Raw genomic sequence first — 136,750 nt, 5'->3', positions numbered from 1 at the left:
CAGTTGCGCTGGCACCATGCCGAGTCCCGAGTTTAGATGGTGGAATTTGTAAAATGAACTAAGCTGAGGAAGAAGACCTCCAGTTTATGATTATTGTTAAAAAATTGTGTTGTTTTTATTTGTATTGAATTTGTTATTTTTTGTATTAAAACCTTTAAAGGACGTTTTCTTAAAGTCATGGAAGTCAAATTAGTAGAATCTAAATTGCTGTAAATGCATGGACAGCCTAAATGATGTGTAATCTCAAAGAATAATTTACAAATATGCCAGAAAATGTTTGTACTCCAAAAATACTTTATATGTAATAAACAGGAGATAAAGAATTTACAAACGTGTGGAGAGCCGAAACGTTTCCGCACTTGGACAGCACTGTGAGTGTTTTGAAAATCTGTGGGGTAACATTTAAAAAAACATTTAAAAAATATTCAATATTTACATTTGTTTAAAGCAAAAAATTAATAAAACCTAAAGTCTCGAAATCGGTCCAAGACACTCAATAATAATCTTTTAAAATATAAAACATTTGTGTGCTGCTGCACATCCATGTGTGTGATAAGCAAACGCGCATTGTCATCACGTTTATAGGCGCATATTACTAATGCGCTTATAAATTAACAAAAATGAAAATGATAATTGCGCTTGGTGTACGATAGAGCCATTTATCTCATATTATTGTAATGTTTTTACAAAGTTTTAATGACCATACTTTGTTAAAGAAACCAACAGAAAATACATGTGTACACAAAAGTAAAAACCAAACATTTTGAGAAAAAAATAGCCAAAGTCTGTATTTAGAGTGATCTCTCTTGGAAATAAAAACTTCCAGAGAAGACTGAAGAATTTCTATACTTTATCATTTATAAAGCATGCATACACACAGATTTGATCCAGGGGCTTCATTTATTAAGTCTGCATATGCACAGATTTAATCGTAAAGTGTGCGTATGCAAAGTCCATATTTATAAAAACTGTCTTTGCCGTAGAAAAGTGCTTAGCGCCACGTCAGGGTGCAGGTTTTTGAAAATAAAAGCCATTCAAGCTGCTCGAAAAGGATTTAAACATTGACAGGTGCTCTTTTATGTCAATTAAATTAATTGGGTATCGTTTAAAGGTGGAGATCTGAAACTGTTCAGCTGCACACAGTTCCAAGATTAGTCCCAATTTATAGATTTCACATGTACATGCACGTTCGTCCTATCAATCACACATACATGCTTTTGAAAAATAAATGTAAAATCAAAATTAGGACTGCACAGCATTTTATAAATGAGGCCCCTCAAGTCATTAGATGGTTTATTTGAGGAGATCCTGCAGGTTCCTGCTATTGCTCAAGTGTTAGTGCAGGGGTTTTCAAACTTTTTGTGTGTGTGGACCACTATTTGTAATCAAGAATTTTCGCGGACCACCTTATATTACTAATAATATTTTATAATAATAAAATGTGTCCACACAAAGTCCTAAATTAATCTGCACATCTAAATAGTCTTACTAGCACTAAAACTATAACTGGTCATCACATCAGTACAACAGGTTTCTTAACCATATATCATTATTATTTATATACATATTCTTAGTGTTGGGAAAGTTCACTTTCTACATGAACTAGTTTAGTTCACAGTTCACAAATTTTAAAATGAACTAGTTCAGTTCATAGTTCATATTTGAAAATGTTAAACTAGGTCACAGTTCCAAAAATGAACTAATTTATAGTTATTTTTTTCCCATATTATTTTTTTTAAATGATTGCCATTATAGCCCATATAGAACCACCACAGACAGCAATTATTTGATCAGTTTTAACACTGAAGCTAAATGCGTCAGATTCCATCTTTATGTCCAACTTTAAATCCTTATCCAACCAGGGTTTACATTAGCATTGACTGTCTTTTAATTTTTGTATTTGCTTACACATACCTTAAGAAGGCTAGTCGGGTGGGGGTCGCACCCCGGGTGAGCGCTGCGAGGCATTGCGGGTATGACAACTCGCAGGTATTGCACACCACACGTGCACGTTAAATAGCGTGAGCTTAGTCAAAGTCTAATTCAAGATCCGGAATATGCGTTAGCAGCCTATGTTAATCGTTAATGATTTAGGACAAATATGATGTTATTTAATGTTAAACTATTTGAGTTGCACGGCAGGAATTTCAGGAGCGTCTGTGTTGTTGTGATGACGCATGCAGCGTGACTGGTGAACACCGAGTGGTGGCGGTGTTGCCAGATTGGGTGTTTTTTCCGCTACACATTAAGGCCTATTTACAGTGTGTTTTAGTCGGGTTTTCGCCTGGAAGAATATACAAATCTGGCACCCTATTGAACGACGTTAAACTGAGAGAGCGTGCCGTTCACAGGCACCAGAATGAATGAGTTCACAGTAACGTTTATTAGGCAGCAGTACACGTTCGCCCAAAATATGATGTATATTAAAATATACATATTCTTATTTTGCCTTTTCACGGACCACCTGCAGTACCCTCACGGACCACTAGTGGTCCGCGGACCACAGTTTGGGAATGGCCGTGTTAGTGCATTAAATACTTCACATTTTAGCTAATCATTTTATTCCGTTTTTAATACTGCATAAAAAATCCTGTATATTCTGGTTGTTATAACAAGACTTTTTGAAATTGAGATTTATACTAAATAATAAGTTTATACAAGCTGAACAAATAAGCTTTCCATTGATGTATTGTTTGTTAGAATATGACAATATTTGGCTGAGATACAACTATTAGAAAATCTGCTAAAAACTAAATATTGAGAAAATCACCTTTAAAGCAGTCCAAATGAAGTCCATAGCAACCGTGTCCACTTACAAAAATAAAGTTTTTATATATTTAAGGTAAAAAAAACAAAAAACAAATTACTTCATGATCTTTACTTAAAATCACAAAGATTTTTGGCATAAAAAAATCTATAATTTTGAAGCATACAATGTATTCTTGGCTATTACTACAAACCTGTGACTTATGACTGCACATATATGGGTCACATAAGGACAATGTACCATTGCAAAACAACAAATCTAATGGTGGCCTAAGAGTACTGTACTGTATGTATATTTATATAAACCGTACAGTACACTTATATACACCTTTATTAAAAGCATTATTATTTCTAGGTGTACGTTTTTTTACATTGAATACTGAATGCTACCCTATTTAACTTCTCTAACATGTTAAACTGGATCATATTCGTTCGTCCCCCTAAAATACCTTTCTCCCCTTAGACAGAATGAACTCAGTCACCTTAGTTCAGGCTTCAGATTTTTTTCTGGCTCCTCCTCTGTGCTGAGATGTGATCAGCTCGAGGGTTTCTAAAGCCAGATGGTCCTGTGGAAAGCAATCGTGTGAAAAGCTGTAGGGATCTTTGTCCTGGCTTTGATTGTAAAGGACGCCAGGAAAAAAGTGCAGAACTGGCACTTTTCTCTCTATGCACTTCTCTCCAGGTCTGGGTGTTGAATTTCTATTATGGTTCTGGCTTCCAGCTGGGGCTTCATCTCTAGAACGGTTTTGACGTTGTGCCCTGATCTAACCACTGTTGGAAAACACCCAGCCAAGAGAGTTTACTGGATCTATTATCCAATATATCCAATTTACTGTCCGTTCAACTCTATTCGTGCGTACAGTATTTTACGAGGTGGCTAATTCGAATTAATTCGTACGACCACATCCGTACGTTTTTGTACCCCGTGACATTGGGGTTAGGGTTTTTTTATGTTTTTGCAGGATTAACTTCGTATGAATTCATACAAATTAGCCAACTCGTAAAATATGTACAAATTCTAATCAGATCAGGCTGGGTTAGTTGATCAAAAAGTGACAATAATGTCATTATTTACTCATATTCAGCCATGTTCCCAGCCTGTATGACTCTCTACCCCATTGTCATAATCTTTATATATATATATATATATATATATATATATATATATATATATATATATATATATATATATATATATATACCGTAAGAAAAGTAGCATTGTCTGTTACAGTATAAACAAAAGGTTATTTTGAATTAGGAGCCTCTTTAAAAGCGTGTGCACGCATGCAAAAATCCACGACCACAGTCATATTTATAAAAACGGTCTTTGACATTGAAAGTACTTTGCGACACATCAGGGTCTGAACACAAATACGCACTTTTGCTTGTCGGATTGCTGCAGGTTTTTGGAAATATAAGCCATTCTTGCTGCTTCAAAATGATTTAAACATTGACAGGTAATCCTTTATGTCAATGGCATCAATTGGTCCAATTGAAGATCTCAAGTCATTTTGCGAATTATAGATTTCACATCTGAAAGGAAGACGTACGCTAATTTTCTGTGCGTACGTTCGTTCTATAAATCACACGTACATGCTTCTGATCAAATTTGGGCAGACTGATCTCACGGAAAGCAAAATTTGATTAATTTATTTGTGTCCATGGCACGAAATTCAGCTTTTTTGTGCCTTGAGCACGAATGCTTAAAAAATAACAAAAACAATAATGCAGCAGGTTTTTGTTGGTCAATGGCGTAGTCTGTTTTAGTTGCCTCAAAACACCAAAGCGCCAACAATGCACCTGAACACACCTCGTTTTCAGACCAGAACGCCAAGGGGCACTAAATTGGGTGCAAATGCATTTGCTATTTAAACAACGTGGGGCTAAACCTGAAAATGATAATTGCGCCGAGTTGAAACTATAGCAAACGACAGTTGCATTGCGCATTGTGCTGCATTGTGCTGGGTGTATGATAGAGCCTTTCATCTCATATTATTATAAACCAATTATGTTTTTACAAAGTTTTAATGACCATACTTTTTTAAACCCCAAATCTAACCCCAAACCCAAGCGACAATGATTTAAAAATAGGGGGAAAAAATATTAGAAAACAACGCATAACATGACACGAAAAAGTCGTACCACGGACACGAAAAACAATTTTTTCATGACTATAACACGACTTTTCGTGAAATCACATTGAATTTGGGACGTTTCTATGCAGCATTTTATAAATGAGGCCCCAGATCTTTTCAGTGTATTGTTTGAGCGAGTTCAGCACCATTCACAAATTGTTCACAAATGTAAATAATTTAATTTACAAAGCTAACATTATTTGTTAAGGCATGACCAAAAAAACTGCATTTACCCATTTCTTACTTAGATCTATCATGAAAAGTTATATAGTGTATATAGACCTCTTTTACTGTGTGACACATTTATGGTGCTTTTGAATCATTTTTCAAGCTATAAAGCTCTATTCCCTAATTGTTGTCATTGCATAAAAGGTTCTGCAAAATATCTTTATTTGTGTTCCAGTCAATAATAACTTCATTTTTAGGTGAACTACTCTTCTAAGATCCCAGAAATGATGGTTAAACTGCTTAGAAGTGGCTCTGAGCAGGTCACCTAAGGACTTGCTTGGGGGTTTGGTGGGGAACAGGTGGTAAAGCTCAATGCAATATGAGAACTGGCATACTGTACTTTTTCTCACAACTCTCCAGAGTTTAGCTTTGCTTTTCTTTCCGTTCTCGTCCTTTGCTCATTGGTGTGGTCCAGCGTTCACTTTAAACGGTGTGTGTTGACAGGGGAGGAGGAGGAGGAAGTGAGGGGAGTGGGAGACGCCTCCCCATTGAAGGCCTCTCATGAGCATACTTCTCTGGAATGCAGTGCGTGTGACTATTCTCTCTCTCTCTCTCTCTCTCTCTCTCTCTCTCTCTCTCTCTCTCTCTCTCTCTCTCTCTCTCTCTCCCTCCCTATTTCTCTCTCTCTCTCTCTCTCTGTGTGTTTAAGATTGGTGTGGACGCCAGCCAATGGCATATATGGGCCGTACATTACTTAGGGCACCAAGCAAAACAAGCAGGCAAGAAGGTTATACGAGGACACACAGATGTGAGGAAAAGAGAATTTCAGGATCTCTTCATCAACCTCCTGTGCTTTTTTGAGCGGATAAAAAGACTGCTTTGTCTTTTTGCCACCTTCTAATCTATTTTATCAAAACAAAAATCCAAAAAATCAAAATAATTCTCACCTCTTTGGCGGGTCTTTACTTTTACAGGTAGGGTATTTAAATGATAAATTCACTAAGAGATAGAAATTCTGTCATAATTTATTCACATTTTGTTGTTCCAGTCCTGTGTTACTTTAGCCCTTTTCACACAGAGATTACGGAAAATACACAAAAAATGCGTGCGGGATTGTTTGATTTTTGGTTCATTCACACTGCCAATGATTTTTTGGAATCTGTGCATCCAGGGACACACATACTGTAAAGATCCTGTAAAGACACGTGATTTATTTTTTTCCACAGCATCTGAAGTTTGCTAATTCTCTTTGATTTTTCTCTCAAGAAACCACATGCATGCATTTTAGTTTATGGCAAGATTATAAGGAGCGCATGATGCACTGTTCTGTCATGCTGGTAAACAGGGGCGTAGCCATCATTTTAAAAGTGGGGGGGACGAAATGTGTAGTGTTATACCTGTTTTTCTTTTTTCAGTTAACCCTTGTGTAATTCACAGGTTTTATTTAATGATACATTTTTTGCTTTATATGCTTTATGATCATGGCCGTAGCCAGAGTTTGAAAATTAGTGAGGTCCAGGGGTGTTAAGAGTCAACAAATGCTATTCCAGGAGAAAAAGGTGCGTTAAAATACACTTGAAGTACACTTAGTAAATGTCAAATTTTGTACACTAATTTTGTAGTCAAAAAAATGTGTCTTTAAGAGAAACTTAAGAACATCTAAGTGTACTTAATTGTGCTATTTTGAGACCATATTTCAATGCACTAGAAATCTATTTAAGTATTATTTGTATTTAGTATACTTATTCAGGCGCATTGAAGTACTACTCAAGTAGAACTTTTATTAGTATATTTATATTGCATATCTGTTACAAAATATTTATTTCGATGTAGCTTTAGTACACTGTAAACCCAAACAGTACAATGTACTCATTTAAAATGAGTGAACTGAACTCAAAACTGTTAAAAAGTTTATTAAACTTAAAATTTTTATGTGTTTTCACCAAGTTCACCATTTTAAGTTCTACAAACTCAAATAAAATGAGTCTGCCGCGGTATGCGCGAATGGTGCTTTTTGTGCATTTTGTGTTTGACGCGAATTTGCCGCTGACGCCCGAGCTGAATCATTTTGATTTTTGATATTAAACGCTTGATATTGTCAGTGAGCAGTCACCCGGAGCTATACGACACAAGTTCTTATTTCTATAGAGACAGGAATAAAAAGGACCTCGCTTGGAAGAGTATCAGTGAGGACATTGGGCCACCTGGTAAGTTGTCATACACATTTCACTTTTAAGTCACTTTTAAGGACGTTTATCGACCTGCACCGAATATTTTCCCCCTATAGTATAGGACCAAATAAAAAACGGTAACTCTCTCGATAAATGCACAATCAACATCACCCATCTTGCAAATAGATAACCGCATAGCACTTGCCCCTCCCACAAGAAGCGGATTTTGCCTCTGATGCGCATCAAATGCTTGCTTTTTCAAAATGTTCGAGCGGCAAACTAGGCGCGGTAGACGTGATTTTGACGCCTCAAACACCGTTGGTGTAAACGCAGCATTAGGGCGTTTGATGATGACCATGGAAACGTGAATGTCATGTGCAGACTGTCTTGTCTCTTTGAATTTTAAATCACTCTGCATTTATATAAATTGCTCTGTTAAAACCTTTTCTTTACTTATAACATATATTCTGCAAAATATCTTGTGTGATTCACAAAAGTAACTTTTGAATTTGAAATGACATAATGAACTTGATGAATAAATTATTTAATTTATTTTGGGGTAAAAATGGTGAGCACAATTGCTTTGAAAAGTAAAACCACACTTGCTATGTTTACATTAGAGCGTTTTTTCATTTAAAACACATAACTTTTGGTGTACGGCTACACCTGGCATACACACTACTCTGGAGTTTTTGACCCTCCTGAACAGAGACTTTTGGAAATTCTGCAGACCCTGTTTCTAGTTTGAAAACAGTATAGACAGACCTTAATCTTTAACAAGATTTGACACAAAATGTGCAAAACAACAGCTGTTTTGCTGCAATTCAAAAATTGTGAAAAGCACTATCGAAAAATATTTGAATTACACCAGGGACATGTATATAGACTTAAGGGGTCACAAATAAATTCCTGTTGACATTTTTAAACACAAAATATTATTCCGATGTAGAAGATGCCACCAGAATCCGGATTTCCAAAAGATAGGGTTTGTCACATGGCCTGCAGCAGTGTGGTGAATATGATTGTAGTCTTTGCATGGAACTCAGCCTGGTGGCTGGAGACAGAGCCTTCTTGCTCCGACCTTCCATATGGAGCGAGTTACAGTCTCTGAAAAAGCCCCAAAAGTACACGAGTTCTGCCAAGACCAAATGAAGCTAGCACATCCATCAACCCACTTGGAGAGAGAAGAGAATAAAAAAGAAGCAGATCTAGTGAACGGTTGTGTGAAGAGAGATGAGGCGTGTCTGACGGCCGTCCTCAGTTGACTCCCTGGTGTGAAAATCGACCGCCTGGGTAGGGAACAATTGTGAGAACCGAAAGTGGCACGTTTAAAAATCTGAGATTAGACTGATTTGTCAATAATGAGAAACAGGGATCCCAGTATTTACTATATGTCGTCACTTCTGTTGCTGAAACGCCAAAATGAACATTTGACCCTTCCTGTGAAACCCAACTATGAGATTAGGAGCATTAAAGTTTCAATCAGTCAATATTAAAGATATTAAGGTTATATTTTTTACATAATATTCTTTTAATTATATAAGATGACTTTATGCAACTGTCTGATGTTTCCTACATTGTCTTGGTTTTGTCATGTTGAATAGTCTTTCCCCCAAAACATCTATGGATTAGTTCATTGCATAAGTCATCCATTGCAAAATGTATAAAACAATCCAATTTGAAAGGGATGGACATGGTCAGAAGCAATGCTCAGGTAGGCCGTGGCATTTAAACGATGCCCAGTTGGCACTAAGGGACCTAAAGTGTGCCAAGAAAACATCCCCCACACCATTACACCACCACCCGCAGCCTTCACAGTGGTAACAAGGCATGATGGATCCATGTTCTCATTCTGTTTACGCCAAATTCTGACTCTACCATCCGAATGTCTCAACAGTAATCGAGACTCATCAGACCAGGCAACATTTTTACAGTCTTTAACTGTCCAATTTTGGTGAGCTTGTGCAAATTGTAGCCTCTTTTTTCTATTTGTAGTGGAGATGAGTGGTACCCGGTGTGGTCTTCTGCTGTTGTAGCCCTTTTGCATCAAGGTTGTGCGTGTTGTGGCTTCACAAATGCTTTGCTGCATACCTCGGTTGTAACGAGTGGTCAATTCAGTCAAAGTTGCTCTTCTATCAGCTTGAATCAGTCGGCCCATTCTCCTCTGACCTCTAGCATCAACAAGGCATTTTCGCCCACAGGACTGCCACATACTGGATGTTTATCCCTTTTCACACCATTCTTTGTAAACCCTAGAAATGGTTGTGCGTGAAAATCCCAGTAACTGAGCAGATTGTAAAATACTCAGACCGGCCCGTCTGGCACCAACAACCATGCCACGCTCAAAATTGGTTAAATCGCCTTTCTTTCCCATTCTGACATTCAGTTTGGAGTTTAGCAGATTGTCTTGACCAGGACCACACCCCTAAATGCATTGAAGCAACTGCCATGTGATTGGTTGGTTGCAATGCACTGCTCAGTTTAGCTAACTGAAATTTCTCAACAGGCTGGGATATCAGCACTAAAACAGCACTATGATTTATTATACAGCTCTAGTTCTTTCAAGGGTTAGGTTTCCTACGTTTACCTGTCTATTGTTGAAATGTTTCCACTGTGCTGTAAAAGCATCTCAACTTATTCTTTTCTGTATCACATTTACATTAAACCACCAACTGAGAAAAACTGGTCTGTCTTTGTTTTTCACACAAAGCTCTTTTGTCATTGTTTTGGATCTTGATAATATAACTCAGCACCCGTTTTGTTTTGAAAAACTCAAACATTCTTTCAAATTTCCGATTGTGCTGCATAAAAAATGGTTTGGAAAGACCTGAGCATCAGTAAATGATGACAGAAGGGTCATTTTCAGGTGAACTATTTCTTTAAAGGTAATGAGAAACCAGATTTGCGGGAAACTCTTTCAACTTGCCTTCCACTTTATCATACACTTTGTGAGAGCTGTTTGGCTGTTTGCGGTTTGACAAAAGAGCCGTACAGAATGAAGAAAAAGCAAGCCATTATTTTAGTACTGCACAACTGACTTACTGTGTGGTCTATGCTCCCTGTCATTTCATCAGTCGTAAGTCACGTTATAAAGTAACAAATATCCCAATGAAAATTATTTTAGAAACAACTCCAACTGTCAAGCGGTGAAAGCGCTGCGCTCTGATCCTCACACTCAAACAGAACTATTAGTCATTCACAGACTTTTATTAGTCATAGTAAACATGGTAAAGTCACAATGAATTATTACACTTTTAACCACAGATGATTTCAAGGAAAAAATATGGATATGTATTATAGCTAGCTTTTCAGCATTTACTAATATTTTTTTTTTAATCAAATGTTGCATTTACTAATGTTAACAAATACAACTTTGATGTAATGAGCCACTTCTACATAGCACCATGTGGGTGTTTTGAGGTCTATGTGTTGCCACTCTTCAGAGGAGAGTCAAAGAGAACCACAACTTGCAATTGGACACCTTAAATACCTTTTCTCATGATTGAATGCACCTGTCTATGAACTTCAAGGCCTCATACGCACGTTCAAATTTAAAACGGTGCGCAACGTTTTGCTACGGTTTCCGGGTTGAACGACATGTAAATAAACCACGCGATAATAAAGAGACAGCTCTAACAATGGGTTTAAGTTGGAATGTTTTCTTTCATTCTGGTCGGCAAGGTCAGTGACTGTAACATCAAACGTATTTTACAGTATCAAACATGTATTTATAATGATTTCATTAGGCTCCAGAAAGAACACAAAGAATGGCCTTCTCAGCTACCGTAGTTGCAATTCTTGCATCTTCACAACAGGGTGTTCAACAACACATCACAGTTTCTGTTTAATTAATGCTGTGCAGCATTTTGTCATTGGTCCAGTGGAGCCGGGGATTGAATCACCAACCTTCCGGTTTGTAGACAACCTACATGAACCACTGAGCCACTGCCGCTGTTTTGATGCATATTGCACATTTTCTGTTAATCCAATAAAATTTTACTGTAATAAAATATTACTGTGTCCTTCAGTTATTTGATAGATCAAAATGAAATTGCTGATCCAAACAACCAAATATTTATCAATCAAAATCATTGAAATTGTCAGGGGTGCACAAACGTTTGCAAACGACTGTATGTTTAAGTTGTTTGCCCATTATTACAAACCAGTGAACCACTTCTAGTGCTATTTAGCATCATTCAATCAGATCTGTTGTATAGGACTTGATGTTGATATCCCTTAATGCATACTTGAGGCACCAATCGGACTCTCTGAGGTTGCTCCATTCTCGTAACTCAGTGCATAAACCCTTAACATGACCTAACCTCAGTCTCTAACGCCACAATCTCACCACAACCCGACCATACACGCCAAACCGTTTGACTAAGGCCAGATGCCCCACTGTCGTTGTAAATGCAGGTTCAGTGGCAAACGGTGGCAAACTACCGCAATTACCCAACAACACTGGTCTATTGTGTAGGACTTGATGTTGATATCTCTTAATGCTTACCTCAGGCATCGTTACAACCCCGTGGGATGAGTGATGGCACCCTTTGGATTGTCAAGTGGGCACCCTCCTACCTGAGTGTTTCGCTTATAGGCCCACGACACCTCTAGAGGGTTCAGCAGTGAATCCCAGCATCCCAGGTTCACTCATAGGTGCCATCAACTCACTTGAAGACCCAGGCAGAGTCTTTTCTTTTCACCCACAGCAATTGGCTTTCCTTTTCGGCAGCCGCGGAAAGGTCTTTGACTGCCTGCCGGTGGGCCTTTCCTCACACTCCCATCTCCCGGAGTAGCCTGGATGTTGAGGTGGCTACGAACCCTCTGCAACCTACTTCCACTGGGCGTACCTTCACATTGGTCTTTGACTGCCTGCCGGTGGGCCTTTCCTCACACTCCCATCTCCCGGAGTAGCCTGGATGTTGAGGTGGCTACGAACCCTCTGCAACCTACTTCCACTGGGCGTACCTTCACATTCCAGCCTTGTTGTTGCGCATCGGTTGCAAGTTCAGCTTACCTCAGCCTTTTCCGTTCATAGGCCGCCTCCACTGCACCCTCCAGGGCACGGTGAGCTCGATGATGTAGACAAGCTTAAGCGAGGCTGACCACAGAACAAGGTCTGTTTGCAGGTTGGTGGCTGCAATTTCAGCTGGGAAGCAGAGTCTCTTGTTCAAGTCTGCCAACAATCTGCCAAATACAGCACATTGAGAGTGTGGAACCGTTTAATAAACTAATACAATCATCTGGATTCTGGTACGTTTAATGAGAAATGTTTGAGTTAACTGAATAAGATTTTTAAAGACTTGCAGACTTGGCAAATCAGTTTGTGACATTGATCTTTTCTGAAGCTCTGGATATTTTTCTCTGGAGGGACACAGACAACTTTCCATTTGCTTTCTATTTAATCTCACTGATGTCTTGGAGACATCGTAACTGATATATTAAAGAGATATCATCTTGTTATGTTATGTTTATTATGATTAACCACTATATGGAAAATGGAAGTAAGTTAAAGGAAAATTATGCCTTATTCAGTTACAATTAAAATATATATTCCACATGTAAGGAATACATATATAGGCTACAGTCTGTTGGCATTCAGTTGTTTCCATATGGGTATAACTACAGGAGAGAATCAATACTCTGCACCAATTATGAGGTTAATACATAATTATTAGTGGCGTTTGCTACAGCAAGCATCACTATTGATATTGCTCATACTTGAGGTTAGAGGTTTGAGACATGATGTTGAAATTCTTTCCCTGCTGTTTATGCTCCTGTTATGTGTTTACTTTTCTATGTAATTAGACTTACACTTTTAAACAATAAAACACTATAAACTGATTCATAAAGTCCAAAAGACATAAACTGAAAGAGGGACTCAAGCCATATACCAGAATGTCACAGGGACCTTTTAAGTCTTTTGGCTCATCAACCATATCCTCGTCCAGGACAGCCAGGAACCTCAGAGTGATTATTGACGGCCAGCTGAGTTTCACGGACCACATTGCTAACACTGCACAACAGATATTTCTTGTCGGAGCAAGTCCTCATTCAGGCCCTGGTCCTAAGCAGACGAGACTATTGTAATGCTCTGTTGGGCCTCCCAGCTTCTACCGTCAAACCTCTACAGATGATCCTGGTAGCCAGAGTTAAAAGAGCACGTGTCACACTCCTCCTCATCAGTTTACATTGGTTTCCCATTGCTGATCGCATCAAATTCAAAGCTCTACTGTTAGCCTACAAGATTGCTTTTGGTTGCTCTTTTGTTGATTTGGCTTCCATTGTTATTTCCTTTCAAGTTGCTTTGCATAAAAACATCTGCAAATTTTTTTAAAGAGCACCTATTTCATTTCTAAAAAAACAATGTTATTTTATGAATTTGGTATAATACAATGTCATTGAATACCTCTGATGAAATGTGACGCTCCTTACCATGTCTGAAAGATTCGCTCACAATGCCATGCTGACATGAGTTAATATCGTCATTACTACCATATCAATACGAGCCGAATCTGATCCAGAAAATGCAGATGACCAGCTGATAGATCAACTTTGTCAGTGCAGCTTAAGCAGAATGTAACAGATGGTAAGGTAAGAATACTACAACATTAAAACCATGTCTACTTTTGTGATCGTAGAAAAGACATAAACTACTCACAGGCTGTGTGTCAGAAAGTAAACTTTTGCCTACAATCCAAGTGTTCGTTGTAGTCCAAGAAAATAGATTTACGTTGGAGACGATAACTCGCGTTATCGTTTACTTAGGGGTTTGTACCTTTTGCAGCGTTAACATGTAGGGGAAAGCGGGGCACAACCTAACGCTTTTTGGGTTTGGCTCAATCATTCAAAAAATATTTGAGTTTGATTAATTATATTTTTACACAAGCAATACACACATCTCTGCTACAAATGAACATTTGAAGTTTGTTTCTAGTGCTTACCATTCTTGGACAATTACACCAAATGTGACAGAAGTGCAAACATTACCCCATAGGTGAGGTTAATTGTAACAGGCAGGGGGTTAGTTAGTTGTAACACTTGCTAAAAATTAAGTTTGCAGGCAAATATTTCAACACTATTTTGTCTATATACTTAAAGTGGATATTGTTTATATATCTGTCTATAATAGACAGGTATCCAGACTGTATTCATTCATCCAGCCCTTTTCTAACAATAGTTCAATTATAAATGGATACAAATGTCTAAATATGTGAGAAAAAGCAGCACAATTATGACACATTTTTTTTTATATGTGACCCGGTCTGTAATAACCATACTACAGTTTCAAAATTACATTCTGAGATAATGAGCATCAAAGTCTGATTTTAGCCATTCATTTCATTATGATTTCAATCTTTGACGTGACCTTATTTGATCAATATTAAAGATATGAACAAAAATAAATTTGACACAATTTTTGATAAGACAGACACATTTATTTTATTGGCAGCCAGCAATCATTCGTGTGTAGTTTATTTAAAACAACGACAAGAATCACGCTAACGTTAGCGGTTTTCATATTGTAAGTGCTAAGGGGTTAGTTGTAACACAGCGTTACAATTACCCCCGATGGGTCAAAATATTTTCAAGCCCACCAAAAAAGTTGCACATATTTAAAAACAATACCATGTTTTAGTCCACAAGACACTGATTAATATGACATAGCATTGGATTTGGTATCTCACACACCCAACTTACTGTAGAAACCAAAAAATTTACTTACATGCTACCAAAACACTCGTTTATCAATAACTTTCTGGAAAAAAATTATACGTTTCCAATAATTTGCGGGAGATTGTCTTTTGGCCGCGTAAAAAAATACCGGGAAAAACAAAATGCTCAACCTTGTGCAACAATGTAAACAGTCTGTGTTGCAATTAACCCTGCATTGGTTTTTGCCCCGCACACTCCTACTAACACACACTTACATACCACAGAAATGTCAAAACGTGATTCAGATAATTGGTGCTCTTTAATATAATTTTTTTAACATCCAAAATTCAAAATCCTTACATTTAAATGCCTTCTATGAGGCAAAACTTTTCTGCTTTATATCCAATTACTTAAAGATAAATGCACAAAGTTATTTGTAAGAACAATCATTTTACAGTATATTTCTTATATAAGTAGATATATTGAATGTGTATACATTTCATTGGTTTATTTTATATATTTCTGTAGCTCAACGAAAAAAAAGCAAAGTCATAGGTTTGAATTCCAGGGAACATGCATGATAAAGGAACTCACTTAATATCTCCCAGAAGCAATAATGTAATTTACTAAAGTAAATGTAATGTAATGTTGTGGGAACTGACCCAGTCTACAGTCTATGAGTTGGTCATGGTGTCGCACTAATAATCACTTCTCTAATGGGAAGTAAACAGAAGCCTTTCTGAGTCTCATGGCTGGTCATAACATGGTATTTTTGAAGTGCCACAACACCAACATAATGAATTTCCTCTTTTAAGAATGTGTGGTTAGGAGACTCCTGTCAAATTTCCAGTCAGCACCTCATGTTACAAGAACAAAATGACTGACAGCAAAGATGGTTTTTACTGCCATTCTTTAAAACAATAAAACAAGGTAAAGAGATGATGAAAATAGAGAAGCTGTGCGTGAGGAATCACACTATTGCATGCGGCAACGTTTCACCACTTTTAAATGACGCAGCATTTCGGCATTATTGAAGAAAGAGCATTTCCACAGAAGTTCACGGAGTTTACAGTGAGGAAGTGAAAGATCTTCAGCCACATGCTTGTAACCAGAAAAAAACATCACTTCACCAAACACTCTGAAGCTGGCTAATTTGTATTTACTTTGAGAATATGCTATCTCATGGGAACCATATGGCCTCAGAAAATATTCAGACTTGTTATGTTGGTGTTGTGATTGGAGCTTGTTTACTTGTTGACAATGACCAATCGCCATCTCCCCTCAACTTTGGGAAACCAAAACTTTTTTATTTTTGACAAGGTGTTGGTTCCAGAGGTCAGTTTAGCCACTAGACAGACAAGCTGAGACTGGAAGTTAACTTCGAGGAAGGCGCATAACCGTCGCAATGTGGGGGCGTCCGATGAAACCGTCTATAGGAGAAAAGTTTGTAGAGCTCCTGCATAGACGAAAAGATGGAGGCGAGATTGTTATCATTGCAAAGTGCTCAGGCTAATGTCTTTTGTTTATTCCACAAGACTTCTGGATAAGCTGTTTGATTTATAATTATTACATTATTTTTACAAACTTCACTTACCCTGCTAACAAAGCTGTTCCCCAATTTGTGTGTTTCCTATTTGAATAGTAACGGTACATTTACACGAGGCGAAAGCGTTAACGCTCGATGGAAGGGTTGTCTAAAGCGTGGCCAACAGCCAATCACAGTGACCGCTACACATGCTCCAGTATTCAATAAACGTAATTGGCTGGCTTTGTCGAGGTTATATGCATAAGGCGATCTGATTGGCTGACGCACGCATTGCCGCTTGAAAAGATGAGAAATGTTAAACTTCTGCGGCGAGCAATGGCAGTGACGGGGGCCAACGGATCCACAATTCCTTTCGGCAATGCTTGACGTCACCCATTAAAAGTGAATGGGAAGCGTTAACGCTTACGCCCCGTACTGTTAGTGTATGAGGTGGCTGATGCTTGCGCTGTAACACAGTCTCACCCCATGGCGTCAATATTTGATGACACTTGACCATGCGTCAATATGTTGACGCGGAGGGTATACCTTTCGCGTCATTTTTTGACAAACTGGGGACTTCAATACTATTACGTCCGTTGCATTCTCTTTCCTATTTTCTTACCATTTTCGCGTCGGTTTAGGGTTAGATTACGCAAAATTAAACAGTGTACGCGAAATTAAACAGTTGTCACCTGGCGTTGGGGTTAGAGTTAGGTACGCGAAATTAAACAGTTGTCACATGGCGTTGGGGTTAGAGTTAGGTTTGGGTAGGGATGTCATTATGTAAATCTAACCCTAAACCGACGCGAAAATGGTAAGAAAATAGGAAAGAGAATGCAACGGACTTAATAGTATTGAGGTCCCCAGTTCGTCAAAAAATGACGCGAAAGGTATACCCTCCGCGTCAACATATTGACGCATGGTCAAGTGTCGTCAAATATTGACGCCATGGGGTGAGACTGGCTTGTGCGCTGAGACCTAACGTTATAACCTTTAGCTTCAATTTTGATAAAAATATTCTCTAATCGGTTGCATATTACGTCTTGGATATATCCCTGGAATGCATACTGCAGTCCCTTTTGTCTTGCTCTCTCAGATAGTTCACCTGTTGGCCAAAAATGACTAATTATCTCCTTGGGAATGTCTGACACGGTGCAAACATACTGTAATAGACTTGCCAGGTGCGAAAGCTTGTCAAACGTAGCAACGGTAACTAAGGAGATAATTAGTGAAGGGTCAATTGTTATATTTTAATACACCGGCCAGCTGCACACAGTTAGGAGGTAAAGGGGAAATGTTTCCTTCATGAGTTACATTGACCAATCAGCTTCTCCTGATTTATAAATAAGCCAGGAGAAACTCATGGATGGTGCGGTGCCAGTCTTGTGACTCTATTTTTGAGCAAAACACATTGGCATACTCACGCCACCCATATCGCTGAGTCTCTTGAGGTGGCGTGACTCATCTACATCTGTTTGCCACAGTTTTTGCTGTCACTTTAAAGGGATGGTTTACCCAAAAATAAAATTCTGTCATCCACCCAATTTCATGTTTGTAAACAGACTGTTTGTCAACAAACTGTTTGTCAACAAACTGTTTACAAACATTCCTCAAAATATCTTTTTACGGATTCATCAAAACAAAGACATTTATATAGGTTCGTAACAACATGAGAGTGAGGAAATGATGACAGAATTTTCATATTCCTTTAATGCACTTATTGATATTTTAATAAAATTTGGTTTGGGATATCAAGTCAAACTGTCTGTGAAAGCCTTTTCAATGGATGATATACAATAATTGTCTCGGTTATCAGCCACCTTGCTGTTTAGATTTTGTCATCAACCACTGAAAAACCATATTGGTTGACCACTAGTATGTTGTAAAGCTAATAAGGATTAAGTTGAAATGTGATGAAAAGTCTGCTAAAACTTTCCCAACAGCTATCAGAGTATACACTGAGGCATATGTCCGGTCTGTGATGTCACTTCCTGTTTTATGATGTTCTGGTCAAATGACAACAGAAGGGCTTACCTGTGTTGGGTACAACAAAATGATGTACATACCTGTATGATGATATCATATTATCCATGAACAATTTCAGCCTTTTCTTCATTTTTTTTCTACAATATGATCTCAGGGTCGGGTATTAAAACATGCACATATATTCACATCATTGTAAATGTTATTTTGAATACATTTAATAATTAATCTGGACAGATAAAGCAGTTGTAAGGCCCAAAAAGAAAGAAAAATAAAGCATGTCCGTTTTAAAATTAGCTTAGGATGAGGAAGTTATTTAAATGTGTTATAATTGGAATGCTGCAATAAGTAATACTGTAATTCCAAACTATATCTTTGAATCCCAGAAATTGAGCACATTGAGGTATTCAAACTTATATCCTAATAAAATGATGTATTGTGTAATAATATAATCAAATTCTGTTTTATACCCCTACACCTACCGCTCAACCATTCCAACCCTTGAAACAGAGCGGAAAGGAGAAGGGTTAAAATCCCCCTAAGAAATGGGACACCACTACTACACGTCATACAACATCCTACGTTAAAGTAGATGCAATGTTTATCACAAACTTTAAAGATGCTGCGTTCTGTAGTTATATACATTTAGTTACAGTCTAAAAAGTGGCCCTGGTAGCCCAAACGCAGCACACCACACCCTTCTGTTGGCGATTCCTCTTCGCCTATTCACGTTCTGGTTTTCCCGGTCTGTTAGAAATTGCTAAAGTGGACTTGCAATCTGAAGCACTGGGAGTTTTTCCCGGTGTGCCACCTCTGGGGCGCAATCAGATGGGGAAAAAGAGACGCGTTAAGTCAGTAGTAAACGGGACGTGATCACACTCCGGAGGTTACGATTTTGGCAAACAATTCTTTAAATTACATGCTTGTAAATCTGAACAAAAAATGTAATGTAACATAAAAAAAATATTATTTGTCATTAAAAACATTATTAATAGGAATAAAAGACTTGGATTATACTTGTATGAGCAGCCATATTGGAAAAATCCGTATGCTACCCCTTCGTTTGAAGTGAGGTCCTGAAAAATCTTAGTTTGAAGGGCTATTTGGACCGTCCCCTACCCCTCCAACTAAAAGAGAATTAAGACATACCTAGCCAGGGGAAAGTGCAGGGGTAAGGGGTAGAAATGGAATTGGGCCTAAGGGAAGAAGCAAAATCTGTAATAGAACATATGTATGACATTGTATTATTATATGACCATAATAATGAAAGCAGTATTAATTTAATGAAGAAGAAAGCCCTAAGGTAAGCTAATGTCAGCAGTTTCCTAATAAGCAACCAAGCAGCCAGTGCAGTGTTGTTAGAAATGGGCTTATGTGATAGTACATCTTCAATCTCGTAAGCAGTCAATTCTTGAGGTCATAATGCATAAATAAGCTTCTCTGCATTTGAAGCAAACAGAATGTGGCACAATTTTTTATATTTCTAAGACGGACGAATTCTGTGCCAAACATTGGAAATGGGACATCAGTGCAATCTATTTGTATTCTTACTGGAGTTAAGAAGAAGGAAATTGTTTGCCATTCACTTTCTGATATTGCTGATACAAAACTGGTGGGTTTCGCCAAGTTCTGAGGAAATGTAAAGCTGGATATGGTCAGCATAACAATGAAAATTGATGTAACATTTCCTGTTAATGTCTCTTAGAGCAGTGGTTCTCAAACTTTTTCAGCGTGCGGCCCCCATTGAATAGGGTTCATCCTTTCGTTGCCCCCCAAAGAAAATTTATGGCATAAACATTGTAAAACTTAACATTTAATTAAACAAAACATTAAGTTAATCAATGTAGTGCTGTTGGTTAGTAGCAGTATGTTTCTGAGATTTAAGTACACAGAATTTATGATAAATTAATTTATTGTTATAAAAACCAGGGCCCCCCTGGCACCGTCTCAAAGTTTGAGAACCACTGTCTAAGAGGAAGCATGTATAATGAGAAAAAGATAGGGCCTAGAACTGATTCCTGTGGTACGCCATATTTAACCTGAGGGTAACATTCAATTCAATTCAATTTATTTATATAGCACTTTTCACAATTATTAATTGTTGCAAATCAGCTTTACATGAGTAGATGTAGAGGAGAACACTGAAAATCAATACATATTATAAGAAGTAGAATATAGCGGCTAAGGATAAACCGTGTAAGCGAGCGTATTAATAATGTAACGTATACAGTAAAGTGCTAAGTTAAGCCAAAGTTGTCTGACTCTCCCTGGGACTAAAAAACCCCCTAGGAGAAAACCCAATGGGAAAAAATCCTAGAAGGACAAAAACCCTAGGGAGAAATTAATATTTATATTTATAATATATAGACACGGTAGGGATAGGAAGCGGGTAAGCGGATTAAACTGGTTCAGCCGGTGGTCGTTGGTCGCGCATCGGTTGGGCATCACGTTGAAGGACAGCCAGTAGATCAGTGGTGCGATGACCTTCACAGCAACAGGAACTGGGTCTGTTTGTCTCATTGTCCTCAAGGTCGAGGACGAGACAGGGAGACAAAAAGAGAATTCTATTAGCGTAGGGGCTGTTCGCATGTAATGCAAGTGTCATACATTATAGTGGTTTAATTCAGCTCGGTTCCAGACAGGCTAACTATTGCGGCAAGAGTAAATTACCCATATGGAGGTATGTGAGTGCTTTGTTCTAGACAAAATAACTACTGCGGGAAAAGTACATTTACTGGACATTTTATGTGAATGCTTTGTTAAAGAAGAATGTCTTAAGTTTAGATTTAAATTGCTCGACTGTGTCTGATACTCGAACATTATTTGGTAAATCATTCCAGAGCTTGGGGGCTAAGTAGGAAAAGGATCTACCACCTTTAGACACTTTTGATATTCTGGGGCCAGTTGTTCAAAGGTAAACTGATCGGATTTTGGTTATCGGATTGGATCAAATCTTGAAAATGGGTTGTTCAAAAGGGAAAGAAGGAATCTGAAATCAGATTAGATCACAGAATCCAATCCTAGTTTAAATCTGTGTCAAACCTTCAGTTTGTGTTGTTCAAAACTTGTCAGTAGGATTTGGATAACTTTGATCCAAAAAAACTGGATTATCCTGATCCCAACAGGGGGTAGGATTTAAAGGTGGATTCCAGGAGAGAAATGTAGAAAAAACTTTAAAATTGGTCAAATAACACATTTGTTTCATTTAGTGTATATACTTTTATTTATATTTTGAACTTGACTTGTGTAACCGTTGTAACTAGAGTTGTTCCGATTCCGATACCAGTATCGGAAATACGGCCGATACCACAAAAAAATCTGGCATCGGAATCGGCGAGTACTTGACCCCATGTACCGATCCGATACCATTTTCTTAATAAACGTAGTTATGCAAAGCGAAACTCATTTCTTCTTCGCGGCTCTGAATGCGAACACCAGGAAGTTACCACATGCGTGACGCAACCATTGTTTACTTAGATCGGCGAAGGAATGAAAGCATGCAGCCGTATGTCCGCTGTTTGTTAGTATTTCAGACTAATAAAACATCGACATGTCTCAACGGAATCCGCGCCCGCAGATTTCCGCGGAGAACTCAACGGATTTAATGCCCGTGATTGACAAGCACACATACCCCGCGCTTGAGCCAGTTTGTGAGTGACCAGTACTGTCATTGACAACAAGTACACATAGCCTCGCACGTTTGTGAGCAGCATTGATAAGTACATAAACCCTGCGTGTGCTGTTTGCTGTGATTGTTTTTAATGACAAGAGCATGAACCGTTTGATATATGAGATGAAATAAAACTTACCACTGAGTTTTACCGCAGATCTTACTTGTCTCTGTCGTCTATGTGACGCGACAGTCAGCACATCATCATTTCAAATCAGTTTACAAGACGAATGCTCTTGTTATGTTAAGATAAAGTTTACATTGCGTTGTAAAAATGATGAAATTATCTTCATACGTGCTTAATTCATAATAAGAACGTATTAACACAAGCTTTTTATTCAGCTATAATATATATTAACAATAATATATGTCATTTTAGGCTACAAACTATAATTCTATCTTGACATGCACATTATCTGGTTCATGTTGGTCCAGTTTAATTCAGAGGACTCATTGGTTTGGTGTATTCATTTTAATTTAAAGCCTTTAAAAAGTAATTATTTTGGATGAAATGTTGTAATATTTAATAGCTTAAATTCTTTAATTTAAAACCATCCCGCAGAATTCCGCAGATTTTTTCCAATTATTCCTAAAACTAAAATACCCTTTCAGTTAACAGTGTTTGATTTGTGGCTGATTTTCTCATAGGAAAAATAAATATTATTTTCAAATGTCTTTCAGATAATAAAAATACTGTGGTTCATTGTATGTATTTGTTCATGTTTTATACAGCAATAAGTCTGAAGCACACCATAAAACAGTTATTTCCATTCATACAGGGCTAGTAGTATGTACAGCTGTATATTATACAGAAACACACGTTGGTATCGGATCGGTACTTGGTATCGGCCGATACCCCGAGCCCAGGTATCGGAATCGGTATCGGGACGAGAAAAATGGTATCGGAACATCTCTAGTTGTAACAGTGATAAAGTAGATATAGTAGACATACCAATTAAGCTATTCAGTAAAGTAAAAATAATGAAATATGAAATAATCCCCCAAACAGATTTCAATCACAAACAAAAATAATATATTACATTTTTATGTCATTCATCACCGTATATTAATTTCAAAGAAACAATCATCAGAGATGAGCCTGTCAAAAACAATGTCTAACAATTGCATCCCTTACTATACGTCCACTCAGTCCCTCATTCTGACAGAATGCCAGAGGTTGGTCTGGTTCTTCAAACGGCTCAGGTGTATCATAAACATCATCACAGGGAGGGACATTGCACCTGGTAACGATGTTGTGCAGGACGATACACATCTTGTTTTACAATGAGCAGTGTTGATGAATACACAGATGTGGTTCTGGACATTATTGGAGTTGAAAACTATAAAGCTCTGCATGGTATTCAAGGTGTTGTAGGGGATGGTGAGCCTACGATTGTAAAGGAACGTGAGCCAGTTCCTCCTAATGCAGAGGAAACATTCATTCTGGATCTCAGCCCTACTGTATTATTGAAATACAACCTGGACCCTCACTGGTAGAGCCAGCAGTCACAGGAGCTCAGAAAAGACACTTGAAGCGTCCTTTGTGCATCCACAATGTATTTGTTAATGTATATTTGTTTTTTTATTTTTGGTGACTCAGATGAGGGTTCATAAAATAAATTATAAATGGATGTTTATGTTATTTTTGTGTTTTGTATCAAAATTAAAAACTCTTACAGTAATCCCATATTGGTTCTTCTACCTGTTCTTCACATAGCTGGTAGCACATGTTGTGATATGTTGTCCCATTTAGAGCACAGGTAATCTGGATTTGGTAATCTTGAAAACTGTGTATCTGGATCAGGGTGATCCAGTCCAATGTTGCTTTGAAAAACCGGCATAAAAGTAAGACAGATTACCTGATCCTGAATAGGAAAAACTGTGATTTCCAAATCCGGATCATTTTGATCCAGATTAAACTTTTTGAACAACTGGCCCCTAGGGATAATTAAGTAACCAGAATTTTGTGATCGCAGTTTACGTGGTGGATTGTATTCTGATAGTAGTTCTTTAATATACGAGAGCGCTAGGCCATTTAAGGCTTTGTAGGTGATTAGTAATATTTTAAATTGTATGCGATATTTAACTGGTAGCCAGTGTAAAGATGCCAGAATTGGACTATTGTGGTCATACTTTTTAGATCGAGTAAGTACTCTTGCGGCGGCGTTTTGAATCAGCTGTAGTTTGTTTACCTGAGATGCATTGCATCCCCCGAGTAATGAGTTACAATAGTCTATTCTAGAGGTCATAAAAGCGTGGATAAGCTTTTCTGCATCTGATGCAGACAGCATATGGCGTATTTTTGAGACATTTCTAAGATGGAAGAATGCTGTGCGGCAGACGTTGGAGATATGACTATCGAAAGATAGATTGCTGTCAAACATTACGCCTAAATTCTTAACTGTGGAAGATGGCACCACCGTGCAGCCATCTATGGGCAACGTGTAATCTGAAATATTATGTTTGGAGCGATTTGGTTTAATAATAAGTATCTCAGTCTTATTGGAGTTTAGCATAAGAAAGTTATGTGCCATCCAGTCCCTAATATCACTAATGCAGTCTGTTAGCTTAGCAGACTGCTGTGTTTCGCTAGGATGTGACGAGATGTAAAGCTGGGTATCATCCGCATAGCAGTTAAAACTTATGTTATGTTTCCTGATAATGTCTCCTAGAGGTAACATATATAACGAGAATAGGATAGGGCCTAGAACTGATCCTTGAGGTACACCGTATTTAACGGGGGAGTGATAGGACTCCTCCTCATTTAAATAAACAAAGTGATATCCGATTGGTTAGATACGATCTAACGCCTGACCACTGATGCCAACATAGTTTTCTAGTCTATTGAGTAGGATTCTGTGATCTATTGTGTCAAAGGCTGCACTAAGGTCTAGTAATATAAGGATTGAGATTTCACCACGATCAGATGTTAATAGGAGGTCATTTGTAACTCTAAGCAGCGCTGTTTCTGTGCTATGGTGGGGCCTGAATCCTGATTGGAACTTTTCATATGTATTATTATACACTATGAATGTGCGTAACATGATTTTCCTCATTCACATCAAATAAAAAATTATAGCAACAGGTTACATAAGACCTAAACCAGACCAATGCCGGATCACTAATGCCAACATAATTTTGTATCTTGTAGAATTATATGATCTATTTTGTCAAGCCCTCTGGAGGTGTTGTGGGTTAATTGACGAAACACTGTTGTAGGAGGGTACCCACCTGATGACCCGAAGAGCGCACCTTGGACCCACACCACAAAGCTCAGTAGGGTGGACGTGTAATGTGCGAGTGCTGGCCATCACCTCAAATAGGCGGCTGGGACTTCACCCAGCCATTGAGGTAAGAGCGATGATCCCATCGTATTTCAGACTGTCAAAAGCCGCACTAAGGTCCAGTAATATACAGTAAGGAGTGAAACTGCACCTCATTCTGATGATAAAAGAAGGTCATTTGTAACTCTAAGCATTAATGTTTCTGTGCTACGGTTGGGCCTAAATATTTATCAAAAAATTTCAAACATACTATAAAAAAATAAATAAATGTGCACATTTGGCTTGACATTACTTTTCCCAATATTTTAGAAAGAAAATGGAGATTTGAAATTGAGTTAGCTTTCCCTGGCCAAGATAACAAATCAACATAAGATATCGGGCTCTATTTTAACGATCTGAAACGCAAGTGCGAAGCGCAACGCGCAAGTGAGTTTGTGGGCGGATCTTGGGCGCTGTTGCTATTTTCCCGGCGTGAGAAATAACTCTTGCGCCGGGCGCAAATCAATAAGGGGTTGGTCTGAAGTAGGTTCATTATTCATAGGTGTGGTTTGGGCGTAACGTCAAATAAACCAATCAGAACGCTAGCCAACATTCCCTTTAAACGCAAGGGCGCAAGTTCCATGGCGGGTTGCTATTATTATGACGGATTTACCAGGCGCACGCCAGGAGCGGTTCACAGCCGAGGAGACCGACGTCCTTGTACGGGGGAATCCCACGCTTGCCAGCATAAATCGGGCACGCCGTGTAACGGGAGGTGGATCTGCCTCAGGACTTGACGCCAGCAGAGGACATCGCTGCGTCCACCCTCACCGCTGAAAGGGTTTGGGGGCTTTGAAATCGGACCCAAGAAACGCAAGCAAGGTCCAACCCCAAAGTACTCTTACAAATCAAGTTCATATACATTAAGGTTTCTTATGAAAACATTTAAATTATTATTTACATAAAATAAACGTAATACAGCCACACAACAAAGTTATGAAAATATTTTAATCGTTATTTGCATGAGAATAAATAAAAACTATCACCACAATGCTCACCACTATGATTTCCCTTATCTCGTGTATTAATATTTTTAAGTGTAAGAATTTATGATTTGCAAAAATAACTGTTGCATCTGTGTAGATTAGATAAGCAAAGTGTATGCGCGTTGTGCACGCTATACATTATGGTCAAGCATGCGCCCTTAAAATAGTATAATGAACCACGCGCAACGCGCCACTGACTTTAGACTAGTTTTTTTTGGTTAGTAGCGCAATTGTTTTTTGAAACTGCAAAATAGCATAAGAGATGGTTTGCGCCGCAACACGCCTCCTTTTTGCGCTGAACCGCCCAGGGAGCGCAAGTTCATTCCCTAGTTTGCTGACGTGCATCTGTGGAGGGAAAAACCCCGCTGTGCGCCGGCGCAAAATACGAATGATACATGCGTCACTGACAAAGTCAATTGCGCTGGGTGCAAGATAGGGCCCATCATGTATCAAATGTCAGAAAGTCGAATAAACACAAAATAATTGTACATTAAACAACCAAAGCAGATGATGTGAACATTAATTTCCCATCTGGAGAGTCTGCCATCTTTACCCACTGATGTTTATGCCCATATTCAAACACACCTGTAAATCTGTATCAATGGCAAAGCCCATGGTTACACAGATCTAACAGCCAATGAGAGAAGTGGAAAGTCATGCACATATTAATGGGTGTAATAACGTCTGTTCTGCTCGCTGACCTCCAGTGTTTGTTTTTGTATTAATCGGGAACACATGGCGTTACCTGAACCCTCTTTTCACACTTCACCGTGCCACGCGGGTGGCAAAAAATGAAAAACAACACCTTGTAGTACTGCAAAAACAACTGTGTGTGTGTGTGTGTGTGTGTGTGTTTCCTTCCCCTGCGTTGTTGCTTTATTCCTGCATGTGCTTCATTCAGTAGCGGAGAGCCACGTTCTCAAAATGCAATAACAACAAAGACCAATAACAAGCATGTTTGGTAATAACAAATGTATTTGCCGGACTGTAAAGGATATAACTTTCAGCACATCGATTTTGCTCTCACGAAAGGCTTTGTTTACAGCCAAATGCTTTATTTGCAATTCCACTTTAATGCTAAATATTTTTATTCTGCCAATAAACAATGTTGAAAAATTGCCATTAAGTTGAACAACTGCTTTTAATTATGATTCAGATAGGCCTGTGCTTGTGTTCAATCACAGCCAGACACAACACAGCAAAATAAAACAGAATGAAGGGAGCTCAATATGTATTCTTTTTCATTTTCACTATTTTTAACTTAACACATCTTAAAAATAAACAGGCGTGTGAGAGTACTTTATATAGCTGCAATAGAAGAACAGTTTTGGTTCCCTTTCAGTCAAAGGTTCTTAGAAGAATAATTTCTTCCTTACCTTTTCATAGTCTGAAGAACCTCTATTACAAAGAACCTTTTGTGCAACTGAAAGGTTCTTCAGATGTTGAAGGTTCTTTAAGGAACAGTACAGCCTGACAAAAAAACATTTTGGAACCTTAATTTTTAAGAGTGTACTGCACTCATGGGGCCCTATAATACACCCGGTGCAACGCGGCGCAATGCAGCGCAAAGTGCGATGCAAGTGTTTTTTGCTAGTTTCAGCACAACACAGTTATCTTTTTCACATCCAGCGTCACGTCGTTTAAATAGCAAACACATTTGCTCCCATTTCTACGCCCATGGGCGTTCTGGTCTGAAAACGAGGTGTGTTCAGGCACATTGTTGGCGCGTTATTATTTTGAGGCAACTAAAATAGACTACACCATTGACCAAGTAAAACCTGGGGCTCTATCTTACACCCGGCGCAATGCAGTGTCTTTTGCTAGTTTCCACCCTGCGCAATTATAATTTTCACGTTTAGCGCCACGTTGTTTAAATAGCAAATGCATTTGCACCCCCTTTTGTGCCCATGGGCGTTCTGGTCTGAAAACGTGGTGTGTTCAGGCACAACTAAAATAAGACTACGCCATTGACCAACAAATACCTGCTCTAAAGTCTTTAGTCAATGGCGCGATATGTTTTTTGTTATTTAAAGAGTGCATTAGTAACATGCGCCTATAAACGGGATGACAACGCGGGTTTGTTTATCACACACATGAATGAGCAGCAGCACAAAAACGCTTTTAAATATGAAAGATTAAAGGATTGAAAGTAAAAGATTATTATTGAGTCTCTTGGACATAAATGAGGACTAATTATGAGACATCAGAAGGCACAAAGAGCTGCTTCACCTGCAGCCTGGTAAGTAAATAAATGCTTTGCTTTAAACAAATGCATCTGTTTTTAAATGTTTTTTAAATGCTACCTCACAGATTTATTGTATATGATGACTCTGTACCTGTGGATATGGTGAGATGAGAAACATTTTTAAGTAATGCTTAAAAAAAGTCATGAAGCTGTCCAAGTGCTGAAATGTGCGGAGAGCCGTTTGTAAATTCTTTATCTCCTGTTTGTTACAAATAAAGTCTTTTTAGAGTACAAACCTTTTCTTACATACTTGTAAATTATTTTTTGATGATATTGGATAGCCATACATTTAAAGCAATTAAAAGCCTGCTTTTTTACCTCAATGACTAAAAGAAAACGGGTTTTAAAGGTTTTAATATAAAAATAACAATTTCAATACAAGTGAAAAACAACACAATTAATTAACATTAATCTTAAACTGGGGATCTTCTTCCTCCGCTTAGTTTTTCAGTTTACAAAGTCCGTCATCTAAATAGGAATTAAATATAGCGCCAGCGCAACTGGCTTTTAAAGGAGATGAGAGCTGAGACTCTCATTGGTTTATTGCACGTTACGCCCAAAATACTCCCATTACTCATTAAAAAAAGTACCAACCCTTTTCGACCATGCGCTCAGCGCACAAACCATTTTTCCCGTCGTTAAATTAGAAAAAGTGAATTCGGACACGCCCATTCGGACGTTGCGCTGTGCGCTTTAGACAATGCGCTTAGATCATTAAAATAGGGCCCCTGGTCTACCTGATCTAAAGTCAATGGCGCAATATTGTTTTTGTTATTTAAAGGGCGCTTTAGTAATATGCGCCTATAAACGTTACGACAACGCGGGTTTGCTTATCACACACATGGATGTGCAGCAGCACAAAAACGCTTTTAAATATGAAAAATGAAAGTATTAATATGTAAAAGATTATTATTGAGTCTCTTGGATATAAATGAGGACCGATTATGAGCGAATAGAAGGCCTAAAGAGCTGCTTCTGTAGCCTGGAAAGCAGATTATTTGCTTTTTAAAATGGATCTATTGTATATGATGACATTGTACCTGTGAATATGGTAAGATGTTTGTTACAAATATAAATAATTTTTACTTATGCAAACCTGATTTTGTGAACTGTTATTATAAAAACCTTTACAGTGACCATGCATCATACTTTATCGGCTTATTTTACTTATTACTTCATGACTGAAATAAATTTAAATAGAGCCAAAGCTTTAATTACACAAATAAATATATCATCTTCTTACAGTTTTTCCGGTTCCAAATTTCGTCATAGGGAATCAGCATGGTGCGAGCGCAACTTTTAAAAGGGATGGAAGATGAGACTTTCATTGGTTTATTGCACGTTATGCCCAAAACACATCCATTACTCATTACGAGAATAGGAACAACCCTTTTAGACTGTGCGCTAGGTGCACAAACTATTTTTCTTATTGTTAAATTAGCAAAAGTGGATTCAGACATTGTATTTGTGGAAAAATTACATTGTTTACTTAAAGGGTTTTATATTCTAAGGGACAAGCAATCATTTCTAAATTCAAGTGTACCAGAATAACAATGGCATGCTTGTGGTTTTAAATGCAGACTAAAAGAAAGTTGCAACAAGAATCTGATTAACCTGGTCGATAAAGAAAGAGCGCAAAGGGTCGAACAATTAATCCTGGAGAAATATGTTATGTTGGCTGAATGTCAGCCCATCGGCTGTGAGTCTCTGCCTCTTCAGCAGATTTCTGAAGAGAAGGGAAATAAGCTATGAGTCTTTATGAGTCGCCCACCACTGAGACACACAGAGAGAGAGAGAGAGAGAGAGAGAGAGAGAGAGAGAGAGAGAGAGAGGCTCTTCAACAGAAGAGGTTGTTTAGAAGAACTGGACCAGCACTAACCCAGACCTGATTCATCCACAACAATACAATCACTCAATTTACAGAAGCAAAGGTCACAGTGTGAATACTTTCTTTTTGTATGAATAGAAATGGAAAAATCTTTTAGCACCTGGACCATATTTTGTGCTATTGTGATAAAGTCAACACAATAGCCCTGTTGCAAAAACTTCAGCGAGTTTAGGCTTACCAAATTGATGTTTGAATGTAAGATGGCTCCTCTTATTGGCGAAATTTACAGTAAAGCAGAGAATAAATTGTAGTGTACACCTTGAAACAAAAAATCCATAGCAACCCTGCTGAAATAAAATAAATAAATATATACACTAGATGTCGCCTTGGGGTTCTAAGCATGCGTCAAAAGCGCCGCCATCTTAGAACAGGGGTCTTGTCATAGGAAGTAGCTAGGTACAGCTGCTATCTCCGCCTGTACTTCCAATTCATGGATGATACCGGACCTTTGTGCTGCGTATGGATGTTAGGCCTACTAGCACTATGCATTATAGTAAGAAAAAGGACATTTTCATAATAACAAAACTTTAATTTTTTTCTGGACTCAATGCTAAATACATGCCTGAACGTTGGAACGAACCAAAAGAAACCTTGTAAATCGTATTCATGACGATTTTCGTGATTTTATTTCCGTTACACCATTGCCTACAATGAAGCTGGTGCGGGGTTCCCCTGTTTCCAATGAACTGCCGTAGCTGAGGCGACATGTAGTGTACATATCTATGGGGTCCCCTTACATGGAAGTCGCCATTTTGTGCCGCCATGTTTCTACAGAAGCCCTTAACTCTTTCCCCGCCATTGACGAGATATCTCGTCAATCAAGAGAAAACGCTTCCCCGCCAATGACGAGTTTTTCCGTCTTTCCGCAATAGCGCTATTATCCACTAGGTGGCGCCCTTCCGCAACTTTTTAAACCCGGAAGTATTGCCCTATGGCAAGCTGCTGCATGTCCGTGTCTGTTTTAAAGATCGCTCTGAATGGGATCTCTATGAAAAGTCCGTCACAAAAATGGAATTATTTCTGCTTTTTGCTCAAAATGTGGTGTTTTTGCAGAAACCTACCCATATTCAAAAGCTGATTACAAAAGAACCACTGAAGGTAGGATGAAACATTTTTTTTTGTTTGAAAGCAGAGGGTCTGTTCTTTCATTTGGTATATTGTATGTTTATATATTTGAAGAAGAACATTTTCTGGAAGACATTAAACTTTTGTGAAAATCATGAAACACTGGCGATGAAAGAGTTAACAGACAAACTTTTTTTTACTAGTTGTCTCCGACGATGACATGTTTATGTAGCGAAAGGTGAGCAGTGGACTGAGCCGTTGGTTGCAGTTCGCAACTTCACCACTAGATGCAGCTAAAATTTACACACTGCAGCTTTAAGAACAGGTGTGAAACATACTTAGACAATTTGCAGTAATACCATCAAAATGTATCTTAGCATTACATTCTGAAAAAAGTGAATTCAAAAGTGGGTTGTTGGATCATGAAATTGACAAAACCCTAAGCTAAGCTCATGTCAGCAGTAAGCAAACTAACAGGGTGACAGTGGCAAGGGACAAAAACTCCATAAATGTGGAAACACATTTGAAGGCATTTACAGTAAAACAGAAACAAGTTACTGATGACTCATCTTACACTCATAGGTGAACCACATATGTAGTCCAATATGCATTCTAGTGTCAGAATAACTGCAGGTCCTTTTTCATAATAAAACAGCAATGACATGCCGCAAATTATGCACAAATATTTGTGACATAAAATCTAAATTTTTGTCCTTTTTTCGCTATTATCTCCTGCCCCAACTTACTGTTTCAGTACATCACCGCAGTAAAAAAAAAACTGCTTTGGTGTTTACAGCCTGTTTTATAAGGTGTTTTGAAATCTGATCACTTTCAGCATAAAGGAACTGATTAGTTATATTTCCAAATGCATCATACATCAAACCATGCCTGACCCATCTTTCCTAAATTGTCACATGGCTAATCCAAAGGTGTTTGTCACCGGTGGACTCTTCTTGATCTCATGCATACTCGCTCGCTCCAGGCTTCAGTCTCTTTATGCAGGGCCGTGGGGGACGCACAGCGGGAAGCGTTGGGCTGTAATTCAAGGGACAGATGACGGCCCGGTGCTGTTGAATTAGTGATCCAGACTGCTGGAGACGCTCTAATTTATCCTGCCATGTGCAAAGGCATGCGTGGTTCTCCACCCGAGCCCGATCGCATGATTAGCGGGTTTGGCTTCGTTTTGAAAAGAGGAGGATGACTCTATCAGAAAACATATGGAGGGGAGGCCGGGATGAGTCAATCAGGAAACAGGATAAGATCTAAGAAGTGTTAAATCAAACTTTTTTTACATATACTAAAATCCCACAAGCCTTAAGAGATTTTGACCGCACTTAAAGAGGAATGAGTGTCATTGCATTCTGTAACAAAATATGGCATATGAAAATACATTTTTATTTGCATATGCCATTTATTTTATATATTAGAGTTTTTTGCTGGTTCTTTTAGCGACTATGTTTATTAAATGTAAAAGTCAGGTTAAACATATTAACTGATTTAATTTTTTAAACCAGAAAATGTTGAAATATTTTTGTCTTCATTGTGAACATATCTATATCTGTTTGAGAATGTATAACTTAAAGGTATTTTTGTGAAATATTTAGCATGAGTTTGCCTTTCTTGGATTATTATCATCACATTATTAAAATATGATTACATGTACTGCACACTGTCAAAAAAAAAGGTCACCAAATGGTCCCTAGATATCATTGGGGTGGTACCCTTTACAAAAAAATTATCCAATCTTTGCACCTAAAGTGACAATAACAGCTTAAAGGATAAGTCCATTTTCTTAAAAAAATCCAGATAATTTTACTCACCACCATGTCATCCAAAATGTTGATGTCTTTTTTTTGTTCAGTCGAGAAGAAATTATGTTTTTTGAGGAAAACATTCCAGGATTTTTCTCATTGTAATGGACCCTAACACGTAACAGTTTAAAATTACAGTTTCAACGGAGTTTCAAAGGACTCTAAACGATCCCAAACGAGGCATAATGGTCTTATCTTTGAAAAATGATTGTCATTTTTGACAAGAAAAATAAAAAATATGCTCTTTTAAACCACAACTTCTCATCTATCACAGGTCCTGTGACGCGCCAGCACAACCTCACATAATTGCGTAATGCCGTGGAAAGGTCACATGTTACATATATGAAACACACATTTGCGGACCATTTTTAACAATAAATTGACACAAAGACATTAATTAGTATCAGTTGACATACAACAACGTTGGAACGGTTTTCTTTCTCCACACTTGTAAACAGTGGGGCGGAGTTTCGCGTTCGTCCTCTGTGACCTCTTGACGTGATTACATATTGCGTGAGGTCGCGCTGGTGCGTCACATGACCGGAGATAGATGAGAAGTTGTGGTTTAAAAGTGCATTTTTTTTTTCTTGTCAAAAATGACAATCGTTTTGCTAGATAAGACCCTTATGCCTCGTTTGGGATCGTTTAGAGTCCTTTGAAACTCTGTTGAAAAAACTGTTAAGTGTTGAGTTAAGTATTAATTGTTGGGCTCTATTAAAGTCCATTAAAATGAAAAAAATCCTGAAATGTTTTCCTCAAAAAACATAATTTCTTCTGGACTGAACAAAGAAAGACATCAACATTTTGGATGACGTGGTGGTGAGTAAATTATCTGGATTTTTTTGTAAGAAAATGGACTAATCCTTTAAGACCATTTTATGACCATGATTTCTGACACTGGACATACACTATAGTATATTGGTTGACAATACTGATGAGTTATGACAAAACAGCTTAAAAGGGACACTCCACTTTTTTAAATTATTCTCATTTTCCAGCTCCTCTAGAGTTAAACATTTGATTTTTACCGTTTTGGAATCCATTCAGCTGATCTCCGGGTCTGGCGCTAGCACTTTTAGCATAGCTTAGCATAATCCATTGAATCTGATTAGACCATTAGCATCATGCTAAAAAATAACCAAAGAGTTTGCAATGTAACCAATGATATTACGCAGTGCCCAAAAATAGTCCCCTGCCATTGAAAGTTACTAAAGGGACTATTTTCGGGCACTGCGTAAGATCATTGTGCCTCATGCAGTCATGTTACAGAAACCAAGTCCTTGGTTATTACGTCAGAATGAGAGAATAGCCATATCTGCCTAAAAAATCTCAATTTTCTTTTCATTTTCTGTTGGTCTTAGTACACGATGTAACTACAGAAGAGTCAAGTTTTAAATAGGAAAAATATCAAAACTCTTTGGGTTTTTTTAGCGCAATGCTAATGGTCTAATCAGATTCAATGGATTATGCTAAGCTATGCTAAAAGTGCTATCGCCAGACCTTGAGATTAGCTGAATGGATTCCAAAACTGTAAGAATCAAATGGGGAGCTGAAAATGAGCATATTTAAAAAAAAGTGGAGTGTCCCTTTAAATATATAACATACTGTAACACAAAACATAATTTTACTGTAGAGTCAAGTGAAACCAAATATAAACTCAGATGATGTTTGCGTGATTTCAAGTTGGCACTGTTTTCCTGCAGAAAAGAGACAAATTACATTTGGTCTAACAGTTTGCGATAAATGATATCTGACCGTTTCAACAAAGGTTTTTATCTAAACAATAACAGATGAAATTATGACCTTCTGAAATGTAAACCTTTATTCCACAACCACACCACTGTTTATAAATCAGTTTATGAGTGTTTGTGTTAAGTATGGTTATGAAGACATTGCACACAAACAATATCTAGATGTTTCCTATGCCAGTGTTAACTTTCTTCCCTAAACAATGTCTAACAACTAAATCTCTTGGCTGTCAGAATAAAAACCCTGAAAGGGAATTTGACTACGGTAGAAACGGAGCAAACAATCTCCAAACCGAGATAATTCAACTTCTTGAAAGATTGTTGATTATTATTTCTGAATGATACCCAAAACCAACACACCGATCTGAAGAGCTCATCCGGAATTTTCACAGAGGAACCACGGAGCGTATTCGGGAATATACTAATGCTTCCTGATTACAAGAATGTTCTAAGTGGAAAAGCTATACAGCTGGTTGTTTGAAGTATAAATCCACACTATACATTATATGTGACTCACAGTGAATTTATCCTTAAATGAGGGTCTAATCAGGTTTACGTTTGTCCAGAGGGGATTGGTTAAGCCAGACTCGGTTTCTCGGATGAGGCTGGGGACACAGTCTTATCACTATGGAGACATATTCCCAAGGCATCCTGAGATAAAGCTCAGCTGAGACATGATCTCCACTGAGATCAACAGCTTAGTCAAGACCATGAGATCACCAAATCTAACCAATGCCCTGGAAATCAGAATATCTGAGACATTCCAAACTAAAAGCACGCTTCCTAAAACTACAATTTGGTACAACCAGAATATCCAGTATGCAAACAGATCAGGTAATACAGTAGTGCGTTGTATTGTTTGGGGAATGCTATGCCGTGAGTAATAATAGGTGTGCAAACCTATGGGCTTTCCAAGCCTGGTTTCCGTGGTGAGAAGAGTCCACAGTGCACCCCACACCTGGGAAGGTGTGAAGCGGGAAAGACCTGCTCGTGCTCTAATGAGCAAACCAGGGAGACGTCAGGGTGAAGTCTGGAGGTGACGGACCGCCAGAAGAGACTCATTAGATAGAGTACTAGTAAAGCAGGTAGACTTGTCACATGTTTTATCACGTAATCTGAATATGTGCACTTAAAGAAGACTTGGAGGTTGTGGGAGGTCATCCAGAAATATTGCGATAGCTTGCATTTGAAATCAATTTTATAATTACAATTTTATTTATGATTGAACAAATAAAAGTTTGAGAACAACTAGTTTAAGTAGATTAATATTTAAAACAGATAGATACTTTCAATTGGACGGACGGACAGATAAACTCGATTTGGCTAATGCATTAATGAACAGATGTATGTAGTGTACTGTACAGGATGACTGAATTACTTTAGGTTTTGCTGAGCATTTCTGTAACAAACTGCCCCGGTGAATTTCTTGTGGGAGCGGTGGCATTTCCAAAGCACTTAAAAATTCAACAAACTGGCATTAATGTAAAAAAATAACTTTTATCTCGAAGGTAATGACAGTTATTTCTCTATCAAAACAAGCCAAACCGTAAAGGTAATAATTTTCCATTATTATACCTCTTATCTATGCTATTATTTCATAAGTGCAAATGTAACTCGATTTAAAGCTTTTTTTGTTTGTTTCAAAGTTCAAATATATACCGAGAAACATTTCACTGTAATATACAATAAACTATATAATATAAAATAATATATCAACAAAATCTAGAGGTCTATATTATTTTATTTACAGTACACCATTTAAAAATGAAGGTGCTTCATGATGCCATTGACTTAATGGTTCCATAAAGAACCATTGACATTCAAAGAATCTTTCAAAGATTTTTTTTAGATATACAAAGAAACTTTGACAAAAAAGTTATTTGAGGAACCAAAAATGGTTCTTCTATGGCATCCCTGCGAAGAACCTTAAAGATGTTTATTATTAAGAGTGTATTGTTCGCAATAACTAGTCTCTATAAACCTCTTTGATTATCTTAAAAATGCATTAAAACACCTCCCTAATTTAATGTATCCTCAATAAACCTGAATTAACATGAAATGTTTAAAAGATGTGGAAATATTGATATATTATTTTCTTTTATCCACACATATTTAGCCTAATGCATGTTCTTTACTGACAATTTTGTTTCTCTAGAGGACATGTATACTTTATAATGACACCAGACTGATTTCACATCAGATGGAAATGGTTTCAAGATAGCATGCTATAATATTTTTATGACAGAATGTCACAGTTTCAAATTGAAAGTCTGGGACAAAAGCATTAGCATTACTGATGATGATGTAAACAGATGATGAAGGCATAATGAAAAAAATTCAATAGGCCTACCCTTTTTAAAGACTTTTTTAAAAACATTGAAAGCCATTATAGACAAATGTCGAAAACATGGAACAGTGCTAAACCTTTCAAGGAGTGGCCGGCCGTCCAAAATTACCCCAAGAACACGGCGACGACACATCCAAGAGGTCAGAAAAGACCCCACAACAACATCCAAAGAGCTGCAGGCCTTACTTGCCTCAGTTAAGGTCAGAGTTCATCACTCCAACATAAGAGAAAGACTGGGCAAAAATGGCTAACATGGCTTCCAAGACGAAAACCGCTGCTGAGCAAAAACAACATAAAGGCTTGTGGACTAACGAGACAAAAGTTGAACTTTTTTTTTAAAGGTGTGTGTCCCATTACATCTAGCGTAAAGTAACATTGCATTTCAGAAAAAAAAGACCATCATACCAACAGTTAAATATGGTGGTGGCAGTGTGATGGTCTGGGGCTGTTTTGCTGCTTTTGGACTTGCTGTGATAAATGAAACCATGAATTCTGCTGGAAAATGTCTGGGCATCTGTTCATGACCTCAAACTGAAGCGAACTTGGGTTCTGCAGCAGGACAATGATCCAAAACACACCAGCAAGTCCACCTCTGAATGGCTGAAGAAAAACAATGACTTTGGAGTGGCCTAATCAAAGTTCTGACCTCAATCCTATTGAGATGCTGTGGCATGACCTTAAAGGCACAAAAGAGGATGTTTTGTTTTATAAAGTTTTTGCAATATTACTTGAAACTGTCTTTACTAACTGATAAAAAACTATTTATTAGGTGCACTTAAAGTAATAATATTAATAAACGTCATCTGTGCACAAAGTAGGGCCTTAAAAACCGCATCAGCGAAGGAGGACGCAAAAGAAAGACTTTTTGAAGTCGCTGGGAATAGGAGAAAATTGTCAGAATAACGTAATCTAACCAGAGTCGTTCTTGGAGAAACATTTCAACGCTGGAGAGCAATGAAGGAACAGAGAGGTGTCAAGACAGACGCGCAGTTCACAAAATTCTTCCCGACAGGTATCAGTGATTATTCTTTCTCTGTGAAATAATTATTGTTGTACTGTTATTCAAGTATATTGACGTTGTTCTTGTAGTGTAGTTGTAAGGCAGTGACCAGTCTGCTATGCTAGTTGAAATGGGAGTAGCGTCGAATGATCTAACGTTACATCTTATGTGTTTATTATCAAATCATTTCACAAAATGAATCCACTGATGCGACACAGCATATGCCAGTGGTAAACAAACACTTGTGTTCAAATACTCGTGCACGAGTTTTGGAAGGCGTTGCCTAGAAATGAACCGTGAAGGAGGGGGGCTGTTCTTACGCATGCGCTCATTTCAAAAACTCAGTAACGGTTTTTGCATTCTCAGTCGGCAAATATTTACATTTGTTTCATGATCTGAAACATTAAAGGGTGACAAACATGTAAAAACAAAAAAATCAGGAAGGGTTGGCCAACACTTTCTCACACCATTGTACAAAGGTTCTTATTGAAAAAAGTTTTTAAAGTTTTTTTTATGTAAGTCAATGGACGAGAGGCTTCAGTAAACTGAATAAACTGCCTTTGTGAGTTGTTTCACACTTGGAAAATGCATTTAGGTTTTACTGTGATTATTTTATAGTAGAAGGCATAATAGGGAATGTTGCGACAGGTAAACAACTCATTTATAACATGACCAACAATATTACTATTTAGTGCTAGCTATAGCCTAATATTATGTGATATTGACAATTGTCTAAAGTAATCTAAAACAATGTTTTCTTTTAGATTTCTCCAATTAAAATAAGACTTGAATTGTAATGACTGACTGTCATACAGTATGACTATGATGCTGATATAATGCATTTAACCCCAGAACACTGCAGTAATATTCTCTTTGAAAGAAACAAAAAAAATGTTTATGATGACGTAAGGGTACCGCGGGAGTGATTAGAGAAATCATACGGTCTTATTTCGTATCGCACCGATCGCTGTACTTTGATGTCATCTGGCTGTCAGTTCTTGCGGCGCCACATGAAGTTTAACTTCATTAATGACTTAATAATCACTTCATTATCTCTTTAACTTCAACACTGATTCAGAGAAGTGTCTGTATCTTCATCAGTCTCTCATTCTCACTTCACAAGCAAGAGAAATGCAAATGTAGTTTAGTTGAGGACAGATTAATCTGATCATTGAGTGTAAGAGAGAGAGAGAGAGAGAGTGGGGGGATGTGAAGGACTCATGACTTCATTCCCAAGAGTCTAATCAAAGATTTGAACACCTAATTGCTGTCAAGTCAGCACATGCCACCTGTTTCGATCTTCCTCCACTGTTCAAAAGTTTTTCCAAACCCACGCATCATCGCCCAACTAAAAAGAGATTACAACACAACCTGTAGCTATAGTGCCTTGGTCAGTCTTTCATGTAACTCAACATTGTGAGAACATCAGCACTAAATGTTTGATTTGAAGCCACTTTAAGTCCCCTGGGATAAAGGAATGTGCTGCATAAATCAAACTCCTATGCAAAAGTGTTATATATTAAATCAAACCGTAATATTTCCTCACAGATATTTCTTGAATTCACAAGGCTCAAAATTAAAATTGTATGGATGACACCTGAAAAATGATCTCCATCAGGTCGATGCCAGGGAGATCCATTAGACCAGAGAGTACAGTAAATGACTCAGAGAATCTTATTAGATGTGTATTCTTTGCAAATTGTTGAAGTGTTGGACAGTAGCTAAATAAAGTAGAGACAGTTCCAGTAGAGACATATTACAGTACCCTTGATGCTTTTCCAAAAAGTGTAGCTTTTTCAGTAATGATTTACTTTTTGAAATGAGTGACATTACAGCAAAGAAACACTGAAGATCCTCTGTTGCTTATATTGTAGGTAGCTCATATACTCCTAAAAATAAATGAACAACCATTTTGGACTGAATGGTTCCGTAAAACATCCGAAAAACCTTTCTATTCCAGAAAGAACCTGTGGGCAATTTCCGGCAAATGTCAACCTTATTACAACAAGGGAAGTTTTTACCAAAGTTTTTAACCTTACTGATATCTCAGATGTTTCTTTATCATAAATGGGCATACAAAATTTTAAGTAAAATAAAAACTAAATGTTCTTTGAAGAGTATAGGCTAATATTTTTCTGAGCAGAACTAAAACAAAGACTCCAAGCACGGACTGGACACAAGCCATTCAAAGCCATCCGGTGAGTCCTGACAGATGACACAACATGATCAAGGACATGATATATACATAAAAATACACAACGCACGAGGATGCTAGACAACAGGGCATTATATAAGGGAACAAAGCAAGAGGTAACAGAAGAAACGAATCAAACAATGAAGGAAGAGCTTGTGAGGAGACGAGACACAGCAGCACATGGCCCAAATAAAGGCCGTGTGCTACAACACAAAACACGGGTACCGCCATGATCCTGCCACATGACTAACTATGAACAACTATGAATAACTATGACAGGACGGCAGGATCATGACATGTGACGTCTCTGTATTTTGAAATAAACATTCAGAACTGTAGTTAAAGGGACTGTAAGTAGGATTTTAAGTGTTTTATTAATCAAAATCAATGTCTTTATTCATAAATATGTCCTCGTTGGTGTCAAATGACCTCTGCCAGTGATCTGACTTTTCTTTGTAAGCTTGGAATTTCTTCTCTTTACTTACATTGAACGGATAAGTCCAACGAGGCTTCCATGTCATTCCGCTCTATTGAATAAAAACCTGTAATTGCAGAGTGGGACAAAAAGCACTACCAATGCGTTTCCACAATGCGTTTTCATTCAGAACACGTGAACTAGCTGCAATGGACAAGGAGATCAGTGATTACATAACGGCTACCATAGTTGGAACACACATTTGGAAAGGCGAGGCGCTAGAAAGCACTGTTCGTTTGAATGCAAAATACAATTTCACCACTAGATGGGGGTAAATCCTACTTACTGTCCCTTTAAATTAAAATGTTTATTTTGCAAATTTAAGGTCCTTGTCACTGTTTTACTATTATAAATGATGTTTTGGTGATGTGAATTAATGTGTGTGTGTATAATAATTACATATATAATAATTACGTGTCAACACGCTGTTTTGTTCTTTCAAAAGTGCATGAGAGGTTGCGCGTCTTTCGTTGCTACGCAATCATGAGACACGCTTTCTGTGACAGCGAAAATAACCGAATGCGTGATCAGATTTTTCATCTGCACCTCACGTCAATCATATCATTGTCACAATGCGATCAGCTGGTTGGGACAGAGAAGAGCTGTAACCCGGGTTTACTCAGCTGTTACTCAGCTGCGGTGGGGTTCGTAAGTTTAAGTCACAGCTTACATCAGCGACACAAGCAAAGATTAGGAGAAACGTGCAAAAGATAAAAGATGGCTATGTATGCAACTCACTCATCTCAATATAAGTGTATAATAAGTATATCATCATGTTGCTTGCTATGCAGTTACACATAGAGCAGTAATATTATTTTATACAGAGATGGTACATAACCAATTTAATACTGTGACTTAACTCTTTCACCACCATTGACAAGATAACTCGTCAATTAAGAGAAAACGCTTCCCTGCCAATGACGAGAATTTCCGGCTTTCCGCAATACCGCTATTATCCACCAGGATAATAGCGGTTGCACTTCTGCAACTTATACAGTAGTGCCTCACGTGAAAGAGAAAGAACTCTGTGTATGTTTCAAAGATCGCTCTGCATCTGATCTCTATCAAAAAGTCCTTCACAAAAATTGAATTATCTCAGCTTTTTGCTCAAAATTGGGTGTTTTTGAAGAAACCTACCCATATTTGAGAGGTGATAAAAAGAGAACAAATAAAGGTAGGATGAAACGTTTTTTTTTTTTTAAAGCAGAGGGTTTGTTCTTTCATTTGATATTTTGTTTGTTTATATATTTAAAGAAGAACATTTTCTTTAAAGCATTAAACTTTTGTGAAAATCATGAAAAATGCTGGCGCTGGCTGGCAACTTTTTTTAAAAACGCTGGCGAAGAAAGAGGTAAAAAAATCCAAAATAAATCAAAACAGAAACTTTTTTTGGTGGCAAAAATGTAGGCTAATAGTTCATAAATGTATTTAGGAATTGAATTTGTTAGTTTAGTGCAAGGTTTTAGAAGAAAACGTTTAAGAGAAGGTTAAGAAAAGAGTTACCGACTGTTATAAAATAATTTTAAAAAGTATGTTATTTAGTGGAGAACTTTGCAGCAGTATTTTATTTATTCTTTTTTATTTTATATATATTTTATATTTATTATATTTTAATAAAAAGTGTTTAAAAAAGTGTAAACAAATATGGTTAAAAAACGTTTATAGTAATAAACAACCTGCAGTTTAATGGTTTTCCCCTTACTGTACTGAAATTGAACCGAACCGTGGCTTCAAAACCGAGGTACGCACCGAACCGTGTTTTTATTATATATATATAGAAATCAGTGGCGTAGTGTCTGGGCATGCAGGGTATGCAGGTGCAAATGGGCCCGGGCCAATAGGGGGCCCGGCCCTGGGCCCGCCTCAACTTTTAATTAAAAATGTTTTTTTTTTCAATTTAATTTTTATTTGTGGCCGCAATAAATATATTTTTGTATGCATATCATGTGTAGTGATTTCTCATTTCTCCCTAATGTCTAATTCCTCCGTCATTTCTTGTTTGCGTTTATATATTTTACTACTACGCCATTGTTTTTTTACATGACGCATTTCCACGCCAAAAAAAAGAAAACACAGTGTGAGAGGTTACTATAGCGGTTATCTACATGAACATTAAGGGTGGACAAATATAAACATAAAAGTGGGGCCTTAAAGAGAAAGAGAAGTCGGAGAAGTTAGTCACGAGTCAAAAACTACCCAAAACATTTAGTTTTTCTTTATGTAAATCTACCTTTAAAGTAAAAAAGTGAAGTAAAAATTTTTGACTACCTTATTAAAAATATGTGTTGTTAACAGACCTGCACGCCACAGTTAACAGTTCCAACGGGCAAGGTGGGGGGCTTTTGCTTAAGGGGGCCCGTGACTGACTTGCTACGCCACTGATAGAAATTGATATATTTGTAGACTAATTGTTAATAATGTATATGCATAAGCTAACATAATCTAACAATAACTTAAACACTTTTACAGCATTTATTAATCTTAGTTCATGTACTGTAAATATTTCCATTTACTAATAGATTTTAAAAATCTTAACTTGTAACTGTTTACATTACAGTCACAACTTTGTTTTTATCATTGTAACTACACTGTAAATATTTTAATGTTGGAGCGTACATCCCGACTGTAACGTCACAGTTATGTCTTTTGAATGCACAATGTTTTTATGTGAAAGGGGAAACAGGCTCATGATATGTCATTATTACCCCATACAAAACTCTTAGTATTCATCTATGTCTATAGGTAAATACAGTTTTCCATTCTACGGTACCTTTAATGTGTTTCGTTTAAATGTGTTTCCACACAATGTTGATTTTTTTTCTCTTAACAACACCATAACACACAGGTAACCCTCGGGCTCATATTTCATATTTAAGTATTTAGCAGATGCTTTTATTCAAAGGGGCTTACAAAAATCGATTCATCCTCCGAGGCTAATATAATAATAGAAGAAGTGCCATAAGAAAGTTTCAACAATTGTTCAAAGAAATGCATGCTAGAGAAGGAAAAGATAAAGGGGGCTCACTATGTAAACATTTGTACCAGTGAAGTGTTCACAAAAGATAAGTTTATTAACGGTTTCTTGAATATTATGATGGACATGGCTGATCAGATAAAAGAGTGTCCCACCACCAGTGATAAACAATGAATGTGAATAAACAGAAAAGATAGTGTGCCCTTTTGTGTTCATACCAAGTATTCTGAATGTGTATGAGAGTGGAGGTATGAGGTTTTCCCTAAAACCTTATTGTTTTCAAAAATTTTATTCAATAGTTTGAGCAAATTCCAGCTATCATTTAATGGATTTAAGCTAATAACAGCATCAAAGTGTCAACAAAGACCCAACACTCCATATTGGAGTCGACTCACGAAACTATTAGAGATTAATAGACACTCATGCAACGACAAAATGATGCATTCTGCATTCCAGGAGACCACAAGTTACTAATTTCAAACCTGGTTAAACATCTCTTAAATCTTTCTCACTCTAATGAGCTACAGTAAACTGGTAACAATACAGCAGATATGACGGTAATCCACATAATCCACTGGTGGGAGGTCTGATTCAGTCTCTTAGCTCTGATAATGACTCTACTTGAGATCTGTGCTAAAGTTGTAAACTATTATAACAACACACTTCGGTGATACCAGCGGGAGTTGGTTTCGCTTCAGATCGACAAGTCTGAGCAGGACACCCTGTTCCTCTTGGGATGTACTGGGAGTGATATGATCTCGCCATGAGCCGTATCTGTGACCAGGTTAAGCAAATAGCTTAAGGGTTTATTGTGTGATATTAAAAAAACTGCACTTGATATACATGCCAGGTACCTTTTGTTAAAGTTCTTTAAGGAATAATAAAGCCAAAACATATTTTTCTTTCATAACATAATGTAAAAACTTTTATTTTAAAAGTGAACATTTATTTCCATTTATTTAAATGAATTTTAGATGTCAATAAACTTTAAGATTTTTATTTATGTTCTTTGCCATTTTTTTCTTTCAACAGACAAAACAGTCCAATTGGATTAATTTTCAACACTTTCTCCAAACGTTTTTTTTTTAAGGTGTGATAAAGTGAGAAAGAAAAACATTAAAGGAACAGTATGTAAGAAATGTATATCAATGAATCATAAAATGGCCCTGATATGTCACTAGACATTAAGAAATCAATTTCATTTCAAATACTTATATCACTCACAACAGTGGTCCGGCCAGGATATTTTCATTTAAAAAGTGAAGTTGCAGCCCTAAAAAGATGTTGATGTTGTGTATTGGCCACCAGTTGTGTGATTGCAGTACCAGTTTTGGCCACAATCCTACGTACTGTTCCTTTAAGTTAGATACATTACTTTGATTACAAAACAGTGGAAAAATCCCACACCTCTTTTTCACTTAATAATTAGTTTCACGTTTGGAAATGTGTAACATTACAAAATTACACTCAACCAATTTCATGTTACGTACATACTGATTTTAATCTGTTGCTTAATATTGTACATGTCACCACAAATCTGATATTCATCAATTGTGAATGGTGTTGGAGATTCCCAAACATTTAATCCCACGTCATAAGGTCATTTGACTTGGTCTATAATCTAAATTATGAGTCATCATCTCAGTTACATAACATACAAAGTTTAGGTTGTAGAGGCTGAGAGAAAGTTGCTAGTTTATTAAATGACAACATGAACTGCTATGGTTAGTATGCGTTCTTTAATGCAGGGTTTTTTTACTAGGGTCCTGGGACCCCTAGGGGGCTTCCAGAAGGTTGTAAGGGGTCCTCAGAAAATTTCCAAGCTAAATAGTAAAATTAAATTTCTAATTGTTTCTCCATAATTTCTTGCTACATGCATGCATACTTTAAAAAATTTTACAGTATTTTTTACATCATACTGTATATTACAGTTTTTTCACAACAGCTCATTATCTTTTTCACTTTAGTTTGTAAGGTAGTATTCCCTGTAAAGTTGTTATGAAATAAGATTGCTGCAGTGTAAGTACATTTTAAATTAAAATGTCTGATAAAGTCTTTATAAAATCACACACACTATATATCGAACAGTTCAAATGTGTTTATTATACATTAAATTATATGTGACCCAATCTGTGGAAACCCAGCTATAGTCATTGTTTTATGATTTCACATGTCGTATTGTTTTTTACAACAAAAATGTAATTTTTTTAAATAAAAAATATATGTGACCCAGTCTTTGTTTGTGATTTACAGCTTTCTGTATAAAATCATCCTACATAAAGAAAATATAAGCTTGAGATCTTTAATATTGAATGAGTAAAGTCATGTCAAATACTGAAATCAAACTTTGAAGCTCCAAACTTTACAGACAGGGTCACAATTTTTATAGACATATATTTTAGGAAGTAAGATATCTCATGAAAATTTCATCATATCTGGGGGTCCTTAAGGTTTGAAAACCCCTCCGTTAAGGAACCATTTTACCTATAAAAGTCCTTAGCTATAAATTACACCCAATGAATTAATCAATTAAACCCAAGTTATTTTAAGGAAACGTTCCAATATTATTGTTTCATTGACAGATAATGTAAATACATAAAATACTGTATTACAAACAGTATTTTTTTCAAACAACACATTTTTTTACTTCACATAAATGATTTCTTTAAACACTGTTTATAGGATCTCGTACAGTACCATTTTTACAAAAAGTGTCAATATCTCAGATAGATATATCTCTCAAAAGCTAAAAACTGATCGATAATCTTCAATTGAACAACGCCTCTAAACCACTTATTCTCTGGAGTTTTAATTGGTTGCTTGTTCTGAATGAGAGTTTGGTCTTGGTTTGCTCCGGGAGGTCTGCGCTCCTTTCACTCCACAGTAATTAGATTTTCACAGAAAAAGCATCTGTTCAAACGGCAAGTAATTCTCTGAGTCGTGAGAGCAATTATGCAATCAGTGGCGTTCGGTTCTCATATCGTGACAGCAGATGAGATCTGAGCAGTCGCATCACTGACTCACATGCTGGACCATCTGATCAACAGTTTCTATAACGACCAGCAAGCAGGTCTAAATGTGAATCTGGAACCATTTCTATTGGTCGCTTTCAAAATGACTCATAGCTCTTCAATGTGAACAGACAATTTTAACTGCTGCCATTCCATTGAAAAGACGAATCCAAAATAAGATCTCGCTAATGCCTCAATTGTTTCTCCTAGAAAAGAAATTGAAAGCAAACAATAGTCTTTCGCTTTATAAGTGTTTATACGTAAACGTTTTCAGTACTGTACATAATTCAGAGTTTTAAATATGAATGTTTTTTATGAATATTTCTCATTTCTATCTCAAGGCCAAATTATCTGAGCATTAGTTTAAAGGAACAGTATGTAAGAAATGTATATCAATTAATCATAAAATGGCTTTGATATGTCACTAGACATTAAGAAATCATTTTCATGTCAAATACTTATATCACTGACAACAGTGGTCTGGCCAGGATATTGTCATTTAAAAAGTGGAGTTGCAGCCCTCAACTGATGTTTATGTTGGCATTTTGTGTATTGGCCACCAGTTGTGTGATTGCAGTACCAGTTTTGGCCACAATCCTACATACTGTTCCTTTAATAGCTCTGTAATCTTGCTGTACGATTGAGTGACTTGAGCGTACTTTTTTATTTTTTATTATAAGAATTTAAAAATAATCATCTCAGACATTTAAGCCTATTTAAATATTTGTGTTGCGTACACTGCCGTCCGACAAAACGTTTGCGATTTTAAAGTCGATAATTTGAAAAGTTTGTTTCCAAAACGCAATAATAAATCTATTTTGACTAATTTTGGTAAAAATGTGTTTTCTATATCAAGAAAGTGAAAACCACTATTTTCTGTTACGAACTTTCATATAGCATCTTTAGGTTATAATAACATGAAAAATTCGAATTCAAATTATTAGATTTTCAAAGATTTATTATAAAAACTGATTATTGTTTCTGCTAAACGCAACAAATCAATGAAACTTTTTTCAAAATGCTATAAATCTATGGCATTAATCAAATAAAATGACATTAATCAAAACACATAGTTTGTCATATTAAGAACACTGTTATTGCTGCTGTCATCTTTGGGACGTCGTCGCTGAACTTTTTTGACAGCGATCAGCTGTAAAATGTTTTGGTCCTGCTCGATTTTTGTTGACTTCAGGTAAAATAATGGAAAGTTTTTCATAAGATCCCCTGAGGTCAATGTGTTAGCATGACAGAAGCTTGATGCTGTGGTGTGAGAACAAGCAACAGCCGGCAATTTTCTTCGCCCGAGTGCTCTCACGTAAATTATTCGATTTTGAGGCTTACGTTTCTTTCCTGTTACAGAAAACCACCACAGGTTTATCAATGACATTAAAATTACTATTTGGTTTCTTATTTGTTTGTTGATCACAAAGTACAAAGTAGATGAGGAAAACTCTGTGGTGCGCTGTGATTGGTTGAGTGGATTTATTGCATTATGCTGAGAAGTAGGACTGGAGTTTGTCGCGGTTGGAATCAGATTTTCAGATTTTGCGTAAAATTAAGAATTTACTTTTTAATACTGACCAGAAACAATACTGATTTTGGTGGTAACTCTTTTTTTTAAATGCCGTTTATCGTGTTTTGGAACCAAACTGTTTTAAATGACAATATCCTGGCCAGACCACTGTTTTGAGTGATATATATATATATGCTAGTTGAAATGAAAATTATTTCTTAATGTCTAGTGACATATCAGAGCCATTTTATGTTGATATAAATTTCTTACATACTGTTCCTTTAATGGTAAACGAACTTGGATTGCTGTTCTTGAAGGCAGCTCGAATCTTGGTCAGACTCGAGCCCAAAGTCCAAGTAACAGAACAGAAAAAAATCATGGTGCCACGATCGCTGCATAATTCTGAAGTTGTTTTAAAGAAGAATAAAATAATAACTTTTCAGACATTTGCAATGTCACACAGTTGAATGTCTCTGCATATTTACATGATTTGCAAGGTACATTTCCAAATGATTCATAGTCATACCTCTGCAATTCTTTGATGGATTGTGTTTTAGAAGTACTGTATGCTCAAAACTCTAATGACAGCAATGTGATCACTGATGCACTGGTAGAGAGAGAGAGAGAGAGAGAGAGGCAGAGAAAAAGAGAGAGCACGGCTCTGTACAAAAGTGGAAATGATTGATGTTATTTAAAGTCGGCTCTTAAATTACAAAATAGCAATTACGTGGCTATTGTGGCTTGCGTCCAGGTGGAAACTTGTCCACCACCCGGTACTGGGTCGCGACCCGGTGGTTGGGGACCTCTGGCTTAGACCATAGATATAAATATGTGAATTAGCCCCCCCACACTCTTTCGCACCACCTTGGACCATAGATATATATGTAAATAGATGCTACATTGCTGAAGCAGCAACACAGCATCCATACATCATATCTTTTACTTTACTGATTCATAGTAAAAACATAGGGGTACAAATTTTGATGAATCATGAATTTAAAACCCTCATACACCTGTTTTATGTGCAAATACATGTCCATGCGCCGTTAGTCAACAAAACCCATTTAGATATTTTCCTGAATTAGCTTTGTCCAGTTTCCTGCTTGTTCACCATTATTATTTCTCTGCCAGATTATTTTTTGAAGCCTGCTTGGGCAGCTAAGGACTCTTGCCCAAAATTAAGTGGAGACCACTTTGCACTGAATGGCAGGAAATGACCTTAAGAGAGCTTATCCTGAGTATCAGCAACTTATAGCAAACAATACGGGACATTTCTTAGCCCTGTTTTTCCACACGGACACTTAAGACTGTTTATCTTTCGGCCCGTTTCGGAGTGGCCGCCGAGTTGGTTTGTTATTGTAAAGCGGATCAGCTGAACTCTCTCAGGCCGAGGATTGAAAAAAGAATCCAAAATACACCCACGGATTGATAGCCGTAAAAACACACCCCATCGCGAGTACCGGTGGAGGCCTGCAAGCTCGCTGTGTTGAGACAGCTGCTCTGATGACTTGGGCTCTCAACAGGTTGCGTGATTCATCTTGTGAGTCAGGACTCGAGACTTCATCTCCATCCGTGTGTGATTCACCGACGGCCATTCATTTACATGGCTGTCCAAAGGCCAAGCAGGCAAAGGAACAAAACGGGGGAGTCGTGTAGAGCGTGGGATAGTCTTTTCACAGCGGTGGTGGACAGTAACCTGCTGTAGATGGACTTGCTTATTGTCTTTATTCTGTTCTTTGTAGAGATGCCTGTGAATGAAGCTTTTGTTCAATGGTTTGATACCAATTCAACAGCGTCTCTTCTCAAGAACCTGCACTGCGCAGCAGTAGAAATGTGGGCGCTTTTATGAGCATAATTTATGTCATTTGACGCCACGTTTAAAGACTTTAACAAGTCTAATATTTTTTAATTAAAAATTTAATATTTTTTTTAAATAAAAAAATAAAAAAACGAGGTACGCACTGAACGTTGTTTTTTGTATACAGTTACCCCCTAGTAAAAATAGGATTTAAGATTTAAAGAGGAATGAACTGGAGACGACTCAATTATCCTTTTATTGACTGAGAATGAGAAATAGGGACAGTCACTAATATATAGACGTACAGCAACAGCAAGGGTTTTGAAAACATAGAGAGGAGTCAAAAATGATTCCTTAAAAACAGACACGAGTTTTATTGTTGTGGCCAATTTGATTAGTTTATGTCATATGTATAATACATTTAATACATTTTTTATTTTTTCCTATTCAATGCTGTGTTTTTGGAGCTGGCTGGCTTATATTTACTGATAAAAATATTTCTGTAACACAAAATGGCAGTTGGGACACAATAGACATACCCGAGCGAAGGCCATGAGTCATTTGGGACAGGGCTACTGCACCCCATTGAACACACAATGTTTACATGCACAACATTTCGTCAGACTGAATTTAATCCGATTGCAGGTTACAACAATACTGTTTACATGTACACCAAACATTCCAATAGGATGAAAATGTTCGTTTACATGTACTTACCTAAAGGATTATTAGGAACACCTGTTCAATTTCTCATTAATGCAATGGTGTGGGGGATGTTTTCTTGGCACACTTTAGGCCCCTTAGTGCCAAGTTGTTATCATTTAAATGCCACGGCCTACCTGAGCATTGTTTCTGACCATGTCCATCTCTTTATGACCACCATGTACCCATCCTCTGATGGTTACTTCTAGCAGGATAATGCACCATAAAACAAAGCTTCAATCATTTCAAATCGGTTTCTTGAACATGACAATGAGTTCACTGTACTAAAATGGCCCCCACAGTCACCAGATCTCAACCCAATAGAGCATCTTTGGGATGTGGTGGAACGGGAGCTTCGTGCCCTGGATGTGCATCCCACAAATCTCCATCAACTGCAAGATGCTATCCCACAATATGGGCCAACATTTCTAAAGAATGTTTTTAGCACCTTGTTGAATCAATGCAGTTCTGAAGGCGAAAGGGGCTCAAACACAGTATTAGTATGGTGTTCCTAATAATCCTTTAGGTGAGTGTACATTCAGTATAATCCAAACCAAACATCTACGCAAGCACACAGCTAGAATTGCCAGATTTGTGTATCAAAACTAGCCCAAAAGCATCCTATTCAGAGCCCAAATACCGAAAAAGAATCAACAAAATCATTTGATCTTTGCAGAAACAGTTCAAACAGTAGCCCAAATCTGAACTCTGCCAAAAAGCAGAGGACTTGGCAACCCAACGCACATCATCTTTCGTCAAATTCATGCTTTATCTCTGGATAAATGTACAAAGTCAAAGTTGAGTTAGAGAAAGTTGTTCTTAATAAGTTGATATAGTCAAAGAAAGACACAATGCTATTTTATTGCTTTATTTAACGTTATGAAAGTATACATGAATGCTGCAGGATGTACAGCGTGTGACCCCATCACCTTAACAATGCGTGTAGCCATTGCCTTGCTATTGCAAGTTTCTGTGACGTAAATCATGTGATTATTTGGAACCTAATGGATTATTTGGTACCTAATGAAAGGTCAAAAGGGTGCATTTAAATATCTAACAGCAGTTAGTTCATGTCACAACCATGAAAACATAAAGTACTAACCTGTCAAAAAAAAGTACAAAAGCTGTCACCGGGGCGGTATTCTTTAAAAATGTCCTAACATACGGTATACCATTTACATTTTACCAATTTATACCTATGAGGTTTAAATATGCACTCTTTAGGTACAAAGGTGCTATTGCTTTGACAGGTGGGCATTTTCAGTCTAAAGAGCATTTGATTGGATAAATAAATTGTATACACCTGAGCAGAAAATGATGTCATCAAGAATTTTACCATTTAAAATGCCCTTCTGCAATATTTCAGTCAATTTAGATCAAATTATAGGGTTGGATAAAATGTTAAATATTCATGAATTAACCAAACATTGTTTAGCAGAAAATGTACAGTAATGCACATTTTTATGTGGCAATAATTTGCCTTATGTGGCAAATTTCCTAAATCTGCTTAATTTTTGTAATCAGCGTTCAGGACTAGACTAAAGATGTCCTGCAAACTAACAGACCTGAATTGCAGGCCACAACTTAAACGTGTACTATTGGTTATATTGGTAATTTTACACTTCTCATTCAAGGAAATTTTATGTTAAACAGTTAAAATATTTCCAACAATAAACTTCACAGTCTACAATTAGTTGAATAATTAGGGTGACTTTTGTAATGTCACAATTAATCAGTGTTTTACGTGTTTGCTAGATTTTTTATTGTAATCATAATTATGTTTCCTGTAATTATTAAGCCCAGTGGTGGTGTTTTGTTTTTAATAAAATAAATCTATTAACATATACATTGTAGTTGTGGTGCTTTTTAATTTTTGGATGGGTGCACCTAAATTTTTGCTGGTGCTCCTAACTCTTCAAAGTTGGGAGCACCAGTGCTACCAAATAAAAAAGTTAATTTTGAGCCCTGTCTGTCTGATCTATGTATGCCATGATCGCTATTGAGCTCTAAAACAGCTTGAAGTATGAATAGTTTTCTCTCACAATTGTATCATTTTGCCTCAGAAAACATCTATTGGAGTCCTTTGAATTGCTTTAATGATGGATTTGTGAAGATTTGTTATACGTCAAGCACCATATAGGAAGATAACAAAGACATTTTAATATAAAATTAATCATTAGAAAGTAAATCATATACTGTATCTGATATGGTTTGATGATTGTTTCACCACTCGTGAATTCTCCAAAGGCTTTTTCAAAATCACAGGGAGTGAATAAAAATAGCATTTAACTGTGTATCAAGTTTTTGCACATTTTGCAGTTCAGAATAGTTTATTAAATGATACTATCGCTTTATTTTGCTATGACTGACTGGCTGTATACTCTTCCACCTATAATAAGGCTTAAGAAACAGACAGTATGTCATGAAAAAACAGCTACAGGACTATACGTCTAATATATGTCTATCAATGATGCACGGGTTGATCCAAAATGAGCGGGTGCCTGCGGTCACCTACGGTTACGAGTCATCCAAACAATTTTGTAATGATATTCGAGTCACAGTCAGTCGCGTCATTTGAAATAAAGATGCCAATTAAACCTTCTAGTTCGTACGTCTATGGCCCAATGACGCTAAGATGAGCATTTACTGTTTTTAAAAAATGCGGACCAGGAAGTGGGTCGGGTAGTTTTTTTTTTTTGCGGCCCGAGTTGCGGGTGGGTTAGTTCAGTCCTCATTTAACTCATCAGCTTGTTAGGGAGACATGTTTTTTGAAGGAGGCTGATAAGGTGAATCAGGTGTTTTAAAAAAGGAGACATCTAAAACTTTTTGGCAGGGGGGCCTCGAGGACCAGAATTGGGAAGCACTGGGTAAGTTGAAAACGTCGGTCGGGTGTGAGTTGTTTATACATTGCCCGCGCATCACTGATGTCTATTGCATGTAGACAGGGAATCTTTTAGTTCAGAGTTATTTTTTAGTTATTTTACATCACATTTTGAATTTATTAACGAACAATGAATGATCTGTCTACATCTTTATTTAGAATTCAGAATACAAGAGTCTTGGTCTACAAACAGGCTTCATTTACACATTTACAGTTTCAGGACTTTGACTGGTTCAGTCTGGTTCCTCGTGCCATCAACCGTTCAGCACCTCCCTGTGCTAGTCTGAACGTGCGTACATGCGTATGTGTGTGTGTTTGTGTGACAAAATCCCAACGTGCACTCCACAAAAGCAATGCCACTCCTCAAAGTGAGTCACAGCAGTTTCTCGGGGCTCAGGATGTTTGGAGAACCTCTGGATTATTATGTGCGAGATGATGGACCTGTGAATATTTTCCTCTATTACGGCTTTGGTATTGAAAGGCAGACAAACTGCAGAATGACAACACATTCAGTGAGAAGAATCAAAAGATTTGACAAGCTGACATTTTAAATAACCGCTCGGATCCACCACACCCAACCTAAACAATGACAAAGTTCACAAGGAGGAAGTCTCGACTGATTCCTTTATGATCAGTGTTTTCACAGACTTTTATCTTAAGGAATCAAATATTCTTTGATCTTTTGAGATCAATAAATAAAACTCAATGCAATTTAAATCATACTGTTATTTTCAGGACTCATAATATCATTCTCTATACAAAAAGTGCATGAAAACAAAAATATCACACAGCTGCAAACTTTACATCACCTTTACAGATCAGTGATGCCTGTTGGTTGTCAGATTCATGGCAGATATGTGTAACAATGTGTTGCAGTTCTCATTGAATGATGGGACATTTAAAAATAGTCAAGCTTATTCATTAAAACAATCTACTCGTTTTCTTATGGTACATGACTCACTGCAAAACGCTATTATGGCAGTTCATAACTATTTTACTAGAATTCATATACATTTTTAACAATCTCATTAGTTTTAGGTTTTAGTATGACTAATGTCCCTAGTGCATTTAGGGGTGTGGCTTCATTAATGCATTTACTAATTTTTATATGTCTTGGTACAATTAACTTCATATAAATGAATATGAAATGGCAACCTCATAAAATATGAATTCCCATGAGATCACACTGAATATTGTGCAATAGCTGTTTATATGTTACATTTAGTCATTTTGGAGACATTAATGATAAACAATGACCTGATCCCTTTAATCATTCAGCAAGGCCGTAACTCTTTCCCTTGAAGGGTCCTTTCTGCTTGTGTGTGTGCACAAGATCTGTCCGGATCAGATCAGCCCCTCTTCACGTGGGCCTGAGGGTAAAGGGTATTAGGGGAGAGGTGAGCGACAACTGTTGCCCCGGGTTACTGAGTAACCAGGGAGATTGCTTCCCTCTTAAAGGCCCCTCTCCAATTTTGCCCATCCTTCTCTACTAACCTCAGGCTTTCTCTCTCTCTCGCTTTCTTTAACAGTGTTAGTCAGACTGCTCTTTTATAAAAAAAACAACCGATTACTAAGCTGCCAATAACACAAAAAACGCCATTTAACTTCTAACAACCTAGTGCTAGTGCATCTACCATTGTTGGGATCTTTTAGAGGAAAATTGTATATTACACTTACAATCATTAGCATTTGATTAAAAGCTTTTTTTTATATTTTTATTTTTTGTTGGTTGCTGCTTTTTGCATTCTGGGTTGTTGTGAGTGTTATTTTACATGCATAATTGTACAGCACATTAATCTACCAGCAGTCCATACCTGTGCGATCACATACTGTTATTTAAGCATTAATGTGCAGAAATTTTGTGCAGTAACTTTGCAGTATACCACACATTATATATTTCCTATGTGATTTCCATATTATAGACGAGATTATTCAACGGCAAAATGGCAATAAATATCCTCAAAACTTTAACAAAAATTATTTTCAAAGGAACTGTATTCTTACAGTTATTCAAAGATGTACACTATTCCGCATATGATTTGAATATTAGACGAGATAATTTATATAACGTCTCATATGGCGATAAATATCCACATAGGCTATAACTTAACTTATTACACGGCTCTCTGGAATGCTTGATTCTGATTGGTCAGTTGAGACATTTGCAGGTTCGTTCTTTTCAAATAATAACCGCTCCAAAATAATAACGCATAGCCGGACTACTTTCACGAGTAAAATCGCTCCGCGCCAATAAAGATCAATAAAGATTACTGTCTGTTTGGCGCCATCTTGTGACAAACACTCGACAACCACGACAAGACACAGAGAGCTTACTGAGACTGAACTTGACAAAATAGAGCATGACAGCTACGAAGCCAACACACAAAAAAATACAGAATGGGCATTAAAACTTATCAAAGACTGGCTAAAAGAGAAAAAATGGAGACAAGTATGAAGCAGAGGATCTTAATAAGGTATTACGATCATTTTATGCATCGGTGCAAAGTTTCGCGGAAGGATAAAAATGTTAATTTAAAACAAATATGCCAATAAAATGTTTCAAATTCATATTCATGTCCAGTTTTTTTTCTTACGTGGCAAGTAGCCGTGTCATAAGTGGGATAATGTAGAGGCAGCCGGTAGTTATTGGGAAATAAGCCCCTTCAGTGTGATACAAGACCCTCCGCTTCGCGTCGGGTCCTGATCACACTGTCGGGGCTTATTTCCCAATAACTACCGGCTGCCTCTACATTATCCCTTACATAACAGCATAATGAAATGAATAAACAGACAAGGAAGCAGGATTGACATGTAAATTGTATTATTATTACCAGAAAAACGGCAATATTAGGTAAATGCGCCAAACACACCGTTAACCGCACTAACAAGTCTAAGCAGTAAAAGTGGAAAAAACATTATTATCTCTTAAAACTTTATTAGACAAAAATGATATTTAAAGGAAATATATTTTTTCCAGTTATTCAAAGATGCACACATTATTCCATATATTATTTTCTGTTTATGAGCACGTTTGTCTCTGGCCTCGCTCTGTTATGTAATAGCTGATTGACAGGTGCACATCCCCGTCTTTCAAACAGGTATCATGTTGTATAGTTACTCATTTAGGAAAATTAGACATGATTTTATGATTTTATTATTATTATGAAAATTTATTTTTTTTGGCAGATTTATTACGATTTGTATTATCCTAGTTTTACTACAAATACGAGACCTTAGCAATTTATTTATTTTTTGACCACGGAGGGCCGTGGTCTACAAATTTCCTGGTAGTTTTTTTGGTCCCACTCCCCCCCTGGTTGGAGACGATAACGTAATCGTTTACTTTGGGGTTTGTACCTTTTGCATATCGTTAACATGTACTAACACACACTTACACACCAAAGGAAATGTAAAATCGTGAATCAAACCATACACTGCAAAAAATGATGTGTTAATTTTTTACACATTTTGTGTGTCATGCCATTTAAGGCGTTATTTCATGTTAAAATAAATGAAAGGGCCAACACAAGTTGTGTTAAAAACAGTGACGGGAGGAACACATTACAAAGTAATTCCGTTACTGTAATTCCATTACTTTTAGCGGTAATAAGCATGTAACAAAGTATTTTTTTTAAATCAAGTAACGCAGTTACAATTACTGAAATTTAAATGAGTTAATTACTCGTGTTACTCTATTTTGTGTTAAATGAACACTTGCAGACAAGACATTTCTGATATAACATCGCAGGACTGTGGTAGGCGGCACAATGAATAATAACACAGGAGGTGTGTTAGTATAGGGACAACACATTAAATGTAAAAATAGAGTAACACGAGTAACCAACTCATTTAAATTTCAGTAATTGTAATTGTGCGTTACTTGATTTAAAAAAAAATACTTTGTTACAACTAGTACTGTACTGAAATAAAAGTACTCGTATTCCAAAAAAGTGGTATCGGTGCATCCCTATAAGGTATGTTTGTAAAAACTTAAACTTAAATGGCCTAGTATAAATAAGGCCTAGTCCTGGATTAACTTAAACCCTGTCCGGGAAAACTGCCCCTATATGGTTTATTTTTCTAGGGTAACTTCACTTTTACTATACTACAACAAACACTTTACTTGCAACAGTTTTATACACCATATATTAAACCTATGTTTATTTTCCTATAGGAAACATTCAACAATCTAAAAAAAATTTACATGGCACTTAAAAAAACAATATTTTAAAGTTGATTTTTTTGTCTGGAGCCCTGTGCCCAGCCCTACTATAGAAATGAATAAAGTTATATAAAAAAGAGAAAGTGTCTTAAAATTATTAAAAAGATCCCCAAAACAAAATGCTAAAATCATATAAGACAGCTCTAATCAAGGCGGTATGAACAATATTATAAACTCAATCAGCTATTGAAAGGCACTGTTAATGTTCTGGCTTCACATTAGCAGCCATAAACTCATGAATGAGTAACCGACCGCACACTACTATCAGGCCGTTGATGTAGTACACGTTGTAATCACATGTCCGTACAACAGAGATAAAGCTGGAGCTCGCCATGCTGAATATTTACCACTATGTCACAGCCCTCTTGCTACTCAACCACAACAAAAACAAGAAGAGCAACCCTGCTGTAAAACACCCAAAACAAAGAGGCGCATCACAGCCAGAAACAGCAGGTCTGAAGTGGAACTGTTTGGAAATTATGTAAGCGGTTTGTGACGGTTCCAGGAATCCGGACAAAGTGTTCGCATTAGCAAAGCAAACAGATTTCTTTAGTGTTGGGCAAAAGATTTGCACAATAGGGCAACGGTGGGATGATCGGTACGGTAAAAGCATTATGGGACTTTGTTGGGGGAGTGAAGATGCATAAGTGTAGTTTATAGAAAGCTTAAATGATTTTGTTTTACATAAAAAGCGAAAAAAATGAGTGTCTTTTTATTTATGATTATAATTGGCATCCTGAGGAAATTCTTAATGCTCAGGTGTGCCCTTTTATTGCCTCGGTGAAATAAAATTAGACAATAACAACAAGGCAATTTGACATGTAGTAAAAGTATAAATTGTGTCAGATTATTAAGGTCATCAATGCTGTTATTGCTTTCAAGGAGAACAAATTGTGATATTAGATAAGGAATCTAATTTATGCTCTTTTTTTCTCCAATGGGTTTGCCTATTTATGAGAAGGAACCGTGCAAAACAACATTTTTGTCTTATGCAATAGCATCTATTTTAAATTAAAGAGAAATCGAAAGCTGCAGTATAATATTGACGTGGCATTGAGTGTTCCAGATTTGTTCAAGGGTGTTATAAAAAGTTCCACTCCCATTGAAAGTGTCAAAAATACAAGCAGTGTGTTTTTAACAGCTCTTTAGAGTCGCTCCAACCATGAGCGTCTGGCCCTCTGACAGAACAATGAATAACCACATGCGGAAAAGAGAGGCGAGCGTTTCACTGAGACACTAACTAGAATCCCTTATTCATGTTCCCCTTTAGGGACACAGTGTCTCTCTGTTTTAGATCACATTAGATAATCTTATCTTCTCACTCTTTTTCACAGTCATTTTCGCTCGGATATAAATCAGTTATATTTCCGTCTATTTAAAGCCTCAGATGAAATGCATTAGCTGTGTTTTTAAGGCAGGATTCACTATTCCACCTCTGGCTTTGTGGGATCTTCAGATTAGCCAATGCACAGCATCCTCATGACAACTAATCACTATGCCCTGGCATGGAAGTAGGCAGTTATGCGCAGGCAAACAGCACTGATATTAACTTTGAAGCAAGGAAAAAAATTAGTGTTGATTCTGGGACAACACACACGGAAACGATTTGAAAAGAAAACGCAAACGTGGCGTTGCGTTATCACTTTTTATTCCGCGTTTATTCAAGCGTTTTGAGGGGGAATTCTGCGTACAGTAAATTCGATGTAGTATGCACTCCAGGCGGCTAGGTGGCAATGTGAAGCACTGACACAAAACAACACCAAGCCCGCGCGCCTGGGTACAACCTTCTTCCTTGTTCTCCCAGGTCTCGTCCAAAGCTGTCTGGTTTGCCTCCGACGAATTGGCGCATCAACAATTTGATAGAGGTAATTAACGCACCTTCTCTGATCGGAAATACTAGCTGTGAATATTTCGTACAATTGGTGGAAAGACTCTTGTATATTCATCAGAGCTGCCATTGCAACTTGAAGGTCTGACATTAGAACTAATCTGACATGTTTGTTATTATTTTCCTTTGCCTTTGACGTAAACGAGTAAGCGACGATAGCCACCGCGAGCAGACTGTTGCGTTTTTACAATTTAGACGGGAACGCGACGGTAGATCGTTTTTAGATTTCCACTCTGGAGGGTGGTTTCACTTTTTTAAGCCCCAAAAACGCAGTAGCTGTGTAAACAAAAGGCACATCCGATAAAATATTTTTACGTTTTCACTAGGGCTGTCAATGGATTAAAATATTAAATCTAGATTAATCGCATGATTTCATGAGTTAACTCGCGATTAATCGCAAATTAACTCACACTTTTATCTGTTCTAAATTTACCTTAAATTTAACAATTTTCAGTTTTTAATATCAACAATCAAAATCGATCTTCAACCTGTTTGAAGTTGACAGAGTCAGCAAAGGTAATTTTGAGAAAATTCCCAAATTACAACAAAATTACCACATCCACACCTTAAAATAATAGATTTAATAAATAGATTTAGCACACACACAGTTAAAAAACAATATCAATATATGTTAAACTTTTTTCTTTCTTTTTGTTTGATTGACATTGAAGAACCCTTTTAACATCAAGCAAGTCCTGCAATTTATTTTAACATTTCTGCATCCTTTAAAAGCGAAACCAAAATACGCGGATGGTGACCCATCTTTGCATTAGATCATTTATGACGGTTCACCTCTCATAAAACATACAAATAAATCATTTTAGATGTTTAATGACTATTTAGAGCATTGCATTTGCTAGACGAGAGCTTAATGTTCTTATTTTTATGAAAACCTCTGACTCATTTAGTCAACACGGGTCACAGTAAGGCTACGTCCTAATATATCCAACTATAGGCTGAACCAAGGGTGTTGCGTTAATCACCGTTAATAAAATTAGTAAAAAAAAAAACGTGTTATTAACACATTCATTTTGACAGCCCTAGTTTTCACCCTTTCTCATGTAAACAGGCACTAAATTTGTTGTCCCAGAATCCACCCATCTCTGTGTTATTATTCTAACAACACATTTTGTGTTACTTATTTCAAGTGTTATATTTCGACACAAAAAGCTTAACGCACAAAGATGTGTAAATCCTTTCTAAGAGTGTAGGGCTGTGTCCGAAACCCATACTTTCCTACTATATAGTAGGCGAAAAAACATAGGCAGATTGGCCATCTGGCAATTCTGGCAAATGCAAGAGGGGCCGGAACATTTTTTTTAAGTGACCAGCCACGGTAGAGGCGTCAAGCGCTAGTGATTTTAATGTTAAGTCAATGTAAAGACGCGTTGACGCGTGTCTGGAGGTCTCGCGGCGCAAATGAGGCGTTTAGCGCGTCGCGGTAGACGCGATTCTGCCAAAATCTCGCGTCTAGTTCACGCGAATGCCGCAAATTGAGCGTTGCCGCGGCAAACGCACAAGGTGAAAAATTTTAACTTTGGCGGAAAAACACGTTAACCAATCAGGAGCTTGCTTTAGTAGTGACATGGTTACAGGAAGCGAGCGGGGTGTCGCAGAAGCCTATGGAAGGCCCTCCCATGACGCGAATTTCCACTTGAATGTCTCAATGACTAGAATTTTACGCGCGGCTTTCACGTGTGAATGAAGCGAGTAAACTCAAAATGTTCAAGCAGCAAACTAGACGCGGTAGATGCGAATTTGACGCCTGAAACGCGGCTTGTGTGAACTCACGGTCCCAGCGCACATCAGCCAAAATGTTGACAGATCAATATAAAAGAAGGCAAGTTTCTGTTCGAAGAAGCCTCCCTAAACGACTCCCAGCCAATCGAATTACATGGCCAAGTAATAATTTTAACCCTTTAAATAAAAGTTTAAGACAAAACGCGAATTCCAGCAAATTACATTACAGAGCTAAGTCGAATTCCAACCAATCAAATAAAAGAAGGTGGGATCTTCTGTTCACTAAGTTTGAGCGTGTGCTTTACACATGAATGCATATTGTTTTAAAGCTGGAATATAGAAAATGTTTCCTAATATTAAAAAATACAAATAATTACCAAATCCAGGAATGGATCTACTTAACTTTAGGTGAATTTTGCCGACTCATTTAAATAACTTAAAGCGAGAGATCTTCAGATTAGATCTGACACAAAAACACAACCGAATCAAAGCCTCTGGTTTACCTTGTTTTATGTTATGGTTAGTAAGATGTCATTGGCAGATAGTTCAAATGCAAATGCGGCAAAATGTTTCTTATTGTTTCACTTTAGTAAAAAAAACTTTGCTAGAGACTTTGCTACATAACATTTCCTGATGTTAAAATACGTAATCTCATTGGAAGACATCCAGTGACACGTCTCATTGAGCGCATGTTAGTCAATATCCCACAGGTCTTCCCGTATTGGACATTTTTCCAGTTGGATGACTCAATGACTTTGAATTTTGTTTATTTTTAACCCCTACAGATTGCAGCTTAAAACGCACGTTCAAAAAGTTTGGTTTGACCTTTTTAAGATTTTAACAAGATGTGCTTAAGAGGATCTAATATGAGAGAGCTCTCCAAAATTTTAGTCAAAGATTTATACGATAGTTTCCATGACAACAACGTTTAAGCATTTCTAATGGGTCCAGATTAATCAGCATCCTACAAAGCCACTCAAAAGCAAACCTACAATTAACCCAGCGATGTCAATGTGTACGTGAGAATCATCCAAACAGGGCCATCACAGAAAGTTTCATGAATGATTCTAATTTTCCTTATTAACCGAAGCCGGCGGTGTTACATAACTCGAGCTTTCATTCTAATAGGATTTATGCGAAGGGGGGGTTCGGGAGTGGGCAGAAACCAAGATTAACTGAACAATAGGGGTCTAAGAATTTGGCTAAGATGGTAAATTCCTCAAGAAAAAGTTTCAAGCACTTTAGAAACAGCTAAGAAAGCAAGAAGATGGGCTTATTATAGGAATGGAGAGTCTGCTATATCACATTGGCATTAGGACAGCAGCTGGCTGTTATTGATGGCACGCCATTCACAATTTAGATACGTAACAAATTAAAGATAAAAATTGATTACTTTTGGAAGAATGCATCTGACCTCATTCTGAGCTCATGGCATTGCTGGATAAAGTCCAAGACTGTTTATTGATTCATCCTCTGCTTTCTATCAAATGTCTTACATAAGATTGAATTGGCCTTTCTGCAGTCTTCCAATATCAGCTTGACACAAATTTGTCTGCTATGTCCCAATTTGCACACTTGCAAAAGTTTAAGAAAATGGGCCTTTCTGTCGTTTTGGGTAATTATGTCTACAAAACGTTGTGAGTTTATGGCAAGGCTGTAACCAAACCTTAAACACTGGGGGAGACCAAAACATGATGATATTTCACAAGTTTTTTTTTAAGATGTAAAATTAATCTTTGGTGTCCCAAGAGTACATATGTGAAATTTTAGCTTAACATATCATAACATATCATGTGACCATTTGTGGGTATTTCCTTTAAAATGCAAATGAGCTGATGAAATGCAAACACTGATAGTCATGATGGTGGTTTGTTGAAATTGAAACTCAGTTGTGCTGTAAATTATTTTCTTTTTCTCTCTTTCCCTATGCACCAAATGGCAGTGCCATGGTTGGACACTGCATCTTAAGGGGCGGTATTATTATAATAAGCTCCCCTTCTGACATCACAAGGGGAGCCAATTTTCAATGACCTATTTTTTCACATATTCTGGGTTGATAGAAGCACTGGGGACCCAATTATAGCACTTAAACATGGAAAAAGCCCCCTTGTCCCCTTTAACAATTTATCGATCTTCAACTAATTCTCAAAAATTAAAGGTGCAGTGTGCAGGGCTCCAGACTGCCCCCAAATGGTGGCATTTTGCCCCTAAAATTTGAGAGTGTGCCACTGAATTTTACATCCAGTCGCACATGTGCAACCAGTAAATTTGACCTTTTTTTTCCAAAAGTGCACAATAAAATGTGACACTGAATTTGAAACAGCACAATGTAATTTCTGCATCTATCATCAAAGTATTTATTAGTAATACAGTGGAAATTAGTAGAAATGTAAATATTTGGTTAGCATGTTGATTTACGGTATGTGCTCCTAAATTTTCTGGTTGTGCCCCTAAAATTTTCAGTTGGGGGCCACTGTGCTCCTAGTGAAAAAAAGTTAGTCTGGAGCCCTGGTGTGTAATTTTTAGAAGGGTCTCTTGACAGAAATGCTAAATAATATACGTATCTATATCATTAGTGGTGTATAAAGACCTTTTTATAATGAACCGTTATGTTTTTTTTTTTACCTTAGAATGAGAATTTTTTATCTACAGTACATACACGGAGGGTCCCTTACGTGGAAGTCGCCATTTTGTGCCGCCATGTTTCTACAGAAGCCCTAAACGGACAAAGTGTTTTACTAAGTTGTCTCCGACGATGACATGTTTTTCGTGGCGGCTACCGTAGCATCTCTAGGCGTTAGAAAAATGTAAGGGTGAGCAGTGGACTGAGGCGTTGGTTGCAATTTGCAACCTCACCACTAGATGCTGCTAAAATTTACACATTGCACCTTTAATAAATCGATAAAACTTGACGATGGTCGAAAAAGCAAGGTGTGCGGCGCCTGCGCAAAACGCAAACAGCAGGCAAAAAAATTAAGCAAGGGCACAGGATAACCGCTAACAGACGGCCAGTCATAACTTTGCTTGAATTAGGAAATGCAAACTATCTTTGTGTGCTGTAAAACCTATAGTTGGTTTTTGTTAAGTGTTGAGGCAGTTAAACTAGCCATGATCACAATGATGCTCACCTGGGCTTTTTAACATCATGTGAGACGAGGCTGGCTGCCAACGCAACGAAATCCGCAGTGGATCTGATCGGCTCCGATACAGAAATGTAAATACAGTAAGCCTACTGAAAGCAAAGACCCTCTTCAGGGAAGCCTGCAAGCTTAGCGTAAAAACACTGCTAACGCTGCTATAAACAGGGAAGGAGACAAGAGGCCGTTTTTAATAAACAGATTAAAATGTAATCTTAAAATCTGTCAAGAAACTGGAAACTGTAACTGACTGTCGTAACACTCTTAATGCCAGCAACAGATGTCACTGATCATTATTGACTGGCTGAGGCGCTGTACGCTAGCCAAGTATCACCATAATTAAAGTATCTCTGTTAAAAATGCACGGCAAGTAGGTACAGAAAAGTGGTGATTATTTTAAAGCCGAGCAGCAACAACAGCTTTTAAATGCATGGACGTAAATCAAATTGATTTAGGTGACGTGAAAGTTAAATGCTAAGCTAAAACAATGCTCTGCTAAAGCACAAGAATGTCCCAGGTCTCCCATAATAACATATTAAAATGCATATACTCTGGGTGTGTACTCACAATCCTTTTATACTGTATGAAGAAAATGTACAGCTTATCTGCTGCTAGCAGCACTGGCCAGCATATACCTAAACCAGTATGTAGGTCAAACGGCACACGTGGGGCATTTCCACCCTTGTTAATGAAGGGAAGAGACGGAGAAATGGATTGATGGTTGGATGGATAAGTCAGCTGTGTGCGATGAAGTGTTAACCCTAATGGTTCCTTTACTCCTGCTCATGGAACACAACACCTGTTACATATCGGTGAGCTCGCCGTGTAGCACGTGCTAATGGGAAGGTGTGAGCGTGTGTGTGTCTTGTTAAACACGACCATGTGCTTCATTGCACACTGATACATGCGCAAACCCAAACCACCAGCTGGTGAAATACTCATTAACCCAGAGCACTTTCATTGAATCGAGCAAGAGAAATGTTTATGACACACTTATGTATTTTTATGAAGCTTTTTGTAGGGTCTTTGAGCAAAGGTATAAAATCATAACTGATAGCAGACGGCCGGGTCAAAAGAACTTTGCTTGAATTAGGAAATGCATACTATCTTTATGTGCCGTAAAACCTATAGGTGGTATTTGTTATGTGTTGTGCTAAAAAGAAGAGTTCAAGTGAGACCCTTTTGAACACACACAAAACCTCCCTAGACCAAGACTAAATCCTCCAGTACCCTGACTTTAAAGGGACAGAGAATGAAAAACCATTTTTACCTTGTCTTTGTTGAATAATGGTAGTCTACCCACATTCACGAACATACAAAAAGTGCTAGACATGCTAAACATCTCAGTCTCATAGAAATTCCTCTTTTAGAAATGTCAGCCAGAAAACGGCCCAATCTGAAAAACTGATGCTTATGACATCACAGGCATCTCACTGCCCCTCCACTTTAAAATAATTGGCTAAATTTTTTGAGTGGCAGCAAAGTCAGCCAATCAGTAATGAGATTGCAAGTTAAGCCAGTAGGGGGAGCCAAATAGGTGCAAAACCACTTGTTTAAAATCCCCCACCCTAAAAGAGCTATCAGAGAGAGGTTTTTAGGAAGCTTCTAAGGCATTACAGACCCAAACAAAAAAAAATTTGTCTACATGTCACATCACAGAACAAGGATAAATACCCCGTTCAATCATTCTATGTCTCCTTTAAAGGATCCAAGACTGGGATAACTACCAGACCCTTCTGAATCAGATTTAAACTAAGACCAACAACAGATGTGGCAAGACCCAAACAAATACATGCAAGATTCAGGCCAAGATGGTCGAAGGCCTAGATCTAGACCCAAGATCTTGACTAGGCTGTCCATTTTAACAAACTGTAATATATGTAAAACACTGAACCACTATGTACAATTGGTTAACAGGTCAGATCCATGGACTTGCAAATGTTCTGCTTTGAATATGAGTTAAGGTAATTATCTCTATATCACAGTGAAACCAAAAGCTTACGATCCAGACACTTAGATTTAAGACTCAGACTTTGGTCAGATGTTATTCTAATTTTATGCTGTACTATTTCTTTTATCTCCAAATGGCTTCAAGTGTCTCTTCAAGTATCACAGAAATATTGGGGTCATGGTTGACAAAATCCTATTTTTTTAGGTGCAGATAATAAAACTGATTAAAGATGAACCCAATCAGGCTTTAGTTTCCTAACCAGCACCTTGCTTATATTCTGGCTCTCTCCTTTGCGGCTCGATGTCCTTTCACCGATCATTATTTTAGATAACAAAACCCCTCTGCTCGAAATAAAGTCCTCATGAACCATAACCTTTAGTAAACATCCAAATCCAGCCATCTATCCAACTATCTTTAGTCATGATGTCATAACATTACAGTCCAACACCTCAGCAGCGACCCTGCTTAGATAATGTCTCAAAGCTTAAATCTAGTCCTAGACTAAAACACATGTTTGAGCCGTCTCATCTGAAAATAACTTGCACTGACAGATCTAAAAAAAAAGATAATTTTGTTTATATGTGCTGTATCAATAACAGAGAGATTTTATGTTAGCTTGTTTTTTTTTTTTTAAACGCATCTCTCTCGACTCTCGTACAGTATGTGCACTATTGAGGGCACTTAAACGCGCGCGCACACATAGACCGAGGGTGAATCCCAAACAGCGCAACAATCGCTCCATATAAAAACGTAACGTTGTTTTTCATTGCTTTATTCGCCTAATGTATGTTAATGGATTACAGTATGAGACACATTAGCGGGACTCTCTCTAAAGTTTACACATCAAGAGTTCTGATCTTTGAAGGGCATACCGTGATGATCACGTCTGGACCAGACACATTCAACCGCATGTGCCTCTGTGCATTAGCTGCTCATTTTAGCACCTTTTTGTGGTTAAATACATCCACACCGCAAACATGTTGCTGCAGACGCATGCAAACAGCTCGACACACAGGGGTGCAAATTTCGGTGCACCCCTACTTATAAGTGATTATTTTTTTAAATTTATGATTAACTATAAAAAGTAAAATGATCAGATATCAATTCAATATTTATTGAAATGTTAAAAAAATCTAGATAATAATCATATAACTATTTAATATAAAATATAATATTTTTTTCATTAAGGCCAAAAGCATCCATAAATCAAGGAACAAATTTTGAAGCAGAAACACTTTTAAACATGATATCTTCTTTAAACGTTTTTTAAAGCTCACCCAATTTTTTTATTAGACAAAGGAAATGGTTTCAAAATTCTCCGTTTTACACTGGACCACATGCAAAACTTTCTCAGCTCAGACTATTCAGGTTTAGATGCTGTGTGATAACCTAAATGGGGTTTTTGTGCTTTCCACAGACGTAACCTGCGTTAAAGATAGCATTCTAAATTCATAACCCATTTCACAGAACACCAAACCACAGTGTCACACTTGTACTTCACTCGACTTTGCTTTTCGCAAACTGAAAGTCTTCAGCTGAATGCGAGGCATGTGGGGGCGTCTCGGCTACGGGCGACACGGGGAGAGTCCCTTTGCTGCGGCCATGTGACAAGCTCAAAATATTCACCCAGATGAGAGACCATGCGCCCCCGGCCAATCTCGCACACTGAGTTCACTGTAGTCTCCTCGCACCCCAATGGCTTTTATCTGTTAACCTTGTGTCTTTACTATTCCATCTGCTTCCATTTTAAAACTAGCAATCTGCTATTAATAGTCAAAGAGATTTTTTCACTGCTGTTTTGCTAAATTTAGTTGACGAATGAGCGCTGGCAGGCGTTTTGTCGGCAATTAAACGATGGCGTGACATGCTAACATGAAAGCACCATTGTCTGAGAGAATGCATCCAACTTTCTTCTCATTGGTCAGCGGCTCCGTTAGATGGCCGCAAAATTTCATTTAACTATCTCTTTCAAAACGCTTCGAGAGAGACGAACAGTACACATAGAAGGAGACACACAGACTTACGAATGTTTGGGTGTATTTTAATGCAGTTATGTTTAAAAAGACTGTTTCTGGTTACAGACTAAAGCTGAGTCACATCACGCTCTCTGTGGCCGTATGTGTGTAAAGAAAAATACCCCGTGTATTTAATGTAATGACTGTACGTATATTTCAGAGCATGTAAATATGCGTAGGGTTATGAAATAGTCTGCAGTTTGCTCCGTTCACGCAGGAAGGAAAAACAAATAATTCTCTCTTCTCTGGAAAAACGCATCGTCCGTAGAGAACATCCACACAGAGACATTTCTGTACAGTCACTGTCTTTAATTTACCTTTCCATAATATCCTCATGTTAGAACTCTGTCCCATCACCAAACGACACATTAGGAAGTCCTGCGGCCAGAATCTGTCATTGCTCCAGCGCACCAAGTATGTTGTCTGTGCTTTGGTTATCGCACGTAGGCCGTATCACGTGTGAATGTTGCATGTCTCAGGACAGGAGCGTCTGTACCTGCTGTGGTGATCTGTGCAAGACAGATTCTGGTTCTTTATAGCCATTTGCGGGGTTGGTGACAGCTTTGTACAGCTCTCCATATGCCCGGCACACTAGCTCTGTGGACTGTTTGAAGATCTGCTCCCTGAAAGAAACGGAAAGAAAATTATTGTGAAAAAGAAAATTTGTGAAAGTGCTTTACACTCCCAAAAATGGGACCTGTAAAACATTGCTCATCACTATTCAGTCTCCATGCCAAACATTACATAAGTTTATACCACAGAGGTCTGTTGAATGCTTTATTCTGATTGGTTGAGAAATGTTCCATGGGTGTTGATTATTTTTCTGTAAACCGCACACCTAACCTGTCAAATGTCTTAAAAATAGACACCAGAGCAATGTTTGTTTTAAAGGGACACTCCACTTTTTTTGAAAATATGCTCATTTTCCAGCTCCTCTAGAAGTAAACATTTGATTTTTACCGTTTTTGAATCCATTCAGACGATCTCCAGTTCTGGTGCTAGCACTTTTTAGCATAGCTTAGCACAATCCATTGAATCTGATTAGACCATTAGCATCGTTGCTAAAAATAACCAAAGAGTTTTGATATTTTTCCTATTAAAAACTTGATTTTGAAAATGTAAAGTTGTGATTTTCTAGGCAGATATGGTTAGGACTATACTCTCAAACTGGCGTAATAATGAGGCGTAGTGATATTATACACTGCCCGAAAATAGTCCCCTTAGTATCTTTAAATAGCTTTTAATTTTCTGTCGGTCTTAGTAAACGATGTAACTACAGAAGAGTTAAGTTTTAAATAGGAAAAATATCCAAACTCTTTGGTCATTTTTAGCGCAATGCTAATGGTCTAATCAGATTCAATGGATAGTGCTAAGATATCTAGCTAGCTAAGTGCTAGCGCCACACCCGGAGTTCAGCTGAATGGATTCCAAAATGGTAAGAATCAAATGTTTAACTCTAGGGGAGCTGGAAAATGAGCATATTTTCAAAAAAAGTGGGGTGTCCCTTTAACCGTGGTATAAGCGGAATAATTGACTCCAGTTCTTTAAATTATGTAAGGAATATTTGATGACGTTGAATTATTCGAAAATAACACACACCCAAATGTGGTAAGTTTGCATGAGGCGAAGGGTTCACAGCGTGTGCAGTCAATTATTCCTCTTATACCACGGTTACCACAAGCATTGATCTGTTGCCTATTTATAAGACATTTTAAAGGTTGGGTGTGCGGTTTACAGAAAAATAATCAACACCCATGGGACATTTCTCAACCAATCAGAATAAAGCATTTAACAGACCTGTGGTATAATTGAAAATACCTTGGGTGTGCATTTTTTTCGTATAATTTAATCGTGAATTATTCTTTACATAATATAATGGTGTTCTAATAAACACCATTTATTTTATAATAACATTTGTATTATTATATATGTGTACATTAGAAGGGAAGCACAAGTCATATTTAGGACCTAAAATTATCAAGGCTTTGGGGTGGACTCTCTGGACCTCGGCTACTGATTTACTACCTAGCAACCATATAGCACAGCCCTAGCAACCACCTCCAATAACCTAGCATCAGGAAAACACACTTAAAATTTCTTCAGAGATCGTAAACATCAAATTAGCGTTGGCACTGATAATTATTGTAAATTTAAAAGATGAAATATCAAAAAAAAGGGGTAATTTTCACATAACACATAGTGATGGGGACGAGACCGCCTATGCCGAGTCGGAGTCAAGACCGAGTCTTTGAAGGGTCAAGACCGAGTCGAGACCGAGTCAGTTGGTTTTCAAATACAGTCGAGTCAGAGTCAAGACCAAGTCTTTGAGGAAGCAAGTCTGAGTTAACACCGATTTGAGACCAAGACCATCCAAAGACAGAGTCAAGACCAAGTCTTTGAGGAAGCAAGTCTGAGTTAAGACAGAGTCGAGACCAAGACCATTCAAAGATAGAGTCAAGACCAAGTCTTTGAGGAAGCAAGTCTGAGTTAAGACCGAGTCGAGACCAAGACCATCCAAAGACAGAGTCAAGACCAAGTCTTTGAGGAAGCAAGTCTGAGTTAAGACCGAGTCGAGACCAAGACATCCAAAGACAGAGTCAAGACTAAGTCTTTGAGGAAGCAAGTCTGAGTTAAGACCGAGTCGAGACCAAGACCATCCAAAGATAGAGTCAAGACCAAGTCTTTGAGGAAGCAAGTCTGAGTTGAGACCGAGTCGAGACCAAGACCATCCAAAGATAGAGTCAAGACCAAGTCTTTGAGGAAGCAAGTCTGATTTAAGACCGAGTCGAGACCAAGACCATCCAAAGATAGAATCAAGACCAAGTCTTTTTAGGAAGCAAGTCTGAGTTAAGACCGAGTCGAGACCAAGACATCCAAAGACAGAGTCAAGACTAAGTCTTTGAGGAAGCAAGTCTGAGTTAAGACCGAGTCGAGACCAAGACCATCCAAAGATAGAGTCAAGACCAAGTCTTTGAGGAAGCAAGTCTGAGTTGAGACCGAGTCGAGACCAAGACCATCCAAAGATAGAGTCAAGACCAAGTCTTTGAGGAAGCAAGTCTGATTTAAGACCGAGTCGAGACCAAGACCATCCAAAGATAGAGTCAAGACTAAGTCTTTGAGGAAGCAAGTCTGAGTTAAGACCGAGTCGAGACCAAGACCATCCAAAGATAGAGTCAAGACCAAGTCTTTGAGGAAGCAAGTCTGAGTTGAGACCGAGTCGAGACCAAGACCATCCAAAGATAGAGTCAAGACCAAGTCTTTTTAGGAAGCAAGTCTGAGTTAAGACCGAGTCGAGACCAAGACCATCCAAAGATAGAGTCAAGACCAAGTCTTTGAGGAAGCAAGTCTGAGTTGAGACCGAGTCGAGACCAAGACCATCCAAAGATAGAGTCAAGACCAAGTCTTTGAGGAAGCAAGTCTGAGTTAAGACCGAGTCGAGACCAAGACCATCCAAAGATAGAGTCAAGACCAAGTCTTTGAGGAAGCAAGTCTGAGTTGAGACCGAGTCGAGACCAAGACCATCCAAAGATAGAGTCAAGACCAAGTCTTTGAGGAAGCAAGTCTGATTTAAGACCGAGTCGAGACCAAGACCATCCAAAGATAGAGTCAAGACTAAGTCTTTGAGGAAGCAAGTCTGAGTTAAGACCGAGTCGAGACCAAGACCATCCAAAGATAGAGTCAAGACCAAGTCTTTGAGGAAGCAAGTCTGAGTTGAGACCGAGTCGAGACCAAGACCATCCAAAGATAGAGTCAAGACCAAGTCTTTGAGGAAGCAAGTCTGAGTTGAGACCGAGTCGAGACCAAGACCATCCAAAGATAGAGTCAAGACCAAGTCTTTGAGGAAGCAAGTCTGAGTTAAGACAGAGTCGAGACCAAGACCATTCAAAGATAGAGTCAAGACCAAGTCTTTGAGGAAGCAAGTCTGAGTTAAGACCGAGTCGAGACCAAGACCATCCAAAGACAGAGTCAAGACCAAGTCTTTGAGGAAGCAAGTCTGAGTTAAGACCGAGTCGAGACCAAGACATCCAAAGACAGAGTCAAGACTAAGTCTTTGAGGAAGCAAGTCTGAGTTAAGACCGAGTCGAGACCAAGACCATCCAAAGATAGAGTCAAGACCAAGTCTTTGAGGAAGCAAGTCTGAGTTGAGACCGAGTCGAGACCAAGACCATCCAAAGATAGAGTCAAGACCAAGTCTTTGAGGAAGCAAGTCTGATTTAAGACCGAGTCGAGACCAAGACCATCCAAAGATAGAATCAAGACCAAGTCTTTTTAGGAAGCAAGTCTGAGTTAAGACCGAGTCGAGACCAAGACATCCAAAGACAGAGTCAAGACTAAGTCTTTGAGGAAGCAAGTCTGAGTTAAGACCGAGTCGAGACCAAGACCATCCAAAGATAGAGTCAAGACCAAGTCTTTGAGGAAGCAAGTCTGAGTTGAGACCGAGTCGAGACCAAGACCATCCAAAGATAGAGTCAAGACCAAGTCTTTGAGGAAGCAAGTCTGATTTAAGACCGAGTCGAGACCAAGACCATCCAAAGATAGAGTCAAGACTAAGTCTTTGAGGAAGCAAGTCTGAGTTAAGACCGAGTCGAGACCAAGACCATCCAAAGATAGAGTCAAGACCAAGTCTTTGAGGAAGCAAGTCTGAGTTGAGACCGAGTCGAGACCAAGACCATCCAAAGATAGAGTCAAGACCAAGTCTTTGAGGAAGCAAGTCTGAGTTGAGACCGAGTCGAGACCAAGACCATCCAAAGATAGAGTCAAGACCAAGTCTTTGAGGAAGCAAGTCTGAGTTAAGACCGAGTCGAGACCAAGACATCCAAAGACAGAGTCAAGACTAAGTCTTTGAGGAAGCAAGTCTGAGTTAAGACCGAGTCGAGACCAAGACCATCCAAAGATAGAGTCAAGACCAAGTCTTTGAGGAAGCAAGTCTGAGTTGAGACCGAGTCGAGACCAAGACCATCCAAAGATAGAGTCAAGACCAAGTCTTTGAGGAAGCAAGTCTGATTTAAGACCGAGTCGAGACCAAGACCATCCAAAGATAGAATCAAGACCAAGTCTTTTTAGGAAGCAAGTCTGAGTTAAGACCGAGTCGAGACCAAGACATCCAAAGACAGAGTCAAGACTAAGTCTTTGAGGAAGCAAGTCTGAGTTGAGACCGAGTCGAGACCAAGACCATCCAAAGACAGAGTCAAGACCAAGTCTTTGAGGAAGCAAGTCTGAGTTAAGACCGAGTCGAGACCAAGACCATCCAAAGACAGAGTCAAGACCAAGTCTTTGAGGAAGCAAGTCTGAGTTAAGACAGAGTCGAGACCAAGACCATTCAAAGATAGAGTCAAGACCAAGTCTTTGAGGAAGCAAGTCTGAGTTAAGACCGAGTCGAGACCAAGACCATCCAAAGACAGAGTCAAGACCAAGTCTTTGAGGAAGCAAGTCTGAGTTAAGACCGAGTCGAGACCAAGACATCCAAAGACAGAGTCAAGACTAAGTCTTTGAGGAAGCAAGTCTGAGTTAAGACCGAGTCGAGACCAAGACCATCCAAAGATAGAGTCAAGACCAAGTCTTTGAGGAAGCAAGTCTGAGTTGAGACCGAGTCGAGACCAAGACCATCCAAAGATAGAGTCAAGACCAAGTCTTTGAGGAAGCAAGTCTGAGTTAAGACAGAGTCGAGACCAAGACCATTCAAAGATAGAGTCAAGACCAAGTCTTTGAGGAAGCAAGTCTGAGTTAAGACCGAGTCGAGACCAAGACCATCCAAAGACAGAGTCAAGACCAAGTCTTTGAGGAAGCAAGTCTGAGTTAAGACAGAGTCGAGACCAAGACCATTCAAAGATAGAGTCAAGACCAAGTCTTTGAGGAAGCAAGTCTGAGTTAAGACCGAGTCGAGACCAAGACCATCCAAAGACAGAGTCAAGACCAAGTCTTTGAGGAAGCAAGTCTGAGTTAAGACCGAGTCGAGACCAAGACATCCAAAGACAGAGTCAAGACTAAGTCTTTGAGGAAGCAAGTCTGAGTTAAGACCGAGTCGAGACCAAGACCATCCAAAGATAGAGTCAAGACCAAGTCTTTGAGGAAGCAAGTCTGAGTTGAGACCGAGTCGAGACCAAGACCATCCAAAGATAGAGTCAAGACCAAGTCTTTGAGGAAGCAAGTCTGATTTAAGACCGAGTCGAGACCAAGACCATCCAAAGATAGAATCAAGACCAAGTCTTTTTAGGAAGCAAGTCTGAGTTAAGACCGAGTCGAGACCAAGACATCCAAAGACAGAGTCAAGACTAAGTCTTTGAGGAAGCAAGTCTGAGTTAAGACCGAGTCGAGACCAAGACCATCCAAAGATAGAGTCAAGACCAAGTCTTTGAGGAAGCAAGTCTGAGTTGAGACCGAGTCGAGACCAAGACCATCCAAAGATAGAGTCAAGACCAAGTCTTTGAGGAAGCAAGTCTGATTTAAGACCGAGTCGAGACCAAGACCATCCAAAGATAGAGTCAAGACTAAGTCTTTGAGGAAGCAAGTCTGAGTTAAGACCGAGTCGAGACCAAGACCATCCAAAGATAGAGTCAAGACCAAGTCTTTGAGGAAGCAAGTCTGAGTTGAGACCGAGTCGAGACCAAGACCATCCAAAGATAGAGTCAAGACCAAGTCTTTTTAGGAAGCAAGTCTGAGTTAAGACCGAGTCGAGACCAAGACCATCCAAAGATAGAGTCAAGACCAAGTCTTTGAGGAAGCAAGTCTGAGTTGAGACCGAGTCGAGACCAAGACCATCCAAAGATAGAGTCAAGACCAAGTCTTTGAGGAAGCAAGTCTGAGTTAAGACCGAGTCGAGACCAAGACCATCCAAAGATAGAGTCAAGACCAAGTCTTTGAGGAAGCAAGTCTGAGTTGAGACCGAGTCGAGACCAAGACCATCCAAAGATAGAGTCAAGACCAAGTCTTTGAGGAAGCAAGTCTGATTTAAGACCGAGTCGAGACCAAGACCATCCAAAGATAGAGTCAAGACTAAGTCTTTGAGGAAGCAAGTCTGAGTTAAGACCGAGTCGAGACCAAGACCATCCAAAGATAGAGTCAAGACCAAGTCTTTGAGGAAGCAAGTCTGAGTTGAGACCGAGTCGAGACCAAGACCATCCAAAGATAGAGTCAAGACCAAGTCTTTGAGGAAGCAAGTCTGAGTTGAGACCGAGTCGAGACCAAGACCATCCAAAGATAGAGTCAAGACCAAGTCTTTGAGGAAGCAAGTCTGAGTTAAGACAGAGTCGAGACCAAGACCATTCAAAGATAGAGTCAAGACCAAGTCTTTGAGGAAGCAAGTCTGAGTTAAGACCGAGTCGAGACCAAGACCATCCAAAGACAGAGTCAAGACCAAGTCTTTGAGGAAGCAAGTCTGAGTTAAGACCGAGTCGAGACCAAGACATCCAAAGACAGAGTCAAGACTAAGTCTTTGAGGAAGCAAGTCTGAGTTAAGACCGAGTCGAGACCAAGACCATCCAAAGATAGAGTCAAGACCAAGTCTTTGAGGAAGCAAGTCTGAGTTGAGACCGAGTCGAGACCAAGACCATCCAAAGATAGAGTCAAGACCAAGTCTTTGAGGAAGCAAGTCTGATTTAAGACCGAGTCGAGACCAAGACCATCCAAAGATAGAGTCAAGACCAAGTCTTTGAGGAAGCAAGTCTGAGTTGAGACCGAGTCGAGACCAAGACCATCCAAAGATAGAATCAAGACTAAGTCTTTGAGGAAGCAAGTCTGAGTTAAGACCGAGTCGAGACCAAGACATCCAAAGATAGAGTCAAGACCAAGTCTTTGAGGAAGCAAGTCTGAGTTGAGACCGAGTCGAGACCAAGACCATCCAAAGATAGAGTCAAGACCAAGTCTTTGAGGAAGCAAGTCTGATTTAAGACCGAGTCGAGACCAAGACCATCCAAAGATAGAGTCAAGACCAAGTCTTTGAGGAAGCAAGTCTGAGTTAAGACCGAGTCGAGACCAAGACCATCCAAAGATAGAGTCAAGACTAAGTCTTTGAGGAAGCAAGTCTGAGTTAAGACCGAGTCGAGACCAAGACCATCCAAAGATAGAGTCAAGACCAAGTCTTTGAGGAAGCAAGTCTGAGTTGAGACCGAGTCGAGACCAAGACCATCCAAAGATAGAGTCAAGACCAAGTCTTTGAGGAAGCAAGTCTGAGTTGAGACCGAGTCGAGACCAAGACCATCCAAAGATAGAGTCAAGACCAAGTCTTTGAGGAAGCAAGTCTGAGTTAAGACCGAGTCGAGACCAAGACATCCAAAGACAGAGTCAAGACTAAGTCTTTGAGGAAGCAAGTCTGAGTTAAGACCGAGTCGAGACCAAGACCATCCAAAGATAGAGTCAAGACCAAGTCTTTGAGGAAGCAAGTCTGAGTTGAGACCGAGTCGAGACCAAGACCATCCAAAGATAGAGTCAAGACCAAGTCTTTGAGGAAGCAAGTCTGATTTAAGACCGAGTCGAGACCAAGACCATCCAAAGATAGAATCAAGACCAAGTCTTTTTAGGAAGCAAGTCTGAGTTAAGACCGAGTCGAGACCAAGACATCCAAAGACAGAGTCAAGACTAAGTCTTTGAGGAAGCAAGTCTGAGTTGAGACCGAGTCGAGACCAAGACCATCCAAAGACAGAGTCAAGACCAAGTCTTTGAGGAAGCAAGTCTGAGTTAAGACCGAGTCGAGACCAAGACCATCCAAAGACAGAGTCAAGACCAAGTCTTTGAGGAAGCAAGTCTGAGTTGAGACCGAGTCGAGACCAAGACCATCCAAAGACAGAGTCAAGACCAAGTCTTTGAGGAAGCAAGTCTGAGTTAAGACAGAGTCGAGACCAAGACCATCCAAAGATAGAAGCAAGTCTGAGTTAACACCGATTTGAGACCAAGACCATCCAAAGACAGAGTCAAGACCAAGTCTTTGAGGAAGCAAGTCTGAGTTAACACCGATTTGAGACCAAGACCATCCAAAGACAGAGTCAAGACCAAGTCTTTGAGGAAGCAAGTCTGAGTTAAGACAGAGTCGAGACCAAGACCATCCAAAGACAGAGTCAAGACCAAGTCTTTGAGGAAGCAAGTCTGAGTTAAGACCGAGTCGAGACCAAGACCATCCAAAGACAGAGTCAAGACCAAGTCTTTGAGGAAGCAAGTCTGAGTTAAGACAGAGTCGAGACCAAGACCATCCAAAGATAGAAGCAAGTCTGAGTTAACACCGATTTGAGACCAAGACCATCCAAAGACAGAGTCAAGACCAAGTCTTTGAGGAAGCAAGTCTGAGTTAACACCGATTTGAGACCAAGACCATCCAAAGACAGAGTCAAGACCAAGTCTTTGAGGAAGCAAGTCTGAGTTAAGACCGAGTCGAGACCAAGACCTTCCAAAGACAGAGTCAAGACCAAGTCTTTGAGGAAGCAAGTCTGAGTTAACACCGATTTGAGACCAAGACCATCCAAAGACAGAGTCAAGACCAAGTCTTTGAGGAAGCAAGTCTGAGTTAAGACCGAGTCGAGACCAAGACATCCAAAGACAGAGTCAAGACTAAGTCTTTGAGGAAGCAAGTCTGAGTTAAGACCGAGTCGAGACCAAGACCATCCAAAGATAGAGTCAAGACCAAGTCTTTGAGGAAGCAAGTCTGAGTTGAGACCGAGCTGAGACCAAGACCATCCAAAGACAGAGTCAAGACCAAGTCTTTGAGGAAGCAAGTCTGAGTTAAGACCGAGTCGAGACCAAGACCTTCCAAAGACAGAGTCAAGACCAAGTCTTTGAGGAAGCAAGTCTGAGTTAACACCGATTTGAGACCAAGACCATCCAAAGACAGAGTCAAGACCAAGTCTTTGAAGGACCGAGTCTGAGACTAGTACGAGAAAGCAGAAATCGGTCTCGAGACCGGTCTCGGACTAGAGTTCTACATCACAAACACCTGTTTAGACAGTACTGTATATGTTATCTATGACAAGTCAAGGCTAATGTGACATGTTTCATATTTCACATTGTGACATGACAAACTAAACCAGTAACAAAAACACCACTAATAAAAATTCCAAGAACACTGATTTGTTTTGGTTTTGAGGTGATTCTGAACATCCCGGTTTTTGGTAACGTCATGCACATGCATTGACCTGACTGAAAACTAAAGTCCCACATATAACACTGATCTAGGTTCAGTTCAGGACTAATACTGCCCTCTACAGGTTCACTTTTCATAGCACATCTACATGCATGCAGATTTGTGAAAAGGAAAATGATCATTTCTTGCATCATTTGGATATTCCACGGTTTGCCCAATGCAAATTTTTTTTTAAAAATGGCTTTAAATATAAAGGTCATGAATAAAGTAATAAAAAAACGTTTTCATAGTTTCAAACTGTTTAAATTATGTGCTGTAACACATTTAGGGTTTCAATTATAAACTATTTTTAACCTAACATCTAATGGGATGTATATGAAATACACAAGTAAACTTGTTTTCTTTCCATTTTGTAAAGGTCTTTCAATTTCTAATTTCTTTGAATTAATTACTGATTCATTTCATATTATCCTCTTCATCGAAACCCATACTTCACTAAATGATCATTTTTTAATAAATTTAAAAATATAGGTAATGCATAAACAGATCATATGTCTAAATAAGATGAGAAAATAATAAACTGTGTGTGCATGTGTATCCTAATCCGACTCTTCTTACTTTGTGCCGCATACAGAGTTGAGTCACGTGTGTCATGTTTATGTGTGGGAGAAAAGAGAGAGAGTGAGAAATGGAGCAGGAGCTAATTAGTTGTGCCGAGCCCGTGCACGAGTCCATCTCCATTAATAGAGAACATTAACCTGAGGGACAGTGAGTGCTCCTCAAGCCCGTTACATTTCCCAGTAACAATTGTGACTCAGTCCGAGCGGCTCTCTGCCGCTCAAATAGCAACATCGCGCTGATGCACTGACGCTAAAAGCATGCGAGGAAGATGGAGAGAAAAAACAAACGTGACAAATGCACGAGAAACCTCTCACGCTCACTGCTCTCTTAATGCCACACGAGACCATTCGGCTGGTGTGATGAGAATAATGTGGCTGATGGGTATTTCATAAAATAAGACTCAACGTCTGCTGTAAGACACTCATTTAAATATTGTGTATATTTGGGCTATGATTGTAAAAAGACCTACATGTTTTAAAGTGAAAGTCAAAGTTTAAGTTTTCAAATTTAAACGTGCAGTTAGTCCTTACAATGTAAAAATGCAATGCTTCATCATTAAGGTTTTATAAATGTAATGTGACTCATACTTGATAGCGGCACTGAGTAGAAAGTTGAGCTGGGTCATTACAAGTGTATCAGGGGAGGCCAAATAACGGTCAAACTGAACCTGTGAGAAAAACAGAGAGACATTAGACACCAATACACAAACAAAACGGGAGAAAAGTCGAGGTGATAAAACTAACAGCGAGAGAAACACGCCTCACCATAGCTGTTTTTAAGGATGTGCTGTCCATGCCGGGGAGATTTGCCAATGGCCCCTGTGAGAAAGGACACAACAAAACATGAGAGGAGAATAATACGACCACTTTTTCTTTAGCCGCCATGAACAATAGCTGTGAATTCAGACAGCCTTCGGCGCAAATATAACACATGAAGACAAGGAAGAATAGGGACGGCTGGAGAACAGAAGGAAAAAGTGAGAGATTTCATAACTGAACTGAATTCGTAGCTGGACTATGACACTGTTGAAAGCCAGTAAAAAAAACCTGGTCAAGAAAATAACAGAAACAAAAAACAGACAATCTGTTGTATTAGGCCAGCAACATACTGTATCTTATGCCAGTACAAATGAGAAATGTTGTTTAAATCGAAATTTTTAATTTCGATTAATTGAAAAACGAGTAGCCTACTGGGCTGAGCAATACAAATATTTTTATTAAAAACACTCAAATAAAACTTAATTTTGAAGAAACTATGAAAGAAAAATTAACACATACTATATTATTAATGAAATAATATTTTTTACAGAAACCTCTAACAGGAAAAGCTGCACGATGAAGTGAAACTAAAGGGTTAATAAACACAAACTGATGCGCTTTCTATATGACGCACTCTACATGACATTAAGCCTTGATACAACATAAATGTATTATACAACATGCATCTGCACTAAATGCAAGACTCAAACTAAGTTATGTACAGAAAGTTTAACTCTGTGGATGCGCACCATCAGCATGCTTTTAAACACGTCCAGTCAAAGCACAAGCTTCATAATATTAAAGGAATATTCAATTTTCTTAAAAGAAAAATCCAGATAATTTACTCACCACCATGTCATTCAAAATGTTGATGTCTTTCTTTGTTCAGTCAAGAAGAAATTATGTTTTTTGAGGAAAACATTGCAGGATTTTTCTCATTTTAATGGACTTTAATGGACCCCAACACTTAACACTTAACTCAACACTTAACAGTTTTTTTCAACGGAGTTTCAAAGGACTCTAAACGATCCCAAACGAGGCATAAGGGTCTTATCTAGCGAAACGATTGTCATTTTAGACAAGAAAAATAACAAATATACACTTTTAAACCACAACTTTTCGTCTAGGTCCGGTCCAGCTACTAAATGCGTAGTGACGTAGGGAGGTCACGTGTTACATATATAAAACGCACATTTGCGGACCATTTTAAATAATAAACTGACACAAAGACATTAATTAGTATCAGTTGAATACAACAACGTTGGAACGGTCCTCTTTATCCACACTTGTAAACACTGGGGCGGAGTTTCGCGTTCGTCCTCTGTGACCTCTTGACGTCATGACGTATTGCGTGGGGTCACGCTGACGCATCATGACCGGATCTAGACGAGAAGTTGTGGTTTAAAAGTGTATATTTGTTATTTTTATTGTCAAAAATGACAATCGTTTCGCTAGATAAGACCCTTATGCCTCATTTGGGATCGTTTATAGTCCTTTGAAACTCCGTTGAAAAAAAACTGTTAAGTGTTGAGTTAAGTATTAAATGTTGGGCTCTATTAAAGTCCATTAAAATGAGAAAAATCCTGCAATGTTTTCCTCAGAAAACATAATTTCTTCTCGACTGAACAAAGAAAGACATCAACATTTTGGATGACATGGTGATGAGTAAATTATCTGGATTTTTCTTTTAAGAAAGTGGACTAATCCTTTAAGGGGGTTTTAGATACACCAATTAATGCACCCAGTTACACTCCAGTGAAACATAGACTGTTGTTACCCAACCATGGGTTAAAATATCCCAGCATTGGTTTATTTATTTATTTTATTTGTTTATTATTCGTGGACTTTTGTGTATGTGGATATCTGCAGACCTCAGCAAACATCAGATAAGAGCGAAAATGTTTCTTTCTGAAAACAGGACGAAACACGAATAAGCAAAGTACATTTTGGGCATACCAACACCCGTTATCTGTGATAAAACCACAGTAACACTTTACTTTATGAACAGACAGACATTCACATTTCTTGAATGTGAAAATCAAGAGGAAAGAGGGGAGGTCCTCACAAATAAACCTTGAAGGGGTGAAACGTTTAAATATTCTGCCATCAAAATGAGACACAACGTTGGCTTTCAAGAGCCAGGTTCATTAATCATGTCTGTTGTGGGCAGTAGGAGCCATATAAAGCCGAGACAGACCGTAATTAACAGCACGAGTTGACAGTGAAGACATTGATGCAGTAGGCGAGACAGTTGTGTCCTGTGCTGGTGGACAGCAGGTGTCCAGAGACGCTTAGTCACACGCCAGCCTTTTACGGGGGTGTGTGATGAAGACAGGCGTGGAAATGCCCGGACTGCAGTGCTGTGCCAAGACCCACACACACTTATTTTCTATGCTTTTTCTTTCTCGCCTGTCTTCTGTGATATAACACCTTGTTTAAATGTCCTCACGTATTCGTAGAAGTCATCGAGTTCTTCGGAAATTTCTTCACCTGACAATTACTAAGCTTAACTTGAAAGATCAAGGCTGTCTGTAATGCAAAAGCGTTAAACTTGAAGTAACAATTAATTAAGAATTCTCATTTATTTGTGTGAATATGTTTTTTAAAATGTATTTATATAATTTATTTCTGAAATACAAAAGGAGATTTTGAAGAATGTAAGCATATACACTGTAAAAACTTTCTGTAGAAATTACAGTATTACTGGGTATTACTGACAACTAGCTGCCAGTAACTTACTGTAGATTTTACATTGATGTTATTTACTGGCAACAGTTTGTTAAATAAGTTAAATGAACATGAAACATTTTCAGTCTTTATCTTCTACAGTAAGTTACTGGCAACCAGCTGCATAATTACAGAATTTTTTTTTACAGTGTAGATAAAGAATTGTCAAAATCACCAGTTATTTTATTATAGTCAAACCAAAAATGATTCAGACGCCAGATATTTGACACATTATACCCAAAATGTATTCATACAGTGGACTACAAACAAAATTGACATCTGTGACGCAAAATTATTCAGACACTTTGACCTGACCATATTTTGCTTAAGCGTTTGTTCTGTTATTGCTAATGCAACCTTTTATCACCACAGACTGAACAAAATTAAGTATGGTTTAATAATTGGTTGACCTTAATTGGTATTATTTAATTTTGTACTTGCATTTGACAGCTGGCAGCTATTCAACATACTTTAATTCATTTGTGAGTCAGTCTAACAGAAGGATGGCCAAAACCAGGGAAATATCAAACAGTTTAACTCATTTATTTATTATTTATTTAAAAAGGGATCATGTACAATCTTAACATAAATGTTCCACTTTCATGTATTGTACCAAATTTAGCCAATGATATACTACATACAGATTTGAAAAAATGTATTACTGTTATGGTAACACAACACTTTACAATAAGGTTCATTAGTTAACATTAGTTAAAAGGTGTGGTCTAGTTATTTTTGCGACTGACTTTATTGCATATGCATTTCTAGGAGTTTCCCTTCGAGACGCAAAATTTTTAAGAGAACTGACCTCAAGATCAGCTCTGCTTATTTGCGACGCTGAACTACTTTGCGCTGCTCTTAGTAGATTGCATTGGTCATTATGGAAATCAGCTGTTGCGCCTGTGTTATTTATTTTGCGCTTTTTAGCAAATAACTTGCAGATATTACTACTCCCATCTGCGCTTTTTGGTATTTGCGCTCTCACGCTAATTTGCCCTGTTTACTAAACAGGCCCTTTGTGTCCCCAGAGTATGAATGTTAAGGTTAATGAAAATACCATATAGATTATTTAATATAGCATGTTAAAATTGCTATTTTGTAGGTGGTGTGAGCAAAAATGTGCAGTTTTTGAGTGTTCTTTAAATGCAAATGAGCTGATCTCTGCACTAAATGGCAGTGCCATGGTTGGATAGTGCAGATTAAAGGGATAGTTCACTTTAAAATGAAAATTCTGTCATCATTTACTCGTCCTCATGTTGTTCTAAATTTGTATGAATTTCTTTTTTCTGATGAACACAAAAGAAGATATTTTGAGAAATGATGGTAAACACACAGCAGATAGTGACCATTGACTTTCATAGTAGGAATAAAATATTTTGGAAGTGTTATGATAAATGACTAAGAAAATATTTTGATAAATGATGATAAGCACACAGTTGACGGTACCCATTAAATTCCATCATATTTTTTATTCCTACTATAGAAGTCTATGGTCACTTACTGCTGTGTGTTTACCATCATTTCTCAAAATATCTTCTTTTGTGTTCATCAGAAAAAAATAAATTCATACAGGTTCAGAACAACATGAGGACGAGTAAATTATGACAGAATTTTCATTTTAAAGTGAACTATCCCTTTAAGGGGTGGTTTTATTATAATAAGATCCCCTTTTTGACCTCACAAGGGATGCCAAATTTCTATGACCTATGCTTGCAGAGTATGGTTTACCAAAGTAACTGGGTTGAATTTTTGGTAACACTTTACTTGAAGGGGTGTTCATAAGACTGACATGAGTCATGACACCTTCAAAATCATGACATGACACGTGTCATGAACATGAAGAAGATTTTATACATGTTTATGACAACTGTCATTAAGTTTAATTTGTTCAATTATATCTAGTGCTGGGCATAGATTAATCTAGATTACACTCATACAAAATAAAAGTTGAGTTTGTGCTGTATGTAATTATTATGTATATACAAATAAACACACATTGATGTATGTATTTAAGGAACATTTACATGTGTATATATATTTATTTATATTTTTATATATTCTATATTATATATAAATAAAACATTTCTTAAATACATAATACATAATATTTAAACACAGCACAAGCTCATATATTATGCAAAAAAATAATTTTATTTTCTATAAGATTAATCTAATTAATCTATGCCCAGCCCTAATTATATCATTTTTAATGCAAAGATGACATTTAATCAATCAACTTTATTCATTGTTTAAGTTGTCTTTGTTATGACAACTTGACATTAACCAATTCATCACAACTTGACATTACCAAGACAACATAACTGACCACTTTTTTTTTTTACCAATGATACAAATTGAGTTTGTCATTAAAATGCCATTAAGTGTTAATACCCTTTCAAATAGTTTAATAACAGCGTCATGAATACTCTTCATTTCCTTTTTTTCAAAACTAGACATCATGTCCACAATCTCTTTGTTTCTATAAAAGAAAGTTATATGCATGCTGTGACAGCATGTACCGCATTCAAAGCAGAGATTACTTCTGAACAGTTAATGTGTCTAGTAGAACATTCTGGTCATGGATCGTCATTTTTAAATCTGATACGTCCTTCATGCCAGCCTGTGGAATAGCCAAGTGTCCAACGTATGCAGTAGGTCATCCAGAAATATTACTGATTCATGAACACTGCACATTCAGACATATTCCTCATTTGACATACTGATTTTGGCACACTACATAGTGGGGAAGCAGGCAACTTGGTGACAAGGTGAATTATAACAGGAACATTGGGGTGACCTATCACTTTAAGATATGTTAATCAGAAATCAACAGTACATCAGCAGTACATATAATGAATTAGATGAAGGCACACATAAAAGGCTTTTGCAAGCCTTGGAGCTGTGCAAAGCCACGTCACTAATAAAACATTTCAGAGATAATTTGCTCAGTTAGTTGTACCGTATATGTGCAACAGACGTATAAAAGGTAATTATGTTTACAGCATAAACTCTATTTTGTGTCCTCAGCTCATTTCCTGCCATGTGATGAAGTTGAGTGAAAATCCGCACTTTCATTTTATTCATGAACGGCTAACAGTGGAGTAACCATGGTAATAGGGTCTAAAGATGGGCAGAATAAACAATAGAGTATTCCTCTAAAATGAAGAGATATAATAAGGAAGTAATGTGTGCTATTAGTGCGCGCGCGTGTGTGTGCGTTAGTACAAAGATGGCTACAAAAGCTGTTCTACGAGCCTGAGATAAAATACTGTCTAAAAAGTCAAAAACAGGTTGCATTAATTACATTTATGCATTTGGCAGATGTTTTATCCAAAGGGACTTACAGTGCATTCAAGCTATTTTTATTAGTAGACCTTCGTCTTGTTTCATTTGAATGAAGAAGTGGAGATGCTGTGCTGCAAATCAGTAAAAAAAACTGTGGGTATGTTTTGATTATGGTTCTGAATCTGATCTTGAAAAGTCCTTTACAAAAATGCAATTATCTCAGCTTTTGAAGAAACGTACCCATAAATGAGAGATGATAAAAAGAGAACAAATGAAAAGTTTAAAAATAAAAACACTGGCAGGGAAAGAGGTAATAATCATCAACTTATAATTTTGGATTGCCTGGCACATTTTTGCCATTGTTAGATTTGGCAATGGCATTTACACTACTCAAGTTTAACCAAATGTTTGGTCTGTGGCCTAATAGTCACATCCACATATTGTGTATGCATGCAAATCAGCATAAAGAAGATTCAAAGACATTTTTGCTTTTATACAGATATACACTCCCCTAAAGGATTATTAGGAACACCTGTTCAATTTCTCATAATGCAATTATCTAATCAACCAATCACATGGCAGTTGCTTCAATGCATTTAGGGGTGTGATCCTGGTCGAGACAATCTCCTGAACTCCAAACTAAAGTGTCAGAATGGGAAAGAAAGGCGATTTTAAGCAATTTTGAGCGTGGTATGGTTGTTGGTGCCAAACGGGCCGGTCTGAGTGTTTCACAATCTGCTCAGTTACTGGGATTTTAACACACAACAATTTCTAAGGTTTATAAATAATGGTGTGAAAAGGGGAAAACATCCAATATGCGGCAGTCCTGTGGGTGAAAATGCCTTGTTGATGCTAAAGGTCAGAGGAGAATGGGCCGAGTTATTCAAGCTGATAGAAGAGCAACTTTGACTGAAATAACCACTCGTTACAACCGAGGTATGCAGCAAAGCATTTGTGAAGCCACAACACGCACAACCTTGAGGCGGATGGGCTACAACAGCAGAAGACCCCACCGGGTACCACTCATCTCCACTATAAATAGGAAAAAGAGGCTACAATTGGACACCAAATTCTCACCAAAATTGGACAGTTGAAGACTGAAAAAATGTTGCCTGGTCTGATGAGTCTCGATTTCTATTGAGAACATGGATGTGAATGTGACAGATGCTTTGCCAAAACAACTATGGATGTTACAGTATCCACTTTAAATGCAGGAAGCAAAGGTTGCTGTGGAGTTTAGTAATCAATAATAAATCTGTATTAAATGCTCCCACTAATTATTGTATAATTTTTGTCATATTAATCACCATTCATATTTGCAACCAAAGAGTTTCCTAACATTGTTTACAAGAACATAAAATTCCTCATAAATCTACTGACTAGTTTACTTTCAAAATGCACCACATTGATTATTATTATTTTCCGAGGTGGTACTTGGTGTAAAAAGTTTGAGTTGCTAGAGGGCATGTAAAGTAAAAAAGAAAGGTTGGAGGTTGGATTCTCACAACTATGAAAACTGTCCATTGCTTACAATTCAACATTATTACAGTACTTGAATTTTTAAAAAAACAAATATTTTCATTGATACATCCTTTAAGATGATAATTGATCCCAAAATAAAACCCTTGACTCATCTTTATGATTTTCCAAAGCATCATAACTTTTTCCATTTTCTGAACAGTAATTATAGGGGTCATGTATGGTTTAAGGGAGTCATGTTTAGAGTTCAACAGGTTACATTTTGAATTGGGTTACATGGAGTACATTACATGCAATTTTATGATTTATATGGAAAGCAAATTGCTTCATTATAGTTTGTCATACAAATTGTTACAATTCCAACAGGAAGTGGTGAATATACAATTCCAGACACATCATGAATAACTTGTGTTTTTTCGGAAATTGTAAAAAGTATTGGTCACCATTTTATTTACACAGCTGGGGTTATGAAAAGTTGCTGAAAGCTTACTCAGGCCATCCAAGTTGAAAGTGACATTGGTTTTTTTTTCAATTGAGCAGTAACAAGATTTTTTGCTGAAATCTTCGTCCTCTGTGATTTGGGCACAGAACGATCGTTTCCCTTCATAAGACCTCACTATATCATCAAAAGTAGGAATGCACCGAATAGAAAACTCTTGACCAAAGCCGAAAAAAATGAAACAACAACTGAACCAGTTTTTTCACCACTGCCTAAGTTACATTTTCTGAAGGTCCCTTTATTTCACATTATTTAACAATGAAAATTTTAAAACATTCCAGCAGACATTATAGGGACTTTTTACACCTCAATTCTCTGATTGGATAGCTATCTGATTTGTTGAAACTGTTTGATTTACATTCGACCACAAATGAGTCTTGGCTAAACTTTATTAATTCTGTTTGTTCACTAGTTGGGCCGAAAATGAGTTTTTCGCTTTTTTTGGCTGAATCATTTCAGTTCCCGAACATTCAGAATTCCTTATCAAAAGCCACACATAATACTTTTCTGTTGCCCGTTTTTTACTTTTGACTCTCAAAAAAACTGCAGACTAACAGACTTGAATTGTATTAATCATAGAAAACCACAATTTCAGCTAAAAGTCTTCTTTAACCCTTTAACTGCCTGGGTTTTATATTCATAGCTGTGAATGATCAGACATTTATTTTTCTCAGCAAATAGTAGCCTAAATTCTGACTACAGAAATGGATGATCTGAAATGGATGGTCCTTTTTTCAACACTATTAATTTTATAAAAAAAATGTATGGCACGAAATAAATTAATTTTGTAAAGTTAGGGTGTAGTATACAGTGTAGTTACAGTGTAGTATGTAATGCAATATGCTTTCCTTGCAAAATTTTTACCATGAACAGTTCACATGGCAGCATTTCTTTGTCTGTGTTGTGTCAGAAGTGCTGTTGATTGACACTTTGACATCTAGTGGGTTTTTTGACATAATATACCTCAAGCAGATGGTAGAGATGGCTTTATCAGTTAGATACTCTTCTCAAAAAAAAATTTATAATAATGACAAAAAATGTGCTCAACTATTTGATTGAGGTCTAGGTCTTGTGAAGATGCTCACATTCTGTGGTTTAAAAGCAGACATCTTTAACCAGATGGGCAAACCTAGAGGAGGAAAGTGTCTAAAATGCTGTAAACAGCAGCCATTTCAAGTTGACTTTACACAATGATCTAGGAACAGCCTTTTCTCGCGAAAATGAGTTTTGAATGAGGTCTCACCTGCTCTGTGGTGTGTTGCTGGACAAAGCTGTAGATGTGACTCAGACCGACTCTGGTCAGAACGTATGACGCCTGTTCATTGATTAAAGTGTCCAAATGTGCCTCAATCTACAAGGATGTACACAATAACAAATAATAAATGACTTGACATAACTACATTTACAATTATATATAAGGAATAACGAGTAAGAAGAGTATATTAAATGATTAAAGCTTAAATAAAGCATTTATGATAACATAACTCTTAACGCTAGTATGATTCTGCAATCTGCATGATAAATTACTTCATATTAAACAAAAAGATGTTTCTCAAAAAAAAAATGTATTATTATGCTATGAATGAGAAGGGTCTTGATATATTAAAAATGTTTTCTCAGAGAGCACAGAGATATGGAGGACCACAAGAGTCATGCAAAATGTAATAAAGAACTTCAATATTTAATAACTACCTGGACAATAAAAATAGCAATTAATAGATTTGTTTAAAAATTCATTAATTAATCTATAAATAAATAGACAAAGTTACAAAAAAATCATTATGTAACATTTTATTAGGCAATAAAAGGTGAGATAATAAAAATAATGTAGAAATGAAATATTAATCCATTCATAAATTGTTCAAATTAATATAACAATTTACAAAAACAACATAAAACACTCAATAAGCTCATCATTTTAAATTTCATTTACAAATTCTTAATTAAATAAATGGAATTTCAAATTGTATTTCAAAAAGCGATTTAAAAAGAGAAATAAATAACTGGATTTATAAATTGAACTACAAATACAGGTTCAAATTTAAACCTTTAAAAGATTTCTGTTTTCATTTCCACGATGGTTCTCCTTATTCTTTTCACTATTGGATTTGCTTTTCGTTTTAGCCTCTCTATTTAGCTTTTCCGTGACTCTTTGGGTCCTCATCCGAGATCTATAAATCTGTACATGGCGTACAATCAGAGCCAATCAGCGAGCATGTTACATCCACCTGGCCATTTGACCATTTGCAAGGACCCAAAGAGTCACGGAAAATCTAAATAGAGAGGCTAAAGTGAAAGCAAATAACAAAAAAGAATAAGGAGAACCATCGGGAAATGAAAACAGAAATGTTAAACAGAAATGCCCTTTTAAAGGTTTAAATTTGAACCTGTATTTGTAGTTCGATTTATAAATCCAGTTATTTATTTCTCTTTTTAAATCGCTTTTTGAAATACATTTTGAAATTTCATTATTTAATTAAGAATTTATAAATGCAATTTAAAATGATGAACTTATTGAGTATTTTATGTTGTTTTTGTAAATTGTTATATTAATTTAAACTATTTATTAATGGATTAATATTTCATTTCTACATTATTTTTATAATCTCACTTTTTATTGCCTAATAAAGTGTTACATAATGATTTTTTTGTAACTTTGTCAATTTATAGATTAATTAATGAATTTTTAAACAAATCTATTAATTGCTCTATTTTTATTGTCCATGTAGTTATTAAATATTGAAGTTCTTTATTACATTTTGCATGACTCTTGTGGTCCTCCATACAGATATGGTAGCAAATAAGCAATGCTAATCTCAAGATGAACAAGCGATCATAACAGGCGAAGTATAGGTTGACAAAAAATGAAAAGCTGTAATCAAGTTTAGTTTTAATATCAGCATACCTGAAACTCCAGCATTTCCAATCGTTTGTCTGTGAACTCAAAGAGAGCCAGCGTGGTCTTCATCATGTAGAGGGAATTCACCATGTATGTGGCCATGTCAGCTGTGCCAAGGTTACTGGCTGATACTGTACACAACTGCAGCAGAGGGTCCAGGATACAGGACAACACCTAAACCAAACATTTTGAAAAAAATTTAATAAAAAATCATGACCTCGTTTGAAATGAACATGAATATTTATTGTTCATGCGCAACCTAGTCAATGTTATCGACCAGTGGTGATAACAGGATTGTTAAGCACAGAAGTTTTCAAAAGCAACATTATTAAGGTAATCTACACAATTCAATATTCAGTTCTTAAATGCTGATTGGTCAATAGATTTTTTCAGCCATGTTTTAATAAACAATACAGTTAAAACTTTGATAAACACTTGTTATAACTTTTATGCAGCTGTACAAGTCATCATGCTAAACAATGGCATTTAACTGTAACTATAGCACAAGCTCTCATATATTTTAGCTTAAATTGCTAAGGCCCTGGATCTACAGAATAACAAGTCTAAACACTTTGGATTTTGCAACAAAACATGAAAGAAAACCAGTCACCTGTGCAAAATCAGCCTGGCGGGCATCAAGAGGTAGCACAGAGGAATCGTGGGAGGCCAAAACCTCTCTGAGGAGCGTCAGAGTCTGAGTGAGGGAGGCAGTGGGACCCAGATCAGGAGGAGGGAGCTCAACCTGAGATAGAAAGAGAGTCTTCTTTAGTGACAATGACAGAAAGCAAATGTAATATAAAATGCATATGCATACATTTTTAGAAATTTAATTTTTTGCATTAAAGCTGCAACCTGTAACTTTTGCCTCTCTATCGCCATCTCTGTTTAAAACATGAAATTGCAAGTAACTTTGTTTACAAATGTTTTGTGAAAATAAAAACATGGACTGTTAACGTTTATGTTTCACTGATTAATCTTTTAACAAATTGAACAAATACCAATTTGTCCGACCAACTAAACTGTTTATTTTAAACAGAAATAATTCATAAACACATGCAAGAACCAATGAATTTCAAAGTTATTGAAGTGCTGCCATATTTATAGGACTGATCTTTGTGTTGCATGAATACCTGCAAAGCTGGGCGATATGCATAGACAGATTTACCGAGATATTGTCCTGAAGATATATCGTCTACCGCAGAAAATTTAAGATTAATATGCCAAAGATGGCGCCAACGAGCATTTTGACATTTTCACCTCTTCATCTTTACATCTCACACACAGCACAAAAAGGTAACTCGCCATTATCAAAATTATGACACAAGTGAAAAGAAACAAATGAGTAGATGATGAATTATTCCTCAAAAATAAATGCCATTTAGGGATGATCTGATTTACCGAAAACAGATAGTAAACAATTTCAATCTTGTGCAATGTGTGTAAGAAAATTGCTACATAGGGTGGCAGCATAACCAAGCTCTTTCATCACCAAGCAACATTTACATTAACTAAAAATTAAGTGATACTAAACATTTTAAAAGTTCTATACAAATCGTGTTGGTTAATGGGTGTTAAGGGGGTCGCACACCAGAAGAGAAGGGCCGAGCCGTGTCACGCCACGAATTTAAAGACAGAACACATTATTTTCTATAAATGTTAATGATTAACATTGGCTGCTCACGCATATTTTGCACCTTGAAGTAGACTCTATCTGACTAAGCTTGCCCTATTTAATGTGCATGTCCGGTGTGCAATACCTTTAGGTGATCCATACATCATAAATTAAGGGCGATTATGACCTTAATGTCATTATTTTTATTAGGGTTGTCAAAAGATTAATTGTGATCAATTGCATGCAAAATAAAAGTTTGTTTTATATTATATATAGATTAAAAATAAATACAAACATACATTTTTTAAATAATATATATAATAATAAATACACACAGAAGTGTATACATTTAAGAAAAAAATGATGTATGTATTTATTTTTAATCTATATATAATATAAAATATAAATAAGATATAATAATATGTATATGTATAAATGTAAAAGTTTCGAAAATACATAAATGCAATCCTGTGTGTTTATATATCCAAAATAATTACACACATTGCACACACATATTATGCAAAAGCAAACTTTTAGTTTGTATGCGATTAATCGCAATTAATCTTTTGACAGCCCTAAAAAATAATGAGATTACGCTCATAATCGCCCTTAATTTATGATGTACAGATCACCCAATATGGTCAAAACATTAATAATGTTTACATGTATCTTCATAATGCGATTATAATAGGATTTTGACAATATTGTGATTATCCTTTACCTTATGTAAACACAATACTTCGATAAATATTAGGGCTGTCAAAAGATTAATCGTGATTAATCGCGTACAAAATTAAAGTTTGTTTTTGCGTAATATATATGTGTGTGCACTGTGTGTAATTATTTTATATATTTAAATATACACAGAAATGTATACATTTAAGAACAATGTTATGTATGTATTTATGCATGTGTGTGTATTTATATATACAAAATAATTACACACATTGCACACACATATATTATGCAAAAGCAAACTTTTATTTTGAATGCGATTAATCGCAATTAATCTTTTGACAGCCCTAATAAAAATAATGAGATTACACTGATAATCGCATCCAAGAATAATATTAAATATATTATATAAAATATTATTAAGAGGTGGCGTATGCCATTTTTAATCCTAGTATGCGACCATGTAAACGCTTTAAAGGCATCTATACCGCACTAACTGAAGTGCGCAAAACTCTGTCAACACGACTCGCTGGCAGCAGTCTGTCTTCATCCAGAAACAGCTCAAATAATGCGACAGCAGTGTATAAAACCTCTCATATTTCTGTCTTCATCACGGCACAGAATAACGAAATACGTCCATAAGAACGTGTTTGTCAGGAACAGTAAATTAAAACAGTGGACAGTATATGGGAGTTAATTTCTCTGCATTGGGCTATGCGTGAATAATAAACACAATCATTAGCGAATAATCAGAAATTAAAAATTGCATGTAAACAGGAAAAAGTCATGTTTAGCTCGCATGAGGGTGAATACATTATGAGAGAAGTTCAATATATGGATGAAATATATTAAATTTAATAAGCCTAACTGAAAAAAATTAGCATCATCTGTAACATTGACTTTAAAAGATAGATCCCTTTTGTTTAGTTTAAAATGCCGTTTAAGGTTCAACCGCTGCAGTTAACTTTAAAAAGCAGTGTTTACTCTTCCAGCTCATGCTCGGGACCCTGAGTATCAAGTTGAGCGTGCATGACAAAGAGACTGAAGGCTTACTAATAAACACCCTGCTAAGCGAGCACTATCTAAAGCACGTCTGTCTCTAATAGGGCTTATTAGCTCTGGCTTGTGTTCCTGGCACCGAGCGGTGTTGGTGAGCGATACGTAACGTCCTAAGCTTGAGGTGATTTGATTAGAGCGCTGTTAAGGTGATAATTCTCTCAGAAGTGTGGCGAGGGGGCCATCTTGTTCTGGCTATTGATCCACTTGTCGATGAAGGGCTTTTTTTAAAGTAGCCTGTGTACGTGTTTGGAGATATTCTGGGGTTAATTTAAGTCCCTGGTGCAGAGAATGCTGCTTCTCAGCCGGGTGGAAAAACTCAAGGAAACCAACTTGGTGATGAGTGACCATTACGTTACGAGGCACTTTTAAGTTATGTTGACTGCAACGCAAGTGTACAAGATACACAACATTCAAAACAAGTTTTGGAACCAGTTTTGGGAGTAACTAACTAAAAGTAACTATGCTACTAGCCTATATACTGTATGTTTTTCAGTACCGTGACAATAGCTGGTTGTTCCTAAAATGAAATGGCTTTACAGTAGCAAGCCAACAACTTCAGCGTGACTAAATGCACCATTCCGGTTTTAAATGTTGCATTACATAGCAGACTAGCTTGTAAAAGTATTAGGGGTGTAATGAGACACTTACGCCACATGACGGGACTGGGTTCATGAGAAGAGACAAAAACTGCTTTAAGAAATCCGCAATGATGAAATATATGAATAGAAATAGTAGTTTAACTAAAATCATAAAATAAGTAATCTAATATTTTCTGGTAGGTGAGCAACCGGGTGATTCTCACGAAACCATTGAAACACCACGGCACTAATGATTTTAGCTATAAAATGTGTAATATAGTAATATTAAAAAACATCAGAATTAACACAATACTGTGTTCTACCTTGCACAATGTGTGATTTCAACATAAGAATTTCTAATTTGTCAATTTTATCTCATTTTCTGCTGAAATTCTCATTACCGCAATGTGTCCGGCTGTGTTTGAACATGCGTTATGTTGTAATTTGATCAAATTAACACAAAAATATTTAGAAAAAAAATAAATGGATGTTTTGTTAGACTACTTTAGATGACAGAAAAAATATTTACTGAATATTCATGTATAATAATAATGAAGAAAAATTTAGAAAATGATGTGTCCATGCCTGATGTTCTCATCCTCCGCAACACTTTTTGAGAACAGTTTAAGCACACATACAGAATTTTAATAAAGTTTGATTTTGAGTGACCAAGCACATGGACCAGTTACTTCAAGATGGCTACCAGGTTAGATCATTTTTTTACAGTTAATTAGAAATATTGTCTTGTCAGAATGCTTACACGACATTTTGATTATCATTACCGCAACAGATGCATATTAAATGTTAATTTAATTAATAGAAGCATAATACTTTGATTTTAAATGCATGTGCAGAATCTCCAAATTATGTTCTTTCAGGTTTGTCATGTCATTTTGAAAATATGTCAGTGTTGATGTTTTCTGACTGTTGCGGTAATGAGATTTTTTAGGAATAATTTTTAAAATTATGTTACAAAAAGTGTTAAATGATAAGTAAAAGTGTTTAAATTAATGTTCCCATTTACTCCAGACTTTGTTTTTCAATGTCTGGTGGGAAAAAAAGGAAATTTAAGCAATTTTTACATTTTCATGCTTGACATTTTTAAAACCAAGTTTTCGTGAGAATCACCCAACCGCCTATGAAACTGCAAATTTTATATAATAATGATGAGGCAATGAGATCTCATCACACCTCTAGAATATATGATTCATTCAAGTTCATTTTTCATAAATGGTCCACTTATTCCTTTTTAGTGTTGGAAAATCAAAATCATTTTTAATGAATTAGTACATTCAGATGGTCTAATGAAAAAAATCAGATCACTGTGTGATTTAATTATAAATTAGATTATATAAATGACAGTTAGATATCCAAAAACCTATTTAGGGTTTATTAGTCTAGCTTGCATACTAATTTTGCCTGCACTCGAAACTTGGCATCATATACAGTACTCTGAAAATTGTTGCCTCTTATGACACATTTTATTTTACAATATAAAACCTACCAAAAATGTCTGTTAATGCATGAACGTACATACAATGAATAAAATGGTTTATATTTTAAAAAACTGTATATCGCAAGTAGTTCATTGTATGTTTAATATACTTAAAGGACAAGTTTGGTATTTTACACTTAAAGCCCCGTTTTCAGATTGTTTATGGTGAAATGGAACGGTTTTGACTGAAATTTGGACATTTGATGCTGGCCTGAGAATTTTCAGGTGTTTGTTGTTTCACCTCCCACCTCTATAATGGCTATATAGGTGCACTGGAACAATCCTTCCTAAAATGCATTAAACTTTCGTTTATAAAGACGTGAAACTCACCAAGTGGTCAGGGGTGTTCACTGATATGCTCACACAAAAATCGATGCAACAGGTGTTTTAGCATTCGTTGTAAATTTGTGGACCTATTTTTCCTCACACCCGTATATTCTTCCGCTGAGAGCTTAAATAATAGACACTCCAGCCCAGTTGGTGGCGATAATTCGCCTTTGCCAATTGCAAGAATACAAACAAAGTTCCCGGGGCAGAGTAATACCGTACCTCACAGCACATCTAATACAAGTCAATGGAGTTGGACAAAAACTACGATAAAACCTGTTGGACCCCAAACATCCCTACTGACTTCACTACACTATACTTACAGTATTTATGTTTTATGTACAGTTACGATTATAAACTATAAGGATAAGTACTCACTTTATCCATTAGCCAGCTGGCGTGAACGCTGAGACTGTTAAAGAACATCTTCTTACTGAGCATGTGCATCTCGTCCATGGTCATCAACAGAGAGGAAACACTGGTACCAATGATGCCACTGTAAGGACGGAAGAGACAAACACCAGCATTTGAATTCACAATGCATTTTGTTCGAACTTTATACTGTAAAGTTACTGTAGGAATGGCAAAACCCATCACATGACTTGTGTACCTGATGGTGTGATGGTAAAACTTGAGAAGGTTGGAAAGTTTATACAGCAGAACTGCACCTGGCTCGGCAACAATAACCTGTTCGATACGAACCTGACAACAAAAATCAACAAAGCTACATAACTATGTGCTTAAAAATAACATTATGTATTCACTTTGGTATTGCACATTTTTATTTTGGGGATCATTTTATTGATGCAGACACAAATTATCATTATCTGTCACTGTCACCCAGGCTGTACAGTTTTTTTACTTTTTCATTAACTTTTTTTCTTACAAACACCTCTCATTTCACTTATATTAAGACATCCACTGGATTACTTTAATGACAGAGGTTTGTTTTCCGGGAACCATTCTGACTCCTTTATAAGACAAAACCATTACAGCATTTAATATAAAACATCTGGGATGTCATGAGGTTGAGTAAATAATGAGAATTTCCATTTTCGGGGTCAACCGATCCTTTAATGTTTAAGTGGTAGTGTTAATCTCACCTTAAGTGGTCTGCAAACTCCTTCAGTGATGTGACCAACCACTTCCTGCATGTTCTCTTCAACCCCTATACAAACACATGACAAAATCTATCTGCAACTTCCTCACATACACAAAGTCGGGAATAACAAGGCATCTTTCAAAATTTGGTATAATGTCGGGTACAAGTCGGGTGGGGCGGGCGTACCTTGCACGGTGACCTGTTTGAGCAGAGCCTCCAGATGTTCCTTCTCTGAGGCTGTGGCTTGATGGAGCCAGGCCAACATGTCCCCAACATACCTGACAAGATCATTTGAACAGTCATTTTAAACAGAAAACATACAGGGACACACACCATTTGAAATTCACTCACAGACTATTTCCTGTTTAGCCAATGCTAAATAGTCCACTATTGGGAAAGAGTGAACGAAAATGAGTGAGATATTTTGGACACTGACGTATACACCATGCGTCAGAGAGTACTGTTAGTCATAACCATAAACATGACTCTTAAGGGCCACTTACACTTACAATAACCATAACGTTAACTATAAAGATAACCATATTAGCGTTCACACCACCTGACAATAACTTTGTTAATTCACTTACTTCAGTACTCGCGCAAATATTTATCTTTAATGGCATTAACTAATATTATTAGTGATGCACCGATGTATCGGCCACCGATATTTATCGGCCGATTTTTGATGAATTTGAAACCATCGGCATATCGGCAATAGCACTAGAAAGGCCGATACCGATTGTTCATTAATTAACCACATAAAGAAATCCATTATCTGTAAAAAATGACTTAATGTCGTTAATAAAATAAATGCTGAATAGCAAAAACCACCTTTGAAGGTTGTCATGCTGTCTTATTATATTTTTTATTATTATATTATATTTGTGCCTCTCTTATTAATTTGGTCAGTTGAATGTTAATTAGATCCAATCCATGTTCAGTAAAAAAAATTTGATGCAGAAATAAACTAGCTAATAGAACAACTGTATAGTATTGTATACAAGTGTTTAATATCGGTATCGGCCAGAAGTTGTCTGTTTAAATCGGTATCGGCCCAAAAAAATCCTATCGGTGCATCCCTAAATTTTATACTTATAACGTATGCAATCGTTAACATGTCATTGAACTTGTACAGTAAATGTATCTCTAAACAGTGAACTTTTTTTTAATATACTGGCGTAGAAAATGTATAAGAATAAAACATTACGTAGTTAATTATACGGCAACTGCAACAGGGCTGGATATATGAGGTATTTTGTGTTATATTAACCTCAGCAAAGAGCCTCTCCACAATGTCGTCTATCATTTCTAAGTACTTTAAATTCAAATAGATTTGTTTGGCTGTCAATGGTTTATTGTTCATCACTTGAAAAAAAAAATTGCCACGGAATTGATCCCAACGATGGGTCTCATTCACTAATAATTGCGTACGTTTTTCCTATTTATACGCACACTTGAACACTTGATCACAAAAACTTTCCGCCTAATTCACAACACATGCGTACGCAAATGAGTTTGTTCTTATACTTGTTCTTACGTTAAGTGAATTTGGAGTCTTCTACATGAGGGGCTGCGTGCACAAGGTTGGTAATTTGCATAAAACACGCCCCAAACCAGCTATATATAAGGGATTACAGCAGCGAGTGCTGGTCCACAGAAATGTGTAGAGCAGTTTGTCATAGAAGCAAAGAGTTTAAAAACAAATCCATGATCATATTTATTATCTGTAAAGTTCCAATTTGCTTTGAATTTTTTATTTGGTAGGTTTTGCTGTCGCTGGAGGAAGACAGTTCTGTCCACCAAAAGGAGTAACAATAAAGAAAAAATAAGTAGGCTATAATAATGTATAATATAAAGTATTAAAGCAATAAGCCCCAAGAAGCAGTGGGTTACCAGTGCATTTTATAACAGCTAAGGGGCGTTGTCAGGCACGACGCGAAAGTGGAGCTGTTATAAAAATGCACTGTAACCCCACTGCTTCACGGGGGTTATTGCTTTTATAAAACGGTTACTTCATTGCATAACGTTAGCGGGATTTTATCAAATAAAACTCAAATAAGCTGTAATTATATTAGTACAAATATTACTCCTCCGCCAAACAAAGTAGTTCCTCAGAATCAAGTGTGACTGAAACAGAGCGCGGTTCCCAACCAACACAGATGCAGCAAAGACACAATAAAAATATGATTAAAGGCTGTGATGTTTATTTTCATAAATCAGTACGCAGCAACAGTGGCGCAGTGATACTTATGTAATGCGGTCTAAACCGTGGGTTTACCGGGGTATTTTATCACGGCTTAGAGCGCGTTTCAACCAATCAGAATGAAGAACCAGAACTGCCCGTTTTATAAATAATAATAATATATATTGTGTATAATAATATAATACAGAAAATATTATAATATAAAATATAATCATGTAAATGTTGTATATCAAAATTATCAAACACATTACAATTATAGCCTAGAATTAGATTATAGCGCAAGTGATTATTTTAATACGCTATTTTTTTTAAATCACGATTTGTTTCGTAAAAACATCCGTATGCACATCTCACTCAAAATTTGTAATGAGACCCAAAATCAGCTTGCTTATTGAATGAGACCCTTGTATCCAATTCACTAAACTCCAATTTTCTCTTTAAAGTAGAGCAATTTTTAGTGTTAACAGACTCAAAACGGTAAATTATTATTTTTTACTCTTTGTCACATTGGTTGTGTTCATTGTAGCAGTTGATAATAAAGAGAACAAAATGTTTGTCATGTTTATTTACTATTATGTCTATTTACTAAAATATGTATTATTTTTAATATAAAAGGTTTTTTTGCTGCATTCGAAACCGCCTACTAAAACACTGGGCAAAAAGTACCCAAGTGTTTATTCAATGGACACTTTACTATCTTGTGAGCCCCAACGAGTTATCCAACGACGGCGATGAAAAAGAGGTGTGGAACATGGCAACACGGCTCTATTTAAATGCAAATACATACATTAAACAGCTCTTCCTTGTGGTTAAATTGCGCTCGTTTAACTAGTTGTTATGATGCTGTATGTCACGTGATGTATCAACATGGAGGATGTAGTACATCCAAATTCATCTCTTCAATCTCTTCATCTCTTCGTTTTTAAAAAAGTAGAAAATAACTGTAAACAAGAACAAACAACAAGTCTATAAACATAAATTTACTGTACTGTCAGTATCCTTTAACCGATTCCAGACACACGGTCTTCTCGTATTGTCTCATGGGAAATACTCAAATGTGTACATCGAATGTAATCAGAGTGCATTGTGGGTATAAAGTAGAGAACAAATGTAGGTAATGAGTTGTTCAATCAGAATTCGGACAACACTGCAAAATGGCCGGCACCCTATAAGGTGCACTATAGGAGGCAATGGGCGAATTCGGACATAATTATAAAGTGTTTCATTCATTTGAAATTGCTGTGATGTTCTGGGTGGTTGCTAGGGCAATTCAAGTTGGTTGCTGGGTATTCTGGATTGTTATAGTTTCATCATTCACCAAAACTGTATGTAAGATAAAGTTAAAAAAGAAATAGTGCGTTTATGCTCAACATTCTGGATGATTTCATTCACGTGTACGATTTGGGAGAAAGAGTAGGGTTAGTACTAGTAGTAATAGTGATGTCGTCTCTGTAAACAGCACTAAAAACAGCTTCGGCTAAGGTGGAAACCTGTGGGTGGATGACCAAATGATTAAATACTGAGAACGTTGTGTCTAGATATCCAGAATTGTAGTTACATCCCGTTAACTTAAAGATTTTCTAAGACTTGAGGCTATCACACAGTTGGCTATCATTACGTTGGCTCCGCATCCTTTAACACAGCCAGCGGGGAGGAAGCACCATTCTGAGAACAAACTGCTTCCCACTTTTATCGATGTTCCGGGTTCTTGTCAGGAGGGGATGAGGGAGACGTTCGACCGCTTGGCGGGGGTGCTGGCCTGGAGCGTGCCCTACGATCCATAGAGCTCAACAGTCCAACCTTTCTCTGAACCCACGCTAAGTAATTCTCTGAAAGAGCCCTGAAAGAATCAGGTTGGGTTTAATGTGCTTACAGGTTGAATTAGATTTGCAGCTTTGGTAGACTTGGCAACAGCACACGGAGAAAATAAAAGCCTACGGTTCTACGTGGGACAACGTTAATCTGCGATGGAGAGGCTTTTAGCGTTTAACCCTAAAAACGACCCCTAATTACAGCTGTTACAATGTGATTATTTTTAGAGCGGGAAAGTGTTGTATATTTTTTGCACGCTTTTCAATGGAATGATTGGATGGGATGCACGCGACTGTGGGTTTATACCTCATCGGGTCATGAGAGTGCATCTCGATGGGTCTAGGGGTGCCGCCCGGGCCGCCGCGTGTCAGGGCGTCGATGAAGCCTCGAACAACGGCGGAGCGCCGCGCTGTTGCGAATTCATCCAGCGTGTACCTGTTAAGCATAAAAAAGTGGGAATTGGTGAAAAGGAAGAGTGAGCGGTAGTCATGGGAACTGTAGGAATTCTCACATCAATTCCAACAGCGCTTAAAGGGATAGTTTGGCCAAAAATGATACCTCAAACCCAAGATTTACTTGTCCTTAATCATATTTTCCAGTTATTTTAGAAAATGTCCTTGCCAAACTAACCCTTTAACAATACCGGTTCCTTACAGATTTTAAAGAAGCACTAAAACTGCTTTTGCAATATTATTTTATAATTTTTGCAATCCAAAATTAATTTTTCAACCACAGTAATAAAAATAAAAAGAAACAAAAACTAAATTTTTCCTAGAAATAAAACAGACGCTGCTAGACCTTCAAAAATCGGGAGGAGAATAATACTTTAGGTTAGAGACCCAGGGTCACAGATGCAAAACAATGAAGGCCCCCGTTTGCAGTATGGAAACGCGGCTGTGTTTTGATCTACGGGCTGAGACCGACCCTGTGCAGACTAAACAGTAGCGACCACAGCAGTCAAGAGAAAATGGGAGGACTGGAGGGATGGTGAAATATGGCAGGGATTCCAGGAACTCCAGGGACTACATCCCCTGCTTTCACTTCTCTGGCCTTGGACTCCCACAGATAAACTCACCACAGGCCGGAGAGGGTGAGAGCACAGAATGAGAGCGAAAGAGAGACAGAGACAGATAAGTGTGAGAAAACACACTTGTGTAAACTCATAAGCTTATTCACGTATTGGAGCGCATGACACACCTTGAAAAACTGTATTGTCTATGAATAAGGAAAGCTTTAGGAAAGAGAAAACTAAACAAAAAACAAGAAGGTTCTACTGAAGGCACCGCTGTTTCTCCGAAAAAGAAAAAAAATGCAGAGGAGGATGTGAGAAAATCTGAATATTTTGTCAATATGGGCATTTGGCACAGTGAGAGAAATGCTTGGGATGTTTTCACAAATTGTCTGGGCAGGAGGCAAACATGAGCGAATAAGTTATTATTGTCTCTATTTAAAGACATTGACCAAGTTTATCTCATTACAGATATGAGAGACTATAAATAAACTACATGTTTACATTTATAAAAGTAAACGTGAGCAATGCTTGCCCAAGCAAAACTAGGCTATGACACTTACTTTATGCATTGCTATCACTGTAAAAAACGACCTCTAATATATTTTTAGGTGGTTTAGTTGCCATCTAAGTTACGTTTTTTCACTACACTTTAACAGTTTAACAATTTTAATTTGTTTTTATTTTTTGTTTTTAGTTACTATAGGTTATAAAAACAAGTTGAAATTGCTTAACCTGATTTAAAAAGCTAGTAACAAGTGTACAGTGTTGGGTAAGTTACTCAAAAAAAGTATAAATTATTAGTTACTAATTACATCTTCAATCATGCAATTAGATTACTGGACAAATTACTCTCCCTAAAAAGTATTTATTTACTTATAACCAATTACTCTCTAAATCCCATTTAGTAAATAATACAAATATAGGCTTGAACAGCTCAAACGAACTTGTGGACATGATTAATTAAAATAATTTCATTTTAAGAAAACTTGTTTTAATCATGTTGAACTTCCGCACATAATTGAATTACGTACTTTACCAAAAAACTTAAAATTTTAAGAAAACTAAAAAAAGTTGTTTTTTTCAGTGTATTCTGGTCCCACTTTAGGGTCCAATTCTCACTATTAAAGGGTCACTCCACTTTTTTTGAAAATATGCTCATTTTCCAGCCCCCCGTAGAGTAAACATTAGATTTTTACCATTTTGGAATCCATTCAGCGGATCTCCGGGTCTGGCGGTACCACTTTTAGCATAGCTTAGCACAATCCATTGAATCTGATTAGACCATTAGTATTGCGCTCAAAATTTTCCATAGAGTTTCGATAATAGTCCCTAACTTTCAATATAACTTAGTGCAGGTCACATTGAAAGTTACATTGCTGTAATATCATTGGGCCTGCTGCACCTATGGTATGGCAGCAAAGTTCCTTGATTATTACGCCAAAATAAGAGTATAGTCCCTACCCATATCGACCTAGAAAAATCACAACTTTTAATTTTACGTGGGTCTTAATACACTGTAACTATAGAAGATGTCACTACAGAAGAGTCAAGTTTAAATAGGAAAAATATAAAAACTTTGGTCATTTTTAGCGTGATGCTAATGGTCTAATCAGATTCAATGGATTATGCTAAGCTATGCTAAAAGTGATCAGCTGAATGGATTCCAAAACGGTCAAACTCTTCAAAAAAGTGGGGTGTTTCTTTAACTACTTTTGCTACAATATAATCCAACACTACTACTTAATAATACTTAGTAAATTTAAGTATTGGTAGAAATGAGGAGGGTTAAAAATGTAGAATAAGGTTTAACAAAATCATGCATTAATATGTGCTTTTTAAGTACTAATAAACAGCCAATATCTCCGTAATAAACAACAGCAATAAACAACCAGTTAATACTGAGAATTACTTAAGTGTTATCACTGCAAAAAATGACTTTCTAATAGTGTTTTTGACTTATTTTCAGGAGAAATATCAAAAAATTCTTACATTTAGATGCTTTTTCTTGTTTAGCAAAATGACCTAAGAAAAATAAGCCTAGTTTATAGCCAACAAATATACAATTTAAGTCAATTTTAACTTAAAACAAACAAAAATATCTGCCAATGGGAAGAGAAAAAAAATCTAAAAATAAGTTTCTTTTTTCTTAAACACTTAATTTAAGCAACATTTTCTCACCCCATTGGAGGATTCGTTGCTTCATTTAAGTACAAATTCACTTAAATTGTATAGTTTTTGTTTAAAAACTTTCTTAGGTCATCTTGATTTAAGAATTTTTAGATATTTCTACAAAAATACTAAGTAAGAAAGTCATTTTTTTGCAGTGATCATTATTCGATATTTAAAGTGAGATATATACATAAAAACATGCTTCACCTTAGACTTTAATTATAATGTTAAATCCACTATTGTAATACATTATATACAAAGTATTTAGTTCCATAACATGAGAAATAACTGTAATTAAATTACTGGAAAAAGAAGAGTAATCCCTTACTTAACCTTTTCAAGGGAAAGGTAATTAAATTACAGTAACTAATTACTTGACTAGTTACACCGTGTAGTCAAAATGTAAAAAGGTAAATGAAAAATAACTAGCACAGTCAGATTGATTAAACCTATAAATTAAAGGCAACTAAACTTTCATTTTTACAATGTAGACTGTTGCTAGAATCAAAATCAAAGTCTCTATTATGCTCTTGCCCATAGATGTGACTCATTTAACCTTTACTGGATTTTATTACCAATTCAAGTCCAATGGTTTAGGATGATTAAGGTACCAACCTCACAATTTGAGCAGTTGTTTGTACTACTATTGAGGTTTAATAGTCATGGTTAGAGATTTAAACAAACCCCAAACCATACATATGACCGATAGCAATAATAAGGCTTGTTTAAATTTTTCAGTGCCTGAATAACAGCTTCATGTTTGCATTAAACAAACACGTTGTGTAACTTATAGTGATGAATTTAAAACACACCGAAGAGTTTATTTACACTCAATGTGGACCTCACTCCATTCAGCCTCTCTTCGTGCAAACAGGGTTGTTATTGTATTGATGTTGCTCATTCACTCCAAAACACTAATCAATCTTAACAGTTGTTTTCCCTAGCGGAAGTCCATTCATAAAGCACGAACAGTCAGGAAGGCAAACACCATTGTTGCTAAACTGCGTTCAGGTGGACGTGAGCGACACCTAATGGTGCAACAAAGGAACTTGGAAGCAAAATTAATCTTAAGCAACTACAAATCCATCATATGGATAACAGAGCACTGAGCGTGTACACTATACCAAGAACACTACACATCTCAACATTTTAAAACTGTATACAAATACATAAACCGTAGCATTTTGAAAGTAGCTGTTTGTGTAGACGTTAGACAGCAAGGCAGCTCAGCAGGATTTGAAAAAGAGCTGACGTGTACGTGAGAAAGTGTGAGGGACATAACTTACTTATAAAGAACAGGACGCTCCTGGAGAGCCTCCATAGCCTGAGTCAGCACTGGAGAAATATCACATGCTTCCTGAGTCAATCCTCTGCACTCATCTACAGACAGACAGACAGAAAAACTGAGCAAAAACTCAAACACAAAGACAAACATTTAATTACAAGGCCTTCTGTTATATTCAAATTTACATTTTTAACCCTTAAATCTATGTATTTTCTCTTTAGAGACCCATAATGTCATTAGTGCATCATTTTAACATTGTATGTGTTTGGCATCTATTTGATGACAGATAAATGTAAAAATATAACAAAATTTATTTTATTTGATCATTTTGTAATTGATAATTAAGTGTTAGAATAGCTTTATACTAGAAAGTAAGTTTAGAGATCAGTGCCCAAACATGTAAAAATGATAAGTGAAATTTTGTGCATTTAAGGGTTAAAAGAATGGTTCAATATTTACTCACTCTATGTTGTTTCAAAATCAAATAAATATAAATATAATCTGTAAAAAAGCTTATGTCCTCATATTAGTTTCTCATACACTCTCAGAAATAAAGGTACACAAGTTGTCACTGGGACAGTACCCCTTTCAAAAAGGGGCACTTTTGTACCCAATAGTGGATATTAGTGCTTCAAAGGTACACACTGGTAGTTCAAAGATACATATTTGTACCTAAACGGTACACATTAGGACCTTTTTCAAAGGGTACTGCCCCAGTGACAGCTTTTGTACCTTTATTTCTGACAGTGTATTATGAGAGTGAATAGGAACTGTCATGCTCCATGTGGCTGTCAAGCTCCAAAATAACAAAAAAGTACGAGTGAAGTAACAAAAAAATGTGACAAATTATTTGCATTAACCCAGGTTATGGATCTAAAGCTATACATCATTTTATAAGTATTAAAGGTGCTGTGTGTAGTCCTGTCGCGACAGGACAAATATGTCGTCTGAGACAACATAATGATGAAACATGCTCTGTGGAGCAGTTTGTCAGTTAAAGCAACACTATGTAGTTTCCATGTAAAAATGACTTACAGCTCCCCCATGTGGTTGAAAAGCGCAACAGTGCCTGGTATCAGACACTCTTCTGCAGGCAGGGGGAGGGGCGGGGCTGTGTGCTCTACCCTCCACCGCCACTTTCAGAGTGTGCTTGTAGCAGCTAGGAGGCTGCTCAGGTTGCAGCAACAGTACAATTTGTCCATTTAAAAGTTGTTCTATCACTGAAATATTTTTTGAGACGCGCAAACTGATGCATATACAGAAAGTAAGGCGTAGATAGTGCTGTGACGGATCGCGGTTGATCCGTGATCTGTACGAATCACGACCCATGGTTCGGCTCACATGCGATTTGCGGTTTAATACGCAATTTTAAATAGAGAAAACTATTTAAATAGAAAAAATGTTAACATTTCAAGTGATTTTAAACAATTTAACTGCAAAAGGCGCTAAAGTGAGCAGCTTTCTGTACGCACAGACACACATGCTGTTGAATGTGTCCGGTCCAGTGATCATCCCTATGCCCTTCAAAGATAAGAACTCTTGATGTGTAAACTATAGCGAGAGTTGCGCAACTGTGTCTCATACTGTAGTCCATTGAATAAAAAAGGCGAAAAGAGCACTGCAAAACAAAGTAACGTTTTTATGTAGCTGCACCGTTTGGAATTCGTCCTCCATCTGTGTGTGCGCCCGGGTTTAGGGCACTCAAAAGTGCACACACGGAGAGACGCGTTTCAAAGAGCAAGCGAACATAAAATCTTTCTGTTCTTGACAGGGCACATGCAAACAAAATGATATCCACAGTATTCTTTTTCTAAAAAAAGAAAAAATTGTTTATGTCCTAAGTGTATGTATAGAGAGTCAAAAACCAGTCTGTGCTTATTTGGTTGTAAAGAACCTCAAATAACCTACTTAAGTCTGCGTCATTAACTCTTTCACCGCCAGCATTTTTTAAAAAAGTTGCCAGCCAGCGCCAGCGTTTTTCATGATTTTCACCAAAGTTTAATGCCTTCCAGAAAATGTTCTTCTTTAAATATATAAACATACAATATACCAAATGAAAGAACAGACCCTCTGCTTTCAAACAAAAAAAACCGTTTCATCCTACCTTTAGTGGTTCTTTTGCAATCAGCTTTTGAATATGGGTAGGTTTTTGCAAAAACACCATATTTTGAGCAAAAAGTAGAGATAATTCCATTTTTATGACGGACTTTTCATAGAGATCCCATTCAGAGCGATCTTTAAAACAGACACGGACATGCAGCAGCTTGCCATAGGGCAATACTTCCGGTTTTAAAAAGTTGCGGAAGGGCGCCACCTGGTGGATAATAGCGGTATTGCGGAAAGACGGAAAATCTCGTCATTGGCGGGGAAGCGTTTTCTCTTAATTGACGAGATATCTCGTCAATGGCGGGGAAAGAGTTAATGTTAATCAAACAACGCAAATATCAGAACCTACACAATGCTCCTTTAATCAACTTTTTTCACTGTGCTCCTATATTTCTTTGTGTGCTCCTAATTTTTTTCATTTAGGAGCACATGTACTCCTTGGGAAAAAGGTTAGCGTAGAGCCCTGTAAGGGCAAGTACATTTTGACAGAACCTTTAGGATGAACTTTCCCTTTAAAATAAGTATTTCTTTAGCTCAAATGTTAGAGCTCATAGATCATAGGCTCGACAAAACGTATTAAAAGTGTGCCTAATGTATAGATGTGAAGTTATAAACTAGCTCAGTTGTGTAAAATATCAGTTTCATAAGTTAAAGTGTCTTCTTCCACATTCCTGGCAGCAGCAGCTTTGCTTATATTTCACTCTTTTCTCACTTCTGCTGTGTGTGTGTATGTGTGTGTGTGTGTGTGTGTGTGTGTGTGTGTGTGTGTGTGTGTGTGTGTGTGTGTGTGCGTGTGTGTGTGTGTGTGTGTGTCACACACTCACTCTGAGCCCAGCGATATAACTGCTCGTATGCGGTCTCTTGTAACACAGCCATCTGCTCCATGATCTCCAGCCTAGAGTTAAACATTACCGATAAAATTCAGAGCACAGAGTTAAACACACTAGACCGAACGGCCAATGGTGATCCACACTTCAGCGCACACAAACTTTTACTTTCTCTCACCCTGCCGTTTGCTGGTTGGTTCTTAGTAGGACCTTCACGTCTTCATGGATGCTCTTCACATGGTTCAGAGCTCTGAAGAAGTCCTGTAGAGTTTAAAGGAAAACACCACAGTTTTTCAATATTTTACTATGTATTACCTCAACTTAGACGAATTAATACATACTTATCTTTATCAATCCGCGCACTTAATCTTTGTACAGCGCGTCGTGAATGTGTTAGCATTAAGCCTAGCACCATTCATTCCTTAGGATCCATACAGGGATAAATTTAAAAGCCACCAAATCTTCCATGTTTTCCTATTTAAAGACTGTTACATGAGGCGTTACACAAGTAAGTATGGTGGCACAAAATAAAATGTTTGTTTGGATCCTAATAAATGAATGGGACTAGGCTAAATCCTTAAACATTCACAAGGCGCTGTACAAAGATTAAGTGCACGCATTGAATAAAGATAGGTATGTATTAATTCATCTAAGCTGAGGTAAGAACATAGTAAAATATTGAAAAACAATGGTGTTTTCTTTTTTTAAAAGTTGTCATGCCATTATAAAGGGACAAATTTAAACGGCCATATTGATCTACTCTGCCTAACTAGACCAGCATGAGAATTTTGCATGCACATTAAAACGTCCCAGATGGATGCAAGAATTAGTCAAACTAGCTGGACATGTAATAGGGCTTCATTAATAGGAAGGCATCAACATTCTCATAGAAAAATAATTCCATGAACCGTGGCATTACTCATCTTGATAACTGGAAGATGGGTTGAGCAATGTTTTATTTTTATGGTCATTTCTACATTTTTATGGTCACCCCCCCCATTTTCTGCGGAAACAAACTATTTGAATCAGCTGCATTTTATAGGATTAATTTAAAGGTGGTTATTCATATATTTTCTTTCTTATAAATATGTGAAAAAAATAAAGAAATAAAAAAGTGTACACTTGTGTATTCAAGATGCATGGAACATACAAATCATATAAATTAATTAAAAATTAAAAATTGTTGAATGATGTTAATGTGAGATCACCTCAGTGATGGGACCATCACGTGCAGTGCGTAATGTGGCCATCTCAGAAGGCGACAGCTGAAATTTTGACAGAAAAGCCTGGGCCACCTGAGATCGAACCTCCAACCGATGACTAGTGAGACAGGAAAAAACAGTTATATAATATTATAACAATGCAGTCTTACGTAATAATATTTGCAAGGGACAATTTTCTGGCTCAAGTGTATTTCATTTTGGGACATTTTAATAAGCCAACACTAGATGGCAGCAAAGCTCGTCTCAAAACAGAAGGCATCAACCTAACTTTAAAACACTTTTTGAGACTTTACAGAAGAGAGCTACAGTATACAGGTTTGAAGGATTATTTATGTGTCAAATATTCAAACTCTGGAGATAAACATCTTAACAAACTTTTACTCCAGATATCTTATGCTTTTTTAGGATGAAAAACAATAAGAGGAGAAGAAAATGGCACATAAGGAAATGTTAAAGGCTGGATTATCTAAAACAATAATAATAAATATCCTCATGTTGTTCTAAGCATGTGTGAATTTCTTTTTTAGGAAAAAAAGTAGGGGAAAAATATGATGAAATTTAATGGGTACTCTCAACTGTGTGCTTACCATCACTTATCAAATTTTCTTCATCATTTATCACAATACTTCTAAAATATTATATTCCTACTATGGAACTCAATGGTCACTTACTGCTGTGTGTTTACCATCATTTCTCAAAATATCTTCTTTTGTGTTCATCAGATAAAAGAAATTCATACAGGTTTAGAACAACATGAGGATGAGGAAATGATGACAGAATGTTCATTTTAAAGTGAACTATCCCTTTAAAGTATTAGTATATAGTATAAGGACATACTATGAACATTTATTCTATTCATCCTTATGTAATGTAATCTTTGGCATTCTTTGTTGTTTAAAACCAAGACTTGCGCTTATCTTTTCTTAAGCTTCAAAAAATATCTTCATGAGACTTGTACAGTACTCTTTGTTGATTATTTTCATTATTTTATGAGTCGTCTTATTTTTTGTGAACTAACCATTTAAACATAATTGGTAAATTTTTTTAAACAAATCATTCATAGATATTCTGAACTGGATAATACAAAGATCAAATTCAAGTGAATCATACACTTATGGCCTGGAATTTGTTACTGTGCTTGATACTCTAATGGGGCATACACACCAAACGCGAGTTCAACAAGTAGATTACCTACAAAGTCAATACAAAGACACGATAAGACACATCTTTGCGCGGAGCAATGCGAATGAGGCGAATTGGGTGGGGCGATTGCAGCGAAAACATACGCTATTCGCCTCAAACGCGTCTTCACCTAAGTTGAAAATATTCAACTCGAGCAAAAAATTTGCATGACACAAAGTTAAGTAATCTAGAGCAAGTAACGCGATAACCCCACGAGTGTTGTGTACGTATCATTAGGGGCGATTAACATTTTGCGTCTTTTGCACGCTCAAGTTTGTTATTTCAAATGAAGGTGCGCGGTATTTTTCAGGCACGGCCGCACCGCATAGAGTTAAAAACATTTAAACTTTCTAGAATGCCGCAAGCGCACCGCAGGTCATGTGACAAGGACCAACCAACGGTTGCGTTTTCCACCCGGATTTAGAAGGGAAATGTGAACCGCCCCTTATGCATGTGCCAAGAAGAGCTAGGTCAATGGAATATGTAAAGACTTAAAAAAATTAAGACTTATGCTAGGTACACACCAAACCAGCCTGATCTCACAAATTTCCGTGGGATAGTCAGGAATTTTTTGATCATTTTTCCGTAGCATTCTCACGGACTGTCCTTTTCCATGGCATTCTCACGTATTTGTTACTCAACTGTTTTGTCTAATTTTCTTACAATTTTCACTTCGGTTTAGGGTTAGATTTACATAAAATGACATCCCTACCCAAACCCAACTCTAAACAATTGTCGCCTGGTGTTGGGGTTAAAGTTAAGAAAATATAAAAGAATAAATCACAAAAAAATAGTATAAACCAATAGTTAAAGTGACATACTAACGCAAACACCAAATCTAACCCTAAACCGAAGCGAAAATTGTTTGAAAATAGGAAAAAGCAGTTGAGTAACCAGTCCGTGAGAATGCCATGGAAAAAGACAGTCCGTAGCAGGGCCACGGAAAAATTAGCAAAAAATTCCATGACTATCCCATGGAACTTTGTGAGATCAGGTTGACTAAACGTGGGTTATCGCGTTACTCTCTCTAAATTATTTGCAGGATTTAACCTCGTGTCATGCAAATTTTTTGCTCGAGTTGAAACTTGGGCGAAAACGCGTTTGAGGCGAATAGCGCGTGTTTTTGCGGCACACGGGCCGCACATATCGCGTCATTCGCATCGGCCCACGCGAGGACACGTCTAATCGTGTCTTTGCATTGACTTCGTATGTAATCTACTCCGCAAATCGTTGAACTCGCATTTGGTGTGAACCCACCACAGTTCCACATAAAAAACAACTGGCTAAATATTATTTACAGAAGAAAGCCATACAGGTTTGAAAGATTATTTATGTGTCATGTATTCAAACTCTAGAGATAAACATCTCATCAAACTTTAATTCCAGACATCTTTTGCTGTTTTTTAGGAGGAAGAACAATGAGATTTTAAATGCCACATAAGGAAATGTGAAAAGCTGTATTATCTAAAACATGATAATCAGCACATTTACAAGTATGACATCAGAACAATAGCATCCATGAGAAGCTGTGTCCTCAAGAGAAAAATCCAATGCTGATTCATCTCTCTCTATCTCTCTCTCTCGCTCTCTCTCAATGAATAACAAAACTGATATTGTAGAGTTTATGTTACAGTGTAATCTCATAAGTACTAGGTAACACTAACAAAAAAATACTGAGTTTGAGACCAATCATATTATTCAGACAAAATAATCCAAAGCGATTTGGGTGACTGAATGCAATAAATGATTCCACAACAAAATTAATGATGCATGATAGAGTGCACTACATAGGGAACAGATAGCAATTTCAGACAAAGCATTTCACATTCATGTAAAATATGTGTCTTGCAATGTTTCATGTATGGGGTGCACCAATATATCGGCCGATGATGCGTGCTATGCTTCTCAATGAATTACAGTGAAATGCCGCTGTATCCAAAAGCCAGGGGGCGCTCTTATGGGACTCATTTGCTAACCCAGCCTGAAGGTGTTTTAAACTAATGTTTCAATAAACTCTCCTTAAGACATTCCCCTCTGTTAAATACTAAATCTTAATCATAACCATCATCCTTGCGATTGCAAGTGTGAAATAACATTTAACATGACAGAAGTATGCAAGAGTTCAGAACCGTATAGTTGTGTGAGTTTGCTTAAGGATGATAGCCGATGTTTCCGATGTTAAAAAAGCGTATAACACCCGCCTTAGGCCCAGGGAAAGATCCAACCAACTTAAACATCCGGAGCATGTCAGTGAAATATTGGATAGCTGTAATTCCCTGCCACCCGGGGTTTAGTTCTGCAGGGTATATGCTTGTCTCTGTGTGTATAAATGTCAGAGAAACGTAAATCACACTTCAAAGAAATCGAAACAGTATGCTGGAAAGAAAGTTGGAATTTCTATGCATATGATTTAAAACTTTCACTCTCCAACCTAATCAACTCGAGGGTAACTGAGGAAACTCTGATCTGTGTTTAGACAAAGATATTTAATATTAACAAGATGCGTCACGGTTTGTATTGATATGAATGGGGGAAGATCGCAATGGTCTAGCCCCGCCTCCCAGTAAAAAGAGCCAATCGTCTTCGTTAAAAAATAAAATCCTCCGAGAAAGAGACTTTGCACATAATTGACAGGTCTTGTTTGTCTTGTTCCTGGATGCATTGTAAATATGGCGGTGCAGTGATGCGACTTCCTTAAAAGGACTTTGGTTCAGATAATTTTGTGTGACTTTATCATATCAGAGTAAGTTTTCTCAATTGGCGTCTTGATTTATAAGAGTACTCCACTACATAACTTACAGGAGAAGATGAAGGTTGTGGCTGTTGCGCTGACAAAAAGAGATCATCATACACTTTCATGTCCATTCTGGGTAAAGATACATTTAAACTAGCTGGCATGTAAAAGATTGTTTAAAACCTGATGGTCCATATAAAACAGATCAATTTGAAAACATTAGAAAGACCATCCTTTGTCTGCTTTAACAAAGCAAGGACTTTGCACAAAAGATTTTGCAATATTAAAGTTACAAATGTGATATTAAAACCCTATAAATAGTGCAGAATGGTAGATATGTCTTTATTTTCTACTATTTTCTTTATTTCTATTAAAATACCAATGGTTCAATTTGGCCTTATTTGGATGTAGTTTCGTTTCAATTGTTAGAGCATTGTGTTGCTAGCAATTTAAAGGTCATGGGTTTGAGTCCTGCACATACTGTACAGATAAAATATATAAACTCACCTAAAGGATTATTAGGAACACCATACTAATACTGTGTTTAACCCCATTTCGACTTCAGAACTGCCTTAATTCTACGTGGCATTGATTCAACAAGGTGCTGAAAGCATTCTTTAGAAATGTTGTCCCATATTGATAGGATAGCATCTTGAAGTTGATGGAGATTTGTGGGATGCACATCTAGGGCATGAACCACATCCACCACATCCCAAAGATGCTCTATTGGGTTGAGATCTGGTGACTGTGGGGGCTATTTTAGTACAGTGAACTCATTGTCATGTTCAAGAAACCAATTCGAAATGATTCGAGCTCTGTGACATGGTGCATTATCCTGCTGGAAGTAGCCATAAGAGGATGGGTACATAGATGTCTTAAAGGGATGGACACGGTCAGAAACAATGCTCAGGTAGTCCGTGGCATTTAAACCATGCCCAATTGATACAAAGGGGCCTAAGGTGTGCCAAGAAAACATCCCCCACACCATTGCACCACTACCACCAGCCTTCACAGTGGTAACAGCGCATGATGGATCCATGTTCATGTTCTCATTCTGTTTACACCAAATTCTGACTCTATCATCTGAATGTCTCATCAGAAATCGAGACCAGGGAACATTTTTCCAGTCTTTACGGTCCAATTTTGGTGAGCTCGTTCAAATTATAGCCTCTTTTTCCTATTTGTAGTGGAGATGAGTGGCACCTGGTGGGGGTCTTCTGCTGTTGTAGCCCATCCGCCTCAAGGTTGTGTGTGTTGTGGCTTCACAAATGCTTTGCTGCATACCTCGGTTGTAACGAGTGATTATTTCAGTCAAAGTTGCTCTTCTATGAGCTTGAATCAGTCGGCCCATTCTCCTCTGACCTCTAGCATCAACAAGGCATTTTCGCCCACAGGACTGCCACATACTGAATGTTTTTCCCTTTTCACACCATTCTTTGTAAACCCTAGAAATGGTTGTGCATGAAAATCCCAGTAACTGAGCAGATTGTCAAATACTCTGACCGGCCCGTCTGGCACCAACAACCATGCCGTGCTCAAAATTGCTTAAAATCACATTTCTTTCCCTTTCTGACATTCAGTTTAAAGTTCAGGAGATTCTCTTGACTAGGACCACACCCCTAAATGCATTGACGCAACTGCCATGTGATTGGTTGATTAGATAATTGCATCAATGAGAAATTAAACAGGTGTTCCTAATAATCCTTTAGGTAAGTGTAGATTCAATGCACTGTGGAAAAAGCCTTAGAAAGCTGAAGAACTTTACCTGCCAAACTGTATGATAGTTCAAGCATTTTACTGTGTCTAAATCTACACATTTACACAGATAATGTTCATTTTATCTGGGTCTGTTTATTGATTAGCAAAACAATGGACTCTGTGCATGCCTAACTTCCGTAGAGACAAAAGAGGCAATATTACATTCATTATCGTGGTTAAATCGCCTGCGGTAATGAATGTGATATTGCCTAGCATGTCAGTGAACAACGGCTCTGTGTAGTAAATGCTGCTCCATCTGAAAGCACTAATCACTGAACTGGCATTACTGGCGAGATGTGCATATCATCCAATATATGGCCCAGCCCTAACTGTTATCAGTGCAATTTCTAGCTAAACTAGTGGGAATGGAAGTACAGGGTAGCAGTATAGAAGTCTAACACTTTAAACACTATGACACACAGCAGTGGTGGCTAGAAGTTCTGTCCTCCCATCTTTAAAAATGCTGTGGTTTTTGGCTGTTTTGGTAACCAACGTTTCCTTTATATCATAGCGTTCCCCTACTGGCGGAAGTAGTCGACATCCTGAAATTTCATCGGAAATACCATGAGTCCATTCTCACCACAAACGATAGCTCAAAGAATTACTAACGTTTTTATTTGCTTGTTGAGTTTATGATGCACCACTATAATCTAGTTACCACAGAGAGACACCAAAAGAATACATATTGCTATGAATTATTGATGTCTGATCTGTTAATGTTGAAAAAAATATTAAGGCTATGACCTCAATTGTTAACTCTTTCACCGCCAGCATTTTTTTAAAAAGTTGCCAGCCAGCGCCAGCGTTTTTCATGATTTTCACCAAAGTTGAATGCCTTCCAGAAAATGTTCTTCTTTAAATATATAAACATACAATATACCAAATGAAAGAACAGACGCTCTGCTTTCAAAAAAAAAAAAAACCTGTTTCATCCTACCTTCAGTGGTTGTTTTGTAATCAGCTTTTGAATATGTGTAGGTTTCTGCAATAACACCACATTTTGAGCAAAAAGCAGAGATAATTCAATTTTTGTGACGGACTTTTCATAGAGATCCCATTCAGAGCGATCTTTAAAACAGACACGGACATGCAGCCGCTTGCCATAGGGCAATTCTTCCGGTTTTAAAAAGTTGCGGAAGGGCGCCACCTGGTGGATAATAGCGGTATTGCGGAAAGACGGAAAATCTCGTCATTGGCGGGGAAGCGTTTTCTCTTAATTGACGAGATATCTATTAGGTAATACATTTAAGCATTACAGCAGTGCATAATGGTTCAGATATCTCGTCAATGGCGGTGAAAAAGTTAATGCCGAACCAAACTGATTTTGTAATGTAAAAATGAGCAGAAATGCATTAAATCTGCATCTGTAATGAAAAATAAAGAAAGAAAGAAATGGACAGAAATGAACACAGTGGTTTTTGTATAATTACTGGTTTTCATCTGCTGTTGCGTGTATGGGGAGTGTATATGGGGGTGTTTGAGATACAGAGAACAATTGTGTGTGTGGGTGGGTAGTACTGTCCCATCCTAATTAACACAATGAGATAATGGACCCTTTGGAATATCAAATATCAAATTCTTTACTGCTCATCACTACCAGAAAGTAGCATCAAAATTAGCCAAATACAAAATACGATTACGAAACAGCCCTATATGACCCTATATCTAGCTTGACTTAGTGTGTTATCTCTGAGAGCATGCTCACTCTAAGTGTTGAGATCGATTTAAATTTGCCATTAAAAGTGTCTCATGTGAATCCTGTTGTTTTGATGTATTGTAGTGGGGAGGGTTACGGATTCATTACTACATACTTCACCTCACTCACAAAATGACAAAAAAACTGATCATTCGAAATACAATGTCACAATCCTATTTTTTGCATGTTTGAAACACTTTAGATCATGAAACAAATGTAAATATGAATCAAAGATAACAAAATTGAGCACAACATGCACTTTTTAAATTAAGGTTTTTATTATGAAGCGAAAACAAAATCCAAACACACATGGCCCAGTGTGACAACATGCTTGCCCCCTAAACTTAATAACTGGTTGGGCCACCCTTAGCAGCATTTTAACTGAAGTCTGAGTCTGTTACGGCATTGTGGAGTAATATTGAACCACTTTGTAATTTAGCTACTGGAAGGGTTTTCGAATATGAACTGCCTTTTTAAGGTCATGCCACAGCATTTCAATAGGATTGAGGTCAGAACTTTCACTAGGCCACTCCAAAGTCTTCATTTTGTTTTTCTTCAGCCATTCAGAGGTGGACTTGCTGGTGTGTTTTGGATCATTGTCCTGCTGCAGAACCCAAGTTCACTATAGTTTGATGTCACAAACAGATGGCCAGACATTGGGTCTCATTCACTAATAATTGCGCCGTAAGTTTTTTCGTATTTATACGCACACTTGAACTTCTCACGAGAACTTTCCGCCTAATCCACAACATGTGCGTACGCACATGAGTTTGTTCTTATACTTGTTCTCACGTTTGTGAATTTGGAGTGTTACACATGAGCGGCCGCGTGCACGAGGTTGGTAATTTGCATAACACACGCCCAAACCAGCTCCATATTAGGGTTTTCCGCAATGCACCGCTAGTCCACAGAAAAATTTAGAGCAGTTTGTGATGCAAGTTTGTCAATAAGCTTTTCTTATTGCAATCTCAATAAGCAATCTCAATAAGTAAAGCTTTTATTGCGTCCTCATCCAACTGATCAGAAAGTCTGCATGGAGGTTGAAATAAATTTTGGTATATACATTTTTTGGATTGATTTACCATGAGAGAAAGATAATCTTTTTCAATTCACTGTCTGTCTATAGAAAGTCTGGATATGATTCTTCTCAAATGTCTAGATTAGTCATTTATTTCCTGACTTTCACATAATTTTCTATCCTCCAAAAAAATGTCTACAATATTTTCCCTACTCAAATCTATTTTTACCCAATACACCCAAGTTTGACAAGTTCTGAATATGAACTACACAATCTCTCGTATCATTCAGAAAAACTGCATTAGACACTGACATATCAGCTGGTGATCTTCTGAAACCATTGAAAAACTGTCATGGAAGATACAACACAAATCAATTTAGACTTCATGACTGAAAGCTGGAACTTAACACCTGAACATCACCTGTCTGAACATTCACTTCCTTCCTGTAACTTAAAAGTGTGTTTCAACACTGACTCAAAACTCCAGTTATATGAAAGTGTGGAAAACTATACTGTTACATCCTGGTCTGTTTGCCTGTCCTTGGTGTGCTTTGTAAGGGCTTTCATCACTGTTTAGAAGCAATGTCTGCAGTCGCTAAAGATTAGACGTATAGCAAGCAAACAACATGAAGGTAATGGTTGTTGTTCTGTTTTTCAAATGGAAACTATCTGGCTGGGTCAAACACTGATATGCAAGTACAGGAATGAACAGTAAGGATCTTGCCCAAGATAGTCTATAGATGTGAAAAAAGTTATAGTGGGGGCTCGTACAGGATCACCCAACACTTATTGAGAATCAAAAACTCATACATATTTAAATAAATAATATAAATAATTTGGTTACATTAAACCAAGAAAAACAAGTAAATAAATTTATGACAAGCTTTTGTTGCAGGTACACTGCCACATCGATTAATCATTTGATATCAGTATCAGAGCTATAAATAAAAAGCAACACTTGTGCTGTACTAGGTCGTTTTATCCATCAACACTTAGTAAAAAAGTCACCACTGCGCTAATGAAAGGTCAACTGGAAGGATGATCTCTGTATTGAGGGATCTGAACACCAGCAAGCCTGTTTTAATATTTGAGATCCTACTTTCTCTCTTCATGACAAGCCATGCCATCCTCTGGGTACCAGCATGGTCAGGCAAGGTTAAAAATCAGCCAGACTTACAGGCACAATTCCAACTGGCTGATGAAAATGTCACCGGGTCAGGTTTTGTGCCATCAGGACAACACAATAAGGGAAGTCTCTCTATATTCATAGTACAGTCAATGCGAGTCTATGAGGTACATTGTAGAGCCCACCGATAAAGGATTTTGAAGGCGATACCGATACAAATGTTTGTTGCTTTTAAAATCCGATATTCCGATATATCGGCCGATTTTTTTCCCCAGAAACGCGCAACAAAACATTAACAGATTTCCCTAACATTGGTTATTTGTAGTTATTTATGAGTTTTAACTAAAATAATATGATAATGCATTTTAAAAAGAAACTTGTTTCTTTTATTGTCACAACAGAACAGAGGAACATCAAAATATATTAAAGTTCTGATAAATAAAATGTATAAAAATACAAACTTAAGATATGAAACGTAAAGGCCTTTGAACTAAAACACAAAAACAACAACAACCAAATTAGTTACCAGTTTTAAAAGACTTGGTTCATAAATATAACTTTGAATAGGACTGGAGACAAATTCTGTTAAGTATTAATAAATAACAACAACAGCAAAATATAAATTGCTGATCACTTGACTCAGGCAGTGACTAGACGCCTAAATCTGGACCCCACCAGCAGCTACTGGTTCAGAGCCCGGTTTCGTCCGTTTTTTTATTTTTATTAAATGTTCATTTATCGGCCATTATGAATGCCGATACCGATAGTTTGGAAGATGTCTAATATCGGCCGATATATCGGTCAGGCTCATTGCAGAAAAAAACTGATTTTACTGATTGAATGGTTTGGATTTCTGTTGCAAAACATGATATTTGCTATTCCAAACTGGAATTAAACCCAAATGGAAAAAGGAAATCATCACAAATAGTACAAGTACAGTTTTAGTTTCAAGGGCCATGGTTTATACTTTTGTAGCTTTTTACCTTTAAATTAACTTTATGGTTAAACTAAAGAGGACATTTCACAAGACTTTTTTAAGATGCAAAATAAATCTTTGGTGTCTCCAGAGCACATATGTGAAGTTCTAGCTCAAAATAACATATAGATCATTTATTATAACATGTTTAAATTGCCACTTGTAGGTGTGAACAAAAATGTGCTGTTTTGGGTGTGTCCTTTAAAATGCAAATGAGCTGAACTCTGCACTAAATGGCAGTACTGTGGTTGGACAGTGCGGTATTATCCCCTTCTGACATCACAGTGGGAGCTCAATTTCAATGAGCTATTTTTTCATATGCTTGCAGAGAATTGTTTACCAAAACTAAGCTACTGGGTTGATCTTTTTCACATTTTCTAGGTTGATAGAAGCACTTGGGACCCAATTATAGCACTTAAACATGGAAAAAATCAGATTTTAATGTCCCCTTTAACACTATGTTAGGCAGTTAAAGTACATCAAACTGTAACAACAAGCAACATTTATTTTTTAACAAATGTCCCTTTGATAAAACCCTCCTAAAAATACATTGAACTACTTATGTCACTTTTGTGGTGCCTCCTTCTCTCTTTTGGACCTAGACAACTCTCCAGGAACTATCCTTCTAAATTCGAGAAACTGAACCTGGACGTTCATGAAACAAATACCAAGCATTATTTATTGCTCTGGACAAATATCTCATGACAGAATTCCATTACAATGCCTTCTGGGAAAATGACCTCATTATACAGTAGTTTCAACCGACTCTCAAAAGCGCATCCCTGATGTTTCTCTCTCTCTTTATTCAATCTCTCCTCTTCAACCTGTACGTCTCTACGCGTCTCTCTGTGGACTCAACTGCATTCTCTTGCTGGAGGAGTACAGCGCTGGTGGTGACAGAGCGTAGAGACGCCAGCTGTCTATCACAGCTGTCAGCGTCTCTTCTGGTGCCGACATCGAAGGCCATCTCACAAGGACAGAGAAACAGGGGGTCGCTCAACACTCAAACAACATGATTATTTCCTCTTCCTGTCCCTGTTTAATCACTCATGTCACTGGACCTCAATGTTTTAGTTCATGTTTTATCCAAATAATTCCACTAAATAACGTAATATCAAATATAAGATGCCCCCCCAAAAGAAATCGGTATCACCGTTAACTGTTTGCTAAAGTGTCTGTGGCTATATGCCTTGCTGCGAGCGCTGTCATGATGTGATTAAACTGTTGTCTTTGTGCGACATGAGCATTGTCTGTCATCATATGTACTGGTACCTGGACAGTGGTCTGAAGGGCGGGGTATTGTTTGGGTAGAGGGCCTAGGATCAAGTCTCACAGTTTGATCAACTGTAGGTATTGTCTGCGTTGCAGGTGTTTTAAGTGGCTACTCTTCATTTGCAATACTTTAAATGAGTCACTTATGAGATTCCATTTCAATGACGTTAAAATTAGCAACCTGTGTAGACCGTAAGGCACCTCTCTAGGTTTGCAATGGAGCTTTACGTCTCATTGGTCCACCAGAAGGCATGCCACTACCCAGCGGTGTCAGCACCTCGTCAGCTTTCTCTCCAAATCAATTATGCCCCAATGACTTTCACTGGCAGTCTCTCAGTGCCCATAAACAAGCACACTTCAACAGTGAGGGCTATAAAATCAAAAGTGATCTGTGGGTAGCAGGAACAGAATATGCTCAAGCTAGAGTCTCGAATTTATCACCCCATGCCCACATCTCGTGTCTCAGCCCCAGGGGTTAAATCAGGATGGAACAATTATTTAAGAATTCATTTCCAAAAATCAAAAGAAAATATTTGCATTTTGCTTATCATGTCATACCATGTCCTGTATACTCCAACATACTGTTCATGTATACTACCTTAGTTTTCTATGTCGCATGTTTTATTAATGAAACACAGATAACATACATTTGTACAAGGTAGAGGATTTTTTTTTAACAAGTAACTTTATTTGGAATGTCAAAGGCACATATTATTCAAAAATATTGTTTGCCAAGCCATTTGTTTTTGCTGGAGGAAATTAAAGAAGAGTCACTAGAAGTCACACAATACCAGGTGTTCAAAAGTTGTAAACCTTCACCTTTCCGTGCCCTATGGCTTTGTTGGCTGTGATGTCCGTGGTGCTGAACTGTTAGTAGATCACGCGCAACTCATCATCTCTGCTTATTTTTGACCCTGAACCTATTTGCGCTGCTCTTAGTAGATTGCGTTGGTCATTATGGAAATCACCTGCTGCTCCTGTGTTATTGAATTTTTTTTCACTTTAGTAAATAACCCACAGATATTAATAGGGATGCACGATATATCAGCCGACATATCGTTATCGGCCGATAACTGCTTATTTTTAATATTATCGGTTATCGGTCTGATAGCAAAATTAGGCCGATAAATGAAAGCCAATAAATGATGGATTATTTCAGTTTGTTGAACCACTTCACTTGCTCATTGCTGGCCATGTGTAGTTTTGATTGGTGCTTTCTGTGACATAGCACGAAGATGACACGTGTTGCGGCTCAAGAAGAGTATGCTAGTCTAGCGCAAAGACAAGATGTCCGCGGTCTGGGAGTTTTTCATTGTGAAATTAATATGAATATTTATCGGCCTATATATATATATTGGTTATCGCCCCCATATATAAAGAGTTATCGGTTATCAGTATCGGCCAAAATTTCCATATCGGTGCATCCCTAGATATTAACGCTTTTTTGGAATTGCGCTCTCATGCTAATTTGCCCCGTTTAGTAAATCTGGCCTTGATCTGTCTTTTAATAGATACAATTGTGCATTTCTACAGTACAAACTAAATTAAATGAAGTATCTACTTCTTGCCCGCTAAAACAGTATGTGCGCAATGCGCAATATTTATGGACATGCTACATCCGACATGTTTTTATTGTCATGTGACACATATCGTCGCTCTCCGATGAAAACCACATATGTCCATTTTGCCGATTTTGAGATTTTTCAATGGATTGAATGTCCAGGTTCATTTCCGTATACACAGTATGCTTCACATATCTAAACGGCCAATGAAAAGTTGTGAAGTCATGTCATCTGATTTTCACGTATATCCATTTGGTGTCAAAGCTGTCAATCACGCCGCGTATCTCCCGCCTTGTGGAAGCATCTCGCCGGTCTCGTGAAGTTTCATCAAAGCTCAGCACTGGATAGTCGAATGAACATAGCCTGGTGAGACAATGACTTTCCTTCATCGAGGTAAACGTTTCCCTCTGACGCCAGACGTACGTCTAGGAGTGACAAAATTACGGTAGGACTGTGCAAACAAAGTATCTGTCTAGCATTACCATGTCAGTGTATTGATTCATTTTCCCTTCATAGTTTGCAAGAGACATTTAATAAATGTATAATTAATATGAAATAAACTAAGCGTATTTAATAAACTAAGACGTAGGCTATTTAATAAACTGAGCGTATTCATCTGTCAATATGAAACGCGACTTGGCCATTCTAATTAATGATCGGAAGAACGCGTATCGACCACCGTTACTGTAAAATATGCACGTATGTCCATTTAAACTCAATTTTGGTCAAATGTGGATTATTTCATTACACTGGCAATAATATGGTTACATGTAAAGATGCCGTACCAAGTATGACAACGCTACATTCAACTGCTTTTAAAATACTGTGGGGGGGTTTTTCACTTTCTGAAAAGTAACAGTTTTAGACATGCGTGAGTTTCATCGGGCAGCGACGATATGTTCGTTCACCTATGATAATAACAACAACCATGAAAATCATCTTCTCAGAAGTGGTAAACACGTATATTTTAACCGCGATAAATATATTTCTTATGAATTTGGTGGCTTCTCAGTCCCTGTGGCAAATAGGATAGAAGTGTCCATCCGATGCATACAGAAAAATCTCAGCGGAAGCAGTAGACCATCTGGATATTTTTAACATACTGTTTTATGCATACTGAGGTTTCAGACAAGCATACAGATTTCCGCATACTATATAGTAGGGAAGTCTAAATGGAAAACAACTAGAGAACTACAGTATACTGCTTTGTTAGAGCTAAGAGCAATGACATTTTCTGGAAGGATGTATGGTACAGTGATGAAGTCTTAGGCGACCGTGCCACCATTTGATTAGTTGTTTTTGCAATAATATAGTGACCATATATAACTATTTCTCAGTCTCTTTATTATAATACAACCAGAAAATACAGTAAAAAAATTTATGCTGTATAAAACAGAACAAAATTATAAGCTAAAGTGTCAAGTATTTAGTGTGACTAGATGTGTTTGACCTCTCTAGACTAAACACTGACTTCTACTTGAAGACGCTATTTTGGTTCGTTTAGATTTTATGTACATATTTCCTATATTTTCAGTTTCTATCTTAATAAAGAGAGCAAAAAAACAAACAAAGCTGGTGGTGGCATAAGACTTTTGCACAATACTGTAGTTCAACAAATCATAATGCAAACCGAACATGGAACTTATTTCAGTCTCACTATCAGCAGATAACTCGTAATCAGTTATATTCGAAACAAAACAGATAAGGGAATATTAATTCGAAACATTATGCAGCAGAGATAAAATATTCAGATGATGAATGAATCATAAGAAGTTGAATTTTACTAAAAAACGTGTGCACTCTTTTTATCTTCCAGAGGTATAAATGGAAATGAGAAATGTGGAGGCACCGGTGTGGTGTCTTCATCTATTTAGAAAGGCTGATATGTTGGCAGTGCTGAAAAACAGAACCGTATCTATTTCTGCTGGACCGCTAAGAATAGTCACAAACTAAAATGTTTACCAGAAATACTGAGACTGAGCACTGCATTTAAAGGATTAATCCACTTTAGTGTTTGGCAATATGCCCCATTTTGAGATCGTCCAATCGTCAGCCTGTAAGATCGGCGATGCACGATAAGTTTTATTTGTTAATTTTTTACTCATTATAACAAGTCACTTGATTGGTGGACAAAAAAGAACAAGAGCAACACTGTCATGACCGCAACCTTCTTAAAACTGATGCCAATAATGCGAGCGTGTCATTAAAACCCTAACCATGATTACTTAATAACTGTAAAAACATGCATCTGCGCACACACACACACACACACACGTGCGCGCACATACAAACAATTCAATGCATTTGTTTAGTGCTGTTGCAGAAGGCTACACGCGTCAAATAGTGGTGCTCTCAGAGATGCCTTTTTAAACACATTGGTCCAGCGGTCATATTTTAAACACAATCATATTTTAAACACAAGGGTCGTGTTGCTACAACTCATTGAAAACAGGATTAATACCTAGTGATCTGACTTCGGACAGAGCGTAGCTCTCTGCACGTACGCGAGAAAGAGCGCCAATATGCAGCGGATCATATTTTAAACAAAAAGTAAAGTTTGCCTCAGCTTGCATGAAACGCATTAAACTGAACAAATACATAAGGATTACTACTTTAGTTTATGTTTAGACTTCGGACAGATGTGAGAGCGCGTGCATGTGAGACAGAGAGAAGCGCAGCTGGATTTAGTGCTAGAAGGAGTCCAAGACGCGCGAATTAAGTGCATGTACGTGCAAGAAGGAATTCTCTCTTTACAAGCTCTCCGTGTAAAGTGAAGCCCACAAACCCCCATGTGAGGAAAAGCACGCAATGTGCATGTTAATGTTAAACTATGATAATAATAACCATTTCGACAACTATCGTCATGACTCTCGCCATGAAAGCCTGCCATTGGCGGTATGTCTGAAGATCGTCGATACACGATACTATCGTCTATCGGCACAACCCTATTCCACTATTACTCACCCCCATGTCATCCAAAATGTTTATGTCTTTCCTTGTTCAGTCGAGAAGAAATAACGTTTTTTGAGGAAAAAATTCCAGGATTTTTCTCCATATAGTGGACTTTAGTAGACCTCAATGACTTATAGTTTCAGTGCAGTTTTAATTCAACTTTAAAAGGCTCTAAGCGACCCCAACAAAGGCATAATGGTCTTATCTAGCAAAACGATCGTCATTTTCGAAAAATTCTCGTCTGCAATAGCCTCATGATAAGCCAGCATAACCTTACGTATTACGTTATAACGTGAAAAGGTCATGTGTGACATATGTGAAACTACCGCTCCAGTGTTTACAAGTGTGGAGAATGAAATCTGTCCTGACGTTGTTGCATGTAGAATGACAGCAATTATTGTATTTGTGTCAGTTTAATGTTTAAAATTGCAACGCATGACCTTTCGACATGATTACGTAATACGTAAGGTTGCACTGGCTAGTGGTTAAAAATGACTTATATTTTTTTGGATGAAAATGACGATCATTTCACTAGATAAGACACTTATGCATTGGTTGGGATCGTTTAGATCCCTTTAAAACTGCATTAAAACTGTAAACTGTTAGGGTCCACTAATGTCCACTATATGGATCCACAATCCTGTAGAGTTTTCCTCCAAAAACGTAATTTCTTCCCGACTAAACATAGAAAGACATAAACATCTTGGATGACATGGGGTGAGTAAAATATCGAGGTTTTTTATAAAAGTGGAATAATCCTTTAAATGAATTACAGAAACAGGATTTTCTCAGAATCTGACATCTTTGTTGATAAAACAAAATAGTGCTGCCTAACGATAAGTCACGACTATTCGTTTGCAGAATAAAAGTTTTTGTTTACATACACTGTAAAAAATTTGCTGGAATTATGCAGCTGGTTTGCCAGTAACTTACTGTAGAAGATAAAGACTAAAAATGTTTCATGTTCATTTTACTTTGGACAAACTGTTGCCGGTAAATAACATAAATGTAAAATCTACAGTAAGTTACTGGCAACTAGTTGCCATTCTAGAGTATTTTTTTTTTTAATGAAAAATGTATTGATATAATAAATATTTATATATGATATAAATTCTATGTAAATATTCAAATGTTTATACACATGCAAATATTTCTTAAATATAATTTAAGACATGCATGCGTGTGCATTAATATATACATAATTTATTATACACATTACACACACACATTTAATATGTAAACAAAAACTTTTATTCTGCAAACAATTAGTCGCGACAAATAAAAAATGTTTTACTCACTGGAAGTGAACAACGGTTTGAAATCAATCAAACAATAAAATAAAAGCACTGTATTGATGCTTAACAAACATGGATAAGATAAACACCACTCAAATATTTTGGAAAGTTAAACACAGAATGTTAAAATATTTCTGTGTCATTTCTGTGCCACTAGCGTCACTAAACAGAATAAATAAAAATGCATAAATAATTATTAATTTCAGGTTTCCGTTGGTCAGTCATACAGATAATCCCAACCAAAATTTATGACATTGGTTGAGCCAGTATTGCTGTGTTGGGCCTATCAGAAGGCCCAAACAAAGCAATAATTTGAAAATGCCATAGAGCCACAATGCTTACAATTTAGCAGGCTATTCATGGGTTGTTATTTTTCCAAGCGATGACGATATGTTATATATCCGTGTATGTTATGGCAATGTTGCTAGGGAGAGATCCCAGATTATTTATGGGACGTGTTTGTGTTCACACAGAAGCCTGTCTGCCAATTTTACGGAAATGTTCTGGGACCAAAGTGCTGTGTGAATGAGGTTGTATTGAAAGACTGATACATTTTAGATGTCGATTATATAGGCCAATTTTTTATCATCGGCAGCGGCCGATAAATCTTTTCAATCGATCCATTAATCTTTCTGTTTCTTAAATGTGTTATTGTCAGTATAAAAAGAAAAAGACATGGACATAATGTGTGCTGTGGACAAGCTTTTCATAATTGAACAGAGCTTTATGTCAGACTCACTTCTCTCCTTGAAGTTTGTTGGTCTTCACGATCAAGTCCTGGGTTTGTTCTTTGGCTGCCTGTTTAAAAAACAGAACATGACTTTAAAGGGATAGTTCAGCCTAAAATAAATTGTTTCTAATCTGGTTTTGGACATGGATATAAACTAATAATTGTAACTATTCTTATATACTATAATTAGTTTATTTTAAATTTTTTGAAATTGCTTTAATAAGCCTTACTAAAGGCATTACTAAGACACTACAAACACAAATTATACCTTTAATCTATTGGTCATTTCTTCACAGCAGGAGCTCATGGCTTGAACATCTTCATGTACATTCTCCAGTTCCTAAAGTAGGGGGACACAATGATGAAAGAAAACGGTTGAGAGACTGTGAAGTACTAGCTTTCACAAGGTGCAAATAAATGCATGGTATTTGAAAGACTTCATAAAAACCTATTGTTTTCATTTCAGTGCGTCATCGTGTCTCACATTCAAGTCGCTTTATCGCTCCCACCACAAAAAACGGCCTTTCGGCATTTTTGATTAATATTTTTACAATATTTGCTTAGTAGACAATGATCAAACTAACATGCTATCAATTGTGGTCAACTAACCAGATGATGTTCTATGTTTCACTTTCTTCAACTGCAAATTTTCTTTAACCCAAATTTTCTTTTCATATATGCTTTAAAGTCGCCATGAAATGGAAGTATCAATGGCCTAATTTTCCCCGTGGTGACGTGTATCCGAGTAAAACCGGCCTCTGAAATGAAATAAGGCAGGGCTGGATTTTAATTTGTCCATCGAGATCTGATTGGATAATTTGAAGTTGGGTCGTGTTGCTAATCGCAGCGATATTCTCCCTGACCGTGCCCACCTGCCATACATTATGACCAGAAGTAAAGAGAGATCGTTTTTAGGAGGGGAGGAGATTTGCATTTTTGATTAAAGATTATGAGTTGACATGAATTTTTTAAAAATTAATGAAGCTCACAGGTAATTCATTTGTAAAAAATACCACAATATTACAAAACAAATGACAGTTTTTTTATTTTACTTTCATTGCGACTTTAATTCCAACCTGCAATTTACCTCTTTAACTTCTTTAAATATCCGCACAAACTCTTCATTGATGGTCAGGCTGCGTCTCTCAATGTCTCCACGTAGGTTCCTCCTGGTCCTCAGGCTGTTCTCAGTGAAAAACACTGAAAGAGATTTCAACGCTTCCAGCATCTCCTACAAATAAAAACGCATTAAATGATCTGCATAAGCTGTGTGTTAATTCATTTCTATCAGCATATAACATGAAGATCAAGTATCATGATCAAAATGTTTACATACTATAATGTCTAAAGTGAAATATAATTTAATATTTTAAAGCAGTATGTATAACTGCTACATACTGGGTCGACAACATTACCTTATAATACAGTACATGCTTAGAAACAAACATTAACATTATCTTACCTTAGAGACATTACAGACAACCCATATTTACATTCATAGACACATAGTGCTTAACCAAGGCATATGCAAAACATCCTCCTATTTAAACTTGATTTCAGCTTAACTGTTTGTTTAAACCTAGGATTTAGCATGACTAGTTATTTATATGAAAATACAGCCCTTCTATAATAAAATCAATTCAATTTTAAAACGGCGTCTGTTATTTATTTGAATACTTTTGTCTGTAAACTACAGGTGCACAGAAATGCTAAGCGGCTAACTAAAGCACAACTGAATGAAATAGACCTTGTCATTATCAAGCCTGGTCTCCAGGATCTTGTTGAGTTTTCTGGAAAGTGGATTATTGGACTGAGAGGACACATTCCCGCTGCTGTTAGAGATGTGAAGGTTTGCTGTGTCAGTTGACAGCTCTGCTTTAGTTTCTGCCATCGTTAACATCCACGTCAACCTCTAGGAAGCTGTTTTGAGTAACCAGCAAACACGTCCTCACTGCAACGAGAGTCTGAAACTATAGTTCCGCATCTGCACCGATCCAAAACAGGATGCGGTATACTTTTTGTAAATAAACATAATAAAATACTGAAAATGCATTCATGATTCATTCTGCAAATTTATTTATTATTTATTTATTAAAAGTTTTTACAAAAGATGTATTATGCATTAAATGGTTGAATTAAGTTTGTTTAACGTCTGACAGAGTGCTTCTGCAGAAATGAATTAATGTTTGTCAGTATAAAAAGAAAAAGACGTGGACATAATGTGTGCTGTGGACAAGCTTTTCATAATTGAACAGAGCTTTATGTCAGACTCACTTTTTTCTCTGAAGTTTGTTGGTCTTCACCATAGATATGTATATAAAGGCTAGATGTCTCGTCCGCGCTGCTGGCCAATTGAGTGGAACGTCCGCATTTTGGCGGCCATCTTACTACAGGACGCTCGCTCACTCGTAGCATTGAGTTTTAATGATGCATGTACTTTTAAATGACCATAACTTGCTTAATTTTTTACCGATTTTCAAACGGTTTGGTTTGTTATAAACGTCAAAGATGTACATATGACACTGCATACCTATACTAAAAATAAATAAAAAAATCATGAAACATGTTAAAGCATCCAGAATTATAGCCACGTTAATAACTTTTGTAAAAAACCAAACCGTTTTAAAATCGGTAGACAATTGAGCAAGTGATGGTCATTTAAAAGTACCTTCACCATTAAACTCAATGCTACGAGTGAGCGAGCGCCCTGTGGTAAGATGGCCGCCAGGTGATGCCGTTAGGGACTCGGCGGTAAGACATCTAGCCCTTATACATATCTATGGGTCTTCACGATCAAGTCCTGGGTTTGTTCTTTGGCTGCCTGTTGAAAAAACAGAACATGACTTTAAAGGGATAGTTCAGCCTAAAATCAATTGTTTCTAATCTGGTTTTGGACATGGATATAAACTAATAATTGTAACTATTCTTTTATACTATAATTAGTTTATTATATTTTTTTTGAAAATGCTGTTTGTTAGCACATTGTAGAACAGCAACCGTCCTCAGAGAGTACCTGAACTTTGTTAAAATTAACATTTCAAAATAATTTTTAATAAATGTCTGCCCTTTACAATCACATTGCAGAACGATCTCTGCATGACACTAAAGTACAAATCAAATGTTCTGAAAGCATACAGATCTAATCGCGTTATTCTTGTTCAGATGCCCGCTGATTGGGTCAACACTGTTGCTGCGTCCGAAACCGCCTACTTTATACTATATAGGACGCGAAAAGAAGTAGGCGAGGCGAGTAGTATGTCCGAATACATAGTATGAGGAAAACAGTATGCGAAAAGTACCCCGGATGACCTACTACTTTCGGTTAGATTTTGCAGTGTGCATACGATGGACACTTCACTATCCCATGATGCCCTGGCAGAGGAGTTATCCAACGAAGAAGAAGAGCCATGCGGCCCTGCGTTCCAGTTCGTTTTTTTATGAACTTCCCTCTCTAACTTCCCTCAGTCTCGTTCACTCGGATGTACGTCATTGCTTACGTTGTACAAGTGCCCACTACTGCTAGAACACTTGAAGTGGGTTCAAATTGATCGCCCTAAGCCCTTGATCACATGGAAAGTGGAGACCGCTCCCTCCATGTGCAAATTGCGAGTTGCTGAAGTGACGTCACAATCGTGTTGCATTGTGGGATATGAAGCTGCATGAAATGTCCATATGAAGCAGACTCGCTCCCTCTGTCAAAATCGAGGGAGCGAGGGTCTGTCCATACAAACTTCCCTCGTCCACTTGACAAAGTGGAACGCACTTCAAAATGGCGACAGGGATTCCCCCGAGTGAAAGTGCTTAGGGAAGTTCGAGAGTGTGTGTCTAAAACTGGAGTGGAACGCACCCCGGCTGTTTTCACGCTGGAATGACATGACTTGATGACGATGTATGTCACGTGCTGTAGCAACATGGCGGACGTAGTACGTCCGAATCTCATTCATACTACCAGGATTAATACTATACAGTACCTACTGTTTTAACGGCAAGTAAGTAGGTACTTCATCTTATTCAGTATCTACTGTACAGTATGCGGTTTCGGACGCAGCCTGTGATTTTTTTGGTCCAGCTACAGAGGACTTTGGAGTAGACGTCACAGTTACGTCACTGCAAGCTGCGCGCGCAATGTGGTTGCTGAAAAACAGTGGAATTAGATGAACAAGATAACTCACTAAATGTCCTGTTGTGCTGTTGAGTGTCAGAATAGGAATGCCAAAAAAGATGGCTTTCATTTTTATAGAATACCATCGTCGAAGACACAATTTGAAGATAAACGTAGGTGTTTGCAATAAGCCCTTAAATGGACAGACTGGAGTGATGAAATCATCTGAAAATCTATTAATAATTAGAATAGAAAGTAATTTGAGAAGATGTCCGGTGTTCTGTCAAAGTCTGTTCCCTCTATGTGTTTCTTATAGCGGTTTTATCACGTTACATTTATAATTTATTTCGAATAAATGTTTTTATACTGAAAAAGCAGTAATATCACAATTTTTAAAAATATTTCATCTTTTTTTTTCGTTTTCTATTATTTCTTTTTATTTCCTTATATCTTAGCTTATGTCTTCTTCCTGTTTGTTCTAAAATTATGATGTTTAAATACTTAATAAATATATAAATATAGCACATCCACACATGATGTAAAGTGTTATTAATATATAAACAGGCCTTTTTAATTTATGTATAAACATAATACTTTTATAATAGTTTTAAAACAAACACGTAAGATAAATATAAGGAAGAAATAATAGAAAACAGGAAAATTATAAAATATTTAATAAACGTTATTATATATATAATACATGATAGTATTGCTTTTATATGTACTTTAGCGATTCAGACCGTAAAATAATTGATTTGGTCTGCATTGGGCGTGTGTGCGGGGAGGATGTATGTTAGGGGTGCTTGCTTTTGGTAGATGGCCTAGGATGGTTCAAGAGTCACCTATAGAACGGGAGCTTAAAGCGCACTTATACTGTATGTGGCAGAGGTTCTGCATTTATGCTAATAATGTTTTAAATAACATTCAATTTTGTCGTCTGAATGTAGCTGAGCTGTACTTGTCTAATACACTAGTGTAAGGCTACATTCAGACAGTACCAGAATACGGAAATTTTCCAGTGTAAACGCAGCCTAAGTAATTTTATGGTTGCTGTTTGTACATTATATTTGAAGTAAGCAATAAGGTACGAGAGACTGTGCTGTATCGTGAATAAGTACCAGATGGTAATATCAAGGTACTTTGATAAATATTATAAATTGTGACATCAGCATGTACATCAAAAGACCTGGTACTGTGTAGTGTGTTTGGTTTGTGAAACTCTTGTACTTTTTTAGTTAAACAACTGGAGAGACAGTTGAACAAACACAATAAAAACTGCAATGATCATTGAAGTGACACATTGCTGGTACTAAAATTTTCTACCCCCCGGCAGCTGCCATTGGTGAAATGACTTCAAACTGGTCTCTTGACCTTCACTTCACCTTGCCAGAAAGAAAAGGACAACATCTTACAGCCACTACACATATTGCACCAGAAAGGACAAAACAATTGAATTTTTTCCTCAACGGGATTGGATGGAGAGAGGTGGGGCAAAGGGTTACAACTCCCCTGGATGTGAGGGGCTTTAAATAATTCAAAACTGCAGTCACATCTTCAGGCTACACCACTTTACACCAGCATCTCCTGAGCTTTACACATCCAGTGTATCTTTTGTTCCATCATCTCCATGCATTAAAGCATGCACTGTAACAAATTTCTGTAGTTTTCACAGCATTATTACTGTAAAATGAGCAAATGCTTACTGTAGAACTTGTATACAGCAAGTTGCTGTAGATCTGCAAAGCATCATGGTCTTTTTTCAACGGCGGGTAAATTCTACAGTAAAAATATTTTTTCTGTGAATCACAATACAGCAATTTCTAGAGGATTTTTTTCTTCAGCCAAGGAAAGCTACGAAATTCCACACTTTCATCAGAATTTTTACTTCAGAAAGGTAAATTTGCTAATTTAATTCCAAAGTTTACTCTTGTAAAGTCACCTGTTTGTTCAACTTTAAGAGTGCACTGAGAGAGAGGAGTAATGAGCGGCACACTTCCTAGTAAACCTGTCTCGTGTGTGCATTTTGCAATTTTATTACCACAAATATATATTTCTGCATGATTTCGATATATTTTCTAGTCTGGCAACATTTTATAACGTCATTAGTTTAGAGAAGGATAATAATTTAATAATAATAGTAATTGGCCGTGTCTCAATGCGAAGGCTGCAGCCTCCGGAGGTCGCATTTCTCGGCTGCATACGTCATCAAAACTGTCTTGTTTCAGAATATTAACAATTATAAAGTTGACTGTTATTCTAAGTTAATAGTAAATTGTTTAATATGCTTATGACTTGCGAATCTAATGGTCAGTTAACTTAAATAACCCAGGGTTGATGACGTATGGACCCTGCATATGCGAGTGCGACGACCTCCGCAGGCTGAAACCAGTCTCTCGAGCTGAAAGAAAACGCAGCTGAGGAGATATGAGGTAAGACTTATCGGGCAACATTACATTTATAACGTCTTTAATTTAATTATAGCGTTAGCATTGTGAACCAAAATTAATTTAAAAGTGTGTATTTTTGTATTTATTGGCGCGATATTCGTTTAAATCTCTCGTTTTTTTCTCTTGCTCGCTTACGTTGCTGCCTGAGGAAACGGACATAAAGTTAAGCGGGCCGATTCGAAAGAAAACACAGTAACACACATTTTTCATAATTTCACGATTTTTCTGAACTTCATTGGAGGTCAAACTGCAGAAACTATAACGTTAGATTGTTAATAGCCTAATTTGAAGTGTTATACCCGACTTTGGGGAGCATATTGTATAAATATTTGTCTTATCTGGCGACATTACATTTATAACGTCTTTTATTTGATTAAAGAGTACCTAACGTTAGCATTGCTGAATTCAAAATAGTTTGAAATTGTGTATATATATTATACTATTATAATATTCTCGCACTGTATTAAGATATTTCGAGATCTTACTCGTTCTTTTATTCACCTCTTTTTTTTCCTTTCAGACTGCAGACAAGAGCCATCGACCATCGTTCCAGGTACATAAGTTACATGAACTGGCATGCATGATGATTTTCAAATACAAGCAATGTTGTTTATTCTATGATTTATATATATATTAATATATCAAAAATGTTAAAGTGCACAGAAACCATGCAACAGGAAGAAGCTGTTTTTCTCTTGGTTGATGCAAGTTATTTTTGTACAGTATTGACACACTTTTTCTCTTATGAATATTGTACTTGTGATTTCTAATCGTTTTTATTTGTTTGTTTATTTTGTGTTACAGGAAACTTCCACCTAAACAGATGCTGAGGCCCAGATTTCCCTGCCAAGCACTCCAAGGCTCATCATGCTCGGTAAGATCCCAGCACTCGACATACACAATAGATGTCAATTTTAAGGGTTACATCATCTATAAAGCATATTTGTATCGAGTCACTGTGTGGTGTGAACAAAGTTTTATGTCATCTTGCACATACATTCCAAAAATCTCTAGTGGTTATTGATCTAATAGGTAGTTATGTAGGGCTAGTGTTTTCAATAAATTTTGCTTATGTAAAATAGTAAACCATATC

At 37.2% G+C, this 136,750-nt stretch overlaps 1 protein-coding gene across 1 annotated transcript; it reads right to left on the bottom strand.

Annotated features, from left to right (window-relative positions):
• Window positions 1-68,998: 68,998 nt before the first annotated feature.
• On the bottom strand, window positions 68,999-131,048 carry cog6 (component of oligomeric golgi complex 6). Its single transcript, XM_065281653.2, has 19 exons — window positions 130,856-131,048; window positions 130,196-130,339; window positions 129,377-129,448; window positions 129,118-129,176; window positions 110,793-110,904; window positions 109,763-109,845; window positions 109,582-109,652; window positions 106,653-106,746; window positions 102,492-102,620; window positions 98,357-98,448; window positions 98,172-98,236; window positions 97,679-97,770; window positions 97,447-97,564; window positions 91,933-92,064; window positions 91,329-91,496; window positions 89,667-89,774; window positions 80,440-80,493; window positions 80,263-80,342; window positions 68,999-69,611 (listed from the first exon to the last, which is right to left on the bottom strand). Exons 1-19 carry the CDS (start codon window positions 131,006-131,008, stop codon window positions 69,464-69,466), a joined length of 1,974 nt encoding a protein of 657 aa, XP_065137725.1. The 5' UTR covers window positions 131,009-131,048; the 3' UTR covers window positions 68,999-69,463.
• Window positions 131,049-136,750: the final 5,702 nt, after the last annotated feature.

Source organism: Paramisgurnus dabryanus, chromosome 8 (genome assembly GCF_030506205.2).
Source record: "Paramisgurnus dabryanus chromosome 8, PD_genome_1.1, whole genome shotgun sequence".
In the NCBI taxonomy this organism is placed as follows: Eukaryota; Metazoa; Chordata; class Actinopteri; order Cypriniformes; family Cobitidae; genus Paramisgurnus; species Paramisgurnus dabryanus.
The sequence above is the reverse complement of the archived record's forward strand: the minus strand, read 5'-3'. Positions and strand labels throughout refer to the sequence as shown.

Coding starts and splice junctions, on each gene's coding strand:
- cog6 (XM_065281653.2), bottom strand. CDS start 131,008: ATGTTAACGATGGCAGAAACTAAAGCAGAGCTGTCAACTGACACAGCA. Junction 110,905..129,117: donor AACAAACTTCAAGGAGAGAA/GTGAGTCTGACA, acceptor CTGTCTCACTAG/TCATCGGTTGGAGGTTCGAT. Junction 69,612..80,262: donor CTACTCAGTGCCGCTATCAA/GTATGAGTCACA, acceptor CGTTTCTTTCAG/GGAGCAGATCTTCAAACAGT.